The sequence below is a fragment of the Pongo abelii genome, chromosome 2, assembly GCF_028885655.2.
Source record: "Pongo abelii isolate AG06213 chromosome 2, NHGRI_mPonAbe1-v2.0_pri, whole genome shotgun sequence".
Taxonomy (NCBI): domain Eukaryota; kingdom Metazoa; phylum Chordata; class Mammalia; order Primates; family Hominidae; genus Pongo; species Pongo abelii.
In genome coordinates this window covers 108,487,129-108,608,899 of record NC_085928.1, presented here as the reverse complement: position 1 = coordinate 108,608,899, position 121,771 = coordinate 108,487,129, and the positions used below count along the sequence as shown (strand labels likewise).

The window sequence follows — 121,771 nt, the reverse complement described above, 5'->3', positions numbered from 1 at the left end:
TCATGAAAATGATAGCCACTGAAAAAATCTGCATGCTTTCAGTGGCCATTTGGGGTTGTGGGGAGGTGAAGGGATGAGCATTTTGATGTTATACTATGTTGCTCTCCTGTGTACTTGCTGCTAAGTCCTTTATTTAATATGTGACCATGCAACAGGTCTGTGTGCAGGATGTGGACATTTTGCTATGGGGAGTGTATCTTTTAGAATAACTTCTTCTTAGGGGATGCTCTTTCCTATGGCTTTGAATGGCTCTTCCTTCTCATACTTCAGCTTTGAGAATAAATGTCACCTCCTCAGAGAGGCCTTCTCCCATCTGAAGTAGCTCTATTCCCTTCCCTTCCCACCACTCAGCCATTCTCTATCACATTACCCTGTTAGGTACATTAATTTCATTGATGTCTCCAATTAATAGTCTCCCTGTATCCATACCCTTTGAAATGGACTTTGTATTTCTTCCCATTGACAGGTGGTGTCTGTCTCCCCACACCTTGAATCTGGGCTGACTTTGTGACTTGCTTTGACCAATAGTATGCAACAAAGTGATGGTGTGGCAGTTCTGAGCCCAGACCTTCAGAGTCATTGTGTACTTCTCTCTATATAATCTTATCATCATCACCATCTGTCCAAACCCAGACTAGCCAGCTGGGGGATGGGAGGCACGTGGACCAGTGCTAACATCATCCCATACAGCTAACCCCTAGTTAACTTTCTAGCTGGCTAAAAACACCTGGGCTAGCAGGCCCAACTGAGGTCAGCTAAGGTTAGTTGAAGAACTTCTCAACTGAGCCCAGCTTAAAGTACAACTTGTAGAATCATGAGCTAAATAAATAATTGTTATTTAAGCCACTGCATTTTGGAGCAGTTTGTTATGCAGCAATAGCTTACTGATACATCCTGTTTATTTCCTTTAGAGCCCTTATCACTGTCTAACATTAACTTCTTTACTTGTTTACTTTTTCTCTCATGCTCCCTTTGAACGTGAGCTCCATGAGCTCTATCAGGGTATGCCCCTTGTCTGTTTGGTTCATTACTGTATTCTTAGTATTTAGAATAGTGTCTGACTGTAGTAGGTGCAAAATCAGTTTTGAGTAAATGAAGAAATGAATTAACATACCATTTGCAAATGCCTAGTGTGTTGCTATGTATCAGGGGGAGTATCTAATAACTCAGGTAATGGAAGAAAAGCAGAATTTTGAATTAGTTCTGGATTCAAATCCTGGCTCTAGCACTTATTAGCTGATCTCTCTGAGTTTCAATTTCCTTGTCTACAAAGCATGAATACAAAAATAATATCTGGCCAGGTGCAGTGGCACATGCCTGTAATCCTAGCACTTTGGGAGGCCAAGACAGGTGGATTGCTTAAGCCCAGCAGTTCAAGACCATCCTAGGCAACATAGTGAGACTCTGTCTCTACAAAACATACAAAAAGAAAGAAACAAACAAACAAAAGCAAAAACAATATTCATCTACATAGTGGTTGTGAAGATCAAATGTGAAAATTATTTTGCAAATTGTGAAATATTGTGCCGATTTTATTTGTTGTTTTAAGTTTGACCCAGAGCAGGTTTTTTATTCTTTTACTTTTTGGTTCTCTGGGTGAAGAAATGCCCTAATGTAAATTTTTAAATTTGTGGAACCAAGTGTCTCTTTAGAGAATGTGACTTATAGAAAGGAAGGGGAGGAAAAAATTATGACCTTTGAAATTAGTTGAATCCCAGCTACCACTACTGTGTGATCTTAGGACATTCGGTTAGCTGCTCAAAGACTCAACTTTCTTTTCTAAGAAGGATGCAAACTCTCTTATCAACTTATTATGGGATTTGAATAAGATAAAGTTGGTAAAGCTCTTGGCACAAACTCGGTGCTCAGACCCTTCATTTGCTTTCTCTTTCCTGGACCAGGGTGGGAATCACAGTCAAGTGAAGCCTGAGGCTCTTGACGCTCAGGGACATAGAACAGCTCAAAGGCTTTGGGATGTTTAAGAAGGAGGATTGTTTGAAGGAGGAACCCAGGGTAATTTAGTGAGACACACCTTTCATTTGGTTGGATCCAAATGATGTTCCTGCATTGGTCATTTATTGGATTTCTCTGTAGTGTTTAGAAATGAAATATTTTAATAACAAAAGGGTGAGCGTTGTTGCTTTGGCACTGTGTGAGTGCCAAACTCACAGATTACAGCAATCCTAGGGAATAGTTATTAGTGTCCCTGTTTTACAAAAGAGAAATCCGAGGCTCTGAGACACAGACCACTCTGCAAGCAAGTGTAGAGCTGGATAGACCCCAGATGTAATCATGATACCCTGACACACTTCAGTAGAAAGTACCTCTACTGAGCATTGCCATGTGCCAGGCGCTGGCTCGACTCTTTCCTATATTAGTTCTTTTTCCTCTCATAGCAATCCCTTGAAAGGGGTAGTATCATCCTATTTTATAGATAAGGAAAATGTCTTGCCCAGCGTCACCTAGTAAAGCACAGTCTTGACACCAAAGCCTGTGATCCTGGCTCAGTTCACCTGTGCCCATTCCTGGAGGTGCAGGGTGGTGAAAAGTTCAAGAAATTTGGTAGATGGTAGAAACCTTAAAATGAAAAGAGAAATGAGCTAAATCTTTGAGGGGGAAAGGAAGGCTGGACCTGGCTGGGTTAGTCACGGGACTGGGGAGTGGAAGGGTAACTATTCCCCCAGCCTTCCTCCGGGCTCTCTTCAAAGCCTCCTGGACATAAGACAGCAGGGATGGAAGCCGAGACAACAGCTGTCTCTATCTTAGGTCATCTCAAACATAGGGCGAGGAAAGGCTTCCTCAATGCATATCAGAGGAAGAGAAAAGTAGGAAGGGATCCCAACTCCTGCAGCCTAAGATATAGCAAATAAAATCTTGAAACTATTGAAAAATAAACTCCAAGTTTAAAAGATACTAAACAGACCTCTTTCCAGTAAGCCTTCTCAGAACCTGTGAGTGCTGCTTCACCTTTTTCACAAAGCATCTTTTTTTTGTTTGTTTGTTTTGTTTTGTTTTGTTTTGTTTTATTTTGAGACAGAGTTTCGCTCTTGTTGCCCAGGCTGGAGTGCAATGGCGCAAGCTTGGCTCACCGCAACCTCTGCCTCCCAGGTTCAAGCGATTCTCCTGCCTCAGCCTCCCGAGTAGCTGGGACTACAGGTACACACCACCACGCCTGGCTAATTTTTGTATTTTTAGTAGAGATGGGATTTCACCGTGTTGGTCAGGCTGGTCTTGAACTCCTGACCTCAGGTGATCTGCCTGCCTCGGCCCCCCAAAGTGCTGGGTTTACAGGCATAAACCACTGCGCCTGGCCACAAAGCACCTCCTTTTGCTGGACACCTGCCCACAGAACTCTGTTTGGGAAGGCTGCTAGACATTGTTTTGGTTTTTCTTTGGTAAATTTTTTTCCAAATATGGTTAATACTGAAAATTGGGCTGTTATTTCTAAGGTGAAACTCCATGAGTAATCTGAGTCCTGTGATGGGGTCTTTGTTTTAAAGCATAATTTATTTTATTTATTAGGCTTTTTTTTTTTTTGAGACAGAGTCTCGCTTTGTCGCCCAGGCTGGAGTGCGGTGGCTTGATCTTGGCGCACTGCAACTTCTGCCTCCCAGGTTCAAATGATTCTCCCGCCTCAGCCTCCTGAGTAGCTGGAATTACAGGTGCCTGCCACCATGCCTGGCTAATTTTTGTATTTTTAGTAGAGACAGGGTTTCACCATGTTGGCCAGGCTGGTCTCAAACTCTTGGCCTCAAATGATCCACCTGCCTCGGCCTCCCAAAGTGTTGGGATTACAGGCATGAGCCACCGCGCCCAGCCCATTTATTAGTTTTTAACTGACAAATAATAATTGTATTTATGGGGTACAATGTGATGTGTCTACGTTGTGGAAAGATTAAATTAAGCTAATTAGTATATTCCTCACCTCACCTACTCATTTTTTTTGTGGTGAGAATGTTTAAAAATCTATTCTTTCAGCAATTTTGGAATATACAAAACATTATTATTAACTATGGCCAGCACCAGCCCGAGGCCTGAAGCTTTCCTCTGGGTCTCCATTGCAGGGGCCTGACCTTTTGATGTGATTGTTTTGATGTGGCCATTTAGAAACTGAGGCTATTTTCATGTAGCTATTTTGATGCTGTGGAAATTTTCTGACTTTTCAAAAACTAGCCACTGAACTTTCAGCTTTTGAAAAAATGATCAAGTGTTAATGTACTATAGGGCCAGTGACAGGGCAGGGGTTGGCGCTATGGACAAAGTGGGGCAGGGTGAGGCTGGGGGATGGGGCCCATTTCTAAAGTTATTTCTTATTCAAAAAATTGAACATGTAAGTTTCTGATTTTTAGGGTCACAAAGGCCCTCAAGTGAAAAAAAAAGCCCCTCTATGAAAGACACCGTTAAGAGAAGGAGAGGACAAGCCCCAGACTGGGAGAAAGTATTTGCAAAAGACACATCTGATAAAGGAATGTTATCCATAATATACAAAGAACTCTTAAAACTCAACAATAAGAAAATAAGCAACCCAATTAAAAAACAGGCAAAAGACCTAAAGAGATACTTCACTGGGCCGGGTGCGGTGGCTCACGCCTGTAATCCCAGCACTTTGGGAGGCTGAGGTGGGCGGATCACGAGCTCAGGAGTTCGAGATACTTCACTGAAGAAGATATGTGGATGGGAAATAAGCATATGAAAATACATTCGACATCATAGGTCATTAGGGAACTTCAAATTAAAGCCACACACCTATTAGAATAGCCCAGGCCCTGAACACATAGTACCAAATGCTGGCAATGATATGGAACATCAGGAACTCTTATTGCTGGTGGGAATGCAAAAAGATACAGCCACTTTGGGAGACAGTTTGGCAGCTTCTTACAAAACTAAACATATTCTCACCATATGATCTAGCAATCGTGCTTCTCAGTATGTACCCAAATGAGCTGAAACTTATGGCCACACAAAGATCTGCACACAGATGTTCATGGCAGCTTTATTCATAATGGCCCAAACCTGGAAGGAACCAAGATGTCCTTCAGCAGGTGAATGGATAAGTAAACTGTGACACATCCAGACAATAGTTTATGTTATTCAACACTAAAAAGAAATGAGCTAGCAAGCCATGAAAAGACATGGAGGAGCCTTAAATCCATATCAGTAAGTGAGAGAAGCCCATCCGAAAAGGCTATATACTGTATGATCCCAACAAATATGGCATTCCGGAAAAGAAAAACTGGAGACAGTAAAAAGGTCAGTGGTTGCCAGGAGTAAGGTGGAAGAGAGGGACGAATAGGTGGAGTACAGAGGATCCTTAGGGCAACGAAACTATTCTGAATGATATTTTAATGGTGGATACATGTCATACATTTGTCCAAACCCACAGAGTGTTCAATACAAAGAGTGAACCCTAAAGTAAGCTACTTTGGGTGATAGTGATGTATGAGTGTAGATGAACTGATTATAACAAATGTGCCACTCTGATGCAGGATGTTGATAGTGGGAAGGCGGCACATGTGCTGCGGGAGCGGGTATATAGGAACTCTCTGTACCTTCTGCACAATTTTGCTGTGAACCTAAAACTGCTCTAAAAAATAAAGCCTATTTAAAAAACCCAACATTATTAACAAGAATTAATGATAAAAATATGTATTAAAAAAACTCATCAGCACTTCTCAGTGAATAATGATGATCATCACTACAAACGTTCCCTGGGTGACGTTTAGTGTGTGTGTCCTCCTTCCATCAGGGGTGTCAGGAGGGAGGGATGTAAGCACCCTGAATCTACCATGATGCCTCCGTACAGGCAGAGGTCCAGAGAAGGGACAGTGACAGGCAGAGCTGAGGGTGGATCCTGCGGTGGCCTAGGCCAGCCCAGCCAAGGCAAGGCTCTCATCTAGACGTTTGGTTCTGGTGCCTGCAGAACCAAAGGTTTTGCTGTTTTTTTGTTGTTTCCCATGCAGCAATCAGTGATCTGTTAAAAATGGAAATCAGGCCGGGCATGGTGGCTCAGGCCTGCAATCCCAGCACTTTGGGAGGCCGAGGTGGGCGGATCACGAGGTCAGGAGTTCGATACCAGCCTGGCCCACATGCTAAAACCCCATCTCTACTAAAAATACAAAAATTAGCTGGGCATGGTGATGGGCACCTGTAATCCCAGCTACTCAGGAAGCTGAGACAGGAGAATCACTTGAACCCGGGAGGTGGAGGTTGCAGTGAGTCGAGATCACGCCACTGCACTTCAGCCTGGGTGACAGAGCAAGACTCTATCTCAAAAAAAAAAAAAAAAAAAAAAGGAAATCGGATCATGTTATCACCTATATAAGTCCCTTGGGTAGCTTTCCATATACCTGGCGTCAGGTGAAAACTACTGGCCCAGCCTCAAAGCCCAACGTGCTCGTGCCCCTCCAAATTATCTGGCCACCCCTCAATGCACGCTGTCCTCCTGCATGTTGGTCTTTCTCATCCTTGGACATGTCAAATTCTTCCTGCCAACAGTTCCCTCTACTGATAATGGCTGCTCCAGTCTTCACATCGATGGGAACTTCTTGTCACTCAGGCCTTAAGTGTCACTTCTGTAGTGGGCCTTTCCCAGACCATCCAGTGTGAGGGCCCCCTTCCCACGCCACTCCCTCCATCTCCTCTCTCTCTACTGATTCTCTGCATGGCATTTGTCGCTATTTAATGTGCTCTGTCTTGCTGACTGCTACATCCGACCTCTTAGAACAGTGACAGCAAATAGTAGGAGCTTGACAAATACATGTTGAATGAAGGACTCCAATGAGATCTTCCAGTGAGATAATGTGTGTGAGGACAGAAGGGGTGATTTTTATCATTAATAGATGAGACAAATAAAAATAAAAAATCCTCTGACTGGTCTCATGACTCAGGTGCTGCGAGCACAAAACCTCAGGAGTTGAGGATGACACATATTTCCCTTATAAACAGCTTGCATTCTGCAGCAGCTTGGCAGCCACACCACTGAACTCTTGACCTCCCCTCTGAGTTGCAGTGGAGAATATCTAACGACCTGCTAGACACCTTCACTTCAACACCTCAGCCATATCACATCCAGTGCTACATGCATCACTATCTGCCAAAACCAACATTTCCTCCCACGCATTGCTCAATTAAAGATACCCAAGTCTTCCCAGAGCCTCCAACTGGTTTTGCTCTCTTCCTCCTGCAACATCTCATCATTTGGCAGCTCCTGAGAGGCACTTGGCCATGTCTGTCCTGTCTCTCCCATTCCTGCTGCTGCTGCAGGGTGCGGGCCCCCTCCTCCTCTCTCTCTCACTCTCTGAGAATTGCCTCCTAGCTGACACCGCGACCTTCAAGTGCTATTCATGGTAACTGAATTTAGCAAAAATGACTCCTTTCTCCTCATTCCTGTCCTTTAAGGGTTTTGATTACTAACTGCGACACACAAAGAATGTAAAGTATCTACAGGTATTCTAGAAAACCAGTATAGCTAAAGCCTGCCCTGGCTTGAGTGCTACTGGGGAAAGAAGAGCTCACCCTCACACCCTTCACCCCCATGCAGAGCGGCGTGAGTCTGCCACAGGCCAGCTGCCCTGGCTTGCATCATAATGTGAGCTATCTAAGGCTAGAGCCGAGGTAGAAATATTAGCTGCTGAGTAGTAGGTTGGTCTGGACCTGTACAATCCACTAGGGTGGCCACTGGCCATGTTGGCTGTTTACATTTCCATTTAAGCTAATTGCAGTTAAATAACGATTTTAAAAAGATCACACTAACCACAGTGTCGTGTTCAGTAGCTATATGTGGCCACACACTGGACAGATAGCTATAGAATATTTCCACATTGCAGAAAGTGCTATTAGATGGCTCTATTCTAGATCCTCAAGACTTATATCAAGTTAATTTTTTGCATTAATTTAGTCAGAAGATGTTTAATATTCTCCTAGCATGTGCTGCTGGGCTTCAACCATGGCCAGTATCCACATAGTCCCTTTCCTCATGGATTAGTGGGGAAAAAAGGGTCCTTGCAGATTTTATTCCTTGGAAATTTGGACCTAGGACTCTTTTTACCTGCACTGGTCATAATGTCACCACCAACTACTAACTGTCTCCAGACACTTTGGCTTTCCAAGTCAAGATAAGGCGTTAATCAATGAAAAGTAGAAAGATAGCATTGTCTTCTTCCAAAGACCCCAATATGTTTTTGAAATATGACTTTCCCAGTATGTGCAGGAGGCTAAGGAAGGAGGAGAACAAGATTACAAATCTATAGTAGTTTTCAATTTGGGGAACCTAAAAAGTAGAGGACTGAAGTAAAATTAATTTTTTCTGTGCCAGAGACTGTGCTAGACACTTGGTATATTGGAATGAACAAGAGGTAACCAACTTGATCATACATTGGAATGAACAGACTCAGCACTCCTGCTGATCCCTGCAACAAAGTCAGCTTGGGTCTTTTCTCTGTTACAGGTATCAGGGTTGTGGATTGCAGTTTCTAGTCCACAGTTATTCCCGAAATGCTCTTCAGTTGCCAGGTACAGCACTTGGTCCATAACCCAAAGGGGATGCTTTTATTATTATTATATAACATTTTTTTAAAAAATTTCTTTTCATAGAATGCATTTTCGTGTTAGAGATTCCTCTAGTGGGAAAATAACAGTTTATTACTCATAGTTTTATATTTGTGGACAGACCGTTTTAGAACAAGTAAAACACATTTGAGAATGAAGTCTCAGTTTAGAATTTGTAATATTTTGATACTTCTACAAGGGAGACCTTGCCGTTAAATGGAACTTTGCTATACTCAGAAGCATTCCAAGCTTTTCTTCCTAGGATTTAGAAATTCATAATGTGAGATATCAGCATTTCCTAATTTTCAACTTCCCCTAGAATATGTAACCATCAGTAGCCGGTGTCTACTGAATAGAGAGGGAAGTTTTTGAAAATTAAACACGGTCTCATTTTCTGCAAAGTTTTTATTCATGAATTAACAATATTTCTCTTTGCCCATTATTCCCAAGGCAAGTACAGAAGAAATTTGATCATGTAGTAATAGTAATAAAGCTGGATTCTCTTTAAGAGATTGATAAATTCAAAGGCAAAAGCTCATATATCATGTTGAGTTATGTGTGAGTCTTATAAGAAGCTGGGAGGCAACCCCATTAACTCACCAGAATACAGACCTCAGTCTCACAATTTCTTGGACATAATTCCTCTCAAACCTTTTCCTCATAGCTTAAATTCTGAAAAAATTCTGAAAATTCTGGTGATTAAGAGAAGAAGGCTGCCCACCAATGGATTTATCTGTTATTTCTTCTTTATTGTGAGTTGAATGGCATGGCAAAGTGAAAGCAAAGAGGCATGCATTAATTCTTCAAAGTATAAGTCAAAAAGGTCAGCGCTTCCACAGTGTGGCAGCATCTTTGCAGATGCCCACATCATGATAGTTGAAAGAGCAAAGCCCAGCAAAGGCTAAAGCTGAAAGTGCCGAAAGGCCTGCCTTGGCAGCTTTCTGCAATGCATCCCCATGAACACAGTCAGGAACAACTTGTCCAAGGCCCCAAGACCATGAAGAGTGAGGGTTGCAGCTACGGAGTAGGCCATCACAGAGCAAGGATTCAGATAAGCAGCTGGAAGCAGGCCCAAGAGCAAAACACTGACAATCCTCTCACTAGTCCCAGTGGAAAGACGCAGGCTTGGAACCAGAAAGGTGGCTCAGTGACAAATGAATGTGCTGCACTCCACGCCATTCTGGGGTAGGTTGGGTCCTGAAGAAATCCTGAGATCTGAGCAGGTCTAACAACTGGGGCTCGCAGGAACAGAGCTCAGCCTCCCTGGGCACCACAGAGGGCACTCAGCCTCTAGAGAACCTCCATCTCTTCCCTCAGGGTATGCTTTTACTGCCCTGTCCTCCAGAACTCACCTTTGGCAGGGTGAGAATGCAAGAGAGAAATAGCCCTTAGAAAAGGGGACCAGCAAACTTTTATAGTCACCCAGCTCTGAATTCTAGTTGCAAAGAAAGAAACACAGCAAAGAAAACAAGAGGATAGGGCTTTTTTCAGGAATGGACCTAAACTAGATTGCAGCAAAGGGAGTCACATTTGCACAGGCTCCTTTGAGAAAGCGGAAGTTCTCTCTATGACTTCCTTGCATCTTCCCTTCTCCCCAGCCTCATGATCCTCTCTGCATCCCAGGAGAGGGCATGTAAGTGCTCTAGAGCAGCTCTTCCAGACCTGAATGGAAGAACCTACCTAAGCTTCCCCACCTCACCTGGTCACGGGGGCCCGTGCAGAGGAGGGAATCTTCCCACCCGGGTGCATTTACCCCTTCTCCTCTTCCCTGACCGCCAGCCTCACTCTTCTTCCTCCCCCGAGCCTCACTCCAACGGTCTGGGGGCAAGCAGTGTCTACCTTGTATGCTCTTACCTGATGAGGAAACAGCCTGAGTCAAGAGAAGGGAGAAGCACAGCCTTTTCCCTTGCAAGACCCAAGGCACTTGCAATAGTGCGTGTCTCACCTCGCTGCAAGCTTTCCAGGGACGCAATCAAACACGGGGGAGAAACAAATTCAGCCAAGAAAGTCAAGTAAGGGAACATCTTCTTCCCTCTAGCACCAGTTCCTTTTGTGTCTTTATTTGCCAAGTGAGAGGAAGGAGTGAGATGCCAGAGCATCTGGCTGGTTCTCAGCTATGTATAGTTTCAGACACCATTTATTTGCAATGAGCACCGGCCGAGGGAAGGGAATTTCACGGCTCCCTCGCACCGCCGTTCCTTCAAGCCTGATGAATCAGACATCTCTTTCGTTCTTACTGTGCATGCCCTCTACCTTTCAGATGACCTATTTGTTGGCCTTTTTCCATTTAGACGATAAACCCAAGTGCACCTTCTGCATCCCTTTGCTCTATGGTAACTGAGGGTGATGAAGGGGACATGCGCCTGGGAGCCTCAATGCCATGACAGAGCAGCATTGAGTCCTCGGGACAATAAATACACCGAGAGGTAGAAATTAACATCCACAAGAGTGTAGTCGTGATTTTCCCCCAGAACAAATATATAAAAGGGATCTTTGTCATAACAATGACAGGAAATCATTAATCACATCGGGATTGAAGTCCCCACTGTAGCAGTGGATGGGAAGACTTCGTCTGTGAGCTTCATTAAAAATGCAATATTTTGTATATTTAGCTTTTTTCAAAGTTTCACCAAAACACCTGTAATTAACGTACAATTTATTGTATTATCTTTGTTAATGTATCTGATGTGCAAAACCTTACTAGATTTGCCCCAATTTGAAGGTGTCTGTGGCTTTCCAGCACTCCGTGTGTTCCTAGCTACATCTCACAGGCAGACTTTCTAAAGTAGTGCCTTTCAATAGCACTGTTGGCGACGATGGACAGGTTCTATATCTGCATTGTCCATTGGGATAGCCACTAGCTGCATGTGGCTATTGAGCACTTGAAATGTACCTGGGATAACTGAGAAACTAGTTAACATTTAAAACATTTTTCTTTTTTGATACAGGGTCTCACTCTGTTGCCCAGGGTGGAGTGCAGTGGTGCAATCTTGGCTCACTACAACCTCCGCCTCCTGATCCTTCCACCTCAGCTTCCCTGAGTATCTGGGACTACAGGCATGGGCCACTATGCCTGCCTAATTGTTTTTGTGTTTTTTGTAGAGATGAGGTTTCGCCATGTTGTCCGGGCTGTTCTTGAACTCCTAGGCTCTGCCTAGTGATCTGCCTGCCTCAGCCTCTCAGAGTGCTGGGACTACAGAGGTGAGCCACTGCACTGGCCCTAGTTAGCACTTTAATTAATCTGAATTTAAATAGGCACATCTGCCTAGTAGCTACTGTGTTGGATAGCACAGCTCTCCGGGGTTCTGGTACATCTGTCAAGGCCAGAAAAGGTATGTTGTGATGGATAGTGCTACATCTGCCACGGGTGGTAATCTGATACAGGCCTGCTCAGGTGACACCACCTAAAGAAATCTCATCAGTGTGCACCTCTGGCAAGCCTGACAAGGCTGACTTCTCTTGATGGGACCCTCCAATTTCCCCATTCCCTGTAAGCAGCTGTGCTGTCTAGGAAGAGAATTTGCTCTTAGATCATCAGTCTGTATGTGCGTCTTCAGACGAGACAGTTTCCCCTTATCCCAATAGTTTTCAACTTTTTGTTTCTGGTTGCAAATGATTGACTCCGGTGATTGCTGGAAGCTACACAGGTGACTCCCCACCCTCTTGGGCTACCCCACCAGTGACAACACAGGCAGGGGTGGCCTGGCTTCCTTTCTCGTGTTGTTATCGGGTAGCTGCCTGCTCAGAACCCACAAAGCCTGCCCCTCATCCCAGGCAGAGAGCAACCCAGCTCTTTCCCCAGACACTGAGAGCTGGTGGGGCCTGCTGTCCCCGGGAGAGTTGCATCACCCTCCACAGTGAGTATTGCTTTTCTTCTTGTTGCCCCCAACCCAGTGTCATCTTGGCCCTCAGTTGTGTGCTGCTATGATGGCTTCTAAAGCCTGGGCTTGCACTCATTTGTTCAGAGGTCGTGGGCACCAGGCACTTTTCTAGAAACTTCCAGGAAGGTAAATGGGAATTGGTGTGCCCAACCCAGGTTTCTTGCAGGGCGAGTAATAAAACTCCCTCCCCCTTCACATACATGAAGCTTAGGCTTAAGGCAGTCTGTGATTTATACCTTAAAGGAAGGAGAAGCAGGTGCTGGGGGACAAGATGGTGGCCAGGTGAAAAGGATGCACCCATGAGGTCTTTGAGTCTGAGACACCGCCCCATGGAAAGGATTCTTTGTAGCAGTGAAAAATTGGAAACAAGGAAACTATGTGCCAGGAGGCGAATGGTTAAATGAATTGTGATGTATCTAGACAATGGAATACACAGCAGCCATCCAATCCTATGACATGGTTCCATGTTGAATTGGCATGGAAGGTGATCCATGAAAGATGGGCAATTAGAAAGCAAGATAGATTATATGTGTAGTCTGATTTCCTTTCTATTAAGTGAGTGTGTGTCTATGTGTGTGTGTGTGTGTGTGAGGTTGTGTTACAGAGAAAAAGTCAGAAAGGAAGTATCTCAGAAACTTAACAATGGCTAAACTAGGAAAGGGTGCTTGAGGAGTTTTTATTTTCTATATTATGTATGTTGGCATTTTGGGGATTTTTTGTGCATTGTAAAAATACTCCTTTATGATCAGAGTAAAGCAAAAAGTTATTTTAAATGACTCATCAGTGGATGCTGGTTTGCCTTTTCAAACACACCCATCCTCTTTAGTTCTGAATTAGCTGTTACTCCATAGACTGCCGGCAAGTCCATCCAGAGAGTGGTCACTGTGTGCTGAACTGGAAGGGCTGTGCAGCAGCCAGTCTGTGGGATCCCATCTCCTTACTCCCTTTCCTGAACGAGCAAAAGCTAATCTACTATTTCAGCATCTGGAATTTCAGAGCCCTTTTCTTCCAATATCTGCTTATCTGTTCTGAAGCCCCCTTGTGTATGCCTCACTCACAGGCTTGTGTTGGGAGCCCCTGGGCCCCGTGCAGCCCCTGCTGGGCGGTTGGCAGGCATCTGATCCAGGCTTGGTGAGTGGATGGATCTGATAGATGGCTCAGAGACCCCGCCTCATGTAGGGAACAAAAAGCAGAGCTATGAAAAAATGTATGAGATGATTCAAGCTCCGTGTAGCAAATTGTACAAAGATCAAAATAAGGACCTGCATTCCTGACTCATGTTAGTATCCGATTTGATGTTAGCGCTGTGAGCATCAGAGGCTATAAATAAGTGTGGGGAGACGCTGTGTGCACAATAACCCCATGCTGATTTTCATGTTGGCTACTTAAGAATGTTAGAGAATACAAAAATAGTGATTGGATAATAATAGGTTCCAAGCTAACTTTTCTAATAGGCACTTTTCTCTTTTGGAGAATTAGCAGCTTTCTCCCTTCCTTTATCTCCCAGGTCCCTGCACATACCCCATGCTTTCTGACTTTCGTGCCTTAGTGCATATGTTTTCTCACCCTGGAGCAATGTTCCCTCCCCTCATTGCATGTCTCCATGCTCTTCGGCCTTCAAGGACCCGCAAAAATGTCACCTCCTCAATGAAGCCCTCCTGGATTTTCCCCAGAGCTAGAGACATGACTTCCTCCTTCCAATTCTTACCACAACTCATAGCATTTTCCATTTGTTGTTATTTGCAGCCATGACTTACTCACTGTACTTGAATGCAAGCTTCTTGAGGACATGGACCATGTCTTATACATTGTTTAAGCCAAATAAATGTATCAGGTACTCAAGGCACATTGAATAAGTGGGTTCGATGGGCGGCCCATGGCACCTGCAACAAGGCCTCACTGAGGAGCAAGGGAGAGATCTGCTGCAGTGCTGAGTCAACTGCCCATCCACTCCCGACAGACTGCTGAGATGGTCCTCGCTCTCAGTATGTTTGGTCATATGTGGGATTTTCCCCCCTATATTTTTCCCGCTTTCTCACCAGCAAGAAGAAAATGAAAGCAAGCACTGAGACTTAGTAGCTGGGAGAATAAAATATTTGAGAAGTATTCTGACAAAAATGAAAGAGAAATAGATGGCAAGGCTGTCTGTGGAGGTTCTAGATGTGGAGTCTAGGGAGGGGCATGTCCTGTTTTTACACTTTGGCTCTCTCCAAATTTTCTATGAGCCAGAAGCAGATGCATATTTTATAAACTGTAATATATTACATTCTATTATATACTATAATATATTACATTATATATACTATTTATTTGTTTATTTATTTTAGAGACAGGGTCTTGCTCTGTCACTCAGGCTGCAGTGCAGCAGTGCAATGTTAGCTCACTTCAGCCTTGAACTCCTGGGTTCAAGCGATTGTCCTGCCTCAGCCAGATGAGTAGCTGGGACTACAGCGTAGGCAACCATGCCTGGCATATTTTTAAATTTTTTGTAGAGATGGGGTCTTGCTCTATTGCCCAGGCTGATCTCAAATTCCTGGCCTCAAGTGATGCTTCCACCTCAGCCTCCCAAAGTGTTGGAATTACAGGGATGAGCCATCTTGCCTGGCTTGTGTTTATATATTACCTTTTTTTTTTTTTAAAAAAAAGACAAACCTTTATAGAAAGCTAGTGTACAACTTAGTTGCATAAAGTAGCCTCAGTGAATGTAATTATTAGACTTGCTCTTTCTGCGGTAGCTGGAGCAGGCTACAAGTTCCTCCTCTAGATGAGTTTTGTAAACAGGTGTGCTGAACGTTAGAGCATTGGGCTTCTTCTTTTTTTTTAAAATCTGACAAGTTATTTTTATGACAGCTCTTAAAATAAAATTTTACACACTTGGTAAGATATTTAAATAGTTTGCAAAATCTAAATGAAAACATGAAAGTTCATTTTCCACTGGTCATCGTGGTTCAGTCTCCTTCCAGAAAATGTTTCGGTGCTAGTGAGTAGTGCAGTGTATGTCTTTTTCTATTTTTTTTTTTTTAAAGATCACACAACATAAGTCTTCCTACATGTTGCATTTTAATCTTATAGTCTTGAGGACCTCTTTTCTATCAGCATGAGGACCATCCTTGTTTATAGGCTACATGTGGCTTATTGGATTGATGTGTCATAATATTACCAATTACTGAATATTTAAGTTGTTTTCCAATTTTTGTTCTGCTCCAACATATATCCCTATACCTGGACCCTTGTGTTCTTTTGTGAGAATACCAGTAGGGCAAATTCCAAGCAGATGCACTGCAGGGTCAGAGATGTTGTGTTTTGTAAATTTTGACAGATATGGCTTAACCCTCCAAAAAGATCACATAAATTTATACTCCTCACAGCAGTGTGGAGGCCTTTTTTCCAAACTCTTACCAACGTCGTTACCATCTATTGCTATTTCCAATCTGAAACTTGCTATCACTCACTATAACCAAAGCCATTCTTTCTTCTTGTTGTGGTTTCTTTCTTTGGGAATTTTTCTCAGGTATTACGTGATTAATATTCAATCCTTTCATGCAAGCAAAAAGGAGGTGACATAAGCCCTGGGTATTAGAAATATATATATTATATATATTTATATATATAATATATATAAAGTGTTTTCTAATTGATATCTCAAAAATCAACCTCCCTATTCCCCAAGCTGTAATAAAATAAAATTTGCTGAGTTGAGGTCTTCCAAACTCAACTGGGCATTTTTCATCTGGGGGAAAAAAAAGAAGAGTAATGCTCAGCTCCAAAGTGGCTGCTTTTCTGCTTGCTGGGAGAGTTTCTTATTTCAAACAGAGGCTCACTGGGCTTCTTGATGGCACCTGGAGTCATACCAAGCAGGAAGCAATCACTCCACAGAGCTGAAGATGTCAGAACAGTTCAGAAATACTGCCTGGGGAAAGTTCTTGGTTCTTTGGCTTAGGAGGAAAGGGGCAGAATACAACCTTTCTGAAGAAAATGCATCTTTCATTCAGCTGGGAAATATTTCAAAAGAACTATGAAAAGAAGTTAGAAGCAGGTGAATTGCCCCACAGAGGGGAATGTTTAAATGAATTGGGGCACAGCCACTGTCAGAATGCCAGGTAGCTGATGCCTTCACCTGTCTGAAGAATGTTTAATGATGAAAGAAATGTTCATAATCTGTTAGGTGGGAAAAAGAAAATAAAAGTTCAAAGTGTACGAATGCATAGAAACACGGCTGGGAGGGAAAACAACAGAAAGTTAAAAGTGGTTATTTTAGGGTAGGAAGATTATGGGTGATTTTGATTTTCTCCTCTCAGCTTTTCTGTATTTGTCAAATTTCCTGCAAACACGTGTGTTACTTCTGTAACAAAAAAAGTCATTTTCAGATAAATGTCAGCATTTTCCTGGCCCCCAGAGGGCTGCAGTGGAATTCGGTGCATGCCCAGGTGACTGGGTAAGGTCACGGCCAGAGGCTGGGGCTACTCATTTTTATTTCAGACACAGTCCTGTTCCAGGCTTTCTTGTGTCTTAGGGTTAATTGCCAAAATATTTTTTTCTCTTCTTCTAAAAATTTATTGTGAGTCTTACTTGTATCTAATCTCAAGCTTACTGAAAAGTGAAGAATTGTGTAAAGAATGCTTATAAACCCTTCACCCAAACCATTGTTTTCATTTTGTCCTACTGGCTTTATTATTCTCCTTCTCTCTATATACATATGTTTTCATTAATTTTTTGCATTTTTTGCTTATTTTTTGAATCCTTTGAGAATATGCCAAAGACACTGTGCTCTTTTGCCCCTAAATACTTCAGGGGATAATTCCTAAGAACAGGGGCATTCTCCTGTAAAACCACAATGCAGTCAGCAAAATCAGGAAATTTAACACGGATGCAGCACTATCATCAAATTCACAGTGCCTATTGTAATGCCCTTAATTTCCCAGTAATGTCCTTCAGAATTATTTTTTTTTTCCCCACTCCAGGACCAAATCCAGGTTCTTGCATTGCATCTACTTGTCCTGTCTCTTTAGTCTCCTTCAACCTGAGATGGTTTCTCAGTTTTTCTTTGTGTCACTTGACCTTGATATTTGGCCGATTACTTTGCAGAAAGTCCTTCATTTTGGGTTTTTCTGATGCTTCCTCGTTCTTTGATTTAGGTTGACCTTTTTTCCAGGAATAAAGATGCTGTGTCTTCCCTCCTCAACTTTTTAGGACAAATGTGACACTGGTTTGCTTCCATGTTGGTGGTATGGGGTTTGAAGACCAACTTAGCTGGTCTTCAAATCCAACACCATCAACATGTAGTTACATGTCTCCAAGGAGCCCTGGCTGTCTTAGTGGAGAAAGATATTTAGACTCCAAGATCAGGGCACTAGGCGCTAATTATGCTGTGTATCATTGCTTTTAGGTCCTCTCAGCAGACAGAGCCAGGAAATATGTATGTGAAACACACATACATATACATATACAAATTGTCTATCTATCTATCTATCTAATTTAATCTTAAAAACATATGGGTATAAAGACATGTGAACATGTATGTTCATTCCAACACTATTCACAATAGCAAAAACATGGAATCAACCTAAATGTTCATCAATGATAGACTGGATAAGGAAAATGTGGTACATATACATCATGGAATACTACACAGCCATAAAAAAGAACAAGATCATATCCTTTGAAGCAACATGGATGGAACTGGAGGCCATTATCCTAAGTGAACTAACACAGGAACAGAAAAACAAATGTCACATGTTCTCATTTATAAATGGGAGCTAAATGTTGAGTACATATGGACACAAAAAAGGGAACAACAGACACTGGGACCTCCTTGAGGGTGGAGGGAGGTAGGAGGGTGAGGATCAAAAAACTATCTACCAATCAGGTACTATGCTTATTAACCTGGGTGGTGAAATAATCTATACACCAAGCCCCCATGACGCGCAATTTACCTATATAACAAACCTGCACATATACCCCTGAAGCTAAAATAAAAGGAAAAAACCCACGAAAACAAACCAAAACAAAAAAACCCCACGTGGGTCCGTAGTGATCTCTCAAGTTGGCTATAACAGCACAAGGCACTCCAGTACACTTTTGAAAAGCTACCAGCAGAGAGGTTACCAGGAGGAAGTTCTGGTTGCTTTCCTCCTTAGGGCCTGCTGACAGCCAGAGATGACACTGAGAAGTGAAGTGCTAGAATGTTTTCATCGTACTTTGCTTTTCCCTGCCTTACTTGAACAGCTTTATTGAGGTCCAATTACAATAAACTGCAAATATTAAAATGCAGAATGTAAGTTCTGATGTACATACACCCCTGCGAAGCTCTCACACAACCCAGACAGTGAACATATTTATCCCCCACTGAGGTTTCCTTTGTACCCACCTGCCCTCCTGCCCTCCCACACTCCCCTTCTCTCTCTGTCTTTTTTTGTTTGTTTGTTTGTTTGAGATGGAGTCTTGCTCTGTCACCCAGGCTGGAGTGCAGTGGTGCAATCTTGGCTCACTGCAACCTCTGCCTCCCAGGTTCAAGTGATCCTCCTGCCTCAGCCTCCTGAGCAGCTGAGACTACAGGTGCACACCACCATACCTGGCTAATTTTTTGTACTTTTTAGAAACAGGGTTTCACCATGTTGGCCAGACTGGTCTCGAACTCCCAACCTCAGGTGATCTACCCACCTTGGCCTCCCAAAATGCTGGGATTATAGGCGTGAGCCACCATGCCCAGCCACCTCCCCTTCTCTCTCTCTATTGCCAGGACATCAGTGATTCTGCTTTCCATCAGTATAGATTAGTTTGCATTATCTAGAGTTTTATACAAGTGAAATCATACAGTATGAACTCCCTTTGGTCTGGCTACTTGGCATAATTGTTTGGAGACTTGTCCATGTTGCTGTGTGAATCGGTCATTCATTCCCTATTCCATTGGATGGATATCTCACAGTTAACTTATCCATTTACTACTTGATGGACATTTAGGCTGTTAGCAGTTTTTGGCTACCACAGAGTAAAGCTGTAATGAACATTCACGTACTGGTCTTTATGGGGACATATACTTACAATTTTCTCAGGTGAATACTTAGGAGTGGGATGACTGGATCACATGGTGAGTGCATGTATAACATCTTAAGAAACTGCCAGTTTTCCAAAGTGGTTTTACCACACATTATGCATTGGAAACCACTGTACTTTCAGAAAAGCAGGGTGGGGTCATGATGTTGTTATGGAAAGGAAGCCAACAGGTTGGGATTGGATTTATGAAAGAGACTATTTTTTTCGAGAACCTTGGGGTGTGATGCTGGACAGGTTTCCTTGAAATGTACTTGCTAAGGGTATAAAAGGAAATGCCCCGGCTCAGGCACAGACTCCGTCCTTGAAGGCAGTCAAGCTGTTGTTTCTTTGGTTATGTAGGGGTGGGCTTTAAAGAAATTCAAAACACATGAAAATGACAACTAGAGATTTATTTCAGTCAGTTCCGAGGCCCTGTGCATTAGGGAACTAGAACTCATTTTCTTTAGTACACAAACCTAGGACTTCCTTTTCCTGCTGAAGTCAGGGTAAAGAGGAGAAAGGTGGGTTCTGGGGGCATCGGGTCTTTTAGGGAGGGGGCCCCAACCCCAGCAGGCGCCACCCAGCCCTCATGTTCTTCTTGCCACCTGGTTACTCAAAGGCCCTTTTCCTGGGGAGTCCAGAGCCCAGGGCATTCTCAAAGCGACCACTGTCCTGTTAGCTTTGGTGAGTCCCTTAGCTGATAGAGCAGGGGGAAGGGGAACCAGTCAGCAAAACAGGACTTGACAGACAAGCTGAGTCAAGGGAAAGGGAGCTAATGTAGAAAGGATGGGCTGGGAAAAATGTAACAGCCCACCTGCCATTCCTCATTTGTGGATGGGAGATGTACTAATTATTGTCTAAGTAGAAAGAAAACAAATGCTAGAATCAGGTGACCCTCAGAGTCAAAAAAGTGAATGATAACTTCAAAGGAGAGGTTCTTTCATTTCTGTGTGGACTACTGAGATGATTCTGAAATCTAGAATACTATATAGACTCTAACTCCTGCTTGGAATATTTTTTTCAGAAGAATAAGCAGATTTAAAATTTAATCTCCATCTTTTTGGCATTTGGTTGTTACTATTCGTTTACAAGCCAGTCCACTTTTTGATTTTTGTTCCTTTTCCAGGAGCAGGCTTGCATCTGACTGACCCACCATGACACCCACAGACTTCACAGTGAGTACAGCCGTGCTCCTCTGGCTCCTCAAAACACACACTCGTCTTCCCTTTTTAGGGGGTGTGGGAAGGATCCACTGTGGGGGAAGGATTTATCTGTGTAGTTTCCCAGGGTAAGATCTCTGCCTGGCAATGTCCATTGCTGGGTAGGTTGTTGTCCAGCACAGAGGGTTTTGCAAATGCAGAGGCAGCTATGCTTTGGGGTATGTTGTGGAGACAGAGGAAAATGTGGTGTTATAAACAGCTAAGGATTTTTAACCATCTTTAACTAGGGTGTGCTTAGTTCCACATGCCTGTTCTAAAACTCAGACAAATGAAGCAAAGGGAGAATTCATGTAATTTGCTTTTAAAAAACCCATGGTGGGCACATTAGTTGTATTTCTTGCATAACATTATGTAGACCTTATGAAAACACGTAACGGTATACATTCCCCTGAAAGAGACCAAGAGCTGAACAAAAATTAGTGAGTCAGTCTGGGCGTGGTGGCTCACGCCTGTAATCCCCGTACTTTGGGAGGCAGAGGCGGGCGGTTCACCTGGCCGAGGCCAGGATTTCAAGACCAGCCTGCCCAACATGGCGAAACCCCATCTCTACTAAAAATACAAAAATAGCTAGGTGTGGTGGCAGGCGCATGTAATCCCAGCTACTTGGGAGGCTGAGGCACGAGAGTGGCTTGAGCCTGGGAGGTGGAGGTTGCAATGAGCCAAGATCACACCATTGCACTCCAGCCTGGGCAACAGAGCGACACTCTGTCTTAAAAAAAAAAAAAAAAAATCAGTGAGTCAAATCACAATCCAGAGAATCTTTTTCTCTTTTACAGCCAAATGTAATTAAGTGTAGAATCAAATTAATTTCCCATGCTTTTGTAACATTCATAAATGCCTTATAAAATTACCTAAGGGCTTTGATTTTGCTTTTCTCCAAGGGAAAGCCTGGGTTTTACACGTAGATAATTGAAATCCAGACTTCCTAGCAGGCAGGCTAACAAACTGCCTCACAGTACATTGTAGGTTTCCATGATCTATGGAGAGTGGTGGTTGAAACAGTTTATCAATGAAATTATTTATGATATGCTAATGATTCATTAGTATTACATATGTATAGTTACCTAATTGCACCTATATCCATAACAACAAAAAAGTAATTAATTTGGTCCTGGTGAAGTAACTATTCTTCTGACCAAAAGTAGACTCTTCAGTGTCTCCTGCATTAAATTCACCTTTCAATCCCTGAGGCTGTGGAAACAGAAGTAGATGAAGGCAGCAGAGCCAGGGCTGCTTCTGAGCTTGCCAGTCATTTGCTTTTATCATTTGGGATCTTGGATAATAGCCAAACTCTGCAAAGCAGCCCCAGATAAGAAGGAAACTGCACCTCAATAATGACCTTCTCTTGTCAGAGGAGTCTGGCGCCATCTAAATGGGAAGAAGATGGGACCCCTGTGGCCCTGACTCCCAAATTCCATGGAAAGTAGCTGTGGCACCCTGTGGCCACCTTTCTGAGGGTGTGCTGGGCCAGTCACCCATGCAGGTGCCCCACATTCCCTCAGCGTCACAGTAAAGGCAGAGTCCTTTTTACAGATGAGGAGACCGAGCCTGGGGAAGATGGTTTGAGGGTTCAAGGTCTCACAGAAATTTGGAGGAAGAGCCCTTGAGGGGTGCTGTTGGCAATCATAGCTTTGCTGGGTTCCTCCCTCAGGGTGAATGTCAAAGCACTGAAATCCAGGTCTCAATGTTGGGATTTAATACCTTCTCAAGTGTGGGGTCAAGGTGTCTGCCAGCGTCCCTGCTGATAACAAATTCATTTTTTCCCTACCTCCCTCCTTCTTGTGCCCTCTCTTATTCCATCTCCCCCATTGCCTTGTGCCCATTCTTGGTGTTAGAGAGGGGAATCTTGAGCCTGGGTCTGGCTGAGGGTTTCCAGAGAACACATGAGCCAGAGAAGGAGGCCCTGGAAAGCTCTGGGACCTTCTTCCTGCTCTGGCTGTTCACAACTGGGACGTCTGGGCTGCTGCTTCTGAGCCCAGAAGCAGGACTCCTGAGGGAAGAGGATGTGCCTGTGTAGGAGCAACAGCCTGTGGGCTCAGAGGCTTGCCGGCACAGACAGGCAGGATGGGCCCCTTGCCCTGGCTGTGCACTGAGGTTTGTTTACATTTACTGGGGGATTTCCAGGGGATTTGATGTCTAAGATCCATCAGGCATGTGCAAAACTATCAGTGTGAGTCATGACACAGTGGGTGTTGTTCCAGGATTCCTCCTGTGGTCCTGACAAATTTCATATAAATCTAGATTTGGGGTGTAAAATTCCATCACTTAAAAAATATGCCTGGGAAGTCCCTAACCTAACTAACTAAGTAACTTCATGCAAAAGCACGAGGTCCTTAATCCTCACCCAGCAGAAAAACTATGCCTCCTGGGCTTCCAGCAGGACACAGTGTCCTTGTCTGGGATTCAGTCTTGGGAGTGTTGGCTGTGCCTGCTCACTGGGCAGTGGAGAAAGCTGGGTCACCCAGGTCCTGGGATTTCTGCACATTTCTCCCGTTCTGCTCCTTCTGCTGTCTCCTCCAGGCCCTGCTCCAGATTGCCTTCCCTCGCTGGCCCAGGAATCCATCTCTCTCCAGCACCTTAGCCCAGGACTAACACAGCTACGTCACGCTGGCCTTCCCACCTTCCCCCCATCTCATTTTCTCCCCAGGAACCAAAGCCATCTCTTGTGCTTGCCTTCTGTCAAGCATGCCCTCTTTCCTCCCTTGCCTTCTTCTTTCTTCCTTGTCTGTCTTCCTCTTAACATGTCTTTAAAATCCGCGCTGCTCCTCGCTACCTGGAGCTGTAGCAGGAGGAGAGCAGGCTTGCTGGACCGGAGAAGCAACTCCATGCAGCAACACCCCTGCACCCTCATCTGTGAGGCTGCTTGCGATTTGCTTCACAGCCTTGGGCTCAGGCTCATGTGAGTCTATTAAAGCTATTTGACCAAAAAAAAAAAAAAACCCACAAAACACCAACCCACAAATAACAAACAAAAACTTCAAAAGCGAGTTTAGCACTTATTTATCGTGTGGATTCACAGTCGGTATTTGCTCATCTGCATTGTTTTACTGAGGTTCCTCCAAAAGGTCATCCTCCCAACCTCTTAAACCTGCTGTGATGTCTATTGTGGGGTATCCATGCTCTTCACAGTCTTCCTTCTATCCTCAAGTTCTTCTTCCACTCAAAGTCCACTCAAACCTCACCTCCTACAGGACGACTGTCTTAGTGGGGCCATGACTGCAGCTGGTTCCCGTGTCCAGCATTGGGAGGATTCTCCTGGCATGTCTCTAAAATGTGTGTCACCTAAGAGGTCTGTCCTCTCAAGAGACTGGGTTTCCAGACACAGGCCAATGCCAGAAGAAACATCTCTAAGTGTAAACTGAAATGGATTAATCAAGCCTAGGGACTAATAAAATAGGGAGACGAGTTTTCTTTAGTTCTTTGTTTTTGTGGGCCATTTCCAGCTGCCCTGGCCTGAAGAGCCGCCTCCAGGATCCTGCTCCTGGGTCCCTCTTTGCAGTAGGATTTTCTTTTGCTCACATATTGGAGGTGGAGTCAGGACTAGATGTCAGATTTTCCCAGTTGTCATCCAAATTACCCTTGGGTCCTCCTGCTACTTCCTGCCAGCCAGGGCCCAAATAGGACTAACATCTACTGTCCTTTATCAATCAACTCAGTGAGCCCTGATATCTAAGAAGCCCTCCACAAACACACACACAACAGGTTCTATGTTCCAATAAGTTTAGAAAACATTGTTAAACAAAATTCAACAGATTCTGAAGGATTTCTCAGAGTCTTTACTGTGCTAATGTGTAATTAAAATAAAACAAGTTCTGGGCTGGGCACAGTGGCTCACGCCTGTAATCCCAACACTTTGGGAGGCCAAGGTGGGCGGATCACAAGGTCAGAAGTTCGAGACCAGCCTGACCAACATGGTGAAACCCCATCTCTACTAAAAATACAAAAATTAGTCAGGCATGGTGGCACACACCTGTAATCCCAGCTACTCAGGAGGCTGAGGCAGGAGAATCGCTTGAACCTGGGAGGCAGAGGTTGCAGTGAGCCGAGATGGCGCCATTGCACTCCAGCCTGGGCAGCAAGAGCGAAACTCCGTCTCAAAACAAACAAACAAATAAATAAATTTTATAGGACTTTTCAGATCCTTCAGTGTGCTCAGGAGTATTGTGAATTTCAAAGAAGGAATATGCAGAGATTCTCAACTATTTTAACCATTAGTGTTCCACCTAAAACATGGTTTGGGAAATGCTAGTCAGATCTACTAGAAATATTACAATGTATGCAGATAGGGAGAGCCCAGCTAACAGGAGGTAGAGAATATTTTGTTATTTAAATATAAACATTTAAGTACACAAAATCATCTTTGTACTTATATATTTGTTAATATTAACTGTTCAAAACAAAATAAAAACTTATTGTGGATTTGGGGTGACTTTTAGTCCAAATGTATCCAGATAAATTGAACTACTGCATTTGCCTCAGGAGAAATAAAAGTAGAGATGAGATTTGGCAAGGAATGTCCCTCAAGGAAAGGGAGTGAGAGCTGGTAGTCCCTGGTGGAATTTGGGAGTCCTAATGGGAGCCCTCGGAAGGAAACTGGTGGGAAGTGAGAGCGTTTGAGGATCTGTGGGCAGAGGTTTTGGAAGGAATGTAGCAGGCGTGGCACGGACTCTCCCCTCCTCCTCCATTGGCAGTCCATGTCCTTCATTCCCTCCCACCCCGGGTTTGACTCAAGGGCTTACATCTCAGCGTCTCATTTCTAGCCCTCATTTCCTGTTTCCATAGCAGGGGCTTTAGGATGGCTTCTGCTTCAGGAACCCAAAAAAAGTGTAAGAAGTGTGTGTGTGTATGCGCATATATGTGTGTGTATATATGTGTGCATGCATGAGTGTGTACATATGTGCATGTAAGCATGAGTGTTGGCATGTTTGTGTACATGAGAGCATGTGCAAGTGCATGTATTATGTGTATGCATGTACATGTGAGTGTGTGTGCTTGTTGGGGCCAGCTTCATGGCTGTGCAACCCACACAGTCACACAGGGGCACTGTGCTTAGAAGTGTTGCTTGTTTGATTGAATGCTGGATATGTTGAAATTCCTAACAATTTTTGGACCACGGGTCCTGCTAACTATAGAGCAGGTCATGGTGCTTGTGTGTGTACGTGGGGTTGAGAGTGTCTGTGTGTGTATGTGTATGTGTATGTGTATGTGCATGTGTATGTGGGTGTATGCTGGTGCTCCCGGAGCTTTCAGGAAACTCAGGGGACTGGGATCCAGATGAGTTTAAGAGCCCTTGCTGACTTTTTTAGGGTCAGTGAAAAATTGAATAGATAGGATAAGGACGATCGCAGTCATACCCACAGTTTGATAAAACTGCCCATCAGTAGTGTGGAGGTACTCTTACTCCATCAGAGCACTTGGCATGCACACTATAAATGTTCATTTGCATGTCTGGTTGCTCTATGGGTAGGTAAGTTTCCTGAGAGTGAAGCCACACATCTGATTTATTTATTATGGTTTCTTTGGCACATAGCACAGTAGCCAACATACAGTATGTGCTTAATAAACATCTGTTGAATAAATAAATATGTCACAACCCAAGCAGATGTTCTCAGAATGTCTACGTGTCTTTGGCCTTATCATAGGTGTTTGGGGTTGGAAGGGTCAAGAGGTCCATGCCTCTGCCATCAGACAGGACCTTCAAAATATTTTCCTTGACCTAATGCCGTCTTGTGTCCCCTTGCAGAGCCCTATTCCTAACATGGCTGATGACTATGGCTCTGAATCCACATCTTCCATGGAAGACTATGTTAACTTCAACTTCACTGACTTGTACTGTGAGAAAAACAATGTCAGGCATTTTGCGAGCCATTTCCTCCCACCCTTGTATTGGCTTGTGTTCATCGTGGGTGCCTTGGGCAACAGTCTGGTCATCCTTGTCTACTGGTACTGCACAAGAGTGAAGACCATGACCGACATGTTCCTTTTGAATTTGGCAATTGCTGACCTCCTCTTTCTTGTCACTCTTCCCTTCTGGGCCATTGCCGCTGCTGACCAGTGGAAGTTCCAGACCTTCATGTGCAAGGTGGTCAACAGCATGTACAAGATGAACTTCTACAGCTGTGTGTTGCTGATCATGTGCATCAGCGTGGACAGGTACATCGCCATTGCCCAGGCCATGAGAGCACATACTTGGAGGGAGAAAAGGCTTCTGTACAGCAAAATGGTTTGCTTTACCATCTGGGTATTGGCAGCTGCGCTCTGCATCCCAGAAATCTTATACAGCCAAATCAAGGAGGAATCCGGCATTGCTATCTGCACCATGGTTTACCCTAGCGACGAGAGCACCAAACTGAAGTCAGCTGTCTTGACCCTGAAGGTCATTCTGGGATTCTTCCTTCCCTTCGTGGTCATGGCTTGCTGCTACACCATCATCATTCACACCCTGATACAAGCCAAGAAGTCGTCCAAGCACAAGGCCCTAAAAGTGACCATCACTGTCCTGACTGTCTTTGTCTTGTCTCAGTTTCCCTACAACTGCATTTTGTTGGTGCAGACCATTGACGCCTATGCCATGTTCATCTCCAACTGTGCCGTTTCCACCAACATTGACATCTGCTTCCAGGTCACCCAGACCATCGCCTTCTTCCACAGTTGCCTGAACCCTGTTCTCTATGTTTTTGTGGGTGAGAGATTCCGCCGGGATCTTGTGAAAACCCTGAAGAACTTGGGTTGCATCAGCCAGGCCCAGTGGGTTTCATTTACAAGGAGAGAGGGAAGCTTGAAGCTGTCGTCTATGTTGCTGGAGACAACCTCAGGAGCACTCTCCCTCTGAGGAGTCTTCTCTGAGGTGCATGGTTCTTTTGGAAGAAATGAGAAATGCAGAAACAGTTTCCCCACTGATGGGACCAGAGAGAGTGAAAGAGAAAAGAAAACTCAGAAAGGGATGAATCTGAACAATATGATTACTTGTAGTCAGAATTTGCCAAAGCAAATATTTCAAAATCAACTGACTAGTCCAGGAGGCTGTTGATTGGCTCTTGACTGTGATGCCTGCAATTCTCAAAGGAGGACCAAGGACCAGCACTGTGGAGCACCCTGGCTTTGCCACTCGCTGGAGCATCAGTGCCACTGCCTCTGGAGGAGCCCTTGGATTTTCTCCATGCACTGTGAACTTCTGTGGCTTCAGTTCTCATGCTGCCTCTTCCAAAAGGGGACACAGAAGCACTGGCTGCTGCTACAGACCACAAAAGCAGAAAGTTTCGTGAAAATGTCCATCTTTGGGAAATTTTCTACCCTGCTCTTGAGACTGATAACCCATGCCAGGTCTTATAGATTCCTGATCTAGAACCTTTCCAGGCAATCTCAGACCTAATTTCCTTCTGTTCTCCTTGTTCTGTTCTGGGCCAGTGAAGGTCCTTGTTCTGATTTTGAAACAATCTGCAGGTCCGGCCAGTGAACCCCTGGACAACTGGCCCCACCCACAAGGCATCCAAAGTCTGTTGGCTTCCAGTCCATTTCTGTGTCCTGCTGGAGGTTTTGACCTAGACAAGGATTCTGCTTATTCCTTGGTATGATGACAGTGTCCCTCCATGGCCTGAGCAGGGAGATTATAACAGCTGGGTTCGCAGGAGCCAGCCTTGGCCCTGTTGTAGGCTTGTTCTGTTGAGTGGCACTTGCTTTGGGTCCACCGTCTGCTCCCTAGAAAATGGGCTGGTTCTCTTGGCCCTTGTCTTTCTGAGGCTTACTTTATTCTGAGGAATAAAGTGGGCAGACATGGGCAGCAGCCAGGGAGGGCAAAGGGGTGAAGCGCAGGCCTTGCTGGAAGGCTATTTACTTCCATGCTTCTCCTTTTCTTACTCTATAGTGGCAACATTTTAAAAGCTTTTGATTTAGAGATTAGGCTGAAAAAAATAAGTAATGGAATTCACCTTTGTGTCTTTTGTGTCTTTCTTTTCATGATTTGGCAAAATGTATCACCTTTGAAAATATTTCACATATTGGAAAAGTGCTTTTTAATGTGTATATGAAGCATTAATTACTTGTCACTTTCTTTACCCTGTCTCAATATTTTAAGTGTGTGCAATTAAAGATCAAATAGATACATTAAGAGTGTGAAGGCTGGTCTGAAGGTAATGAGTTATCTCAATCGGATTGCTCACAGTCAGTTACAGATTGAACTCCTTGTTCTACTTTCCCTGCTTCTCTCTACTGCAATTGACTAGTCTTTAAAAAAAGTGTGAAGAGTAAGCAATGGGGATAAGGAAATAAGATCTCCAAATACCTTAAAACCATCATGGCTGACAAATTTTTATTTCTCCTCTGTCCAAACTTACTCCTCAGGCTTTTCCGTGTTAGTCAAATGGAATTTCCAAGGAGGACTATTGGAACAGCACAATAAACCATCCCTGGCTTTGCCACTTGCTTTAGAGGAAGCATCTAATTTCCCCAGTGCCTTGTGGATTGCTGTGGTTTCTGTTCCAACGCCATCCCTTCCCAAAGGGGACACGAAAGCACTGGACCCTGCCATTTCACCCTTCTTCTCCCTGCCCACTTCTAAAGCACATGAGAATGAGGAATAAAGTGAGCAGACATGGGCAGCAGCCAGGGAGGGCGAAGGGGTGAAGCGCAGGCCTTGCTATCCCATCAACATGCTGCCCGTGAGGGGGCAGTGGGTGGGAAGAAAGCATTGGCCTGGGACCAGCAGAGCAACATGGGCCCAGCACAGGCACTGCATCCGTAGTTAAAGGGAGGATAACTTCTCCAAGGTCACTTATGAACACAGCCATCCATTGACCATTTCCAAGAGGTGACCCAGATATTTACCCTTATAGGAACTTGAGAGAATAAAAAAGATGCATGAGCCACTTCTAAATAACATTATGCAGTTAGGTGCAAAGAACACAGCTGAGTTTGGCTTTTATTTTTAGATACTGCGGTTCTGATGCTCTGTCCTGGGAGTCCCAGTGGTGCTGAGCCTCACACAGGGCAGCCTCACTAGGACAATTATGGAGCCTCCGCAGGTGGGAGCCCGGACAAGTAGCTTTGTGTGGACCTGTTCTGGTACATGTTTTAAATGCCCAGACTCCTCATCACACACAAATTTCTTGTGTGGGGTAGGAACAATATAATGAATTAATATCTTTATAAACATTTAAAATTAATCATTTCTCAAATAGGTACTTCATGTGTCAGAGTTCAGCAGCTAGGAAACTTCTAGAAAATAAAGATTGCCAACCTTGAGCATTGGGACATTACATCCTTTGGGCAGTGATGCTGTCCTGCTATCTACGGGCAGCCTGGGGGACTGGTGGTCAAGGAAGGAACTGACTAGACCAGGACTGGATGCCAATGCTTTTCCCAGCTTTGGTGTCCAGGGCTTTGGCCTTGTGAGTTGCCCTGATTGCTTCCTGAGAGAGCTGAGTGGCTATAACTTCTTCTTTGCCCATTGTAGTTGTTACAGAGAGTCCTGAGCAAGGAAGGAAGCAGCCCACAGTGAGCTCCTTCCATTTTGGTCTTGTGGACCTTCCCCCAGGCCATCGCCATTGCAGTATGGCCATTATGGGTGGTATCTTGGTTTCTGTGATGGTGTTGACTTGAATACAAAGCCAAGGCTGTCGTGAAGCATTCATGAGTTGACATCTTTGGAGACCGCCACAGTCTTTCTCCTTCATCAATGCAAAGCTGTCTCACACTTCCAGATGGTTCTTTTGTGCTTGCAGTCTTTGAGTGGGTTTGCTTGGCTTTCCAGTTCTAAGTTGGCCTCACAAGAACTGGAGCTTCTTGTGGGGTCCAGAACAAAGCACAGCCGAAATCATCCCCCAGCACCAGCCTGGCTCCAGTGCCCACAGATCTCTGTCCCTCACTGAAGTTGGCCACTCCAACTTCACCGGAGGATTCTTCTCCTATACACTGGACAGCTTGTCTCAATGTGAGGTCTGTTCAGGGGTTCCCCGTGACTTTGAAAAAAGAGAAGTAATCATGGGCTCCAGCACCTGCACCTGACATGTTTTAGATACTCAAAAAAATCTTTCTCTCCATTCAACGAGTAGTCACTGATTATTTAGTCACTGTGTGTGGTTAGTAAGTACCACAGCCTTAGAATTCCCCTCCCAGCCAAGACACACCATAGTGCTTCTGCAATAAAGTCTCTCTTTCTCCCCATCTCATGTGCTCCTCCCTTCCAGTTGAGGTCCCTATCCATCATGCTCCTGGGACAATGAGCTAGTTCTCTAATCATTCCTACATTATTAGAACAGACAACCCAGACAGCTAATGACCCATTTAATGTCTTTCTTTGACTTTTATATTATCAAAGCCTAAAAATGACATGCAAATATGTGTCTTTCCAACAAGTGATTCCTTATGAGGGCCTCTCCCCATATTTACTTGTATACGCTCAATTGTGGCACCACAAACTAAGCAAAAAACCTCTATGGTCATATGGAGATGCCTCAAGAAAGAACTTGTAGGGAGTGTGGTCAGCACAGGCCCTCTGGTTGCCAGTTCTTCAGGGCCTGCCTCCGCTGCAGAGCCGCCCTGCCTCCGCTGCAGAGCCGCCCTGCCCAAGCCAGGCCTTCCCAGGGTCACCTGTCCCTGGTGCCTGTGAGACAGAGAATAGCATCATCTCAGCCCGATGGTGGCACTCTTATGGGCAGGATCCACTCCAGGGCACTCTGCCAGCACACCCTCATGGTACACTTTTGAAGGAGGGAATCAGCAGGGCCTTGGCTGTCACATGTCACCATTTAGCATTTGCATGACATGGTCAGGGAGAGGGGTTCTGGCCAACCTCGTGCCTGTCAGTCTTTTTAGCCCCTGGTCCTTAGAACAAAGTCTGGCTTGGCAAATGCTGGTCGACTCTCCAAAGCCAGGGCTTTGTGGAGCCTTCATGGCAGTTTGAGTTCTCTCTCTGCCCAATCATGCTTCCTCTCACATCCCTCCACAGGCATTGATTCCTAATAAACACCTTGCACCCCAAACTCCATCTCAGTACCTCCTTCTAGAGAAGTCATCCTGCAACAATTTTCTCACCAGGTGCTGCCAATTCCAAGAGCCCACCTAAGGCTGGATGGGTAAGAACACTGGGTATGCAGAAGATCCGTAGCATGGTTGGGCTCCAGTCACAGAACTCCTCTGAGAAGGCTGAGAGAATGGGTCCTGTCTCATTATAACCTAAGCATTCAGCAGATATGCTTCGGCACCAGCTGCATGCCAGGGGCCCCATGGTGTATGAGACAGCCACCATCCCTCCCAGAATTTTGAGCGCCATTGCTAACCCTGATTTACAGGGGAAGGAGCTGAGCCTCAGAGATACTAAGTAACTCATCTGAGCCCATGCAGTTAGTAATTGGCTTTGTCTGACCATGTCCCTTGCTTTGGAGGGTTGACCAGCATTTGCCAAGCCAGACTTTGTGCTGAGGACCAGGGGCTGAAAAGATGGACAGGCCCGAGCTTGGCCAGCACTCCTCCCACTGACCATGTCATGCAAACGCTAAATGGTAACATGCCACAGCCAAGGCCCTGCTGACTCCCTTCTTCAAAAGTGCACCATGAGGGTGTGCTGGCAAAGGATGATGGCGTCATCTTCACAGAATCGAGAAGGTTCCTAGCTGCTACCTCTCCCAGGCTCTTCCCCAGACACATATGGCTGTGGAGCCTTAATTCCTTCATGAAGAAGCCACAGATTTCACCGGAGATGTGTGTGTGCAGGTCCAAGGACCCAACACCCAGGCCTAGGCATGCGTCTGAACCGTAGAATTCCTGCTGTTGGCTTTCCTCCTCTCCCTGCCCCATTTTCCCGCCTCTCCCTTCCCTGGCTCCCCTCTCTCAGATGCAAGACCCACGAATAACTTTTCTGGGCCCGGTACAAGATGTGGCTTTAGGTCAGACTCCCTGTGTGGGATCCAGGCATTACTCACTGCTGTCCCCACGTGGCCCCAGATCTCCTCTGCAGCCAGTCAGATGATCTCAAGGGGCATGCTGGCCTCTCAGGTTGGCCCTGTCCACCCTGCCCATGGCCAGTGGTCTGCAGGGCTGGCTTCCGCCCTGGCTCTTCCTCTCTGGGTCTAGGTGGCCAGGCTTAGGCCCCAGTCCCGGGTCTGCCTGGGCTGGGGCTTTCACCAGACACCAGGCTCAGATCTGAGGAGCGCCTCCAAGCCTCCTCCCCTGCCCAGGGACTGGCATCTCCTTCTGGGAGTCACCCTCCAGGCTTTCCTGAAAAGCTGTGGCTGCGGCCTGGATTCCCTGGCCTGATGACAGCCCCGCCTCTGACCACCTGGACAAACACTGTGCCTGCTCCACCAGCGGCCCTCGCTCAGGCCAGGCTCTGCGGCCAGGTAGGTGCTTCAAGGAACCTGTCTCTTCCTGTGTCTGCTGCAGCATCCTTCTGCAGACTCTCCACTTTCTAGACCTCAAATACAGATTTAAAGCACATCTGAATTGTGTCATCTGGAAATTTCTAAACAGTGTAAACAATCCTCAGTCAAGAGCTGGCCGAAGCGTCCCTTCTCATATTAAAAGGTATTATGGCAATTGCTGATGTGGCTCGCTGCGTGGGCATGGCAAGATGACGTGGCAAAGTCCTAGAGTGACAGTTAGAGCCCCGTTATCCTCCTGTGTGGCACACTGCTTGTCCCTTTCCTTCACAGCACTCCTCTCATTTGTAATTCGCTAGTATTCTTCTTTCTACTGATTGAACCTCTGACTCCTGTGTTTGGACCCTCAGCAACAAGGAGCCACGGACTGTGTGTGTTCTTGCTCATGTGTGTCTGCCCAGCAACAGCATGAGAGCTGCGTCTCTAGCATTTGCATGATATTATGACAGTCTTTGAGGCCAAAAAGAGCTACAGCAATGGAAAATGTTTGGAGACTTGGAGAGTTAGGCAAGAAAGACAGGGACTGAACTCTGAACAGCTGCAGACAGTGAGTCAGCTGGGTGGATTAAGGATGACCTATAGGAAGCAGGGGAGAAAGGAGCAACAGTTTATTTGATGCTCCTCCCATCAAAACATGGGGTTGATGTCCCCTCTCCTTGAATCTGGGTGGGCTCTGGGTTTGCTTGAACAGTGGAATTTGGTGCAAGGGATGCTGTGCCAGTTTCTGGGTGCAGACTCAGAAGAAGAGGCTGGCAGCTTCCACATCCTGTGCCGTGGGAGGCTTGCTCTGGAAGCCCTAAGCTGCCGTGTCAGAAGTCTGCCCACCCTGAGACCACTGTGCTGGAGAGGCCACAAGTAGGCCCAGCATTTCAACTGTTGCTGTAATTAGCCTCATTCAACATTTATTGAGCATTTAGTACATGCTAAGCCCTGGGCAAGCTGGTGAGCAATGGCAGACACAGGCATGGTGCTCACGAAGCTCACAATCACAGACACAAGTCACACCATCACAGGAACAAGCTGATGGTTATCAGTACAGGATGCTAGAGAGTGTGACAGGGGACTCTGATCTGCTCTGGAAAGGGGAGGCAGGGAAGGCTTCCCTGAGGAGGTAGCGTGTGAGCTGAGAGCTGAAGAATGGACAGGAATGACCTATAGGAAGCAGGGGAGAAAGGGGAGGAGGGTGGTGTGTGCCAAGGCCCTGCAGCACTCATGCCTGTGGGACATCACTGTCAACTCTCTGGTGAAGTGTCCATGCATGCAATTGGTTTAGGACTTCTCCACTCATGTTCTTTTCTTTTTAAACTTTTTAATTACAGAAATTTAAAAACATACACAAAAGCAGAGGGAATAGTATTAATGCAGGGGTCCCCAACCCCCGGGCCACAGACCACTACTGCTCTGTGGCCTGTTAGGAACCAGGCTGCACAGGAGGAGGTGAGTGGCAGGCAAGTGAGTGAAGCTTCGTCTGTATTTATAGCTGCTCCCCATTGCCTGCATCACCGCCTGAGCTCCACCAACTGTCAGATCAGTGGCGGCATTAGATTCTCATAGGAGCACAAACCTATTGTGAACATGCAAAGGATCTAGGCTGTGCACTCCCTATGAGAATCTAATGCCTGATGATCTGTCACTGTCTCCCATCACCCCCGATGAGATCGTCTAGTTGCAGGAAAACAAGCTCAGGACTCCCACTGATTCTACATTATGGCGAGTTCTATAATTATCTCATTATACATTACAATGTAATAATAATATAAATAAAGTGCACAATAGATGTAACATGCTTGAATCATCCCAAAATCACCTCTCCACCAATGCTGCAGGTCCATGGAAAAACTGTCTTCCACGAAACTGGTCCCTGGTGCCAAAAAGGCCGCTGGTATAATGAAGATGCACATACCCCTCACCCAACTTCAATAATGATTAACATTCTGTCCATTTTTGGTTTCAGCTACACTTCCCACTTTTCTTTCCTTTCCTCTTCTTTGTTTCATCTGCTCCCTTCCTTCTTTTTCCTTCCTTACCTTCTTCCTTTTAAAAACAAGTTTCCTGTAGTATTTTAAAGCAAATCCAAGACATCATGCAGTTCCCTTAAAAACTCATGCTCTTTTCCTTATAAAGCCCAAATCACAATTTTAAAAGATTAAAATAAGAAATGGAGACTGGATGGACTCTTCCTCTGTGTGGTTAGGCCACCACTCAACAAAGGAACTGAAGGAGGGACAGAGTCCCCTGGGGATAGAGCAGCAAGCTCGGAAAGGCCTCATGCCGTGGGTGGCACTTTCTCAGTGGGGGTAATTTCCAGGTAGCTCAGAATGCCCTACAGAGGCTGATAAAGGCCGCAGTGAGCTCCAGGGTTTCTCTTGTTCAACTTTTGGAAACCAGGAAGTCTCTAAGGACCACAGGAAAACTGATGTTGCCTGAGACAAGGGGGGACCATCACCCCTAATTCTCACAGGTGTCTCTGAGCCAGGAAAGTGATCAACAGAGTTAAGTGGCTAAAAGAAGAGCCATTGGTGATTGGAGGGTTATGAGTGAGAGGGAAGTCAGATGGGAGAGGAAGGTAGGGGCGCTATTCAGGTGCATATGATGAATTTTGATTTATTCCACTTCAGAAAGATTTTTAAGTGGGGTGTGGCATGATCCAATTCATGTTTTAAAGATCTCTAAAGCCCCCAGGAGAAGAAGGGTGGTGGCTGGGGGTTAGGGGCGGTGCAAGGAAGCAGGGAGGCCAGTCAGGAGCTGTTGCAATTGCTCAGGAAAAAGATGATGGTGGCAGAGTTGGAGTGAAGGTAGTGGTTGTGATGTAGAGAGATGGATGGCTTTTGACTTACTCTGGGGGTAGACACAATGGTGAAGATTAGAACTGAGAGAAAGGAAGGAATCAAGGATGACTTGGGTTTTAAATCTGCACGTTTGGGTGGTTGGTGGTGCTGCCCCTGGGAGGAGAGGGTCACCAGAGAGCAAGTCTGGGGATACCACCCGGAAGATGGTAGCCATGAGCATGGGAAGAGCTGAGGTCAACAGAGAGTGGAGGCTGGCAGCGACCTGGCTAGGAGCAGCTTCCCAGGCATCAACAAGGCAGACTGTGATTGGCTGAGGAGCAAATCAATGGGAAGTGAGGATGTGGAAAGAGGATGTGTAGGCGAAACTTGTGTCAGGTTTGCTATGATAAAGTATCAGGAGTAATCCAATAAAACAAAAAAAAAAAATTTAGATGGATCTCTTTTTGGTTCATTTGCAATTAAATGAAAGAAGTGATTCTAAGAACCTTGCTTGTATTCAATTCAGCTGTGTCCTGGTGACTGTTGCCACAAAATTTAGTGGTATAAAAACAATAACCATTTTATTTTATTCGCCATTTTGCGGGCCAGGAATTTCGAAGGGGCTCAGCAGGGCATATTTAGCTTGGGGTCTCTCGTGTGGCTGCAGTTAGATATTGGCTGGGGCTGTGGCCACTGGAAAGCTTGACTTGGAGGGCCGTGCCTCAGGGCCAGTAGTTGATGCTGGCTGCCGTGCAGGGCCCCAGCACACGGCAGCTTCAGCAGGGAGGGCTCAAGGTACTCAGACCTTTTATGTGGCAGCTGGCTTCCCCTGTGCAAGAGAACCAGGGGGAAGTTGCAGGTCCTTTTCTGACGTGGCAACAGAAGCCACACAGTGTCCCTCTGCTCTTCCACTGGTCAGAGCAGCCAGAGGTCAGCCTGGAGTCAAGGGACTCAAGACTCCACCTCTTATGGGAAGGGTGTCAAATAACTCTGGGGCCATGTTTTAAAATCACCAAAGGTGGCTACTCTGTAAATTAACTCATCTTTCAATGATCCCAAACACTCAGTCCCCAAACTTGACTAGCTGACTAATGCCCAGAAGGAATCAAAAGAGCCAAGAGAGTAAAAGGGATTGGACAAGGTGTGGACGTCTTTCTCCATGATAACAGCTATCACATTTTGAGGCACAGAGTAGCTAAATGACTTGTCCCAAGCCAGAGGAAGTAGGTAGTGGCACCAGGAGTTGGATCCATGTCTTTCGGATTCTAGAACCCAATCTCTTAGAGGCCGTTGTACTTTCTCCCCAGTTGAAGTTCAAGCGCTGATGTTCCAGTGGTCACTTTGCAACATATGATCTGGATATAGCTCTTCTCACAGAGGCCCTGAGTCAGGAGGACAGGGGGCCCTAGCTGGGGCCATATTGTGGCTTCCTCCCAGGCCCTCCCCGCTCATGGCTTTATGCTGTTCAGCTTCGCTGGTAAGTAGGTCACCCCTTTGGTGAATGCAGAAAGACATCAACAACTGTGTAATGACTCCAGCATACAGGAATTGGGCATTTGGTTTTTACTGGGAATTTGAGATGGCCGTAAGATGATGTGAATGTCTTTTTAGAAATTAGTTTTCACATTTTAAAAGTTAAACTGGCACCTACTAAAAATACTTCAAACGACATAGAAAAGTATAAAGAGAAAAGTAAAAGCATCTTATTCCTGCCACCAACTCCAAAGCCCCACCAGCTCCATCTGCCGAGGCAGCTGTGTCCAGCGTCTTTGTCAGGAAATGTCGCATGGGTGTGAATAGTGTTCATCACATAGTCTCCCAGGGTGCTGTCATATACTGCTTCAATCCAACCCACTTTGAACAAATCCTTTCCTGTTTCTCGCTGTCACAGACATTGTGGCCATGAAGATTGTTGCGTGTGTTTTTGTGTACTTGTATGAGTGTATCTGGAGGAGAAGGTGGGTGTTTTACTGAAGATGAAAATTGAGGTGGAAATATGTGCAAGAAGGGAAGATTATCTGACTCTTTGGTAGAAATATTACAAAAATGGTCCTAATTCTCTACCCCTCACTGTCCCTGTGCCCTTTATAAAGTGACCTTGCAGTTCCTCCCATCCAGAGGAGTCCCTTTTCCCACACCTGGAATCTGGGCTGGCCTGTGACTTGCTCTGACCAACAGAACACTGTTGAAATGATGCGCCAGGTCTGAGACTGGGCTTTGCGAAGCTCGGGCACTTTCACTCACTCTCTTGGAAACCTGCTCAGCGGCCATCTGAATAAGCCCAGGCTATCCCGTTGGGGCCAGGGAGACCACATGGAGTACAGCCAAGTTGTCTGGCCAAGACCATCCTAGCCTAGCCAGCCTTCCTTTGACCAACGGACCACAGATGTAGGAGTCAACCCCAGCCACGATTAGCCAATGAGCAGCCAACCCTCAGACATGTGGGAGCACAGCCTCAATGCGTAGCTGACCACGGGCAGACAAGGGAGTGAGCCCACCAAGAGTCCAGAGCCCCCAGTCAACCTGCATATTCATGAGCAAAATAAATCTTCAGTGATTTAAGCCACGGTTTTGAGGTTGTCCAACTTCAAATAACGCAGAATAATGCAGCTTGATTCTGACAACAGGTAACTGATACAGCCTTTTGTATTAACAATCATAGTAAAGGTCTGAAGGTCAAGGGCTGCCATAGCAAATCCTGGTTTATGGAACAGCTTTTTATAAGTCATCAGATAATCTATATTCAAGTAAAATGAGAATGGTTTAGAGAAAACCACTCCTACAGCTGTCTCAGCATAACGCAGTAGCAGTAACATGTTCTGTAAATGGTTCAGACTTACCATCTTCCCAGGATCTTGGTTCCTCATCTGTAAAAGCGAGCTGACTTACAGCAAGAGCCTAGCAAATTATACAATTATACAAATTAAACAATGCTAGTATCATTACTATTAACAAACCAGTGCTGCAATGAGCTGATCTTTCTCTTGTTTTTCATGAGGACCTGCCACAACCTAAAGATCCTTAACTTTTTTTTTTTTGGCCTCATCCACACCTTTGACAATCTGACAAAGCCTATAGCCCCTTTCTCAGAATGTTTTAAAATGCAAACAATAAAATAGAATTACAAACCAATTAAATTGAAATACAATTCTCCAAATATTAAAGCAGGTATATGAACTAGTAATATATGTGTCTCTTTACTAATGCATAACATAAAATCTATCAGATCTAATGACAACCTTCATTTCGGAGTGGAGATAAATGATATTTTGAGAGTCTACAGAAATTGTCATGTAATATGAAAATATCTGCCATTTCTACTGGTGAAAAAGTGATGACAGGTCTTGCTAATACTAGTGTGGCATGTTGTCTCTAGTCATGATTGAAGGAAGACTTAAATTTTAATTAGTAGTTAGGGTAAAGATGCCATTTTTCCCCCACCCATTTTCAAAGACCTTTGATTCTGTGTACGGACCAGCTTAGGAAGTCCCTCCTAACCTGACCTCCCCAACCCATACCCCTGGATACTTTCTCCATTTCTTAAAATTTGGACATGTATGGAACTCTTCTGGATTTGGGAAAGGGGATGTTTTTCCACTCAGAAATGATCTGCCAGTTGGCACCAGAACCCTTGAATAAAAATATAAGCCATAAAAAAGTTATGGTTGTAGACTATTTTACCCTTAGAATAGTTTTATACCAGGGGATTCATTTAGAAACATCCTCCTCTCCAAGACTGAAATTTCCATCATTGCACCCTAGTGCTTGGGCTAATGGATTTGAGGAAGACGGCCTGGTTCCAAGATTCAAGGATCACTGGTAGAGTTAAATTAGGAGACAGATCAATTAGTTCATTTCCTCCTTTCCTCAAATTCTAATCAAAACAGTGGTGGCGCAGCAATGCTCACCAGGACCACCTGCTCCAGCATCACCTGGAGGACCTATGAATGGACTAGACCTGATGAACCAGATTTGAAAGCGGTGGTGCCCATGGATCTGCATTTTTTTTTTTTTTTTTGAGACAGGGTCTCACTCTGTCCCCCAGGCTGGAGTGCAGTGGGGCAATCACAGTTGCAGCCTCAAACTCCCAGGCTTAAGGGATTCTCCCACCTCAGCCTCCCCAGTAGCTGGGACTAGAGGCGCCTGGCTAATATTTGAATTTTTTTGGTAGAGACGGGGTCTCCCTATGTTACGCAGGCTGGCCTCGAACTCCTGGCCTCAAGTGATCCTCCTGCCTCGGCCACCCAAAATGCTGGGATTATAGGTGTGAGCCACCACACCTGGCTGGATCTGCATTTTAATAGGCCCTCAGGTAACTAAAGCAAGAGAACCTTCTTCTAAGAATCTGTCTGCAACTTCCTTTTATTTACTGACACCTAATAAATAACAGTTGACTCTGGAGAAAAACTGAGCCCTGGGTGAGTCTTGGGCTTTTCCTGATGGCTCAATACCTGAAACTTTCATAACCAAAGAGGATGGGGGCCTGATCCAGGACCAGTTCTGGTCTCCCTGTCCTTCTTCCACTGGTCACCTTCAGGGCATGAATGTGTGGTCTTCTTTCTGAGGCCACCCAACAGCTGGGTGGCATCCCTGCTGGTGGAGAGGAGCTGCCTCTTCCAAGACCTTGGGTTCCACATAGGAACCCTGTCGCTCGTTCACAAGCCTTGTGGGAGGACTGGACTGAGGCTGCTGCCCCCGCTGCTTGATAAAGCATGCAGGGCCCTGTTTGTGAAAGCTTGCAGGGCCCTGAAGCCACCTCTGAGGCAGAGGAAAAAAACTGGCTTGTCTTTCCACATCGGCAGTCACTGCCTTTGGTTCCCTCAATGGTCCAGGCTTCCTTACATTAAAGTGCTGCCTCCACCAGATGCATGGGGCAGCTTCAGCCACACCAACACTGTCATTTCTCACTGCCCCTTTCTTCCTATGAGAAAGATGGCTTCTGCTAAGCAGCCCTGGGTCCAGCTTTCTCTGCAGCCTTTGGGGAGGCCCTTTCTGTTACCCGTCTTTTCTCATCACTGCTTTGCTCTCCTATCTTTTATCCCCGCAACCCCCCCCGCCCCGCCCACCAATGCTTCTCCCTCACCAGCTTTCCTCTCTCAAGCCAGGGAGAAGACAGCACCTGCCCCACTGACCTGGAAGACGGACGTTTTGGCCTCCCAGAAATGGCTTCCTTCTCTCCTCCGAGGCTCAGTCAGACGGCCTTGGGAGCAGAAAGCGGGGGAGACCTCCTGAAATCACTTTTTCTGTGATGATTCTATGGACCCACAGGCCGGAAGACAGACCTGTTCTAGAAACGAGGACTTCCTTTTGGTAAGGACACTCATGCATCTCAGGTTTTGTTCATTTTTTAGCTAAAAAAGACTTAATTCATTCCAGGCTTTAGATGGGGCTGTCAACTCTTAGATAACCTCAGTGCCAGCATGGTGGGAGGTGTGAGGAAACCACACTAGTCTCCGACCTCCCCAGAGCTTGCAGGATGGGGGCGGGAGGAGGGGACACACATCAAAGCCCAGAGGTTGGCCATCACCCTTCTGCTTGCGTTACCATCCTTCTTCAGAAAACAGCGGGTGTGGGAAAAGTAAAAGGCTGACCTTTCTCTCACCCCTAACCCACTTTGAATGTCTTTCATAATCGCTATGCTTTCCCCCCTGGCTTTTGAGGCTTCAGCTTCAACTGCTGTCTCAAAAAAAGTCCGTTTTCTCATCTTGGGCTACTGGTTTCACCATCTGTTTGCTCTTCAGATGTGTGTGGGTGGCAAGAGGAGATTTTTCCCACGCATCTTCAAACTGAAAGGGCTGACCTTGCTGTAAGGAGCCTTCTGGGTCACCCGGGAGTCTCTGCATCCTCAGCCCTCACCCGGCAGACGTGGCAGGGAAAGGCGGGGCACCTCTATGTGCCACAGAGTCTGTGAACACTGAACTGGGCCCGGATTACCTGGAATCAAGCGTGGGGCTTGGAAATCCTCCAGCAAAGACTTGGGTCATCTTGAGTTACTCTGCAGTTTAGCAGGGTGGGGTGAGGTGGAATGGAGGATTTTGACCTGGAGGTCCCCAGATCCCAGCTCCAGATGCACAGCACACACATATATGTATGTCTCAACTGTTTCTTGTTCTAGCCCCTAGTCCATGAGGCCCCCAAGCCTCAGGAAGGAGTGTTGTATTAACAAAGAAACTCTCTGGCTGTGTCATTTGGGGCAGGTGGAGTAACTATCTGCCATTACTTCAATCTGGTTACTAGACAGAGGCTTGATTTGCGGGCACCTTTTTATTTTTTTGAGACAGGGCCTCACTCTGTCACTCGTGGAGTGGCACGATCTTGGCTCACTGCAGCCTCTACTGAGTTGGGACCATAGACATGCACCACCACACCTGGCTAATTAAAGAAAAAAAAAATGTAGAGACGGGGTCTCACTGTGTTGCCCAGGTGGTCTCGAACCCCTGGGCTCAAGCAATCCTCCTGCCTTGGACTCCCAAACTGTTGGGATTACAGGCGTGAGCCACTGCACCCAGCCCGAGGGCACCTTTGACATGAGAGGGGGTTCAGGGGTTGGGACTGAGTGACCAGCTATCATTGCCCGTATCTCCTCCTGCAGGCCCGCCCTTTCCCTCCTCTGCCAATGGAGTGTTTCAGGAGCCTCTATCCCTGGCAGAGTTAGTTGCCAGTGGGAATGCTGAGGACTTTTTGGCTGACCCAGTGCACTGGGACTGACCCGCGAGGTCAATTCAGTATTTTCTGAGTCCCTTCCTGCCTGGCATGTTGCTCGATGCTGCAGTGAGGAGAGAAGGGAGGAGGGAGATGAAGATAAAGATGAAGGATTCACTGTCTTTTACCCTTGGGCGAGAACCAGAGTTACAGAAAATGTGACTTCTTCCATGGAGTAATAGATTAAAGAAGAGGCCAAACGAAAGTCTGGCAGCAGGAGAGGGCTGGCGGAGGAAGGGCGGTGAAGGGGTGGTGTGGGCAGGTGTTCTTTTGAGGCGCAGAGCACTCCAGGGACACAGCCTTGGTCATCCCTGTAGTAGGGGTGTGAGGTGAGTGTGGGTGGGCTGCCCAGCCTGAGCTCAGTCCAACATCCAGCAGTGACCAGGGCATGCCCCTCCAGGCCTCTGTCCGGGCTCTTTGCTGACCCAGCCAGAGAAAGGTATGCGGGAATGGGAGGGCTGACTTCTTTCTCTGCCAGCCATCTCGGCCTGGCAGTCTTGCCCAGCTTTGTACCTCATATTGACCAATCATGGTTTTAGGCCATCCATGGTGCTTCTCCCCAGCCCCATTGTTCTGGTAAACTCAGAAGTCTGCTCTTTGCTCAACATGCTCTGTGGGTGCCCTGGGAGATCTGGACATTTGAGCTGAGGCTAGAAGCCCATAGGGCACAACAGCATGGATTGAAAGACAGGCTGTCTCAGGCAGATCTAAATACCACCCTCACAGCAGGCCGGGAAGCAGCCAGGTGCCAGGCCACCTGGAAACTTCCCAGAACATCTGCTGGCTCAAGTCCTCCTGAAAAGTCACCATAAAAGATGCTCTATTTCCCAGCAGCACAGCTCAACTCCAACTCAGCTCTGTATAACTTCGTGATGCACTTTATGTCCCAAAAAAATGAGAGACAAATGTCTAAATGTCATAGTGTTTACTTTATTTAAATCCTGAGGTTAAAAAGTAAAGTATTTCCACATGGCATGGCAGACACTATAAAATAATATGCTTAGGGATACAAAAGTTTTCCACCCCCATTGTGCAGGTGGGGTGCTGGTATTTGATGTGCTTCTAGATAATTCTTTGGCAGATAAGAATGAATTGGGGTCCCAGACCCACCATCCCGTAAGGCCACATGAATTGAGGATTAATCAATTAAAGTGCAATTCCAAATGTTAAGCCTTCCAAACGAGGCTTGGGTGTTGCTCTGCAGCCACCAGAGGCAGAGTGTCTCTGCATAACATACGTCAAGCAGCCTTTTTTTTTTTTTTTAATCAGAGATGCCTCCCAAAATTTCAAGATGTACTTCATTATTTTAAAAGTGCTTAAGAGGAAAGAGAGAATTATTAATTCAGTCTCTCCTGTTTCCTTTGAAGAAACGTAATGAAATGAGAAGAACTTACTAAGGTTCCCCTACAAAGTGCTTTCTTGGTAAGTGTTTTGTAAACAAGAATGGCCGTCTCGATGGTCTTTGTGTACATGACCATCCTTGGTTCTAAGCATCACGAATGGCTTCTCTCTGCTTTAATTCCCAACACCTCTGAGCCAAGGACAGTTTCTTGGCCTAAAGAATTCTCATATGTAGAATCATGCGCACTTTTAAAAATGAAACTCCTTTAAAATTTCATCAGTGGACATCCAACCATATCATAAAACACAGGCTCTGTGATTTCATCCCCAACTGGGGATTTCCTTTCATTTGGGCCTGAAATAGTTTCACCACCTTCAATGATAATTTTAAAATTTCCAAAACACCATTTATTCTTGAGTTATATGATGTGGCTTTTCATTTCTATTTTCCAAACCCTGTGGAGTTTTTCAGTTCCCGTGTCTTTGCCTGCTCTTGGTCCAGTCCACCTGGAATCCAGTGTGTTGAGGTCAAGCACTCGTAGAGTCCACTTGAACCTGGAGGACAACACTTTGTGCCAAACATGCCTCCTTGTTTGTGGGTAGGTGCATCTGACAGAGGTTGGCATGTTCTTGAAGGTGGTGAGTGGCTTCAGTGGCATGATGAAGGCATCTGGTATCGATATGAAGACGTGACTGTTATTCAGAGAGATGAGCCATCAAGGGGCTGCCCCTCTTTTTTTTTTTTTAAAAAAAAAAAGAGTGATCTGGGATCCCAAGGACACTTCCTTCTGGCTGATTTCTAGTGTAATTCAGTCTAGCCAGGGCTACCACCTGCAGCAGTGGTTCTTCAATTGTTATTTGCATTTTTTTGAAGTACCCCAGTCCTTAATTCTCAGTAAAGTTGGGAATCTGACTAATATCAGAATAAAGCTATTTATAAAAGCCACTCTTAAATATGCCAAGATGTTTTGTAGCTGCAGAGAGCACAGCAAACTTGAGCTTAAACAGCAACCTAATAAAATACAAATGTCCACCCAGCACAAAAAATAAATTCGCTAATGAAACCACATAGTTAGGAAGTCACCTCAGGGCACGGGGCAGTCCTCCGAATGCAGCAAAGGCTTTTTTTGAACAACAGCAGTCAGCGCTGAAGGTGGTGCATGCAAGATATCCAGCTGTCCTGGAGGAGTGGTCCTGGGTAAGCTGCAACTGGTCCTCTGCTGTGATGAGTGACATGTTCAGGAAGGACCTCAGATGGAATGTCTCAGGCCCCAAACCTGTTAGCTACTCAGTGAATGGTGGTTCTTGTTGCATATGGTGCCAGTGACACTTCAGAAGGTCATCAGCTTGGCCAGAGTCTCCGCAGTATCCTTGGAAAGCCAAGCACTCAAAGATTCTAGATTGCTCTGGGTTCTCTTTTGTTAGTTTCTTTCTAACAGTGAACAAGCTGACTTCTGATTATCCTTTGCAAGTGGCTGGATGGATTCAAAGTTAGCATGATTTGCTCTGAATCATCTCAGGCAACGTGGCATGCCTGTGAGGACAAACATGAGGCCAAGAAGAGTTGCTGGGGGCCTGGCCACTTCTATTCCAGTACTAAGCATGGTCAGAACCTTGGCCAGGGGAAGATGATTGAGCACCTGATGGCTTTCTGCCAGAAGAGGCTGCTCCGAGGAAGCCGAATGCAAGAGGCCCAGCTTTTCTCTGGGCAACCTCTTTGAAAGGTTCTATTCCCCGTTCCCCATGCCTTGCTTAAAAACTGACTGGAAGTGCCCAACTCTCCTGTTTAAAGGTCTGAGTCCATTCCAGAAATGACCTCTTACTTGTGGCCCCACAAGAGTCCTCTTTGTTGGTGGTGAGGTTGTGGCTGCTGGTGTGTGGTGGGTTTGGGGTCTCTGTTGGACTTGGCCTGGAGTCCCTGACCCATTCTCAAGCCCTCAAAACCAGCCAGACCAGGGTTATGACAAAGAGAAACTTTGGGAAATGTGTGACTGGACTTGGGTCACAAGGGTGCTGGAGGAATTGCCGGGCCCAGCTCTCAGATTCTCGGATAGCCTGTCTGGTGCTCTCTCCCTCACCCCTCGCCAAAGTGGGACCTTTTGTCAGATGCTCTGTTCACCCGTGGAAGAACCTGGGGCCTGACTGCGGGCAGCTGGTTCCATGAACAAGGAATGAAGAGCTGTCCAAGGTGAGCTATCTGCTGTGGGGGAAGAAAAGGACCACAGAGAACAGGGAAGATTAACTAATTCTTGTCTGGGAACAGGGAACAGGATATCTCTGCCTCAAGGGGGGATGTCTCCTGGAGGTCTGGTGTGGGCTGAGCAGTGGGAAGTGGGCAAATGGGCTGTTGGGGAACCTGTCAGGAGGGGAGTGGGGCCCAGGGATCCATCATGCCTCTGTTTACTCTGTTACTTTGGTTCTTAAGTTATCAAAGACTTTTGTTAAGAAGGCCCCAATGTTTGAAAGTGGTTCTAATCCTGGCTATGATCATTAGTAAACATGTCTGCAGGTGGGGCAGAAGCTCTTATTTATATAAACAAAAGTGGGCCATGAGCTGAGGAGTAGCTCTAAAGCCAATGCACAATCCTGCTCTGTGGTCACAACATCCACACTGGCTGGCATTTGGGCATTAGATGTAGTGTACACACAGCCACTGCAGGCCCCAAGTACAGTGGGTTTTGTTCTTGGATTATCTTTGCTTCTGATTCTTAGGGCAATGCTTTGAGCTGTGAAGAGGCCTGGCTGAGTGAAGGGCTTTATTTGAGGACAGAATCACCCAGACAAAAGGGCCAGAAAGAGAGTGCAGCTTAGAGGCCCCTCCAACACTGCTAAGTTCTGAAGCAGCCTCCAGCTTACTGGGGCAGCGAGGGACAAGAGCATGACTGGAGGAGCTGGTCAGGATCTCAGGGGAGTCCCCTGGCACCCTGACTCGCACGATGGCTGTGTACCTCCTTTTCCCGGGAGTACCTGAGGGTGTCACAGCCCGAGGATTCACAGGGCATGGCCAGGGCACCCAGCTCAGGTCTCCAAGATGCAGGGCCCTGGTGGGGCAGGGCAGGTCTCCAAGATGCAGGGCCCTGGTGGGGCAGGGCAGAAAATCTCCCCACAGGCAGAAGTTGGAATCACCCCTGCCCGTGAAACTCTCCACAAGAGGCCTGTAGCCAACCATGCTCCCAGGAGAGGCTGATGGTCTCCCGGGTGTTTAAACCTTTGGCAGAGCATTCCTTTGGGTGTGAAAACAGCTGAGTCTCTACTTAATGGAAACATTGCCTGAGCCCTTCAAAGCCTCGGGGGCTAACAGTGGCCGATGCAGAGTGCTGAGCACAAAGTCCTCCCCGGACGCTGCCTCTGAGGGGCAGCCCAGGGCCTCTCTTCCAGAGGGGCAGAGTTGATGATTTTGGAGCAGCTGACTTTTTAAAAAAATGCTTTATGTGACAGGTGAGGAAGACTAGTGTTTCCTGTGGATGAAGTGAAGTTACTGAGGTGCTGAAGCTACAGGAAATCACTTCCATCGTAGATCACAGGCCGATCGACCGTCAAGTGATAAAGTACCTTTTTAGAAACAAACCTGAGGAAACAGAAATGGAAAGGGAGGGTGTTACCTGAGAGCTGAAAGTCCAAGGGGTGGCAGCTGCTGCTGAGGCCTCTGTGGTCACTGCAGTGACCTGGTTGGGTGTGGGTGCTGGAGCCCTGTGCCCCATTTCCTGTCTGTCTAGTAGTTCTCTCCCTGTGAGGGTCAGGGGGTCTCGGGACATCACTGTGGACTCTTCTGAGGCTTGGGTGCAGAAATGCCCTTTTGGTCACAGGCTGTGAATATCACCTCCCTCACCTGGCTGCTCTGAAGCAGCTGGCGGTAGGGACTGCACAGTGTGTGTATGGTGGTGTGAGGAGCAGGCAATGGGAGGAGGCAAATGGTGGAGGGCAGCACGGATTTTTTCCGACTTGGCAGCTAACTCAGTTCTGATATCCATAGTTTGGAAATCTCAAGTAGGCCCCTGAGATGATCTCAATGGGTCAAGGCCAGAGTTTGTCACAGCACCATGGAGGCCTCTAGGGGTAACTGGGAGCCTGCTTGGGCTTGGGACGGTGCTCTGCCCTCATCACACCTCTCCTTGGTCTCTCCATCAATCCACAGTGTGGCTGCCACTGCAGAGTAGGAAATGGAGACTCAACTAAGGGTCGCTGGGGGAAGAGCAGAGCTTGGGCCTGGTGGTCCCCAACCCAGGCCCTATTCTCCTAACCACTGCCCTATCCTGTTCAAGAGGGGCTGGGGCTCATGTCCACTCTTGGGGTAGAGGGTGGCTCCAAAAAGAGCTCTCTGGCCATGATAGGCCTATGCCATGAGGTCCTGCTAACTCCAGGGGTGCTTTCATTTCCACTTGGGAGTGTAGGGAGGGGCAGGAGGGGGTGAGGTGGGAAGTTCATCTTCTAATCCCTCCTCTGGTGGGCACTCTTGGCCATAAGCCCTGGTAGTTCAAGGCCTGGAGGTGGTGAGGGGATGACTCAGGTTTTCCCTAGTGTCCTGTCTAGTTATTCTGCTAAGAGCCAAGTACCCATGCTGGGGATGTGACCAGTAGCCCAGGACCTTGCTCAGAGAGGATGTGGCCAGAAACACATCAGGCAGTTCTCTCTAAAGAGCCGGTTCCAGTTAAGGGGTCTGTGCTGAAGCAGAAGACATAAACAGGGGCAGGTGCCCAGCCCCTGTCCACATGATTGGCAGACACTCAGTCAATGCTGGTCCTCTCTCCACTCCCCTCCTGCTGTCCCTCTGGCCTCATCTCCCTCCATTCCCATTCTCCTGTCCAGCTTCTCCCCCATCTCCCAACCTATACACTCCTGAACCTTAGCTGGTTCTCAGAGTGCTTCCCAGAGATGGCACCTGCCGCTCCCGCCACACGGCCAGGGGCTTTGTGGTGCAGTTTCGGGCCTGCTTATCTCAAGCTCTGCCCTTCCTTCTTTTATTTCTCCCTTTCTCGTTCATTCATTCATTCATTCATTCAGTCCTTCCATCGTATTTCCTGAGCCCCTTCTTTGGGCAGGACAGTGGCAGAGCAGCGGGAATCAATATCAGAGAGAGGGAAAGGGCACCTTGGTTATTAAGAGTTCAGACTGGCCAGACCGCCTGGTTCAGATCCGGCTCCACCACTGGCTGTGTGACTTAGGAGTGTCACTCCTCTACCCCTCAGCAGTGACATGGTGAGACTCTGCAAGCATGAGCCTGTGTGTCACAAAATCTCTAATGAACACTGGAACACCACAGGAGAGGGGTCAACAATCAAAGAACGATTAATAATAAGTTACTGACAAATAATTGGTTTTGAGTGTCCACCTCTGTTCTTTAGAAGAGGTGAAAGAGAGGCCTGGAGACGTGGAGCTGGTGCCTGAGGTGGCCCTACCTTGAGAAGGTATTGTCGAAGATGAGCATGTAGATGCCGGGTGTGCGAACCTTGAGCTGGCCCTGGATGTTCTCCTTGTGGGAGTTGCATCGGGTCGTGGGAATGAGGACCTGGGAGGGAAAGCAGATAGGCAAAAACATCACAGAGGCTGAGAGGGCCCTCGGTATCCTCAGGGAAGACCCTTTATTTTTGGGGAGGAGGCTGAGTGTGTTGCCCGAGGTCACAGATGAGCAGGGCCGGAGCTGTGACCAGACCCAGTAGTGGCACAGTGCCATCCCACAACCTGAGACTGTTGATGACTCGTGGGTATGAGTTTCTTCCAGAATCATGACCTGGTCAGCACTCTTAAGGAGTGATCCTCTAGCCTTGAACATAGAAGATGCTAGAACACTACATGGGCTAAAGGAGAAGCCCTTTTCTGGCTTCAGGATATGAAACTTAGTCTAGGTGGGATCCATCTGTCCAGCTGTCTCCTGTTGGTCCTGGTGCTGCCCGTGGGTCTCACAGGACAGGCTAAGACCTCCTTCCAGATAACAACCTTCTAGGCACAAAGCTGCTGGGCCCACTCTCCTCCAGGCTCGACATCTCTGGCTCCACCTAGGCCTGTCTCCTGGCTGTGCTTTGGCTGGTCCATGTGCCCCAGGACCCTTTCATCTTCCCGCGCCTGGGCCTCAGCCTCCTATTCACTCTTTGCCTTCCCTGAGAATGAGAAATTAGTCCCAGGAGACTCTGATATTGATTTTTTTTTTCAGATGATTTTTGAAGGGCCTCACTGTCAGAGACAAAATCTGTGCAAAGGGTGTGTGCTAGACAGGGCCAGGGCTCAGGGGGAGGTCTTTGAATGGCTCACTTCTTCCCCACCAGGGCAGGCTCTTCAACCTATTTATCAGCTAAGACACAGGCCTCATTTTAAAACTGAAAATATGCTAGGAGATAAGGCAGAGCCAGCCAACATTTTTTTTTCCTTTTTTTTTCTGAGATGAAGTCTTACTCTGTTGCCCAGGCTGGAGTGCACTGGCATGATCTTGGCTCACTGCAGTCTCCGCCTCCCAGGTTCCAGCAGTTCTCCTTTCTCAGTGTCCTGAATAGTAGGGATTACAGGCACCCACCATCATGCCTGGCTAATTTTTGTATTTTTAGCAGAGATGGAGTTTCACCATGTTGGCTAGGTTGGTATCGAACTCCTGACCTCAGATGATCCGCCTGCCTCAGCCTCCCAAAGTGCTGGGATTACAGGTGTGAGCCACCATGCCAGGCTAGAGCCAACAAACATTTTAAATTTTTTTGTTTTTTTTTAAGATGGAGTCTCACTCTGTTGCCCAGGCTGGAGTGCAGTGGCGCAATCTTGGCTCACTGCAACCTGCGCCTCCTGGGTTAAAGCAATTCTCCTGCCTCAGCCTCCTGAGTAGCTGGGATTACAGGTGTACACCAACACATCCAGCTAATTTTTGTATTTTTAGTAGAGACAGGGTTTCACCATGTTGGCCAGGCTGGTCTCAAACTCCTGACCTTGTGATTCGCCCGCCTCGGCCTCCCAAAGTGCTGGGATTACAGGCGTGAGCCACCGCGCCCAGCCCTTAAATTTTTTTTTTTTTTTTTTTTAAGAAGTGACTAGCACCTAGAGGATCTTGTCTTATAAAGTGTCCCTAAGCCTTCCATTTAAGACTGACTACACATAAATGGTTATATGGACCAGAAGGTCTACAGACGACGGAAGCAGCATCTTCGCAACTTTGAGTTCCTAATGAGGTAAACTTCCCCAGAAGTGACCATTTTTATTCTTTACAAAATAAAATGTAGCTTCTTTTTCAGAAATACAATTTTTATTAAATTCAGTTTTTATTTTTTCCCATTAAACATTTTTAACTTGTACAAAATGACTGAATCCAAAATAGTTGTTAATATAAGGATGTGATTACTTTCTCAACTTAATCTTGAACACAGCTGCATCTTTCTCTAAACTCTACATGTTGGGTACACAGTTCCCAAAGTGAAGTGAATTCCCACAAAGGACTCTGCCCTCAGGAATCTTGTGGTTTAATGGTGATCACAGAGAAGGAAACATTCAATTACACTGGGGTGAAAGTACCATGAGGGGAGAACCAGGAAGGGGTGCCATTCTAGCATCTGGGTGGGAGAAAGGAGGCTGAATGCCAGGGGAAACTTCCCGGAAAAAGTGATGCTGAGTTAGGACAATTTAGCCAATGAGAAGGGATCTGGCTGTTCCTGGCAGTGGAGACAACATATTTAAAGGCATGGGAGAATATTTAAGATTTACCCTCCCAGGACACAACAACAACACAACAACAACAACAAAACCAACAAAACAAAAAATAGAAAACATATGAAAGGACAGTTTTCAAGACACTGGTTATCAGGCAATGCAGGATAGTGATCCCTGAGAGACAGGAATAGGGTGAGCCCAACAACTGCCCTCATTTACTGAGGAAGAGAGACAAAAAACAGATGGGATAAGAGAAAATGAATACCAAGATGGCAGACTCAAACCTAATCTTAACAGCAATCACAGTAAGTGAAAATAGCCTAAACATTCCAATGAAAAGGCAGAGATTACCAGACTGGATAAAAACAACACCCAACCCTATCATGCCTACAAGAAATGCAATTTAAATATAAAGACACAAATAGGTTAAAAGTAAATGGATGTAAACAAGATTACCAGGCTAGCATGCTAACCAAAAGAATGCTGGTTTGACTGTATTAATATCACATAACATAGCTTGTATATCAAAGAATATTACCAGGGATAATTTCATAATGATAAATATGTCAGTTAATTAAAAGGACAATAATCCTAAACGTTTATGCCCCTAATGACAGAGCTTCAAAATACATGATACAAAAAGTGGTAGAATTGCAAGGAGAGATGGACAAATTCACAATTATAGTTGGAGACTTCAATACATCTTTCTTAATAATTGATAGAATAAGTAGACAGGAACTCAATGAAGAAACAGAAGACGAACAACACCATCAACTAACTTGACCTAATTGGCATCTATAATAGAATATTCCTGCCAGGGACGGTGGCTCACGCCTGTAATCTCAACACTTCGGGAGGCTGAGGTGGGTGGATCACCCGAGGTCAGGAGTTCAAAACCAACCTGGCCAACATAGCAAAACCCCATCTCTAATAAAAATACAAAATTATCTGGGCATGGTGGCACATGCCTGTAATCCCAGCTACTTGGGAGGCTGAGGCAGGAGAATCGCTTGAACCTGGGAGGCAGAAGTTGCAGTAAGCCGAGATCGCGCCATTGCACTCCAGCCTGGGCAACAAGAGTGAAACTCTGTCTCAAAAAAAAAAAAAAGAACGCTCCACTCAACAACAGCAGAAGGTACATCCTTTTCAAGTGCACTTGGAACATTCACCCAGGTAGGTCACATTCTAGGCCAAGCTTGTCCAACCCGTGGCCCAGGAAGGCTTTGAATGCAGCCCAACACAAATTCGTAAACTTTCTTAAAACATTATGAGTTTTTTGTTTGTTTTTGTTTTTGTTTTTAGCTCATGAGCTATCGTTAGTGTTAGTGTATTTTATGTGTGGCCTAAGACAATTCTTCCAACGTGGCCCAGGGAAGCCAAACGATTGGACACCCTTGTTCTAGGCCATTAAGAAAACACCTCTCAAACTTCAAAGGATTCAAGTTATACAAAGTATGTTCTAGGTCTACAATGGAATTAAATTAGAAATCAAGAGCAGATCTCTGGAAAACCTCAAAATATTTGAAAACTAAATAACAAACTCAAACGTGTGGATCGAAGGGAAATCAAAAGGGGAATCAAAAAGGCACAGGAGGGAGAGCGAGCATTGTGTTCCTAACACAACAGTGTGCTTGCTCAGGCTGGCAGCTGGTAGTGGTGAGGGAGTAGAACGGGCCCCTGACAAGCCTGGAGGGGACAAAGGTGTACAAAGAGTGTACACTGAGGGCCTGCTACACATAGGCTCTGTGCTGCCTCTTCTGCACATGACGTCTTATTTACTTCCATTAATATTCTATCACATTCTAGTTCCACCAGGGACTAAGGATCCCGAGTGAGGGGTTGGTTCTGTTTCTGTGATCCACAACCTAACAACTCTGGCCTGGTCTCAGACACTGCAGCAGGGGTGTATGGGAAGGAGCTGCTGGAGGGGAAGGCTTGCTGTTTGCATGGGGACCTTGGTGTGCCCACCCTGCACACCCTCGCACCCACTACCTTGATTACAAGCAACATCAAGAGCTCCTTAAGGCAGGTCCCCTGAAGAGGGCATGTTTAACATAGATTAATGTGTCTTCTTGAAAATGATACTCTTCATTTCTTTAAAACATCTTACTCTGTAGCCTTTTCATTCATTCCAGCTGTTTTTCATTCATTCTATTCACATGAAACATCTAGAATCAGTATATCCACAAAATAGATTAGTGGTCACTGGGGGCAGAGGTTGGGGAGTGACTGCTAATGGGCACAGAATTTCTTTTTTGGAGTGATGAAAAGAATCTAAAATTAGACAGTGGTAATGGTGGTACAACTCTGTGAATATACTAAAAACCATTAAACTGTACATTTCAAGTGCATGAGTTGTATCTCAATAAAGCTGTTTTAAAAAACAAAGTCAAGGGTCCTTGCTGTCAGCTGATTCCTCCTCTGACTCCCTCTGAAGCCCACCCCAACAGGCCATCGACCTTCTCTGGCCAAAGACGGATCCTCTGCCCAGAGAGAGGACAGAGTCTGGATCCAATTCTCTGCTTTGTCCCTGGGCCTCAGGCCAGCGGTGTGTACACTGGTAAACTGGTTCATAATTTCTTTCATCAAGTGCCTCCCCTAGATTCACACTCTCTAATCTCAGTGTCGAGTCCATGACTATAATGGAGGAAGTGGGTCTGGAGAGAGGGTGGCACAGGGTGGGGAGTGTCTGACAGGTGCCCCTAGAAACGGGGCTGGCCTTCTGCTGTGCTATTCCATCTACCTGGATGCTTCTCCTCAAGCCCACAGGTCCCTCGCCTCACCTCACAATGCTGCTTCTGGTTTCCTCCACTGCAGCCTTCATCATCGCCCAGGGGTCTCCTTTCCTCATCTCTGTTCCCCAAGCTGGGCTAGGCACCCTTCCCAGGGGTACCCACAGTGCCCACCCACCCCTGTCATGAAACCACCTGGAATCACAAGTGTCTATTTATTAGAATCTCTCTCTGATTACACAGTGAGCTCCTCAAGGGGAGATTCCATGTTATCCCTTCAGCTTTCTATCCTCTGTGGGCCCTACAGAGTCCAGTATACAGGAGACACTCAATAAATGGTTGCAAATACACAGCATAATTCCTTGTGTCTATACCTCCATAATCATGAAGTCTGAGTGCTGCAATTTGCACTGCACCTGTCATTTCCTCTAAGGCCCAGGCTGGTCAGGAGAGCACTCGGGGAGTCCCCAGGATAGATATTGAGGGCACATGTCTGGAAACAGGCTACCCTGGCCATGGTCTCTTTGGGGGACCTCAGGCAGAGATAACAGCCACCCCCATCTGTGGTTGGTGACAGTGGCCTGTGAAGGCAGAGGAGCACCTGAGCATCCTGTACACGGGTCCCTTCTGCCCCCTGGTGTCACTGTGGGGAAAGGCAGTGGGGCCCCCTGGAAGCTAGAGGAGGAAGGCTCAGTAGGTCCCCAAGTTCCTGATTCCTGGTAGAGCCACACAGGAACCCCAGGCTCCTGAGGACTCGGTGGGTAGGGACTGAGCAAGGGGAGAGGCCCACAGCCCAGCCACATATGGGCAGGCAAAACAGCAAAGGCCTGGATCCCTGATTTCGTCCCTTCCCTCCCTGCCACAAACACTCACGGTGTCTGATCTGGGTGGATTCAGGGCTGGGGGCCTGGTAGGTCTGGGGAATGTGATGGTGAGTGGCAAGGGCAGCTCTTGGCAGTGCTGCCGTTTGTTAGTGTGGAGCTGACAGGCATGTTGGCCGCACCAGGACCTCCTGGGCGGGGGCTCAGAACTGCTCAAGAAGGAAGGGCTCCGGAGGTAGGTATGAGCAGCTGGCTACAAGCCCCAAAAGAATAAGATGGGCAGAGTGGTTTTAAATAAGACAGAATATGAGACTCCAATAAACAAAGCCAACCCAGGGGAGTAGAGTTACATTTTGAGAGTGAGTTTGAAAAGCAGAGAAATGACAAAAGTGATCCCTGCATTGAGCAGATTCCAACAGGGCAGGATGGCAGGAGAGCAAACCCAAATGGGTACGTGTTCCTCTATGGGATGCCAGCGCCAGAGCAGGAACTGCTGTGTGGCCCAGTGTGTCTCCTAGCTGGGCTCTCCTGCTCTGGGCCTTCCTCATCCCTCAGCCTCAAGCCCCTCAAGGGCACCCAGTGGACCAAACACACAAGGGACTATTAGATGTTTCTGCAAAGACTTCACAGAACTCTTGTTTCACATGACTTTAGCTTGCTTTTCCCTATCTTGATCCTTGCAATTCTTGCAAAATGGAGATTTCTGCAGTCATATTCCCAAGCTAGGATCCATTTTCAGCTCCAGTCCAGCAAGCCCAACTGCTTTTACCATTTCTTTCACTCAGAATGATTCAAATGGAACTTGTGTTTCCATGCAAACCATCTCTCCCTCCCATATCCCTCTACACCCTTTCTCTGCAGAGATGCAGGCATCAAATTCAGACCTCAGGCATGGGTCTCCCTCCTCCTTGCCCCATACTGAATCAGCCACCCATGGAGCCCTGCCCAACCTCTGTCCCTGTGGTCTGGATTCCACCTCATCCTTTCCACTTTGGCTTCAACCCCCTGATCTACACCAGTGGTTCTCAACCTTGGCTGCTCATTGGAATCACTTGGAGATGTCTGGATCCCACCCCTAGAGACTCTAATTTGCAGCCAAGGTTGAGAACAACAGTCCAGGCACTGTCAACATTCCATGCCTAGAATGTCTTAGGAATTTATAAACTGGTACCTGCCACCAAGATTTCAAGCTCAACCACCAAAGTGACATTGGGGTTGTCTCTACTGACACCTTTCTGGGTTGAGATGCACCCTAAGCTAAAAACTAGAGGAAGAGAGGTCACCACCTCCCAAGGTGATCCATTCCTGCTTTGTACAGCTCTATTAGAAAATGATCCTTAAATTGAGTCATATGTCTGTATTCCTCTTTCACTTACCTATCTATCCCAAGGGCACACCTGTTTCACACAGGTGTGACCTTCAGACATTTGAAAACAGCTTTCCAGAACCTCTGGGTCTTTCCCTCCCCAAACTGGACAAGGCCCAGGTGCTCTGCCTTCTCTGCATGACACGGCCCAGAACATTCCAGGTGAGGCCTGCCCAGCAGAGGGTAGGATGGCCACTGCCCTGCTTTGAGAAAGGCCTGCCCAAGTACCCAGATGTGTGTGTAAGGAGCCCACAGGCAGGGAGCCCAGCCTTACCTTACACTGATCCAGCGGTGTGTCCTCGGCCTCCTGGAAGACCACGCTGAAGGAGATGCTCTTGGGGTCAGAGGAGAAGACCCAGCTGATGGTGAGGCCTGCCTCGGCCACAGTGATGGGGATCAGGCTGTAGGTGCTGGACCTCACAAACAGCTCCCTTCTACCCTCCCCGAAGCTGGCGATCTCATCCACTGTGAGGGGTACTTTGATCCTAAAATAAAAATACAGAGAGGGACCTGATTGACTGGGCAAAGTGTTTGTGTCCACTGGCCAGGTCATCTGTGGCTCAGAGGTGGCTGGAGACGTCAGAGGCTCTTAAGAGGACAAGCCCTGGGTAACCTTGGCCAACATGCTTAATTATGGGATGGGCAGCTCACTCCAACAAATGTTTCCTGAGCGCTAACTACATGCCTGGCATAGGTCTAGGCACGGAGGAGACAGCAGTAAAAAATACAGATGACATCTTTGCCTGTGTGGAGGTTAAAGCCCATGGGAACTAAGGAACTGAGGATGGCCTGACCTGCTCCACAGCCCTCATGGACAGGAAGCAAGTGCCGAGGCACAGCTTTCTGCTGCTCTCCTGAAGATGCCCTGCTGCTCAGCCATCTGTTTTTTCTCTGCCATTTCTCCTTCCAATTCGCTGCCTCGCCCTTTCACCTAATTAGTACAAGCCTCCCAGCCTTTCGATATAGTCCATCTCCTCAGCTGCATCTGGCGTCCATTGTAAGATTCCACATGGACACTCTGACCTTTCCTCAAATGCCAACATCCCATACTCTTTATAATGCAAGGGTGGTGCAAGTAATATAATGGTTTTGGGGAGAAAAGCTTGTTCTTACTCTCCCTGGGTAGATAAAATCTTCTTCAAGAAGTTTACAAGGTTCATTGACAGTGAGTTCCTCTGTTTTTGGGGTTCTGTGCCAGACCCAGAGTGTGACGCGAAGAATGTGAGGTTAGGGGCCAAGGGACCTGTCTCACTGCATCCCTGCTGCAGGGCTTACCCTCTCATAAACCTCAGTTTCTTCATCTGCCAAACAAGGACAACCATGCCTGCCTCAGGACTGCTGCAAGGACTAGATTACAAGATGAACCCAGGGAGCTTGCTGCTCAGGGCCCCTTCCAGGCCGAGTGGCACCCCTCCTACACTGTGCAACTCTGGAGGCAGCTAGGTTAGCTCATGATCATGGAGACAGGGCCTCCAGTGCAGAGCTGCAACTTAGGAGCAGTGTGGCCTTGGGTGAGTCACTCACTCACTTTGAGCCTCGGTTTCTCAACTGTGAAATGGAAAGGTGGAGGCCATCATAGGCCATGCCCTGTGCTCAAGAATTTTGCATGTTACTGCAATGGCTCCTTGAGGAAGGCATGACTGTTGCCATTCTACAAAAGAGGAAACTAAGATTCTAAAAGATTGAGAAATTCAATCCAGGCTCACACAGGTCTGAGGCAAAGCCATCATCTTCCTACCATACCAAACTGCCTTTTGTGGAGAAAATGTATTACTATCCCCTTTAACACAGGGGAGGGAACTAAGTTCAAAGAGGTTAGGTAACTTGCCCAACACTGCACAGCAAGTGGTGGTGCTGAGGGTTCATCTGCCTCCAAAGCTGTGGAGATGAATGGACAGACTCCCCAAAGCTAATGAGAAGGGTAAGAAATGATTAAAAAACCAGGATGCTTTAAAGAACAGCTCCAATACTCACCTTTGTGAGAATTCAATTCAATGCGATACTTCTCCATGTGTTAAATTTTATTTCTAATTAAGAACCTTTGACCAATATTTACAATTTTCAAGAATCTGAGGGCAGGTGTGGGGGGTCCATTCTGGAACAGACATCTTTCTCATAATGTGGAAATCTTACCATATTACCATGTAAAAAGTCACTTACCCTGACATAATGCCCCATTAATGCATTAATGCTGGAGCATTTTATAATTTTATGCTCCAGAATTCTCCCCTGGCACCCAGGTATTTGGATTGTGCCTCAATCATCTAGTCTAGACATCATCTAGACATCATCTATTCAGTGACAAGGACAATACTCAGCCTCTCCAAAGCAGATCTTAACAAAAACAAATCAAAGGTTTGCTCAAATATAATATAATCTTAAGATGCCTATTGTCTATAAGGCTCATGTCACAGATGTGAATTCCACTGAGTGACCTGAGAAATTCCAGTTTACATGAGTACCAACACATTCGCAGTGTTCTGAGATAATCCCAACCTTTAACATGTTTTCAGATGCTCTCACGATGTGGTTGCTAATCCTTAGCTTGCTGTCATTCTCTTTGAAAGAGGCAGAAAAAAATAACTTTCAAGGTGTTGTCATTCTCCTTGCATTTTATTCCCATGTCCAGCCGACCTATTCTCGGTACTGTCTTATTCTCCTCAAGGATATGCCTTGGATCTGTGTGTTCTAGTTATTTCTAAATCTCATAACTTTCCTCATCCCTTTACTTGAGGGTAGGTTTTTTACAAGTTTTATTATAAATGATTTCAAACATTTCCCTGTTCTTTCCCATTAAATGCCACTAAAAAACCTGAAAATGATTCAGCAGTTGTAGTAAAAGTGAAGGGCAGGAGAAGGAAGGCGGACTGATTAAGGACCCCCAGAATATGAGGAAAATCACAACAGCTTAGTGTCTCTGAGCCCCCCACCTACACGTAATAAAAAACCACTCGTTATCCTAAGAGCCAGGAAAATCACAGTGTGCATGAGGAAAGACGATCAACAGAGGCCGACACTGACATCAACCAGATGCTGGAGTTATCTGTCAAGGCTTTTAAAGCAGCCATCAAAAAAAATGCTTCAGTAACAATTTTAAATGTTCTTGAAACAATAAAAAAGTGGAAAACTCACACCAAAGAAACAGAAGATATAAAAAAGTAGCAAATGGAAATTTTAGAACTAAATAATTACAATAACCAAAATAAAAAAAAATCACTGGACACTCAATAGCTGAATAAAGATGACAGTTATACTTGAAGAGAGAAAAACAGAAATTCCTCAATCTGAACAACACAGGGAAAAGAGAATTGGGGGGCGGGGTGCAAGGAAAAAGAACAGAGCCTGAGGAACCTACAAGACAAGGACGAAAGATCTCATATTTGTATCACCGGAGTCCCAAATGGAGAGGGAAAATAGAGTGCATCTGAAAAAATGTTCAAAGAAATGATGGCTATAAACTTCCCAAATATGATGACAGATAAGCCTAGAGATTTAAGAGCTGAGTGTACCCCAAATAGGAAAAACCCAAAGAAATTCATGCCAAGACCCATCATAATTAAACGTCTAAGAACAAAAGACAAAGAAAAAACTTGAAAGCAGGCAGAGAGAAATAACGTATTATCTATGGGGGAATACAATTTGAATGCCAGGGGATTTCTCATCTAAAACCATGGAGGCCAGAGGGAAGTAGCAGCACACATATTTCAAATGCTGAAAGAAAAGAACTTTCAATTCTATATCTGGCAAAACATCCTTTAGATATTTTGTCAAATCCAGCAGTGTGTGAAAAGAATTATATATATACCACAGCCAGTGGGATTTATCCCAGGTATGCAAGGCTGGTTTGATATATGAAAGTCAGTCAATGCAATCCATCATATCAACAGGCTAAGGAAGAAAAAGCCTATGATCTTATCAATTGATGTAGAAAAAAGATCTGGTAAAATTTAACAGCCATTCATGACCACCCAAGTTCTCTGTTACTATTTCTAATTGTCACTGCTGTGAGTAGCATGCAAGGGACATTTTGGTAGCTTTATCTTTGCACATCCAGTCATTATTTCCTCAGGATAAATTCCCAGACACAGGCCCATTGCATCAAAGAGAAAATGCAATTCTTGAACTTTTGGTACATTCTGCAGCCAAGTTGCTCTCCAGAAAGGGTGGCCGTGACACTTCATACTCCCCCAGCATCAACAGCTTGTGAGTGGGCTAGCTATTTAATTCTTCCTGCTTGGTCTGCCCCATAATTCAATACAGTGTTTGTCCAAGTGTGGTCCAAGGTCACCGGAGGACTGGTGGAATAGATTATTCTCTCACGACCACATCTAAACCTTCAGGAAATTCTGTCTGCACCACCTTCAAAATAGGTCCAGAATTTGCCCTGGTCTCTGCCCTCTCTGCCAACACTTGGTCCAAGGAACAAGGATTCCTCTAATACCCTCCCAACTGGTCTCCCCACTTTTGCTCTTGTCCTCCATCATCTATTCTCTACATGGCAATCAGAACAATCCTTTTTCAAAGGTAAATTAGATTAAGTCACTCTTAATGCTTCACACCTCATTTTGGGGTCCCATTTCCCTCAGATTCAAAGTCAAAGTCCTTACAATGGCCAACAAGGCCCTATGTGCTGGGACCCTCATTTCCACTCTGACTCCACCTCCTGGTTCTCTCTGCTGCAGGCATGCTTGCCCTTTTCTCGGACCCTCAACAGGCCAGGCATTGTCCCGTCTCAGGGCCTTTGTGCTGCCTGTTCCCTCTGCCTGAAATGCTATACCCACAGATAGATGCCTGGCAACTCCTTCACCTCCTTCAAGTCTTATCTTCTTACTGTCACTTTATTTAAAATGGCAAATTCCCCTTCCCTGTTATCCTACTTTATCTTTTTCCATAGCAAGCACCACCTTGTAACATTTATACAATATTGACTTATTGAATTATGTTTATAGTGTATCATCTGTCAACCCCTGCTGGAATGTAAGCTTGATGAGGGCGAGGGGTGAACCTTTGTTGGTTTTGTTTACTGACATGCTCTAAGCACCTAAAATAGTACCTGGCACATTGTGATAATTAATAAATATCTGTGAATGAGTGACTGAATCTATTTAATGACAATTATGCAGCCACTGGACACAACACTGGAGAATTCGCTGATATGGGAAAATACTTATGCTATAGCAAGTTTTAAAAGACTTCAAAATAAGATTTAGAATATTTGTTGGTGTCAAAAATTATATGTATATATGTGTATAAAAAAGACTGGAAGGCTATATGCCAAAATGTTTTGCTTATCTCTATTTTCCTAATTTTTTACAATGAAAGTGTACTGCTCATACAATAAAAAAATTAACAAAGTTATTTTGAAAAAAGAACACGAGGTGTGGGAGGAATATTATAAAGGGGCAACTTCCTAGGGTGAGGGAACTGTTCTATATCTTAATTGTGGTAGTGATTACACTGAATCATTCATGAAAATTCAAGCACTGTATACTTGCTTGAATCTTAATGTATATAAGCTAATACCTGAAGAAAAAGAATAAGCGAAGCCCCACTGGTATTAAGTTAGAGCCCCCGAGGTGGTCCCCAGTGCCGGCACTGGAAAGGCCAGCGCTCCTCCCAATGCCACACGTGGGGAGCGCCCAGGCGGCAGTTGCCACTTACATCAGTTCTCCAGACTTCAGCAGGCAGATTTCCGCATCCTGCCCCACAGGCATGTCTTCAGTGTCCTCAGGCGTTAGCGAGGTTGATGTAGTGTCCCTGAAATGTCACAAATGAGAACACAGTCATTTAGCTATCGACACACAGGGTCTCACATCCTGGGGTCCGCAGTCTTGGAGTCACAGGCAGCCAAATCCAGATGCATGGGGGATCCTTTAATCATAGAGGCCATGACAGAGACCCCGGCAGATTTTGTGGGTAGAGGGAGGGCTGCAGGGGCCAGGGCCAAGCAGGTGGACAAGGAGAAGACAATAGGGCTACAGCAGTTTCCCTGGAGCAGCTGTAGTGAAGACACCTCCTGCTATAGGAAGGGTGAGTGGAAACACAAATCAACGACTCTTGGCCCACGCCAGCAGAACTGTTGCCACGGGACCAAGGTACCAGCACCACTGGGTCCTGCCTTCTCAGTGCCAGTGCACAACTAGAGAAGCCTCTGGCCTATCCCTGGGGCACAAGAACAGGCACCCAGGAGAGGTTTTTAACACCTTCTGAATTACGGATCCTTAGAACATAATGGCAGATTGCAGTCCCTGCACTTCACTGATGGGGACACAGAGGCCCAGGCAGTTCCTCAGAGGCAGAGCTGGAGCCAGAACTAGATACCCTGACTGCAACTTAGTGCTTTCCCTGTGGGGTTCCAGGTCCAGCTCAGCCAGGAACTTATACAATCTCAGGTGCCTCAGAGCCCAACCAGCTCCACTCCCCAGTTCTGCCAAAGAGGAAACCTAGGTCCAGAAAAGAAAAAATGTCTTTGCCCTCATGTGAGGGCATCAATGAGGAAGATCTCCCACTCAGTGTGGCTTCTTTTTAAATTGCTGAAACAATCTGTGCTCTTCTAGGAGCTGAATGCCACCAGCCCTGAGCAAGTGGGGCTCCCTCTAGCTGGAGGTCTCTGTGGCCCCCAAGGGCAGGGGACGTGGTATGACTGTGGTGGGGTCCACTGTGGTTCCAGCTTCAGCACTGTGACTGTGTGACTCATGGTGAGCTCTTTCCTCCTGACATCCCAGTCTTCCTTCTCTAAATGAAAGCAAATGGAACCAGATGGACTCTGGGTTCTGATGGCTTGAAAAGGCTGTAAGTTTTAAAAGACTCAGAGGTAGCGTTTTGCGAGCCCACTCGCTGAGAAAGAAGTGGGCTTGCTCTGGTCAGCAGCTTCCTGCCCGCAGCCTCCGCTGCTCTTCTCAGGGAAGGTGCAGGAAGAACGCGGGCTGCAGCACCTGCTGCCACCGGGGGCATGCCTTGTCACTCTGGCATTTCTTTTTCTTCCTGGTCCCAAATCCCTCTCTGTCTTCCTCCTTGCCTAACACCTCCTTCTTTTTGCTTTTCCAGCCGCTGGTTTCCAGGCCCGCACCCTCACCCCAGGACAAACAGAAACAGGGAACATCAGTGCAAGAAGCTGCTCAAGGAACCAGCTTGTGCAGCCACCCACTTGACAGCAGGGGAGCACAAGTCCAGAGGAGACAGGCCAGGGTCACTCAGGCCTGCTTTTGTTTGCTTTCATCCTTGTCCAAGGCGCAAATACCATAAATAAGATAAAGAAATAACATAGAATGAGAGAGACGCTGAAAGCTGTACTTGGTTCTCCCAATTTTCCCGCATTCAGGATAAAAGATGTCCTAATCTATGATTCCCTCTCTTCCTCCATCACCCTCCTCCCTGACCACAGTGATGACAGACAATGCCTGATTACCTGCAAGCAGATGATTCACAGAGCAGGTTTCCCAGACCCTTGCTGGCCCCGACAGATGCCCTGCATGAGTGAGGTGGGAATGGGACAGGTGGGTGATGCAGTCTCAAAGGTGACAATTAGGGCAGAGGGCTTTCTTTTCAATAGGTTTTCAAACTGTAGGTCATGACCCATTTAGTGGGCTGTGAGTCAATTTAGGAGGTTATGATCAACATTAAAAGAAATAGAATAAAACAGAAAATACAATAGTATATTGCATGTTGCGAGGATACGTATTTATGAGGCTCTTGGGTTTTTTTTGTTGTTGTTTGTTTTTGAGATGGAGTTTTGCTCTGTCGCCAGGCTGGAGTGCTGTGGCACAATCTTGGCTTACTGCAACATCCGACTCCCTAGTTCAAGCGATTCTCCTGCCTCAGCCTCCCGAATAGCTGGGATTACAGGCACGCACCACCACACCCAGCTAATTTTTGTATTTTTAGTAGAGACGGGGTTTCACCATGTTGGCCAGGATGGTCTCAATCTCCCGACCACATGATCGGCCCACCTCGGCCTCCCAAAGTGCTGGGGTTACAGGCATGAGCCACTGCAGCCAGCCTCGAGGCTCTTGTTTTGACCATATGTGTACACACATGCAAACTAGGTAGCCATGCAAAATGTATTTCTTACCGTGAGATGCCATAGAAAATGTTCAAGCAACTCAGAGGATGTAAGAGCTTGAGAAAGGACAGCAACCAAAGCATGACCACTAGAGGGCACCCCACCTCCTACTACAGCTGCTTCCTTTTCTTGCTATTGAGGCAGTCTCAGCAAAGATACCAGATACTCACTGCCCACGCGGCCTTCCTCCTCCCTTTGCTCTGGTCATGGCAGCCTACTGCTAGCTTGGCTGATGGCATGCCACCCTTTCCTTCCGAGTTTCTGTCTGGAGCCTGTGGTCAGTTGAGCTAAATATCTCTCGAGCACACATTCTAGTCCGTCAACTTGTCTGTCCCTTTGTGGGTGCCATCCTGGCATTCCTGGGCAGCCTGCTGTACACACAGCCCATGCCCAGTGAATGTCTACGTTATTTGTCTCAGAATAAGGTTTTCTTCTGTTCCAAATGCTCCCAAAGGAGGACATACCCAAGGCTCCGCATTAGAAGTGAGTCAGAATAAAGTGGTGAGCACAAACCAGGCAGCCCCTGGCACTGCAGTCCTGGAGTCCACACCTCTCTGAGTCATGGTGGAGCCCCTCCAGCTTGGTCTCTACAAATGGGAGTCTATAGTCCTTCCCTGTCACGAATCAAATGGCCTCAGCCTGTTTGTTATGTAATTACTGCACAACTTTAATCCTGCAGACTGCCTGCGGAACAGATCTGCTTGTTTAGAAACTAGCCGAGGGAGGAACAGATGCCTGGAAAATCCCTATGGCCCAAGGTGCCTTGCTGCCAATCTTCCCCAGAGGGCGCCATCTCCCCTCAGCCTCGCTAAGCCCCGCAGAGTGAGAAGTATTGTTTTCCTGATTACACAGGCTCCCATCGTCCCTCTGGTCAGCCTCCATTTGTGAACAGTCTCCTGTGAAATGGAGATGTCTTCAGTTTAGAACTGCAGTCTTCAATACAGTAGCCACTAGCCATATGTGGCTATATAAACTTAAATTCATCAGATAAATTTAACCAAAAATGTGGCTGCCTGGTGGCACTAGCCACATTTTAAGTGCTCAATTATCACCTGGACTGGTGGCCACTGTGTTGGGCAGTGCAGGTACAGCACAGGTCTCTCACAGCAGAAAGCTCCATTGACCAGTGCAGGTTTGGAAGGTTGGGCTGAACCACACCACACACATCATATTCACTCTGCGATCTGGGGGCATCTTTTAATTTTGCTATCAAATTATTATTATTGTATTAACTTGATTTTACTTTGCTAATCCATTGCTTATAAATTCCTAGTGTTAGAGTAGGTAGCTAGGCAGACATGAGCAGGGCAGGGGAGGGCCCCCCTCCCCCAGGAATGTCAGGTGACCATCAAGTAATGGTCAGGCAATTGTTAAGCTGTGTCTCTAAAATAACTGGTTGCAGCCAGAGCCAGAGAAAGAGTCTCCCAATAGATAGAAAACATCTGAAGCTGGTAATCAGCAGCTTCCTGACAAGATCTCAGGAGTTGGGCGAGTCGGCTCAAGCACGCATACTAAGAGGCAAAATGGCAGTTTAACCGGTATATGACCTTCCTCTAGAAACGACTGATAAGGGAAAAACACCTCAAATGAGCATGCATACATCTCCAGTAAACACTCTGAGCATGCAGCTCCTCCCAAGTGCTGGCAAGCCACCATGCCTGAGGACAGCCTGCTCCAAGAGAAGAGGCGGGGGAGAAGAAACACAAACCCTGGAACCATGCCAATGTATAAAACCTCAAGTCAAGGGCCGGACGGGGCACTTGGATCTCTCAGGTCATCTGCTTGGCTCTCTTCCAAGTATACTTTACTTCTATTTGTTCCTACTCTAAAACTTTCTAAAACTTGCCTCAGTCTCTCCCTCTGCCTTAAACCTACTTCTGCCCCTCGGCCAAATTCTTTCCTCCAAGGAGGCAAGACTTGAGTTGCTGCAGACCCGTATGGATTTGCTGTTGCTAACATACTTTGGTGCCACATGACTCAGACACATTCCCTAGTGGTAAGACACTCCTACAACTCACCTTCTTCCGCTGGAGGTAGTCAACCCCTGTACGCGGTTTCCTTCTCCTGCTCTCCTGCTTATAGAACAATTGTTCCTCCAGAACAATTCCTCTCAGCCATAGTGGCTCTGCTCCCACCAGATGATCTCTCAGCTCATCCTGGTGGCTTGCAGGGGTACAGGTCTGCCGGCTATGTTGCCCAGGCTGGCCTCAAACTCCTGGGCTTCAAATGATCCTCTCATCTTAGCCTCTTGAGTACTGGGACTATAGGTGCCCACTGCCACGCCTGGCTGGTTAGGCTACTTTTCTGTGGATCACAGCCCATCATCCACCAATGCCTTGCCAACAACAGTAAATGTCTCATCCCTGAATCCTGGAACTGATAACAGCTCTGCCAGGTCTTCAGGTAAGGAGAGCAGGCCAACAGTCTGACTTCCAAGATAGATCTGCAGCAGGTATGTCTGCCACTTCCCTTTTACTCTTCCCTCAATTTTATTTAGAAAATGTTTAGGTATTTCTGGGGAAATCTAAGACATATATGATTGGGTTCCCACCCTTAGGAAGTTCAAAGTTTTGTTTCAAATAAAAGTAATGCCCTTAAAACAATTAACACTACAAATTGGCAAGATAGTAAAAGGCATTTTGTAAAGTGATTAAAATAAAATTTTAGCCCCAAACCCACAAGTGGCTCAGCCCCTCAAATTTAGGTGAAAGTCTTTTGTACTATAGAGAAGTTTCTATTAAAGAATGGCCATGATAAACAAGCCATGCTTTCTCAAATACACATATCCCCATATTGACATGTACACACAGTCATGGAGGGCCCCAGGTGCTGGCTTGTTTTTCCCCATGGAGTAGAAAGGCTTGCTGAGAAGAGCATGGCCAAGGGTGCTTGACAAGGCTCAGGCCATTCTAACACTGCCCTATGGACCTGTCTTGAATGGCATGGTTGGTTGTCCCTGGGTAAAACTCAGCTCTCAAAGCTTAAAGATTCCTAAGTGTCAGGCAGGGTTACATTAAATTGCCACCCTGCCTTGAAAGGTCTCTTTCAGGAAGACAGGTGCATATTTGGCTCAGTCTGTTCCTTTATTCATTTGTCCACTATTCCCTACATCCATCTGTCCATCGGATGTAGTCTATGCGGCCTCATGGTTCATGCCCATAAGGAACACCTCACTGATTTGTACCAGTTTGGTAGAAAGGACAGTCTGAACCAATTCATTCAAAAAAGGCCTGCAAACCTACTAGAGGTCTTCAGATCTTTTATCAGGGCCCCCTGGCACAGCTCCATACTCAGAGCAGGGCAGGAAGCACTGGCTTTGCAGCCTGACAGTCCTGGGTGACTGCTGGGGATGTGTGTTCTTGGGCAAGTGGGCTAATCTCTCTAATCTTCTGTTTGCCTATCTGTAAGTGACTAGGATTAGATGGCTGTACATAGAAGCATCCAGCATAGGGCCAGGCTTGCAGTAGAACTGAGTGTTAGTCTCTGGATCCTGAGGCTGCTCCTGGTCCCTGCTCCCAATATTTGACATTTGCCCTTAGGAAGAGCCACATGAGAAGGTTTGCCTAGCAGGTGGGAGAGAGCAAGAGCATTGGAGAGAAGCAGCCTGAATGGGAGTGCAGAGCCAGAGAAGGGAGGCCAGGCACCTCCACAAGAAGGCAGCTGCTTCCGGGAAAGCAGACATCAAGTCCATGCCTCTCCCTAGTACCCTCTCCACTACAAGGCACTGGGGCATGTGACCCAGGCCGACATGCCTCCAATTCCTGCCTTCCAGCGTTATTTCCCAGAAGGGTCAGTAACGTTAGATCATGGAGACTGACAACTAGAACTGTACTGAGATCAAAGTAGTCAACATCTGGGGAATTCCAGGAGTACAGAGGGCAGCCCAAGGAAACCAGATGATTCCAGCCAGGCTAGGCAGGGTGGGTGGGCACTGCCTGCTGAGGTGCCTGAGTGGTGTGGGCTTAGGAGGTGGGGCTGCACCAGGCCCTCTGGCAGACCCATCATCATCCTGTTGATTGGTCTGGTAATGACAGAGACCTGAGTGTGTATCTTCGATTTGCCAGTTTCTAGCTGTGTGCACCAGGGGTTGTTATTTTGGCTACGGTTCTCAGTGTTCTCATCTATAAAGGAAAGATAATATCCACTGCAGGGCTGCTATGGGGCTTAACAGCTATCACATATGCTGGAGCTGCATGTGCACGCAGAACCCAGCCCATGCCATGGACTCAGCATTGGCCCAGACCCCAACTGTTCCAAAAAGATGTCTGACTAGTGAATTAAGTAATTTTAAGGTATAAATGCCACCATCTTCGGTGGATGGCCAGAGCCAAACCTCCTTATTGTTCCCCTTTAGTTTATGAATAAAGCCCATCAGGCCCTGACAGAAGAATCAGCCCCAAAGCAGAATGAAGGGAGTGTGGGGTATCAGTCACCCATCCATCTCTGACCCACGCGTTACACAAGAGCGGGTTGGTCATATGGATTCTGATCTGAAGGACGGGAGTAGGGGGTGGGTCTCTTATAGTAATCAGCTGAGGGCTCTCAAAAAATGTTCAGCGGAAACATGAACCACATCACAGAAGTAGAGGCAGACCTTGCTTCATGAGCAAGCTCATCTCTGGAACAAACTGGCAAAGCATCTCTGCAGGTGAGTCATTTGTCTTACTCTTTATATTGAAAAGAAGACAGGGAGGACTAACCCAGGTATTGTTGGTATTCTCAGATTCCTGTCTGCAGTAGGGTACAGTGCAAAATGCCAGGCTATGGAGCTCAGCTGCTCTTCGTTCAAATTCCATCACGGCCATTTGCTACTATGTGGGTTAAACTGAAGAAATATGAAAACTACTGAACATGTTTCCAGGCACAGTTAGTGATTGTAGGCTGATGGTACTGCTAGTAATGGCATAGTCAGACCCACCCAGGGAGATAAGGAGAATCTAGTTATCATCTCTATTTGCTCAATGAATAATCTCTGTTTTCATTTCTTTTGCATAAGACAGGCTGTTTTATCAGATTAACATTTATGTTCTTTTTTCAATATAAATCAATATACTACTGTAGAAACTTTGAAAACTATTTTAAAAAAAGGAAGAAATAAGTCACCCATAATTCTACTAGCTGGAGGCCAACTGCTAATAAAATGTGATCATTTTTTCCAGGTTTCTAAAAGTATGGTCAGTCAAAATCACATAGTTTATCATGAACTCTTAAGTGAGGGCCCACAGAATACATGGCAGAGGGATTCAAGGGGTTCATGGACTCCCAGAATTGCAGGGGTGTTTGTGTATGTGTGCGTGTGTGCGTGTGTGTGTGTGTGTGTGTATACATTATTTCTGAGAAAAGGTCTGCAGTTTTTAGGAGATTCTCAAAGGAGTTTATGGTCAAAAAAGGTTAAGAATCACAATTAATTTTATATCCTTTTGACATCTATTTGTTGTAATAGTAATAGCTAATACTTTATTTTGCATATTTACTTTGTGTTTACACTGTTCTTAGCAATTTAACTGTATTGCATTTTCCAAAATCAGTAAAAATACTTTCTAAACATTTAAGTATATTCTATTTTATGTATGAATTGTAATTTGCTTCAGCATTATCAGACTTTTACACTACTTCCAAAGTTGTAGATTTTTTTTTAATTTTCAGAAAACAAAATAGGATTTTGATTATAGAGGATAAAGAAATGAATGTTTTTAATTCGCCTAGAAGGGAAAGTAATTTTTAATACTCTATTTGCACAGCACTGTCCAGGCCCAATCTGTTTACCAATTATTATACATCAAAGTTTACCAATTATTACACATGAATTTGCACAGGTCCTTTGAGGAAATGTGTAATGGCAGCATAAGGGACCAGCAAAAGCTGGAACAGGAGGATACCAAAAAAAGGCAAGAGCGAGTCAAGCAATACTGGGGAGCTGGACATTATTCTTAAGAGCAAAGCCACCTGTTTCATATTTTAAATGATGAAAAAATATGTTTTTGCCCATGTGAATCAATAATACATACACATCATCTGACCTACTTAATATAGTGCCCCAGAGAGCTTGTTGGGGGCAGGATGTCTTCTGGCTGACCTATCACCCTTAGAGATCTAACAATTGTGATGTAAGGGCAAGGATTTTTATTAAGCAGTCTTAGCCCAAAGGCAGCATCCTTCCTTGCTAGAGAGAAAGGGCACTTTGGTCCCTGGAAAGACAGAGGCAAGCAGCAGCATCGGAGACACTGCTCCTAGTCAGGACTCAAAGTCAGGGACAGAAGTGTTTCTGAGTGGATTAGGAAAGGTAACCTCATCGTTTATATGCCCTTGTCTGGTCAGGCAATATTTTGACTTTGCTGGCAGAGATTCTGTCCAAACACGTGCTCTTCTTCATACATCTTCTAGAGGTGCTGGCCAGACATGGCTCCAGGTCACTGGAAATGAACTGCTGCATGTTGAGTATCTGCAGTCCAGTAGCAAGGGCAGGCCTGGCACTCATGGGCTGATGTTGCTGCAGCTGCCTCTGCTCCCACACCACAGGTTACATGATCCCTTGTCCTGTCTGTGGTCTTTGGCAGGGTCACAGGGCAGAGGGAAGGGTCAGAGAGAAGTGACATCTTGAAGGGCTGGTGCCCTGGGTAAGAAAGGTTGCCCATCTGGCACCCTATTTCAATTAGGTCTTCTGCTTGTTAAATGAGGCCCCTAAGTCCTAACCTGCCAATCACAGGAGCTAAGGCAAGGTTCCGCTTTGGGGAAATCTACCTTTTAAGAGACGTCTTGCTCAGAAGTCTTCAGGAAATGAGGCTCTGATGGTGGAATGCCACAAACTATGTTAGATGATGAAGGGGAAAGTTTAGTTGGGAAGTGAGGAGAACCACCCAATGCTTTAACCATGAAGCCAGCTCAGCCAAAGTGCTGGGCAGTCGTGGGCTTTTCTATGCTTTGTTTCCCCATTAGTAGCCTTTGAAAATCTATGCAATTGAGGGGAAGTAAAGGCAGGAAGGACTACCTACCCAGGCAGAGCAGTCTTGCCATCCCCAAACACCTGTGGTCTCCGGGAGTCTCCTTGATAGGAAAGCCCCCTGGTAGGGGCACTTGCTTTAGCTTTCACAATTTATTAGGAAATGGGGCTCAGGATGGGTGGGCAACTGTGGTGAGGCAGGGGGAGATGAAAACAGGCATGTCCCATTGATGAGCTCAGATTATCAGTGGGCTCAACCATCCATCATCAATGTTGCTCTTCCAAAGAGCACTGTGCCCACCTGGCAGCAAAGCGACTTTTGCTTTCAAAATAATTGAGCACAGGATTTTATGGAATGTGCTTAGGGGTCAGTTATGAGTTGTCTCCCAGATGGGTGAGATCCTGAGAATTTTCAGGCTAATGGAGAGTCCTCGCCCTGTCTGAGCAATTTCCCCTCAGAACTGGTTATCTTCAATATACTGGACTGTGCTGTTTCTACACATCCCAGTGGGTGGGTTTAGAAGATGACTATTTGCCCCCTAAATGTGGTCAATGGGACAGCAGGAAGACAGAGAATGCCATCCTCAGCCCCAAATATAATTCCTGGATTCTGACTCACAGGTGTTCATCAGAACAGACACCATGGCAGAGCATGATTACCATGAAGACTATGGGTTCAACAGTTTCAATGACAGCAGCCAGGAGGAGCATCAAGACTTCCTGCAGTTCAGCAAGGTCTTTCTGCCCTGCATGTACCTGGTGGTGTTTGTCTGTGGTCTGGTGGGGAACTCCCTGGTGCTGGTCATATCCATCTTCTACCATAAGTTGCAGAGCCTGACAGATGTGTTCCTGGTGAACCTACCCCTGGCTGACCTGGTGTTTGTCTGCACTCTGCCCTTCTGGGCCTATGCAGGCATCCATGAATGGGTCTTTGGCCAGGTCATGTGCAAGAGCCTACTGGGCATCTACACTATTAACTTCTACACGTCCATGCTCATCCTCACCTGCATCACTGTGGATCGTTTCATTGTAGTGGTTAAGGCCACCAAGGCCTACAACCAGCAAGCCAAGAGGATGACCTGGGGCAAGGTCACCAGCTTGCTTATCTGGGTGATATCCCTGCTGGTTTCCTTGCCCCAAATTATCTATGGCAATGTCTTTAATCTTGACAAGCTCATATGTGGTTACCATGACGAGGCGATTTCCACTGTGGTTCTTGCTACCCAGATGACACTGGGGTTCTTCTTGCCACTGCTCACCATGATTGTCTGCTATTCAGTCATAATCAAAACACTGCTTCAGGCTGGAGGCTTCCAGAAGCACAGATCTCTAAAGATCATCTTCCTGGTGATGGCTGTGTTCCTGCTGACCCAGATGCCCTTCAACCTCATGAAGCTCATCCGCAGCACACACTGGGAATACTATGCCATGACCAGCTTTCACTACACCATCATGGTGACAGAGGCCATTGCATACCTGAGGGCCTGCCTTAACCCTGTGCTCTACGCCTTTGTCAGCCTGAAGTTTCGAAAGAACTTCTGGAAACTTGTGAAGGACATTGGTTGCCTCCCTTACCTTGGGGTCTCACATCAGTGGAAATCTTCTGAGGACAATTCCAAGACTTTTTCTGCCTCCCACAATGTGGAGGCCACCAGCATGTTCCAGTTATAGGCCTTGACAGTGTTTCGAGAAGCTGCTCTGGAATTTGCAAGGCATGGCTTTGCCCTCTTGATGTGGTGAGGCAGGCTTTGTTTATAGCTTGCGCATTTTCATGGAGAAGTTATCAGACACTCTGGCTGGTTTGGAATGCTTCTTCTCAGGCATGAACATGTACTGTTCTCTTCTTGAACACTCATGCTGAAAGCCCAAGTAGGGGGTCTAAAATTTTTAAGGACTTTCCTTCCTCCATCTCCAAGAATGCTGACACCAAGGGGGATGACATGTGACTCCTATGATCTCAGGTTCTCCTTGATTGGGACTGGGGCTGAAGGTTGAAGAGGTGAGCACAGCCAACAAAGCTGTTGATGGTAGGTGGCATGCTGGGTGCCCAAGCTCAGAAGGCTCTTCTGACTACTGGGCAAAGAGTATAGATCAGAGCAGCCGTGAAACAAGCGCTGGCACCACCAGGCACCTAACAGAAATGAGATCAGGCTCTGCCTCACCTTGGGGCTTGACTTTTGTATAGGCAGATGTTCAGATTGCTTTGATTAATCCAGAATAACTAGCACCAGGGACTATGAATGGGCAAAACCGAATTATAAGAGGCTGAGAATTCCAGTGGTCCATGGAATGCTTGAAAAATGTGCAAAACAGCGTTTAAACTGTAATGAATCTAAGCAGCATTTCTGAAGTGGATTCTTTGGTGGCTTTGCTCATTTAAAAATGAAATTTTCCAATGTCTGCCACACAAACATATGTAAATGTATATACACACACACATACGCACATATGTTATATATTACTAGTATATGAGTTTCATAGCTAAGAAATAAAACTTTTAAAGTCTCCAAACTACTTTTACACTTCGGCACATTCTATTTTAATGTGGTATGCCTGGAATATACAAAAAAGTTACTTTTGGGCTCAGAGCATGGGAAATAAGTCGTAAACTTTCAGGGCAGTGCTCTATCACGGAAATGGAATACACCAGTGATAATGACCCTGCTCTTTCACTGTGGTTTCTAACCTCCTGTCCAAAGTGTGGGGCACATTTGTTTAACTTCCAGAATGTGGTCACAGGATGAGGCATAGTTTTAAATGTCAGATTTTATGCATGTTTATTAAATCCTGGCAGTCTGTTCAATAGGCTTAAAGATGTTTTTTGGGCTTATGTATCCCAAAATCACTCACCAAAATACAGAGAACCAACTTACAACAGCTAAGTAGAATGCACAGAGAAGTAGGCCAGAACTAACTTAACAGTGTGGTTTTGGGGCTGAATAGACCAGAGTTGAATCCCTGCCACTCACCAGTTTGTAAGACCTTGGGCAAATCTCTTAGCCTCTGAGCACCTGTTTCCTTTCTTTTTGGTGAAACGTGGATCATAACAGCACCACCTCTATGGGTTGGTGTGAATACCTGAGACACTGCATGTAAAACACTTGGCACAGTTTGCATTTGGGGAGAAAAGGTCCAAAAAATAGCAGTAGTTATTATTTCTTACAAGAACTGGTGACACAAAATGGAAGCCCTCCATGTCAGCTCCATGGGATAGCGAGGCGAGGGAGGGTTTGTATCGTGCCTTCCAGTGTGTGGCATACCATGTGCACCTGCTGCAGCTGAGCACAGGCTGGGACTTTCAGAGCCCACATGATCCTACCTACCGTTTCATAAACATGCCTAAATGCATCTACAAGCAGAGTTTTACCATACTCAGGCCACATGGACCTCCGAGTGCTTCCTCCAACTACAAAATCTGCCCTTTTAGGGTGACAAGGCTGACATTTATCTTTTAAGTGGCTTTCAAAGAGAGTTTCTGTCATTCCCCCTTTGTGCATTCATGTTAACCTGGAACACTTCTGACAGAGGGGCCACCAGTCCCTGGTATCCCTGGCAGTGTCCCGGCCCGCCTTCATGTCTTGATCTCACTTCATCCACACCATAGCCCAGGAAGCAGAAGATGCTGTTGGTACAGGCTCCATTCCATAGAGTAGACTGAGGTCATGTGCGGGGCAGAGCCAGTTCCCAATCTCAGCTCACCCTTCTCCCTTCCACTCGTCCACATCAGCACATGGCATCAGAGGCCTTGGGGGAGGGGATGAGACTGGGTATGGGCTCTGCTTGAGTCCATACTGCCTTGGTGTGGCCTCAGGGTTGGAGGGTAAAGGATGTGCTCTTTCCCTACCAAGTTCCCAACACCTGGGGGTGGCTGCAGTACTTATGGGCTCCAATCCCTTTAGAGATATGGCAGAGGCCACTAATGGCCACATCATCTGAGATGTGGGGAACACAAGATGACACTGACTCTAGGGGCTACCTGGGAGCTAGGGGCCCAGGTGTCCTCCGTGGGTGCTCTGGACTGAGGAGATGGTGCCATAGAAAAGCCTGGAGCTACCCTTACTGGAGGGGTGGAGGCAAAGCGAAGAGGATGGGGCCCAGGAGTGGTCAGGGCAGTCACTCTGGCCTCCTCCTCCAAGGGGCTCTCAAAGCAGCATCACCTTCCAGCTGTCTAGTCCCTGTTGGTCCCTGGTAACTAATGCCATTTTGTAGAAGGCCTGGCACTATCATCCCCATTTTCAGATGAGAAAACTAGTTCAGAGAGCTTAATGCCTGCCAAAGCTCACACAACGAGCTAGGACTACAACTTTAGTAAACAGTCTTTCTTTGCCCAGAAATGTTGGCTCCAAGAAGGTTTCCTGCCACTGACAAGCCACAGGGTACCTGTCACCTCTATATTCAGCTGAAGGCAGAGATCTTGGGTCAACCCACGTGCAAGGTGGCTTTGTAACCTTAACCATTCACCATATCCTGTTCTCATTTTGTTTCTGAGATACCAAGCATCAAATCTCCTGGTGGGTGACAAATCCACCACAGCTCCCCTAAACACTCTGACCATGAAGCACCAGTTCTGAAGCAATTACTGGCAAAGATGCTCCGAGGGTTCAGGGATCGTTTCTGTGGGAGAGTTTAAGCTCACTTAGGGTCATCTGGGTATCTGAAGGATCTTCTTTAGAGGAGACGACTGGGCTGTGCAGTGTAAGGTACTGAGGTGGTAGCAGTAGCACGCACAGCTCAGCCCCTGATGACACATCAGGAAAGCAACATAACTCCATGAAAGTCTTCCCAGGCATTAGGCACTGGGCTGGGCTCAATGCTCCACACACACAGTTCTCATGCAATCTTCCTAACACCCGTAGGGGTGAGTGCTGTTCCAGTCTCTTCGGTATAGGGGAGGAAACTGAGTTCGTGGGCTGCACTGCCTAGAGCCATGGAGCCTGGAGGTGGCAGACCAGGTATGTTTGGTTCTGGAGCTCAAGCTCTTCACCACCATACTGTCTGTTCATCTGGTAGCTAGAGGGGGAGGCCAGGCCTCAAGGAGGCCATGACTGGGTAGAGGCTGAGCAAAGGCTGAGGGAAACACAGCCCAGTGCCCCCTGCCAGCCCTTACTCCACAGGCCTGGTTCACCAGCTGACAAGAGCTTGATTTTCTTCTCTGCCTCAGTCCGGAGAACAGCTGGACACCTGGTCAGTGGAGATGGCGGAGGGTGGGCCTGAATGACTGAAAAGGGGGTGTGCATGGGTGTGTCTGGAGGGCTATGACGAATACCATCTTTTCTCCAGAAGTCAGGGGCTGTGCTCCTGCTCTGCACCACCATTCTAGGTCTGAGCCATGCACAGGGACCACTAGGAGGTTGCTTAGGGAGTCCCAGCATCAGGCCACATCTCCCTGGCAGGCTGGACTTTGGGACCCCTTCCTGACCCATCTCTGCCAGGAGGAGAGGCAAGGCAAACAACTTCCTTAGCCCCAAAACTGTGTACATGTGCGAAAAAGCAAACATGAAGGCAGAGGAGATGGGCAAAATGGGGACATGGGACGGAGAGAAGAGAGCTCAACTCTTCCAAATGAATCTTAAGCTAGTGGACTGGAGTCTAAAGCCTAGTTCTGGCACCTCCAACAACAGAAGTTATCCAGCCTCCTGAGGCTTCAGCTTCTTTGCCTATAAAATGAGATAATTCCTACTCCCTGATGGGCTGCACAGGGACTAGTGAGGTCATGTGTAAGAGTAGCTGGTGCAAGGCAGGCGCTCAACAGCATCACTTTCAACACTACTTCCAAGTGGCCTAATATTCCTCATGAATTTGGACTTAGTGTTTAATCTCTCCCAGATCCTTTCTTACCTTGGATTTGCTTATTTTTTCCCGAAGTTTCTTGCCAGGGATGCTTACACAAATCTAGGGCTCTAGATCTCCCACACTTTCTCAGACTCTCGGTGTTTTTGGTTTAGGTCTTAAAACTTAGGAAGAAAAAGTATGTAGGAAAAAGCTACCAGAAATGCTTGGGTTTATCTCCAGCTAATGCACAAAAAAAGTATCTGACAATGCAGCCTTTAACTGACTTGGAAGGGTGGCTCTTCACCCTAACAGAAGTGCAGGGATTACAGGTTCCTATCAGTTAGTCCCAGATCCGCCTTGGTGGCCGCAGACCAGCACACTGGCAGTTTCCTTTCCCTGGAACAGTTCCTGATTTCCCAAGACCAAAACCACACATATTTGTCAGCAGTCAGAATGCCTTCTGTTTTTGTTCCTACTGGGCAGGGGAAGGTGAGGGGTGAGGAGAGAGAGAGCTGTAGGATAGTCACTTTCTCACTCAGGCTAGAGGAAGCAGCAAGACACTTTCAAGCCGGAATGTCCTCCCAGGCCCCCAGGTTCCTGGTCCTGCTCACTTTATCACCTACCATTTACCCACCTGGCTTTCCAGGTGATGGAGGCAGAGTGTGGCTTAGTGCTAATGGAATGGAACATGCCCCAGGGACCATTGAGCCATGGGGGTTGGGAGAACACTGCAGGCTTACATGGTCAGGGGTTGGAGGGGTGTCCCAGGAAGGAAAGGAAAAGCCCAAAGTCACAGAAGTGACAGTAGTAGACATGATCTTGGGTCTGGTGAGTTTGGTGATCAGGCTGGCTTTATCCAAGAAGCTATAACATGATGAGTTCAGTCATTCTCTAGTCAGGGAACAGAGCGTTGTGGAGATACACGTAAGCCCAAAGTCCCTTACAATGGCAGCATCATGAAGATTAAGGACATGCAGCAGAAATCCTGAATGATCAATCTGACAGATCAGTCCTAGCCCTCCTCTGAATTGTGGGCAGGAAAAGAGGGACAGACCTCAATGTTGAGGCAAGAGCATCATAAAATGTCCTTAACTAGAGAGAAAATGGGTCAAGAAACATCTGGGACCTGGGACCCACATAAATTCTTTCTTGAGGTTCTGAACAGCCAGTGCTTTTTTGTAAACTGCTCTAAAGCCAGACAACAGAGGCTGAGAAACATCAACCAAGGACCTCCTTTTCTTATGGGTCCCATGTCATAAACTCTTGACATTTTTAACATGGTGGCACTTTATACAACTCATATTTTTAAAAACTGACCTTGTGAAACTCTCCTTGAAAACCTTGTTGGCAAATAGCTACACTAGAAAAATGAGACAGCCAAGGGAGAATAAGTACTTAAGGATATCCTTGCCGTGGCTGCTTTGTCCCTCTGAAGCCTGCTCTGCCTGTGTAAGCTGTAGCATTCTTGCAGTAGTCAGGAAGGTTCAGTGGATCCAAGTCACTGATTAAAAGCAGCATAAAATACCAGTGCTAGGGCAAAGTGCAGGCTAGGTGAGTGGAAAGTCCCTTGGGTTCCACAGGGTACAGAGTAATAGGCCTGTCCATGTTTTTCTTACTGCTAAAACTTTGAGGCTTTGAGTGGGTTTATCTGCAGCTAAAGGGACCTCTGAGAGGGCGCATCTATCAGAGACAATTGCAACTAAATCTGAGCTTCCTTTCTCATTGTATCCTTGCCAAGCCTGATCAGTGTTTCCAAAAGATGAACTAAACTCACTGTGCTGGAGCCTCATGGATGAAGCCAATCCAATCACCAAACTCGAGACCCAAGACAGCCCCTACTCACTGTTGCCTCTGACTTTGGGCCTTGCCTTCCCTTCCTGGAACACCTTCCTCTGAAGCAAGCTTACCCAATCTGCTGCCCACAGGCTGCATGCAACCCAGAACTTTGAATGTAGCCCAACACAAATTCATAAACTTTCTTGAAACGTTATGACATTTTTTGGGGGGGTAGGGCGATTTTTTTTTTAAGCTCATTAGCTATCGTTAGTGTTAGTTTATTTTATGTGTGGCCCAAAACAATTCTTCTTCCAGTGTGGCCCAGGGAAGCCAAAAGATTGGACACCCCTGCTCTGATGCGTTCCCTGACAGTATTAGCCTGCAGTGTTCTCCCGACCCCTATAGTCCAGTGGTCCCTAGGGCATGCTTCATTCCATTAGCACTAAGCCATACTCTGCCTTCATCACTCAGCAAGCCAGGTGGGTAGTGGTAAGGTGAGCAAGACCAGGAGCACAGGGGCCTGGGAGCAAGGCTTTTAAAGAGCAGCATGTTGCTCTGAGCAACTGCCAAGGGCGGCCCAGCAAGGGTTGCTGTTATAGGCTGAATCGTCTCCCCATGCCCCAGATTATTCACATGCTGAAGCCCTAAGCACCAGTACCTCAGACTGTGACTGCATTTGGAGATGAGGCCTGTAGAGGAATGATTAAGTTAAGACGATGCTGTTAGGGTGGGCTCTAATCCAATCGACCAGTGTCTGTAAGAAGAGGAGATTGAGAGACATGGGGACACACCAGGGGCATGCAACAGGGGACAGCCACACGAAGAGGCAGCAAGGGGGCAGATATCTGCAAGCCAAGGAGAAGCATCTCGCAGGAAACCAGCCCTGCCAGCACCTGACCTTGCATTTCCAGCCTCCAGAGCTGTGAGAAGGTAAATTTCTGTTATTTAAGTCACCCGGTCTGTGGTATTTTATATAGCACCCAAGCAAACTAATATAGTCGCTCAAGCTAAGAAAGACAGGCCTTAATAGTGATGCTGAAACCTGGGGCCACTGACATCTCCCAGGAACTCTCTGCAAGGCTCAACACTGACAAATTCCTGAGCGCTGATGCTCTTCAAGGCCATCGCAAGCACTGTTCCCTTAGGCAAGGACAGTCAATCCCGCTTCCAGTGTCTCACTTTCCTCATCCTTTGATAAGAAAGCACAGGGGCCAGGCCTGTAATGAGCACTCGGGAAATGGGGGTGAACTCTACTCACTGTTCAGCTACATTTGGGTCAAGAGAATCAGTTTCAGTGGGTGTTTCAGGCAAGGAGGAGCCGGACTCCTGTATCTGGCACAATTCCTCATCTGTGATGATATCAAACACAGCGTCGTCCGGTGGCCTGTAGTCTGTATTTGCTCCTGGGCAGCAGAGGCAGATCAGGAGAGAAGAGACACAACACACTGTTATGCATAGGCTAGGTAAGGGCCCTCGGGAAAGTGAGAGAGTGCAGCTATGCAGAACAAGCTGCTGAGGCACAATTTAATTGGTCACTCAACTGACAGCTATTCTGTCCAGACTTGAGAGAAATGGTTGGTTGCTGGAACATTCCAAAAAAGTAGAGGAAGGCTTACAGACGAAATGGAATGTACAACCTAAGAGACTTGTCAAAGTCAGGGGCTTAGAGAGGTTTCAACCTCTTGCATATTCTCTGAGGTCCCTTATTTAGAAGGAAAAATCCTATTAAGAAAGAACCTAATAACAGAAAACACACTTCTATGCCACTAAATCCTTGCTCCGTAAGACACAGGCAGTACTTATTCATGTATTTTTGAAAGCAGGAGTCTGTCTGACCTGCATTTTCCCTTAATCCACTGATGTGTGGGAAAGAACCTCCCAATGCTCAAGGGCTTGCAGCAGGCACTGGGTTTCCAACCAGGGGCCTTGTGTCCGACTGTGCAAGCCACTCAGTAGGAAGGCCACTGTAGAAATGTTCCTGTACCAGTCATCTGCCCACAAACACTCTCCAGCATATGTCACGGAAAAATGTGAGGGCGGGTTTGAGGCAAAAATGAAAAAAACACCGGGTGCGGTGGCTCATGCTTGTAATCCCAGCACTTTGGGAGGCTGGAACGGGTGGATCACTTGAGGCCAGGAATTCAGTACCAGCCTAGCCAACATGATGAAACCCTGTGTCTAATAAAAATATAAAAATTAGCCAGGTGTGGTGGCAGGCACCTGTAATCCCAGCTACTCGGGAAGCTGAGGCACGAGAATCACATGAACCCAGGAGGCAGAGGTTGCAGTGAGCAGAGATCGTACCACTGCACTCCAGCCTGAGAAACAGAGCAAGACTTTGTCTCAAAAATAAATAAATAAATAAATAATTAATTAATTAATTTAAAAAAATGAGCAGACAGGAAATGTCAAAAATCAAAACAAGTGACCACAGCACTCTGTGGTCACTAATGAGTCAGGGCAAGTCCATGCAAAGTTCCTGGGGTGTTTAGCAAGAAAAATGGTTCAGGTGAGCTTAAAGTTCCCACCTGGACCTGCCACATGACCACTAAGGCAGGCCCTGCTTTAGAAGTGAAGTTCTTCTTGTTTCAAGTCTATGTAATAGAGAGCTTGAGGCATAGGCTGAAAAAAGGGGCCAGGGATTGTTTTTTTTCCATCAATTCAGCCACACTCCTGAACCTGCCTTGTAAGGCTGGCAGAGGGAAGGGAAATCAGACAACAGGGATCTAAAATGATGTCCACTGAGAGAAACCAAAGACTTAAATAAATAGAAAGTTGTATCATGTTCCTGGACTGAGTCAATTTTATTAAGATGTCAATTCTCCCCAAACTGAACTAGAGATTCAATGCAATCCCAATTTAAATATCACCAGGATTTTTTGTAGAAATTGACAGACTGATTCTAAAACTTACATAGAAAAACAAAAAACCTAGAATAGCCAATACTTTGATAAAGAACAAAACTGGAGTCACTCTACGTGATGTTAAGATGCTTTATAAAACTATGGTCATCGTAACAGTTTGGTATTGGTGAAAGAATAGGCACATATATAAATGGAATAGAATAAAAGTCCAGATATAAATCCACACATATAAGGTCAATTGCCTACTTTCTCATGGCAGCATAAAAAAAAAAATAAGGTCGGTTTTTGACAAAAGTGCAAAGAACAGTCTTTTAATCAACGATGTTGAAATAACTGGATAGCCACACAAAAAGATGAATCTCTATTCATACCTTGCACCATACACAAAGATAACTGAAAATGAATCATAGGCCTAAATGTATAAGCTAAAGCTATAAAACTTCTAAGAGACAACAGAAGAAGGTCTGTGAGTCCTTGGGCTAAGTAAAGCCAGACATGACAACAAAAAGAAAAACATTTATGCATAACAGAAAAAGCCTGATACATTGGATCTCATTAAAATGATAAACTTCTGCTCTTTGAAGACTTTTTTGCTCTTTGAAAGAAAATATAAAGATAAGCTATAGATTGGGAAAAACTACCTGTAAAATACATATGTGACAAAGAACTTGTGTGGAGAATACATAGAGGACTCTCAAAATTCAATACTTAAAAAACATTTTAAAATGGGCAAAAGATTTGAAGAAGATAAACTAAAGCTGTGCAAAGTACACTCCCCATCCTCGTCAGTTCTTTGTACCCAACAACATAATGGGGCCTGCCAACCACTTGGTAATCCACTCAAACAAAAGAAGAATGGACAGTATTTCTAAAGGCTGGCTGGCCTGCATCCAGGCAGAGGCCAAGGAGGAGTTCACAGGGACCAGTTGCAGATGGCAATGATGCTCGAGCAGAGATAAGCTGAGATCACTTCTGCCTGTGCCATCTCAGCTCTGCCTCCCTGTGTTCCACATCCAAAGTCCAGTGCCCTGAAGGGTAGCCCAGGCCTGTCTGTTAGGGTGTGCTCAAAACAGAAGCAGCAGAACCCAAACTCTACTTCCTTCACTGGGCTGAATGGGAGGACACAAAGGAGATTACATCCTCCTTGGACATGAAGGAAGAGCGAGCTTCAGGAAGAGACTGAAGGATATGGATAGTTCCAGACACAACTCCTAGCCTTGAGTTACTCTCGATGCCAAGGCAGCAGCTCTGGTAGACAGCATTCTCCAAAGTGTGGGGTGTATTTCATGAATGTGCATTAACAGGTACATAGACTTCAGGTTAAATCACACTGAATCTTATCAGGACAAAGTTATTCCTTTTTCAATTCTCTTTCAATCCTAATATATCAAAATGAAAGTCTCAAGTTGGTGGTAATATATTTTAGCACCTCTTTAATACCTAAGTTTAGAAAACACTGAATTCAGCTTATTAGCATTAACTAGCCACAACATGGGTGGGGGAGGAAGTGGCACCTAGAGAACATAGTAGGCAGTAGTAGCAGGAGACTGACCTTGGCCTCCTGTGGCCTGGGGCCCAGGTGAGGCTGGTGACAGTGCAGGGCTGGGCTCTCCCTGGCTAGTGCCTGAGCCACTGCTATCAGGGGAGCCAGGGCCTTCACTGAGCTTCTGGAAACAGGCTCGGCAGCAGCGCTCCTTTTTGCCACTGTGCTTGCTCAGGACGTAGTTGTTGCAGCAGTAGTAACAGAAGATGCGGCCACATATCCTGGGAACAAAACAAGCCCAGGCTGTGAGGATGACACACTATGATCTTGTGTGATCTGCTCAGCACCCAAACTGGGCTCTGGATACCATGTGACTCTCATCAGACCTGGCTGTGCCCCCAAGTTAGGATGTGGCCATGAGCTCATTTCATAAGATTCCAACAAAGCCTTCTTGTCAGCTTGGTGAAAGCATGGTTTACTTCCTAAGGTCCTGGGAGGCAGGGAGATGAAGTGTGGCTGAGCCCACCTTCCCTGGCACCAAGTTGTAGGTATGCCTCCCATATCTCAGAAGCTAAGGCTCTAAAAGACCACAGATCTTCACAGCTATGCTGATTATTCTGCACCTGCCCCCAGCCCAGCCCAGCCCGAGATTCATCTTTACCCATCCTTCTCTGGCCTTCGTGCCCCTGGCACTGCCTGTGTTCCTCTAGTGAGGTTTCAGGCCAGCTCTTGCTGGCTTCCAGTAATGCCGCTCTCCTCTGGTCCCTATAGGAATGGCAGAAGAACTGCTAGTCTCTGGGTATGCCCCATCCCTGTGGGGCCCCCTAACTCCATCCACATCTCTGTATTTTTTCCTTTCAGGGAGCCCTGAGTGTCTTGTTAGGATCCCAACTAACACACCTTCCTCACCTGGTTCCCTTAAAGCCAAAACGCAATGTGCTCTTCCTAAATAGTCAGCCATGGTGCCAACACCTATCACAGAGTCCTCTTTTGGAGCTGTCTGCTCTGGTCCTGGGCCCCACCAGGGTGTTGGTGCCAACCCATGAGCTCCCTACTGACCTGCAGTGGTGCCGCCGCACCATCCAGCTGAACTCCCGCTTGCAGTCGAGGCAGTGGTTTGCCTCTGTGTCTCCAAGCCACCTCTCCTCAGCACTGAGCTTCTGCTGGAATTCCAGGGCATCTGACTTCTGCCAGAGAGCATCCTTGTCCCTGGGACAAAACCACATTGGAAGAAAAGAAGAGAGAATCCATGAAAACAATAGGATGATCCTTGCCTCATTTCAAAAGACTGGTATCAAATTTCCTAAGTCATAGAAAGAAAATTCACTTTCACCTTGGAAATATGCCCCAGCCCATGCTAGGTCTCCTCCATCTCCCCCGACATGCAGACTTAACTGACACCACACGTATGAGAACACGCAGGAGGCAAAAGATGTACACAGAAGGCACTGTTAAATGCAAAGAGCTGCCAACACCAAAGAGGGCCACCACTCAGGCACCTAAACAACAGTGCTGGGGACCACTGGGAGTTTAAGCTAAAACGTGCTGCCATGCCGACTGTGTGCAGTAAGCCCAAGGACCATGAATGTACTTCCCACCTGAATCTTAATGTGCTTGGGGCCCTTTATGTTTCTATGGTTGATCCAAGTAACAATTAATCAGTGGAGAAGATCAAAGATTTCCTAGTGTGAAAATCTGATCAGATGTTAGCCTCCTCTGCCCCTCAGAGAGATGGTAAGGTCACTCCAAGAAGCCAGACTGAAAGAAGTGTGAGGCTTTCCAGAAAGGTCTGGCAGTGTCAGAATGTGCCTGATGCGCTGGAGGGGGAGGATGTGAACAGAAGCTTCCTCAGGGATACTAATGAGCATGTTCAGGCTTGATGGTTTCTGACATGGGAAGTTTAGTTCTTTCTCGTACGGAGCCCCAGCTGGCATCCTCAGGGCTAACGCGGCTCCAGCAGCACCTCAGCCACCGGTAATGTGACACCCAAGCCACTCAGGTCCTGAGAGAGACAGGCTCCATCACTGACCAGGAACTCCCAATCAACCCCAGATCTTTTGCCTTAAATAAAAAAGCTTGAACATGGGATTGACTGGCTTTTTCAAGGACACTTGAAATTGTCAGGAAGCAGGAAGACTCATTCTCTGAAGCAGCCTCATTCTCTAGGCTGGTCCACCCACACTTTGGGAATGTGGAATGCTGCCAGGAGTTGGTGTTTTCCATCACACCCCTCAGGTCACAAATACCCTGAGTTCTAACTCTGTATATTGATGATAAGAAAGCAGAGTTTTTAAACTTTCAAATTGGTTATAATTTTAATATCACTGTTTTGTAACACTTAATGAATTAGCATATCTAGGCTTTGCTGATCCATGGTGCTGCTAACATCACAAAAACAGGGCTAATCAGACTGTATGTGCCTCTTGAAGGAAAGACCCCAAACTACAAACCAATTCTATGAAGGCTTCTTGCCAAAATTTTGAACCTGAGTCTAAGCAAGCTACCAGTAGAATGATGGTTCTCAGCTCTGGCTCACTGGTGTCTTGAGTCTCACTCCCAGAAATTCCAATTCGGTTAGTCCGGGTGGGGCCTGGACATAGGCATTTTTAAATTACCTTCCTAGTGATTCTAATATGTAGCCAGGATTGAGAACCACTGCAATAGTTCTAACTATGGACTCACAGGAAATGCAAGGGATGGATGATCATGTTAAATGACACCATGAGGATGCAATCGGCAAAAGTAGAGAGATGACAGGGAAACCCATTGACTAAAAGGGATGTAAGAGACATAGCAATTGCAATAGATGAATCTAATTTAGATCCTGATTAGAATGACCTGAAAATATTCTAAGGCAATTGGAAAAATTTGAAACTGACTAGACACTTGATGATATTAAGAAATTATACTTCATTTTTTAAGGTGTAATAAGGACACTGTGGTTGTTTAAAATGGAGGGTTCTGGCACCAGGCATGGTGGCTCATGCCTGTAATCCCAGGACTTGGGAGGCTGAGGCAGGCAAATCATTTGAGGCCAGGAATTTAGAACCAGCCTGGCCAACATGGTGAAACCTGTTTCTACTAAAAATATAAAAATTAGCTGGGAGTGGTGGTGCATGCCGGTAATCCCAGCTACTCGGGTGGCTGAGGCACAAGAATCGCTCGAATCCAGGAGGAAGAGGTTGCAGTGAGCCAAGATCACACCACTGTACTCAAGCCCGGGCAATAGAGTGAGACTCTGACTCAAAAAAAAAAAAAAAAAAAAAATTCAAAAAATAGAAAATAAAAGAGTCCTTACCTTGGAGAGGTACATACTGAAATATTTATGAATGAAATGATATGTCTGAGATTTGCTTCAAAATAATCTGGGAAGATGGGTAAGCAGGTGGGTCTACAGATGAATCAAGACTGGCCCTGAGCTGAACACTGTTGAAGCTGGGTGACAGGTACCTGGAGGTGTATTACATGATTCCATTTTTGTATATTTGAAAATTTCCATAAGGAAAAGTTAAAATAAGTTTTGAATGACTTGTCAGCATTAAAAAATCAGGACACTTCACATTAAGATCCAGGTTTCCACCTTCTCTCAACAAGTAAGGTGGTCTGGCAGTTCTGGGCCAAGACATATGGCAGAAGCAGAGTCCAGCTGTGTCCTCAGTTTCTCACAGTCCCCTCCTGATACAAGCTCCCACTTGTATCAGCTGCCTGGTACCTGCAGGCACTAGAGTTTGGGACTCTAGTACTGGGGAAAGTGAGATGGAGAAGGAGAGAGGGGCTCCTGAGACAGCAGCAAGAAAATGGGGAAATTTCTGAAGTATGCTTTCAAGAACAGCTGCACTTCTTTAGAGAAAAACCCAAGTGTGGGGAAAACCCCAGCTGCTGGTCTGACACAGCACTCACCTGAGCAGCTCTATCAGCCGCTCCTCGAGATACTTCTTGGTTCTGTTGAGGTCATCCAGGTCAGCAAGCATCTTCTGGTCATTCCTCTCGCGGTTTGTCACCTCCTGGCAGAGTTTGTTGTAATACTCTTGGATTTTTGTTGTGGCTTTTTCGAGTTCCTTCTGGGTCCTGGGGGAGGAGTGGTAAGTTTTCTTGATTAGCCAGGACTTCCAGCTCCCCCAGGGCTCTAGGCTCACCCAGGACTCTAATGAGGGGTGCTACTGCCCTCCGCCATGGGGGAGCCCCTTGGTATCTGCTCACAGCTTATGCAGTCCCCTAGCTTTTGAGACTCTCCTCTTACCCCCACATACAAAGGGGCATTCTGGGAGGGAGGGCAGGCTGACCCCAGGTTGCCAGAAGCACCCTAAGTGAATAGAACTCTGCACCCCTTGGCTCCCGGACAGGGGCTGGGCTTGCAAGAGAAGCCTGATAGGCAAGGGCTGGTGATGGGGAGGATGGGTAGGAGGAGAAAGGAGTCAGGACAGGCAGGACAGAGGTGTAGCTTCCTGGAGGTGGCCACACGGAGGAGGGCCTGTCTTCCACACATCCCTGGGACTCTACACATGGGGCATGGCCCTGGGCCCACAGCAGGCACTCAGTCTTAATCTGCACTGCCAGCTGTTCTACCTGATAGCCCCCCTGAGACCCAAGGAATTCCGTTTTGGGTGCTGCAGGGTGTCTCAGTCTACAGCAGAGGGAGCTGGCTGAATCTCGCTGTCTTCCTCACCCCACCCACTCCATTTTTAATGCAGCTATTTCCTAAGGCAGTGGTTTTCCAAGGATGGTCCAGTGGGACATAATAAAAGCTCCATTAAACAAAGGGTTCTGCAGAGAGACTGATTAATTTACACCTTCCACATCTAGTATAAAGTTGCCAGGAAGTTGTTTACTAGACCCTGTCCACCAAAATGGCCTTATAGGTGCACCCACACACACAGGCGGCATACGTGCATGCGTGCACACACACACACACCACACACACACACACTGAATAAAACAAGTTGGCAGATAGACTGTGCAGCTTTGAGCAACTGAAACAAATGCTCCGAGATCTTACAAATAACCACTGTTTATCATGTTTTCATGCCACCAACTCAGGCTCTGTTTAAACTGTCATATGAACATGACTTAACTAAGGGCAGCCAGTGCCCTGTAGGATCTGAACACTAGAAGGGTAAGATGAAAAATGTATGTCCAGGTTACCAAATGTCAAAGATATCCTGGATCTCCTACTGAGCCAGAGCCCAGGCCTAGAAGGCTGGTGTTGGGAAGAGGTAATAGATAAATAGAAAAGTTAGAGACTTGGGACAATTTGGTGTGCTTATCTTTGCTGGTGGCACACATGCAATTTGATTCCAGCAACTCCTCCTCCCTGCTACACATTTTTAAAATCAGGTCTTCCTCCCTGTTACATCTTTTCTTAATCAGGTCCTGGCTCAGCTAGCTGTGTCCCATGACCACATGGTGGACTTAGGCTTAGAACTCCACATGGCCCCAAGCCTGAAAATGAGGGGGTCAAGGAGGCCTTGGGGTGGCGGCGTGATCTGCTCTCCACAGATATGGCATCAGAGAGTCTGCACAAAGACAGGTTGATCCTGGTCCTTGGCACACTCATCTTCCTCATCCATAAAATGGGGATAGATGATAACACCTTCCTCATAGGACTGTTAGGAGGATTAAATGGGTAAATGTATGCAAAGTATTCAAAACAGAGTCTGCCACGTTTTCAGCATTATTTAAATACATGCTGCTACTATTACCATTATTATTATGATCTAACTTTTATTTCATTTTAGTTTTTCAAAGCTTGCAGTTACTGAAGTTTGCACTGCCAGAGAGAAGAAAATTGAGTTAGGAGAAAGGTGCTTTAGCCGTGTATAGGTTGTGATGGGCAGGCAGCCAGGTTCTCTGTGGCATGCTTCCAGCACAAGCACTTTCTGAGTTTGTGGCTTTTCTTGCAAAAGGACTTCCTAAACCTAATATGAGTGACTGACTTTCTAAATGACGAGACCAAACACTCCTTCCCTGAAGACTACCGACAGCTGAGTAGGTGGACTGTGACTAACCTTTCTAGGTCTTCGCGCAGGGCAGCCCCCTCCTTGTCCTTCCTCAGCATGGCGGCCTGGCACTCTGCAAGATGGTTGCTAGTGCAGCTCAGCTTCTCTCCCATGTCTGCTTGGGTGGCCTGGCACAGGACATGAGGGAGAAGACACTCAGCTTGCAGAAGCCCATGCAACGTACCATAAAGTGGCTGGTGTGCCATCCACCCCATCTGGCTGGGTCACTTCTAAATGGAGGGTTGTTTCCTATTAAGTTCAAGAGGCCATGAACCTCTGCTCTATATTTGTGGGGCCTCAATTGCAACTAGTTGTGGTGGTTGGCAAGTGGCAGGTACCAGAATTCCCAGGGTGACACTGAAGGTAGGGGTGGCAGGGAGCAGGATTCACCTGAACAAGTCACTGCTCTGAAGACTGTGGGTCCAGTGCCACCCCTGCTCCCACCCATTTTAGAATCACTGGCTGGCGATCACCCATAGAGATGGCCAAAGAGGACACTTATTTCCTTTCTGCATGTGGCAGCTCCAGCCAGGTGTCCAGGGAATGGATGGAGGGGGTCAGGGTATAAACTAGGGTGTCTACAAAGGTGAACTGAGGACGGCTTCAGCTTGGGAATCTGGAGGCATACAGGGAGCCCTCTTAAATGGTCCAGTCAAAACCACACCAGATGCCCTCTCCCTGACAGGTCTACACCACCACGGCCTACCTTCAGCTTCCCCACAGCTTCCTCAGCAGCCTGCAGCTGCCGGCCTTGCTCCTCAAGCTGGCCTCTGAGGCTCTTGCACTCTTCACCAGCATTCTAGAGAGGACAAGAAAGGGATCATAAAAGTAGGGTCCTTGCTCTGAGGATCCCTCAGCCTCCTCACCCAAACAGATAAAACCAAGCTACCTTTCTCTTTTTCCCTGCAAACCAGCTCCTCAATGAGCTTTGGGTTTACTAATAGTGAAACACTTTCAAGCTTACTAAGAAAAGAGACTTAGCCTGGTCCCCAAACTTAGAACTTAATTTCCGCAAGGGAAAAAGTTGGCTATAAGCCACATGGAGTTTCACGGAGTGGGGTGGCACTGGGTGGGGAGGCACATCTGTGGCAGTGCGGTGGAGCTGCCTCAGAGAGGAGGGTTAGGAGTAGCCTGAGAGTGCACAGACCTTGATGCAGACAGACTAGTGGCAAGCCCTGGAAATCAAAGCCCCAGGCCATTCTGCCCTGTCTTCACTCTAGACAGTCCTTAACCCCTCATCTTTGTGTACTATCAAAGGCACATAGTAACTGCTCATCTCATTAACTTGTCTGTCCCAAGGGCCTTGTAAAAACGAAGTAGGTTTGTTCCCTTCCCTGTATCTGCTGTCAGGAGAGCACCTAATGGGGTTGGTTATTCACTAAGAACCCAGAGATAGGACATGAGGCAGCTGTGAACTGCTGGCCCTCTGCAGGGGTTTTAGAGGCCAAGTCAGGGCTCTCACACTCACATGCCCGGCGGGGCTGGGCAAGTACAGAAACCAGTGTAAGGAAAAGTGCAGAGGATGTGTGCCTCCTTTAAAGTGGGCAGACACCCTCAGGTTCCTGCTGACTGCTGCCACAGGGCAGGGGCAGGGTGAGGATGCAGGCTTTCAAAAGCCCTCAAACTGTATTTGTAAATACCCTGCTCTTTCAATGTTGGCTACTAATTTTACAAACTTCTGTGTGGGCTAATCTTGTTTGCAATGGTCTTGAGTTTAGATTTCTGGGCCAAGGCATCACTCCCAATGTTCTGCGCCTAACATACTCCTGCAGAGAGAAAGATGCTACTGGGAGCTGTGATAGGACAGGGCCACAAGGTGTTTGCCTGCACTCACAGTACATTCTCCAGCCCTCATCTGCCTCACGGCTAAAGGTGCATCCTCCCACGGACCCACCAGGCCTGCCCAGGGAGATGGGTAGAGCCCAAGTGGTTGAAGCTAGGATTACCTTAAGTCTGCTCTGGTAGTCCATGATTTCAGCACTCAGCTGGAACTTGAGGGTGTCGAGCTCCTGGTGTGCAGCCTCTTGGATGCTCTGGGCCCGCTGCTCGGCCTGGGCGAGTTGGGCCTGCAGGCCAGGCAGTGAGCTGGCTGCTGCCTTGGCCGCCTTCAGCTTCTCCTGCAAGCTCTCCTTCTCTTGCTGCAGGCCAGCTACTTGGCGCTCCAGGCCCTCTTGCTCCCTTGAGGCTGCCTCTTTGGCATCCTGGAGCTCCTGGACAGCACAGGCCAGTGCCACCTCCACTCGCTCCTTTTCCATGGTCAGTGCACAAACCTGGATGCCCAGCTCGGCTGTGTCCGTGTTGGCCCGGTGCAGCTGCTCTTGCAGCTCAGCGTGCTCCAACTGTGCTTCCTTGGAGCTGCATTTGGCCTGGGACAGCTCCTCCTGCAGGGCCCGCAGCTCCTCCTCCCTCTGCTGGGCCTCATCGGCCCTCTCCTCCTGCAGCGCCCCTTCACGCTCCGAGCATTGCAGCAGCTCCTGGACATGGGCTCTGTTAAGGGCTTCATTCTGCTCCTTCAGCTGCTGCACAAGGGTTTTATGCTCCCTCAGGACAGCCTCAGCCATGCTTAGCTGGCTCTGCACCTTGTCCTGGTCATCCAGGGCTGCCTGCATCTTGGCCTGGAGGTCCACCACCTGAGCCTGCAGCCGTTGGGCCTCCCCCTGATGGACCTCCAGCTGCGCCTGAGACAGGGCTAGCTGGGCAGCCAGCTCACGGGCTTCATTGTCGGGGGGTGGGCCAACTCCCTGTTGGCCTTTCTCTGCTGTGAGGACCTCAATCAGCTGGGTCTGCTGCTGGCACTGGCTCTCGAGAGCCCTAAGCTCTCTGTGCCGGGCCTCTGCCAGTTGCCGGCACTGCTCCACCTCCTCCCGCAGCTGCTGACACTCGCCCTCCTTGCTCTGTAGAGTGGCCTCCTTCTCTGCCACCTGGGCTTTCATGGCCTCCTTGGCCTTCCTTACAGCCAGCAAGCTCGCCTCCATCTGGTCACCCAAGTGCCGGATGCTGGCCTGCTCGGCCTCCAGGGAGGCCAAGGAGCCCTGGATGGCTGATTCCCGCTGCTGCAAAGCCTGGTAATCGGCCTGCAGGGCTTGCAGCTTGCCCTCCAGGAGCTGGTTACGCCCAACCACATTCTGTAGCTCCTTCTCCAGCTCCCTGTTGGCCTGCCGGAGCTCTTCCTCCTGGCTGCCCTCTTGCACCTTGGTATGGTCTAACTGTGCCTCCTGCAGGCCCCTCTGCTCCTCCTCTGGCTTCCCACAGGCCTCTTGCAGACTGGAGTTCACAGGGACCAGGGCCTCATTCTTCTCACCTGCCACTGGCAGTTCTGGGCCAGGCTGCCCAGCAAGCCGCTCGAGCATACCCACCTTCTGGCTGAGGTGGTCTTTGTCCTGAATGAGCTGCTTCTTCTGCTCCTCCAGGTCACTCACATGTTGGCTCACCTGTGCCAGCTGGGCCTCCAGGAACTGCAGCTGCCGGGTCAGAGACCTGACCTCCTGCTCCAGCAGCTCCTTCTCCTCCTGTTGCTGTTTTTTCTCCTGCCTCAACTCTGCTAGCTCCTCCTCCCAGGAGCTCGAGTGGGCCAGCAACTCCTGCAGCCGTCGCCAGAGCTGGTCTGCCTCCTGTCCCTTCCCAGACAACTCCTCCTGGAGTGGGGCCATCTCCTTCACCAGGTGCTCCAGGCTGGCCCAAACACCCTCTTTCAGCTGCAGCTCCTTGACCAGCTGTTCCAGTTGGGCACTCTGCTGTCTGTTGACCTCCTCGACCTTGGTTCTCTCCCTTTCTAGGGCTTGAAGCTTCTCCCCTAGCTCCTGGATCTCCTGGGCTGCATCACTGGGAATAGGTTCTTGCTGGCCCTTTGTGTCTGATGCTGTATCTGCCTTCTGCTGAGCCATGGCTAGCCATTCTGGGATGCTGGCTAAATGCTGGTTCTTCTTGCCCAGTGAGTCCCGTGTGGCCTCAAGCTCCTGTGCCAAGGGCTGCAGCATGGACTCCAGCCGCCGCAGGGCTGTGTGGTAGTCCTCCTCCTTCTCTGCTGCTCCTAGCTCCAGGGCCTGCAGGCATGTCTGCAGCTCCTTCACAGTGTTCTGGGTGGCCTGGGTGACCTCCCACTGCTTCTGGAGCTCAGCTACCAAGCAAGTGAGGCGAACGTTGTCCTCTGCTGCAGTGTGCCCCCTCTCCCTCTCTGTCTGCAGTTGCTCGCCTTGCAGGCTGACAGCTGCCCTCAGCTCCTGGTTCTCTCTGTCCAGCTGCTGCATGCGCTCCTGTAGCTGCTTCTCCCGCACCTCCAACTGGTCCAGCTCTAGTCGCATCTCATCAAAGCCCTCCAATGCCTCGTTGTTTAGGGGGCTGTTCAGGTCAAAGTTGGACACCATCTCTTGAGTCTGGGAGGAAAAACACAAAAGACAAGTGGCTTTAGGATGAAGCTACAGGGCTATTAAGAAAAGCTTTAGAGTTTAATGAGAACAGAGGTAAAAATACAGGCATTACCTGCCCTAAGGTTAGTCTAAAGAACTATTCAAAAGACTAGAATTCCTTTGCTCTAAGCATCTGCCACAGATTCAGCAGCACATTCCAAAGCTATGAGGCCACCCATGTGAGCTCCACTGAGATACAGACTTGCATTTCCCATCCAGCCTTCTTCAGCCTTATTAACTTAATGGACGTTGTCTCTGAGATAAATTCAGTTATATCTAAGCTGTTGTTCATTCATTGTGCCATACCCATACCTGCAACTCCTGGCATGATTAAGCCACAAAATAAGGTAAAAGATTCATCTATTTTCTACTCTTAACGCTCCTTATATTGATCATTTTAATTTTTTTAATTGCTGTTCAGTTTCCACAGAACTATATACAGCTGTGATAAATGCACATTTCTAAAAAAAATTAACAAACTGCCACTACCTACTAACATTGACTGAGCCCTTGCATATGTCAAGCCCGTAAGTACTTCACATATGCTTAAGAACTGCATGCACACCCCTCATTTATGAGCTAGAATGAATTTTATTATCCCCATCCTGTGGACGAGAGAGCTGAAGGTTAAGTAATTTCCCCTTGGTCACAGCTGGTAGGTGAGAGTCAGGATTTGACTCTGTCACTTTTAACCATGGTGCTAAACTGCTTCTTTTAAAATACTTTAAAATCATTTAAAAGAATGTAATTTTAAGAGAGCCTAGATTCTATTTGGTTGAAAAACCCAGACTCCAGGGAATAGCAGCTATAACTGAGTGGTTCTATTGCTCTGGCTGGAACAACGGGTATCTGAGAACATCACCCTTGAGTTGCTAGGGGCAAGGACATACCCTGGTAGAAGCTATAGTAAGATAATTCCCAGCCTTCCTGGCCTTACCTGCAGGTAGCTGCTCACCAAACTGCTCATGCTGGAGCTGCGGCTAGGGGGTTTCCACAGGTAAGCAGACGAGCCAGTGGTCAGCGTCCTCCTGTGGGGCCACAAAACAGACATACCTGTATTCAGAGCAGGAAACCTAACACATGGAGGCCTTGCTGGTCACTAGGCAACCAGGTGGTGGTAGGGGGCTGCCTTCCCAGGTAGAATGTAAGGAAGTCAAACCCAACAGATTCCACCAAAGAGCACAGCTACGCTGGTCTGTAACAGATGAATTCCACGGCCAGAGTTTTACCATCATGGCTTTCCTCCCACTGCCAGAAAAGAATTAAATGAACATGTATTTCCCACTATTTGGTTTAAATTTTCCTTGAGCTTTTGGTGCCTGCCTCAGTTTGTCTGCCAGTGAGGAACAAGCAGCAGTCAGTTTGGTAAATAAGAGTCACACTGTGCCTGGGGGCTCAGCTACCCGCTCTGTATGACACAGCAACAGTGTGGCTGGGAGGCCTGCTTCTAGGTCACATAACCAGGCTGGTCAGTGCAGATACAGAACATTTCCCTCACGCAGAAAGTTCCATTGGATGACATTGCTTTAGAAATACAAAGGCTTGTGTGATAACTCTCGTTTAGCAGGAACACTGGAAACTAAACACATTTTTACTTCATCAGAATCATCTCCTAAATCTAAAATTATTGTGTGTTCAAACTTACTCTCCACAATCCAGCAACTGCCCTTCACTGTATCTTCCCTGAAGACAGTCACATATGTACATAAGGAGACAGTGGGGATGCTCTTGGCAGCACTGTAACTGGAAAAAGGGAAACCACACAAACTCTACACTGCTATGGAAAGAGATACACTGTGGGTTATTCACCCAACAGAATTCTCTACACCATGGGTTGGCATTCTTTGTTTTTTGAAAAGGGCCAGAGAGTAAATATTTTGGTCTTGTGGGCCATATGGTCTCTGTCACTCAACTGGCACTGTCAGCATAAAAGCGGCCATGGACAACAGGTGAATAAATGGGCAAAGCTGTGTTCCACACAGCCCTCTGGGCTGTGGTTTGCCAACCCAACTCTACACTTACAGAACTCCATGTATAAACAGATACAAAATCTCAAAAACAAAGCAGAATGAAAAAAGCAGGTTGCAAAGGATAGCTATCACATGATTCAACATGTGTAAACTTTTAAAACATTTACAAAATAAAACTATATATATACATATCTAAAATATTTACAAATACACAAGTAATAATGAAAGCATAAGATCTGGGAATGAAATGCATTGATTACATGATTACTTCTGAAAGAGGAACAAAGGAGAAAGGATGGCAATGGGGTGGGGCTTTAGCTGATCTATAATATTTTATTTCTTAAAAAAAGTATCAGATATAACCAAACCTTCCCACAAAAGCCAGCTTGAAGGGAGCTCCCCACTGGGGTAATTGGATAAGTGGGATAATTTAAGCTTCAAAATAAATAATGATAGTGACAGAATGCAACCTATTGAATAAAATAAGAATCTATGAGTCAATACTGCTATGAATGAATAAATGGGGAAAAAGAAAAAGATCTTCCTTACAGTAGAATGCCAACTAATAATGTAAAAGAAATAATGGAGTTAGAAAATCACTCTGGTAATGATGATGGTAATAACTGCTTCAGGCAAGAATGATCAAATGGTATTAAAACTAATACAGGACAGATTTAAGAGAAAAAAGGATAATAATGTAATTTCAGCATGTCTTCCCATAAGATATATACTCATTACAAAGGAAGAAATAGTAACTTTTGGAGAAACTTGGCAAGCACAGCCTTACCCAAATGACCAGGGTTAACCTCATTAGTAATGAAACAGATCAACACTGTGTGCCTCCAGATACAGTGTGCTGACAAGGACACAACAGCTAAGGTATTCCTGCCAAAAACACTTAACCTAAATCCAATAATGAGGAAACATCAGACAAACTCAAATTAAGGAACATTTCACAAAATAACTGGCCTGTATTTCTCAAAAATGTCAATGTTATGAAAGACAAAGACTGAAAAACTGTTCAAAATTAAAGGGGACTAGAGAGGCATAGCAATTAATGAATTAACAATTAATACGTGATCTGTGATTGGATCTTAGATTATGAGAGACATTATTGAGATAATTTGTAAAATTTAAATGAGATCTGTAAATTAGATAGCAGTATTGTATCAATGCTAATTTTCTGATTTTAATAACTGTACTGAGTTATATAACAGGATGTCCTTGATTTTAGAAAATACATAATTAAGTATTTAAGAGAAAAGAGGATCAAGTCTATAATTTACTCTCAAAAGGCTTAGGAAATAAATCAACATGTAAATAGAAAAAATGATGAACAATTATAGTAAAATATTGATAACTAGGGAATCAGGGTGAAGGATAGATGAGTACTTTGTACTATTTTTGCAACTTTTCTGTAATTCTGAAATTATTTCAAAATGTAAAAGTTTTAAAAAGAATATCTGGGCCAGGCGTGGTGGCTCACACCTGTAATCCCAGCAGTTTGGAAGGCCAAGATAGGAGGATTGCTTGAGCCCAGGAGTTCAAACCAGCCTGGGAGAGATGGCAAGACTCCGTCCCTACAAAAAATAAAAATAAAAAAAGGACATCTGAATATGGCAAAATTAAATCCTAGTGGTTTGCATGTGACTATCATATTCACCACTTTTCTCTATATGTGAAGTATTTCCTAATAAAAAATATGAATGTTAAATTTTAAAAGCCTTATAAACAGAAAGCAAAACAAAACAAAGAACACTGGACTTGATTTTAACCCAAGTCAGGTGTCCCAGGCCTGCTGCCCACCAGCTGGGTGACTTTGTCAAGTCCCCTGATCCTCTGAGCCTGTTCCTCACACCTCCTTCCTGGAGCTCATGTAAGGACTCTGGTGGTATGTGAGTGCCACACTGGTGTAAGATATGGCTGGCTTGATGGCCTCAGAAAAGAAAAAAAGAAGAAACAAAAATGCAGCCACCTTTCCTGCAACCCTTATGTGGATGAGCTGTGGCTTTCACTTCCTCTCCTACTGCTTAGGAGCCTTCTGTAATAACTCCACGAGAACAGGCACGGGAAAAAGCCCACTCCTCCCCCAATGCCCATAACAACAAGTGCCTTAAAAAAATTTTAAAGCCTTGGTTTTTGCAATACACATCTCCACTGACTCATGCCCTGGCCAGTTAAGTTGGTTTAAGGTTGGAGCCTTCAGATGTTATTGTTAGTCATGATTCAACAAAGTCTGTAAAAGGAGCTGGAATAAGAGTTGAACAGGTTTGTGTAATTTACTGAGCAAGCAAAATTGCTTTGAGTAGACTGGTGGCAATCTTCAAAACTTCAAATGTTTCTTTTCCTGTCTTTTAAAGCAAGCAATCCTTCAAAGTACCTGGCAAATGTTGGCCAGGCAGCATCCAAGTCATAGCCCCTCGACGCCAGGTCAAACTGAACCTCAGTCAGCTCATAGAGTTGGCCCACAATGTCCGAGCTCAGCTTTGGCTGCAGAAAGGGGCTTCTTGCATAGTACCAGTCACTGCAGAAAAACATGTCAATTATAAGAGTAATAAAGATAAAGGAAGTGTGAATTTAATCAGTCCTCCCACTGTGGCTCTGCCTCATCGAATTCCAACTCAGGTTACTAAATTAAAAGGCACAGGCACACAAACCAATTTCATTTTCACCGTAGAAGAACAGAACTCTCAAATAAGCTTGCTCTCCTTCAAAGAAATTACTGCAATGATCTGGAAGCTTATTCATTTATTATATATATCATATCTACTTCTCAAAAAGGATATGGAAACCTTAAACATCAATTATTTGCCAAGAAAGGGCAATTGCAGGAGAAAGAAAACCTCTTTTTTGAAAGATTACTTTCTATTCCATTTTCAGAACTCAATATGGGACACTAAACTCACTGCTAATTTCTGTCCAGATACCAATTTAAAAGCCAAGGAACAAACTATTCAGAAATGGTTCTGCACCGTAAGACAGGGTGAGAAAAAATAAAATAAATGTTATCTGCATTTTGAGGTAGTGGTTGTTTCATTTCAGGCAAAGTAACAAGAATTTTAAAAAGATGCATCAGAACACAGTGGCTCATGCCTGTAATCCCAACACTTTGGGAAGCTGAGGCAGGAGGATAGCTTGAACCCAGGAGTTCGAGGCCAGGGTGGGCAACATGGCAATATCCCATCTCTACCAAAAAAATAACAAAAAATTAGCTGAGCATGGTGGCATGTACCTGTAGTCCCAGCTTCTCAAGAGGCTGAGGCAGGAGGATCGCTTGAACCCAGGAGGTAGAGGCCACAGTGAGCCATGATCGTGCCACTGCACTCCAGCCTGTGTGACAGGTTAAGACTACCCAACCCCCTACCCCAACCCCTGCCCAAAATGAAAAAGATGATTGGGCATAGTGGCTGACACCTGTAATCCTAGCACTTTGGGAGGGCTAGGCAGGGGGTTCACTTGAGCCCAGGAATTTGAGGCCAGGCTGGGCAACATAGTGAGACCCTGTCTATATAAAAAGTAAAAAATTAGACAGACACAGTGGTAAATGCCTATCCAGCTACTTGAAGGCTGAGGTAAGATCACTTGAGCCCAGCAGCTTGAGGTTACAGTGTGCTATGATTGTGCCGCTGCACTCCCGCGTGGGCAAAAAAGTGGGACATTATTGTCTGTGAACTGTGATTAAGTCAAGCTGTTGATGACGATCTTCACCAACCATCTAAAACAAAATAACCTTCAAATCAAATATGCAAACTTTTTCAGCTCACATCAATTCACAAGGCCTGCCACATGCATGAGAAATACGAGTACATCTCTATGCAAATCAATCTTTAAGGTGACATGATGAAACAAAAGGTTTTCCCTTTGTAGTTTTTTTAGATTCAAAAAAATTTTGAATACTCCAAAAGGAAAGGGGCCAAGAGATGCTGGAAAACCCAAAGAGGTTTAGTTGACTGGTACCCGATTTGCAGCTTCTAAGCTGACACCCATTCTCCCCTTTATAGACTCACTCCCTGCCTCTCTCCTCCCTTCTGTCTTCCCTTTTGAGGCTTCAGCACTACCCGCACAAAGGCTGACTGCACACGTGACCTGAGCTCTGCAGTGGCTCCCAGTCCTGGCTGCCCACCACAGTCTTCAGTGTGTTCACTCAGTATGCCAGATGAAGACCCACGCTCAGTAGTGTTAAAAACCCCACAGGTGATTCTGCTGAGAGGCCAAGGCTGTAACCTGTCTGTCCAGTAGTGCTGGCACCAAGGACATGCCATCCACCAGGGAAAATGCCTGCTATTGGGAGTTAAGAGAGCAACGGGTGAGGCCTAGAGAAAAGCATTAAGCCCCTCTGAGCCTCACTTACCTATAAAAACTCAGTGCTACTTGCCCACATGTGTCAAGGGCTTTGGGAGGAGGGGTGGAAGACAATGATAGATGTGGAAGGAGTCTGCAGTGTCATGGGGGACACAGATGAGCACTACTGTTGCAGTTGTCATTATTATTAATGAACTTTAGTTCATTTCTGCACGGGATGGTGCTAAACCCCAGCCCTGTCCTGTATTTACCTGGTCACTTTGGTGTTCATGAAGCACTGCTGTAAGGTGTCTGCCAACCTCTGGTGCACCAAGGAGTAGCGAATAAATGCTCTTCCTTTCCCCAAGGATGTTCGGAGCTGGAAAAAGCAGATTACATAGAGCCAAAGAGCTGTCAGCCTAAATCCAAATACAGACCTGGTCTCATAGATGGTTTGTGAAACACAGATACAGGGCAAAAAATGTCACCCAATTTTACCCTATATGTTGTCCTTCAAAGGACACAACACATTTGATACTCTTACTGCAGAGAGTAAGGCTTGAAGTGGGTGAACTACTTGCAGGCCTTCATCTGAGAATAATCTGCAGACTCCAGCAAACATATCATGGAAGACATATTAACAAGAGGCTTCCAAACATCTGTGGATTCTATTGGAATGTCACTTTCCCTCCTCTGCTCTATCAGAATCTCTGGGTTTGGAGTCAGATAGGAACCAAATAAAACTCAGTTTTATATTAGAGTAAAACCTGGAGGTAGGTAAATGAAGGACTTCTCACACCAGAAGTCAGCTTGAGGAGGAAGAGATGGTCTCAGCTCAGCTAATGCTGGTTTGTTTTTAAGGTGTGTGGGGAACAGGCGCAGGGGAAGGGCCTAAAGGGCTTGGCAGAAACATGTGCAGGAGGAAGAAAGGGACAAGGGCAGAGGTGCGTGAGTGTGGCCGTGTAACTGCCTCATCTGTGTTCCATGAAACCATCAGTAAAATCTACAAGTCTGCCAATGCTTTCCTGGTTGGATTTCCTGTTCTTTATCAGATATGCCAAATCACTACATTGAATCAGAAGGAGCCCAGGGGTGAGACCAGGGGTGTCTCTAGGCAGCCCAGTCACACTGGGCTAAGGATAAAATGGATATGGGTCTGTCTCACAAGTTTGGCATGGATGGCATAGGAAGGCCCAGGTGCAGGCCTGTCTTCAAAACCTCTCCTCACAGAGCTTATACCTAAAATCCAATTCAGAGGAAGAAGATGTGACCGTAACTGTTTGAGGCTTAAATTCACCACTTAAAAGCTTGTTGTGATGGAGATGGGATATGTTGGTCAGAGACTCTGCCATGAGGATGCAAAGCAGGGCTCTGTCAGCTGGGAGCATACAATGGCCAAGGCGGATGGAATAAAAGGGACAGCCACAGAAGACACTTGGGCAAGTTTGCAAATTAGGATTCATATTCCTGATAGGTCAGCCCAGAAAGTAGGCAGGAATTCAAAACCTCCTGACCTACCACAAGTACCTGCTCTCTCAGGCTCTGGCTCTGGGTAGGGTAAGCTGGGACCAATACCCTCCCTACTCCTTCAAAGGTCAGAAATATTTACAGTGTGTATATGTGATGGGGGAAAGGGGAGCAGTGGTTTGCCAGAGGGTTCCTATACCTCATACTATTCAGATTTTAATTCCGACACTATGTTGAGTCAGGAAATACTGGCATTAAATGCCAGTGATTAAGGCTGTACTACATATTTCCTGATTCAATGGGGTAAACATCCTGGTGTATAGCACCTTTTAGCTCAGAGCTATATTTCTTCTTAACTGCTGACTCAAGGAAATGATACCATATGAAGTAGTTTTAAAAAACAAAAAGGTGTTAACTCTCTTTAACTACAGAAGCTGTAAGACATTTCCCCATGTGTGTTTTGGGTACAGCCAGGACACCTGGAAGTGAAGGCAGGCAGCAGCCTGGTTTATTGGCTTTATAAAAACCACCATGACATGTCTGCAGATAGATGATCTCAGCAGATGTGCGGGGGAGAATCTTGATGGTATATCCTGTCTAAATCAGTTTTCCACTGACGATTGAGGTGAGAACAAAGTGTTTCGTGGTGATAACCAGGAAATTCAGGCAGTTGGAAAGAGGTGAGCAAGGCATTGTGAAGTGAAGCCTGTCAATTATACAAACACACACCCTGCAGAATTTCATTAAGACCCTTACATCACAGCCCAGGTCCGTAAGCTCCCAAAGACAGGAACTTGTCCTTATTTTTGGCAAACTTACCATTATACCAGCCTTTAGAACATCAAAACTTTTTTAATGGCAAACATTTGAGGCTATACTTTTAATCAGGCCCATTAACTGAATTAATTTTATATATATATATATATAGGGAACTATTTATTTTAAAAGGTATTTTTAGGGGGAAGGGAACAATAGTTCCTTTGTACTGCAAATCAAAATGCTGCATGGCCTTTTTATGTTTTGAGATTATGGATCCACTTTCATTACCTAATTCCTTAATTTTTTTTAGCTTCTAATCATAACCCACATACACTATCCCGAGAAGCAATACAACGGCAGCAAAGGATAGGAAATCTGCAGGGTACATGAGAGCTGATTCTGCTTTAAACCAGGTCATTGTGCCATGAGCCCGACGCCGAGCTACACCCTCATCACAGTGAAACACAGTCCAAGCTGAGCCCATACTGAATCTCCAGAAATGGTTTCTTAGAACATTCACCTATTTTAGCCTAAATAGCTGCCTCCTACCTCAAAGGGGTCTGAGGGTACCTACAAATGCTTCTTATCCATTAACTCTTACCCTCTCAGTTAAAGACCCAGATGGCTACTTGATTATTAAAATTAACCAAGTCTCCAGCAACTCACTTAGCCTAGGGATGTTCCAAGCCATTCCAACCAGTGATGCCCCAGAGAGCAGTCTTCAACAGAGATGAAGACTCTATGGGAAGCAGAGCCTATGCCAGCCACTAAAACACCAACATTCATGCAAGCAAGGAATGTTTTTTGCTTCTAGAAAGTCAGTTTCCATGGCTTCAGACTGTCTAAAGATCTGTCTGCATTATGAGAAAAGAAGAAGAAACTAGCCAAAAAGCAGATGTGTTTTAGCAAGCATTTCATAATCCTGGGGAATGGGAATTAAAACTAAATTTATTTCCAGACTTCAGCTGTCCAAAGTCATAAAGTTAAAGGCTTTGTTGCTCTGATGCAGTGGCTGAGGAATGAAGAGACGAGAGTGACAAAGAGAACCCCTTCCACATTTACGATGCATTAAAATTAAAATACTGCTCTACCTCATGGACCCAAGTATCCCACCAGACCTCATAAGACTCATCTACACTAACATGGACATTAAAGAAACTCACAGAACCAGCCCTTTAGAGCTAGGATCCTTCCTCATCGTCTCAGATGTCAGAGGGTGCAAATGGTGGGAAATGTCCAGCCATTGATGTCAGCGTATCTAACACCATCATTATAAGAAGAAAGTCATTTAGCTCCAGCTGGCGTGGTTGGTGAGGAGCCCTTCCCAGAATACCTAAGGCTGTGGTATTTGTGGGCAGCCAGCCAAGCAGCAGGTGTGTTCACTTTAAAGTGACTTCACACTTACTGAAAAGAAAGAAGAAATGTACAAACCTCCTGCCTCAAATCTAGGGGTTTACCTGCTCCCTGATATGCAAAGTTCTGCACTCCTGGATGGCATAGGCTGATGAGAGAGAAGAAAGAGTCTCTGGGGGTTGAGGGTGGAAAATAAACAGAGAGGAGAGTGTGAGTGTGTATGTGAAATATGTGTGTGTGTTTGTTGTTCTGGAGTTTTGTGAAACAGCAAATCCATGGCATTTTGCTCTTGAGGGGCTCAGAATTGAAAGTAGAAAGTTGGCACATCACTATTTTAAGAAATGTCTCTTGAGATCCCACATCATTCTCATTTCAAATCTAAGTTTCCTGGGCAAAGTGTAGGGAAAGCAGCATAGCAAACTCTAAAGAATTTTATCTCAGAAAATGAGTTTTTTAAAAAGATGGAGCCATCCTATGCTTTATACCTCAAGGGCTGCCATTAGCAGACTTACAATGTATGTGAACAGGCCACCCTGTTAAGGAACATGTGGGTTGTGGCCTAAGGTACATTCAGGACTCAGCATTCTTCCTCTTGGTAAACACTCACTGAAGTGGTTTCCCCAAGCTTGAGCCACTGCAACAATGGGCATTGAGTATACCTGGACTAGATTTCTTTACCACCCATAAACTCCCACTTCCTCATTTAGCTGGCTGCAGCAAAGGTCTCTGCAAGAGCCGCTTTAAGCAGGCAAAAGGAAGACACGAAGTTGTTGGCTGCTTGCTCAGCTTACCTCCAAGATAGACTTGACAAATCGGATCCCATCATTGGCTCCTTTCACCTTGGCCAGGCAGGCACAGAAGTAATCCCAGTAGTCCTTCTTGTTGCCCAGGAGGGTGGCCTTCTCTTTCTGATCAAACTGGGTAGGGAAAGGGACAGGGAGAGAAGGTCCAAACCCACTGCTCTTCATCCCAGCATTTAAATGATAAATAATAACAATAGCTTCTTAGGTGCCAGCACTGGGTGAGGCCCTTTATTGGCATTATTTTTATTTATTGGCAAATCAAGGTGTGTTAATACCCTGTTCATACAGCTGGGTGGAAAACCACCAAAGGTGTTATTAACGGATGAGAAAGAAATACAAGAAAGGAGTCTTGGCTGTGTGCGGTGGCTCACGCTGGTAATCCAGCACTTTGGGAGGCTGAGGTGGATGGATCACCTGAGGTCAGGGGTTCAAGACCAGCCTGGTCGACATGGTGAAACCCCATCTCTACTAAAAATACAAAAATTAGCTGGGTGTGGTGGCGGGCGCCTGTGATCCCAGCTACTTGAGAGGCTGAGGCAGGAGAATCACTTGAGCCCAGGAGGCGGAGGTAGCAGTGAGCCAAGATTGCACCACTGCACTCCAGCCTGGGCAACAGGAGTGAAACTCTGTCTCAAAGAAAAAAAAAGAAAAAGAAAAGAGTCTTAAGGGCAATATGAAGAGTGTTAACTATGCTTCGACTTAGGGAAATAAGATAATGACCTTTTATCCCAGTTACTCAACACTTAAGTTTCAATATCGTTTTAATACACCTACAATAAATTTAAATAAATGTCAGCTCTGAGTCATTTCAAATCCAAAACCAAAATGGGCTTAATTGAAAAAAAGAAAGCTCAAAAACATTTTTACAATGTTAAAGAACCAGCTGAAATGTCATGAGAGAGGCAAGCCCTTTAGCACGTTAGGGGCCTTTCCTCTAGTGGGCCCACATACTACGTGCTTTGGTGGGATGTGCGTTGCAAAATAATGGTGTTCACAATGATACAGGTATATCTTTCTGTAACATTTTATAGCATTTTTTTTCTGATTACAGAAGAAAGATATGCATATGTTATTAGGATATCTAGATAAAACAAAACACAAAAATAGAAAAAAATTTAACACCTAATACCACTGCTACCCTAAAATAACTTCTAGAGCATTTCTTTCCTGCCTATTTTAGTTGCATGCATTTTTCCACATCTGCAGTGTTTTTTACATCAGCACTTTTTGGGCTAAGCAGGGATAAGAGTTATACCATCAATATGTTAAAAGAAAATATACTGGGCTGACCCCAGAGATTCTGATTCAGTAGGTGGGGGTGGAAGCCAAGAATATACTACAAATAAGCTCCCAGAGGATGCTGATGCTGCTGGTCTATGGACTGCACATTATTGAGTAGCAAAGCTCTAAAACAGAAGCCCATGGATAATCTTTAAAGGGTCCACACACTCTTAGAATCTGCCTGCAAAAATGCGTGATTGTGTGTATACATACACGAATGTCTTTTTGGGAAGACTCTATAGCTTTCACTGAACTCCCAAAGGGGTATGTAACTGTCCCAAAGTTAAGATCCTTGCCATACAGTAATCTTCTGACCTACCTTACAATGACCTAAATCTCTAAAGGATGTTCTTGATTCTCAAAGCCATCCTAAGGGGCAACATTGCAATTCCCCAAAGGATCACACTTGGAGGACTGAGCTGGCACTGGGGACTGCTCTGACCTTCAATCTAACCACGAGGGCTTACTGGCTCCTTGGGCTTTCTGAACCATATCTTGAATGCTGATGAGTCACCCAAGAGGGAGAAAAGAGATACCAGTGCAAAAATCAACACATTACAGGTGTCACTTACTTGCAGGAGATACTCAAGTTTATAAGAAAATTTATGCAAGCTGGTGCTGTCATCCGTGATGGGTTCCCCTGCTTCCTGAAATTCTTTGCTTAGTTCTGTCACAGCATCTTTAAGACAACAAATAGGAACATGTAACCAGATAGTGACTAAACTCAGAGAGAGAAGCAGGAATAACCCAGGAAGCATGAGGAGCAAGTGGTCAGTGATACAAAGCACCTCTGAAACATAAAAGGGTATGTAAGTATCCATGAGATATAACTCCAAGTCAGGGAGTGTTGAAATGTCCTGAGAGCCCACAGATACTTTACAATGCTTGTTGACTGGGCACATTTCTTGTTCGCCCTTGTCTGTCCACCACCCAGGGCTAGTAATTTGTATATAGTAGCTGGACAACAAATGTTTGCTGTGTGGATGAATCATTCAGTCCCCGAATACTGACTTCCAGAAAGCTTTACCTTTATTCTAGCCATATTTCAGGTTCTTCACTATAATCCTACTGCTCATTATAGGTAAGCGCAGGATCAGAATACCCAGTATGTGCAAATAATAGTAATGATAATCACAATTCCAACAATGACAACCGCACCTGCTTCTGTTAACTGAGTGTCCTTGAGGGGCTAGGCCTTTACATGCATTTCTCTCATTTAATATGGCATTGAGAGGCAGGGATTGCCTTATTTCGATGAATCTAAGATGCAATTAATTATAAGATACATTCCAGTTTCAGAGCTGTTAAAATGTCAAAAAAAAAATAAGTACAATTTAGAATCTATGAAGTCTGCTATGATTATCCCCATTTTGCAGATGAGGAGTGTACAGAGAAATCAGAGCACTTGCCCAAAGATCATGGGTGGCAAACAGCAGAGCTGGAATAAGAACCCTGGTTTTCTCAAGAGCTGTCTAACTCCAGAGCCCATCTCTTAACTTCTAAGAGAATTCACCTCCCTGTGTAGAAAAGAGGAAAACCCACCTTTGACTCTCACTTACTGCCTCTGCTGTGGGACAGAGGGACTATCGAGACACTGGATTTGGTTTAGATCCTGGAAAACATTTCCCCAGTGGAGATGGTTGGGATGTGCTTCACAAAACTATCTGCTTCTCTGGCAATTCTTAAATTCCTAACCCCTGCTCTCAAGAACCATGGTTTGAAGCAGACCTGTCCAGGACTGAAGCCAAGCCTAAGATGGCTGAAAATGTAATCAACACTGACCCCTCAGGCAAAGATTAGCAAATGGTGGAGACAGGTTCTTGGGACTGATTCATACAAGTGACTGTTGTCCAGCTGTACCTTGCTAGAAGTGTCTGCAATGGCTGGCACTGACAGCCAGTGAGCCAGGGGCCTGGGAGAGACAAAGAGCCTTCCTCCTCCACCCTTCTGCCTCCTCAGGCCAGGTAAACACTCGCAACCTGATCTGGGAACTCCTGAAACTTTGAAGGAGTAGACTCTGGACATGAAATATGAAATTTTCAGCTCTAATCTCTGATACTCTAAGTAATATTAGCTTTGCAGGAATTACTATTTGATTCTTTCAATAATCTTGAGAAGTGGGTGTTATCATCAAACCCACCTGGCACATGAAGGAAGCAACTGTGCGTTGGAAAGGTGAAGGGCCTTGTCCAACATTTTCCAGGGTTAAAAGAGAAGCCAGAAGCTGAGCACACCCCTACCTGACTCCAAAGTCTTTGAAACTGCTGTCACCAAGAGGATAAGTGGGCTGCCCTGCAGAGGAGTGAAGGCTGTGTACCACACAAAGATGCCTCAATTAAGGACACTCCACTCTCATGGTAGATGCTGTAGATTTGTATGCTTATTAAGACATTCATCAACAGATGAAAGTGGAGGGTACTGAGAAAGTGGCACCTTTCAAGAATTCCCACCAAAGTGCTCTGTGGCCTATGTAAAGGACATTAAAATCAGCCCAGGATGTTGGGGGTGGCCAGACTCAGCTGGTACATGGGATAGACAATGGTCTAGATCAGAAGCTCTACCTGAGGGTCCCCTATTTCACCCTCTTCCCTCCCAATGAGGACCTCCAGGTCTCAAAGTTATCCTCAAGAACCAGATATCGAAACACAGAAAAGACTGCCTACTTTATGGAGAGACCTCTTAAAGCCAGTGGCAAACTCAGATTTGCAGAGACTGGCACTTCACTTTCTCTGCCTCTCTGTGTAGATTTAAAAAAGCATCTAACGTCTTAGCTGAAAGTAGACTAGAGTGGTTAGGAGCATAGACTGGTGCCAGGCTGTTGGTATAGAAAGTGCCTGGTGCACATGAAATGCCATGAAATTGTGCCCAGAGGCCCAAGGCATGGTAGACACAAGATTAAAAGCCTGAGAAAGTGTTTTTTGTTGTTGACTTTGGAACTTCAGAATGAGAACTGCATTGTGGTCGTGCTAGGCCAATGGCTCCTGGTATGGGAGATAACTGCTTGTGGTGTCCAAGCAGTTAGGAGCCTGGGCCTTTAGTCTGTCAGGGAGTGTCACAGCAGACTCTGCAGGCATGGAGGAAGTGGTCAGCTTCAGACTGTGTAGTATCAAGTATCCTAGAGCTCCAAAGAGCTTAAAGGTCAGCACTGGTGATGAGTGGGGATGGAAAACATAAAAATTCTGACCCCTGGGACAGCATCTGAAAGAGTGAAACTTGGAATTTGCAGCCAAAAAGAAAATAGTTCGTTTCTCCTGAGTCTATGAAGCTTTATCTGCACCTTCCTCTGCCTTGCTTTTCTCCAGTGAGATAAGGGATACAAGTCATAGCCTCTCTCAGTGGACAACGCTGAGCTCAGGGAAGTCTGGGAGGCAGCAGGCCTGGACCTACAGTGCATCCCAGGCAACAGGCCATCTGCCAGCCAGGACCCGGTTGGGCAGCAAAACAAGACAGGTGGGTCTCTGTCCTTCCTGCTCAGTGGGAGAAAGAACACTCTTTTCCAAAGAAACCAACTTCATCAGAGCTCAGAAGTTTGGGATTTAGCCAAAGACTTAACAGGCAGCTTCAAAACACACATATGTGCACTAATGGAAATCAGACCCAATCCTGGAGCCGGGTGTATGGTTTTGTTTACAAACTGGCTTTACAGTTCTCTGAAAGGAAACCAGGCAAGCTTTCCAAGCCTTACACAACAAGGTGGATATTTGAGACCCAAATATTTCAATATGATGTGACCTGAGGACTCCAATTACTCGCTGTGTGAACAAAAATGAAAGGGCTGAATTTCAACTGGCAACAGCCAAAAGCCCTGCCACAAGTCCCTCAAAACCAAACTCAGTCTGCCCAGCAACCTACCATACCTTGCAAGTCTCGGATGATTCTCTGGAGCTGGCTCTCTGCATTGGTGGAGGCCATGGTGAGTTTGCCTTTCTTGTCTGTGTGTCTCCTGCCTGGGTCCAGAGGAAGGCTCAGAATTTCGGCCCTCGGTGGCTGTCTGCTCAGCAGTGGTCAGACTCCATGGTGGCACCTGCACAGAGGAAGGGGAGGCCATGGAGGAAGCAGACACAGACATAATTTAACAACAATATTAGAGAACTCTGCTCTGGGCACAAAGGTCGCCCTATCTGGGTGTATTCCCTCAACAGGAGGGCTTGACCTTTCTGTGTGGGCCTTGTTCTGTGGGCACTCTCTGGTTTGTTTCTGACACACTTATACTCAGACACAGTGACCTGGTTTGGGGCTAAACAAGAAATTAGATCAATCATATTGCAGCCTATTCTTTTTGAGCTCGCTTTCCATTCACCTTAGATAGGACTGCCTTACTTTCCTTTAAAAAGCCACCCAGTGGCTCTCTCCATCCCCTTATACCAAAGGCTACAGGGAATCAGTGCAGCCCAGCTTCAGACAGCTCTGCTAAGCCTAAGGATCCCCATCTCCCCCACACCCGGCCCCACACCCTCTCCACCTTTCTTTCTCTGAAGAATGGTCAGTCTCTAGCCAGGCAGTGCTAGTTGGGGGAGAGGATGAGGACACATACCCTCAGAACTTCTGGACCAAGGAAAGCTGGGCTTGCCTGGCAGGGTCCCCTTCGTCAGGAGGCTTGCAGCCTCCAGCTGCCCAGAGTCCAACTCAGCCTGGGTGTGCAGATGCTGCCTGGCCGTGCAGATGCTGCCTGGCCTTCTCTCCAGAGGTCTGCACAGCCCCTGTACCAGGCAACGGATGTGTGTCTATTTTTAAGTTTGGTTACAGTCCTCTCCTAGCTGGTGAGTCCTGAGTTATCAGCCCTAGGTGGGCAGCTGTTGAAGTGATTTAACCGTAGGGCTGAAGGCCAACAGAAGTTAAAAAGATGTGAGCACATTGGAAAGAGGTCTGGACATGCATCTAGAGATCCTATGTCCTTTCAGAACCTCTTGTTCTTCCCTTGGATATCCAGTGCAAGGTTGTAATGTTTGCTGGCAAAGTAGATAGCAAGACTAGAGTTGGCTGTGGTGGCAGCCAGCACTAAATGAGGGTCTATTGCATGCAGGGCTCTGTTACGTGCTTTACACACATGATCACTTTGAATTCTCATAATCACCCTGGTGGAGCAGATAACATGGTCCCTGTTTACAAAGGAGAAAATGATGCTCAGAGGAGTCATGTAACTTGTTTTAGGCCACGGGCCAGTAGGGCGAGGAATCACAGAGACTGAACTCTGGTCAGTCTGATTTCAAATCTGGTGGTTTTTCCAATAAGTCCTACTGACTTTTTAAGACTCAGCCATTGTCACTACAGCAAATGACCAACCACTTCCACCGGCTCAAGGTACTACCATGAACTCCAGCATCTCCCAAGTAATGTGAACACCCTGAGTGTTCTAACACATGCCACCTCTCACTCTCTCACTGCCACCTTGCCCTCATGGCTCCAGGAGGCCAGGCAAGCAGATCCTGGCATGGAAACCACCCCAGCCACAAGCTCCTCCAAATATTTACATAAGGATTCCTGCCTCTGCCCAAGGAGAGGGCCTATCACAGGGCGGAGATAACTAGAGCCTATTTTTAACTAACTAGCCAATGTAGCTGTGACTCAGTGCAAACAAGGCCCAAAGAGGGCTTCTCTGGCTTAGGAGGAAGGAAACAGACACATGCCTGTACCACAGTCCCAGGAATTCATGAGTCCTAGAGAGAAGAGCTTCAGGGGAGCCGCAGAGAACCCCCCAAACCTCCCAACAAGTGTTGGCACCCATCCATCAATCAGGGACACCAAACTGAGGATGGGAGTGCTTTATGAGAAGCCTGCCTGCCCATCCCTGGGTGTCTCTCCAGGTCACCAGCTGAACACAGGGCCTGAGCAGGGACCAGCCAGAGCCCTAGAGAGAGCCAGAGAGGATAAGGACCTCCACTATCAACACACAGCTGCCCCAGCACATTCCGTCAAGTGTCTACTACATGCAGGCTGGGGATACAGAGGCACATAAGACACAGTCCAGCCCTGGAAGAGCCTGGCCACCCATCAAGGAGACAGATGGAAAAATATCACATATCCAGATACAGTGGAAGAGGCTCACGTAGAGATATGGACAAAAAGTCATGGGCACTCAGTACTGACAAGATATGAACTATGGGCATACAAAACAACATGGAGGAATCTGAAATGCCCTGTGCTGAGTCAAAGAAGCCTCTCAAACCACCACAACTGTGCAATCCCATTTATATGCTATTCTGGCAAAGGCAAATCATTAGGAGAGAAATCACATCAGTAGCTGCCAGGGTCTAGGGGAGAAGGGAGGGTCTGACTACAAAGGAGCACAGGAAAATATGGGGGGCAATTCTGTTTAGTGCCTTGATTACGGTGATGGTTACATGACTATATGTATTTGACAAACATATACTTGTCACAACTCATATAAGTATAAATTACATCTCACAAAAAAGCGGCATTGGGAAGAATTTATAAAAAAAAAAAATGCAATGGGATCTGAGGAAGGGAAAACTTAATTCAGCTTGGGGAAGGGAGAAGTGGTAGACACTCTGTGATGGCCAGGCCTAAAAAGTGAACAGGCAGTCACTGGAGAGAGCCAAAAAGAAAAGGATGCTGGGACGGAGGCACACAAGAGTAAAGGCTGTTTCTCTATCTGCATTCCTCTTATTTGGCTGCTGCCAACACAGAGGAGTTTGCGGTCTCTGAGAGAAATAATCCTGGAGAAAGATGACTGGAGTGATACCCTGTGAGTCTTTAAATGCAGCCCACTGGGTCTGTGTGTACACTTCTGACCATGTCTGTGGAGAGGGTGGAGCTTGGGAAGGAGGTGATAGCAACAACAGATCCTGGGTAGCTCATCCAGGCTGTGGCCAGAACAATGAAGGAACCAACCAGCTGGATTTTCTGGAAACCAGCCCTAACTGGAGTCTGGCACAAGGGAAACAATGTCTGCAAACCCAAACCAGTATCTTGGCATCATAAGCCTGAACACAGATGGCAACACACTCCTTTAAGACTACTTGGTGCTTTGGTGACACTGCCCTTGTGTCAGCCCAAGGCAGGAGACCTTCTCTGTCTGACCTTGGGAGTGTGCTCTTGGCTGGTGTCAAGTTCCCAGGTCGTGGGGTGAGCTGTTCCCAGCCACTGATTACACAAGCTGATTTTTCAAAGAGCCTGTGTCGCCACCAGCGTAATGAGCCCTAAGAAACTGCCTGCCAGGCCTGTGGGGTGTGGTGGGCTTCCCCACTCTGGCTCTGGGTCATCACCTCACAGGGATTCAGGAAGTAAATCAGAGCTTCCATAGAGAACATGGTCACCACGGGGATGCTATTTTCAGGAACTCAGCATCTTGTCCTCCTTGCTCCTCCGTCTCGGTCTGAGGTCATTACTAACCAACAAAAGGTAAAGAATGGGCACGATCACTCTCCAAACGTGGCCAACTTCCTTGTGTCTCTAGATAAGCTTGCCCTTTCATTGAGGGAATCACAGACTCCTGGCATGAACAAGCCTGATCCTGACATCTACAACCCATTAGCAAATGGCTCTCCTAATTCAGGAGACACTCAAAGCTCTGTACACACTACCATGGCTGCCTCAGCACTGGCATAAGGACTCCAGGACTCACACACCTCACAGGGCCCCCAGCGTGCCAATCACCTCATAAACCCACAGTCCTTGTTGCACAACATGTAAAAACCTTCGTTGCTGTCTCTGACAGGCTCTTTCAAATATCAGAGAAATGTGTTTTATAAAATCTTTGGAAGCATTGAAATTCCTTGCCAACAACTCAAAATTATGTTTAAGCCTATCCAAAATGTCTGAAAACATCCAATTTTCTGATAAAGAGGAAAAGGGACTCAATGCACTTTTTAAAATTCTTATTTTTCACTTAGTACTACTATATGAGTTCCTAGTCATGACCTAGATATCATTTTAGAAGTAAAGGACCTTCTCTGACCTCCAAGTTTTTTGTATACCTGCCCAGATGCCCTAAATGCTTTAAATAATAGCAACAGCAATTTAGTCAAATTAAGATACAAAGATGCTGACTGACTCATGTAAACTTATTTATGCTATGGTGCAAGTGACTAATACTCATAATATTGCCCAGAAACTGGCTCAGACAGCATCTGAGTAGTCATACAAGGAAAGAAGAATCACCAGGGGAGGAGGAGGTTGGAGGCGTGGAAGTCAACCTTTCTCCACCTTCTAAATTTTGCTCCCGACACAATAGCTAAGGACTGACCCAGAGAGGATACTTTACAGTTGGATTCCTGCCCCAGTCCCAAATAAGGAGGAGCCTACCAGTTGTAAAGTCTTCCCTGACCAAGAAAGAATGTTAAGGACAAGGACGGTTAAAAAGGCAGAAAAGCCTTTCTGGAAGAGTCCATTGCCTAGGCTTGGTTCAGCACACCCAACGGCATCTATCTAGTTACCACCTACAGAAAGGGAGGCACTTGGCTGGTACCTGCAGCTTCGAAGGCCTGGAGGTCCTGCTGGCCCAGGGGCTGGAACAATCAGTGGGCAGGCAGACTGCCTTTCCCAGAGCTTCAAGAGGGTGGCTAGGAGAGTGCTCTGGAGTTTGCCAGAGGCCAGCTCAGAGGCAGGCATTTCAGCACACGTGAACAAAGACTCATTAGGTGATCCAACCCCTTGGACCTATGATTAAAGTGTTAACCCACTGCATGTCTGGGTCATCTTTCCCAAACACTCCTTCTTACTTGTCATCTTCTCTCCTTCTTAAAGGGAATGAGAACTTGAGGCTTTGCCATGGCTTCTTGAACCTTCTCTTGGTCCCCTCCCCTCCACCAACAATAGCAGGTTCCTTGGTTTCTCTCCCAGAACACATACAAAACAGCCACTACTTGAGTCCATGGACCCCAGATAGCAGGACTTAGAAGGCTCTGAGGGGTTGCTTTTGGATCTGGGGAAGCCAAGTCTTTTTTTAGTGAGGTGGGCAGTTGCTCAAGGGAGGAGCCACACCTCTGTACTTGAGGCTGTGGGGCTGAGAAAATATCCAAGAGGTGACAATAACAGGCATGAGAATCTGGACAATCTCTGGAACAACTGCATCAATAATTGAGAACTCAACTGGTGCATCTACTCCTGCTCCAAAGAATACAGGCCCAACCTAGGTGGGGAAAAACTATAGATCTCCAAAATTATATGCTCTGGGACCTCTCCTGACCGAACTGTCGGGGGTCAATCCAGCTAGTTATGAACTAAGAACTGAATTTCTGATAGAATATGACATAGCCACAAAACACAGCCTTAAGGAAGCAGCAGGCAACTTCTGTGTGCTAACAAACCGCCAGCCAGGTAAAAGGTATTTTTTGGCAACACGATTAAGAGGCAAGCCTGAACCAGGAGCCGGGGCTATAGCTGTGAAAAGGGGCAGTGGGTGGAGCTCTGACCTTTAAAGAACTCAGGCTCAGCAGGAGAAATAGATAACATATACCCCAATAAAAACTAGTAAGAAGGAGCACTTGAGGCCTGGTAAGTGCTTTGATAAGAACAAGTGAACATACAAGGTACAACACTGTACTCTGCTCATGATTCTCAGCCCTCACTGCAGAGTCTCACGTTACGCTTCTGTGGCTTCTGGGGCCATTTGTTACAATGGTAATTTTTTGTTGAATCTCTATTCTTTCAACTTGTCTGTAAACTTCATTGCTGTTCATGATTTCCCCTAGCACAGTTCTGGCACATGGAGAGCCCTCAATAAATTACTGCTGAATGAATGAATGAATTAGACAAAACAAAACACATAGATCCTTGCTCCACCGTACAAACTAAACTTTGAGGCATAGAAATGTACAAAGATGTAAATACTACTAATCTTTCAATGGTGGCAACATGAGCACTTTTTTTTTTAAATGGAGTCTCGCTCTGTCGCCAGGCTGTAGTGCAGTGGCGCGATCTCAGCTCACTGCAACCTCCCCCTCCCAGGTTCAAGTGATTTCCCCTGCCTCAGCCTCCTGAGTAGCTGGGGCTACAGGCGCACGCCACCACAACTGGCAATTTTTTTTTTTAATGTATTTTAGTAGAGACGGGGTTTCACCATGTTGGCCAGGATGGTCTTGATCTCCTGACCTCGTGATCCACCAGCCTCGGCCTCCCAAAGTGCTGGGATTACAGGTATGAGCCACTGCGCCCGGCCACCATGAGCACATTTTAAAAAAAATTCTATTTCTCTGATTTTTCAATTTTCCTTTATTGGGCATAAATTATTTGTATGTTGACTAAAATAATGCACTTAAAACACCATGTAGAAATTGTGAACATTATGTTGTAACTACTGTAAAAATCTTGTGAGCTATTATTCCCAGAGTGAATAGAATAATATAATTCAGGGATGGATGAAGTGTGTCTACTCCACACTGCCTACCTAGCCTCTCTTTATAAACAGACCTCTGGTGTCCTGAGAGCTCAGGTGACTGCTGTCAGACACGGGTACAAATCTCTTAACCCAGCTTGTGAGGCCCTTTACAGATGGGCTGCCTGACCTCGATAGGGATAGGCCCATCTTCTTGTCCCTCCTCCTTCCCTCCCTCCCCTCTGCCTATGTTCAGGCCTCCCTGAGATGCCCTTCTGTGGCTGGGCCCTGCCTCTGGGGTTTGGATGCTCTGCTCCCTCTGCCAAGGCCATGCCCTGCCCAGCTCATGCTCCCTACACCTTCCTCTGGCCAGCTGCTCCAGTCTCTCTGGGTTTGGTGTGGACAGGAGGAAGTGTGAACCACAGTTCGGTTCCCGAGGAAGCCTTACCCACAGCCTCCTTCACCCCATCCTGGAAAATGAAAAGCACCGCCGCCCTCACAAACAACCCTGCTAACCCAAACCTCCTGTCAGGGGGTGAATTGTGCACACCACCCCACCGCATTCCGATGTTGAAGCCCTAACCCTCATACCTCAGAATGTGACTGCATTTGAAGACAGGGCCTTTAAAGAGGTAACGAAGATTAAATGAGGCCATGAGAGTGGGCCCAAATCCAACTGGACTGGTGAGTTTATAAGGGGAATTCTGGACACACACAAGAGATACCAGGGATGCAGGAGCACAGAGGAAAAGCCGTGTGAGGCCACAGCAAGAAGGCAGCTGTCTGAGAGCCAAGGAGAGAGGCCTCAGGAGAAGCCAAACCTGCCAATGGCTTGATCTGGGACTTCCAGCCTCCAGAACTGTGAGAAAGTACCTTAAGCCACTCAGTCTGTGGTATTTTGTTATGGCAGCCCTAGCACAAATACACCTCCCAAGGCCCTTGTCTCTCCATTCCTGAAAGTGTGCATCTGACACCATCAACAAGGCAACCTGGGGAGGGGAGGTGCTGGTGGGCCTGGGTTCTGCTGCACTTCTTGGGGAGGAGCATGACAACAGCAGTGCCAGCCTAGGTGCAGAGAGGCAGGGGGTGGGGCCATGCCGCAGATGGGAGGGGCAAGCAGGACCCAGGATGGCTCTGAAGCTGGAGTTGGAGCAATGAGCAAGATATTTTCTTCTCTCTTACCAGTGGTAGCCAAGTTTTGTCAAATTGGACCCTATTTAGATTTTGGAATCAGACTAGTTACGTGAACTTTCCATTATGCATTATGCAACAAATAATGCAACAAAGATCATGCCATGGTTGGGTGAGACCCAAGGTATATTTAACTTACTCAACTATTTTTAGGCACTCTATCTGTCCTGGGGAAGTCATTTGACCTCTTCCTACCTTTCTTTTTTCAGATGAAATGTTGAGAGGTAAACTTCCTTCATGTGAATTAATTAAGAATCGCAACCCTTGAAGGAGGTGGGAAAGGGGGGTAACAGACATTCTCAGTGGCTGAGGCTTCTAAGTGTCCCCTCCCTGCTCCTGACGAAGTCTACAGATACCCTGGAAAAAGCATCTGGGGCTGCAGAGTCAACTTCAGGTAATTCCTTCCAGCTCCGTTTTAAACCACTGTTTCTGATTCAGCTGTCCAGCCCTATCCTGGACTTCACATAGGGATTCTACTCTTGGCCTTGCCCCCTGCATGCTAATGGTTTTCTTGGAATGCTTTTTTTGGTCCAAGCTTTTCTTTTGTATGCTAAGGACTTCCTCTAACTCGGGTTCCTGGGACTGGCCTAGGGTACAGTACTCTAGATTCCTGAGGTAGTTGGCCAGATCAGCCCTTGGGTCCCAGCCACAGGGCCACAATACTATACCCAAACCACAGATTCTCCTTAAGTCTTTCATCAGAACCACACTGATGTACACATCCTCCAAATGGCATCCGGCCTAATGAGAAACAGGCCCTTGGTGCCTTTCAAATGCCACAGAGACCCAGGTGAACAGGAAGGACCACTGGAGGTTACTAAAACCAACAGGTTGACTGGCTCCCATGTGAGAAAAGGGATAAAACACCTCTTGCCCAACTGAGCACAGCTTCTGCCATCCTCCTCTTCTCAAAGCCATGGGGCCCATTTGCTCCAAGGCAATGGCTCTTATTATGGGGGTAGTACAGATATTTCAGCCATTTTTGTGACGTATCAACGAACAGCAAGAAGGTAAACAGTATTTCCATAGGTAGAACCATAGAAACATTCCAATTCCCACCCTATTGATTTATTTAATTGCTCAAATAGAGGCTCTTATACCAATAAAGAGTTCTTATTTTCTTGAAACTAGCATTGAGATCACAAACAAAATACTGTTTATCTTTTGACTAAGACAAGAACATAGCAGTCATGATGTGAGCAGATGTTGCCCTGATCATAATGGACTCATCCGTGCTCACAAGTTGCCTCTGTAATCACAGGCACCAGTTAATGACCCTTACCTGCTGCCTAGGGCTGCTTGCAACGAACGTGGCGCCTAACTCTGGGTGCCTACCAGTGATTTCCACCATAAGACCACAGCTAGACAACACACTTCCTCTGCCTCATGTTTAAAGACATTCTAGTCTTGAGTCACCAAAGCTGTGTCTTTGGAATCTTCAGTAAACAAAAGTTACCTATCAGCTAAACATCTCCCCTAAAGGGAAGCAGGGTGGGTGGGGGTGAGGGGGCTGCCATTTCTTGCGTACCTACTTTGTATTCTTGAGTCAGCAGCCCACAGCCTCGGTGACCAATATGGGTCAAAGCTACCAGCTGCTCTGATCTTGCTCTGTTATGGGTGATTCCTCTCATCACAAACATCTATGGGGGCCATCCCCCTCAAAAAGGACCAGGTTAAAAACTTGGCTCCTGAAATTATACTGGTGCTCCAAACCCAGCCCCAAGGGGCGAAGGTCATCCAAACAACGGCTAAAGGATCACTGCCTGAGACTGTTACCAATCTCTAAAGTAACTGCAAAAAAAAAAATCAAAGTAAAATATTAAGAATTGAGTATATGGATATTCACCATACAATCCTTTCAGTGATTCTGTATGTTTATTTTTCTAATAAAATATTAAAAACAATTTAAAAAGTAAATGAAGTGCTACACAAAGATAGTCACTTTGAACATAAACAGATAAACTCTATTTCCTAAAGCAAGAGCCTTTAGGAGAGATCCTATTAATCAAAAGAGGCTGAGATCCATCACTGTGACAATTAGCTCTTATTTTCAGGGTGATAATAACCACGGTGCACAACCAGTATGGGGCATTCAATGCTTTCAGAACAGTGGTTGTCACAGAAGGGAGGGTCAAGTGGAGCTCACTCAACAGGGGTCCACTTCAGAAGGTGGGAACTACTGAAAGCAGAAAACCTTGGCATGATAGCGCCAGCTCCCCACCCCTCCCCCACACCAGCCCCCAACACCCTCCAGCTGCATTAGGCAGATGGCAGGAGAATTAAGCTTGCTGCCTGAGACCACAAGGCCTGCAGGGGCAGGAGAACCAGTGAGCAGATTAAGCCCTGGATCCTCTGCCCCCCAAAAGCCCCTGACCCATTTCTCTGTCGGGAAAGGAAACTGCTGTGGTAAGACAAGCAGAGGGGCTGAGAGGCTCTGGCCAACACAGGCAGTTTCAACAAGTGTTCTATTTTTTTTTTTTTCTGGAGAAGACACCCAATGGGAACGGTGGAGAGTGACAGGGACATCAGAGAATACATGTGCTTTAACAGGGGGCCACGCGGTTAACGTGTCAACCACATGTGCTTTTCTTACAAGAAATAAAATTCCGCCATCCTCCCCACTCCCTGCCCCACCCCCGCCAGGTTTCAACAGCACGGACTCCAGTCCAGTGCAGTGCCGCCACACCAGAGACAACAGGTATTTCGGGAAAAGACCCCTGGGGGCTAGCTCGAGACCCTGCGCATGGTCACAAGGGGCAGTGGATAGTGACTAGGGCTTGGCCAAAGGATGGGCCCGGAAGAAAGAAGCTTCCCCTCCTGGGAAGAGGGCAGAGATGCGAACACCAGCGGAGTCTTGCAAAGTGAAGGTCCGGGCTGTCCCGGCCCAACTGGGCCAGAAACTAAACTTCCTAAAGACCACGCAGGCAGGAACTCGGGGGCCTGCCCCATCCTGTGCTAAGCCATCCGGGCTTGTTCTGAGACGCCGCACGGTGGGCTCCTTTCCTTTGCGGCCCCTCGGCCGTCCGGGGTCTTGGAACTGGTGTTTGGGGTCTGTCTTTCGAACCGACCAACAGAGGCAGGCTGGGTGCCTGGGCCGGCTTCCACCGGTCCGAGGTGCTTCCCGGCCCGCTGGGCAAGGACGGGGGCGGCTCGGGCAGGGTCTGAGGGAGACCTGGGATGGGCGGGGACTGTAAGGGCAACAGGTGACAAGCCGCGCCCCGAGCGAAGCTCTCGGCTCAGGGATCGTGAGCGACCCAGGTGCCCCCAGAGTCCAGCCGGTCTCCCGCGGCACTTACGCGCTCGTGGGTCCACCGCCGGGCAGAACCGAAACTTTCTGGGGCCAAGCGGAAGAGGACGGGACCGCGGTGCCGACGGCCATGACGCGCACACCAGGCGGCTGGCGGGGGCGGACTACAACTCCCGGCGTGCTCCCCGGGACTGAAGCCTACAACTCCCATCGGACTCCCGGGGCTCCGACTACAACTCCCGGCGACTCCGCAGGGCGGGGGTTAGCTGCTCCCACCGCCCAGTCCCGGACCACTCGTCCCACCCCCGACCCATGCTGACCCCGGGTTAACCCTTGCAACCCCGGAGGGCCACAAATCAAATGTCTGGCATCTTGACAACAACGCTGTTCTTTGTGTGGCTAAGGAGCACTCCAAAGGTAGCTAGTTCGAGTTGAATCGTGCACGTGCTCTAAGTGTGAAATACACCTACGTACCAAAGAGTCCGAAGAATGTTAACTAGCTCATTAATTTTTAGTGATTTCATGTTAAAATGATAATATTTTGATATATTGGGAAATAGAAAAACATGTATTGGTGGGCCTAATTTCCCATCTTTTAATCCCCCTTATTTCTTAATATCAGGGTCTTACTTAAAATTAGTGCTCGAAAACTACGTGTTTATGAACTACCACCCCTAACTTTGGCCCCATCCTCAGCCCAACTTCTGTTTATAAGATGGGTGTTGCAAAGCACTCTGGAACTGAACACGATAGAACAAAATGCATTCAATCAATGTCCACTGTGGGCACAGTAGAAAAGAGGAATGCTACACGGGGACTTTGGCTTGTAACTGACTGCGTTCCTTAGCTGTGGCTGGCTATCCTTTACTCTCTGCCCTAGTTCTCATCATTTAAGCCAGAAATAGCTCTCTCCCTTGTAGGACCTAGCTCGTGGTATCCAGTCAGGAACTGTGGTGGCCCAACATTCTAAATTGAGGAAGCAGGGTGTTGTCTGGGTAGAATAATACAGAAAGAAAATCAATTTCTTAGTCGATTTTAGGCTATGACATCTCATTAGCCATCTAATTTTATAAATTAGATGTAGCTAAAACAGTGAGTTAGATGGACGGATGGAGTAGTCAGTTTAGGGGTGGGGCTGGGAGGAGGTACATGAATAGAAGTGATTTCCACTCTTGTTAACAGAAAGGAGAACAGAAAGAAAACAGGGGGAGTGAGAAGATGACAAAGAGAAAAGTAATTAATGTAGTGGTCTAAGAGAAATCATTGCTCCAAACCACTGTCTGAACAGCTTCATGCAATATTAAGGATGAGAGAGATTTTAATGTTGGTTGTCTGGTCCAATATCCCTGTTTGAAACTGTATGGGAAAAAAAAAAAACCTCCCTCAAACCGTATTTTTCCTCTACTCTTACACAACAACAATCATCAACACAGGAGAATA

General features: G+C 46.4%; 3 protein-coding genes and 1 pseudogene across 4 annotated transcripts; 2 read left to right on the top strand and 2 right to left on the bottom strand.

Moving 5' to 3' along the window:
* Positions 1 to 9,448: 9,448 nt before the first annotated feature.
* Positions 9,449 to 9,852, bottom strand: LOC100457908 (succinate dehydrogenase [ubiquinone] cytochrome b small subunit, mitochondrial-like; annotated as a pseudogene).
* Positions 9,853 to 12,291: 2,439 nt separating this feature from the next.
* On the top strand, positions 12,292 to 28,907 carry CCR9 (C-C motif chemokine receptor 9). 2 transcript variants are annotated; one of them, XM_063722648.1, is made up of 3 exons: positions 12,292 to 12,404; positions 20,587 to 20,635; positions 26,424 to 28,907. In XM_063722648.1, the coding sequence occupies exons 2-3, from the start codon at positions 20,615 to 20,617 to the stop codon at positions 27,510 to 27,512; spliced, it is 1,110 nt and encodes a 369-aa protein (XP_063578718.1). In that variant the 5' UTR covers positions 12,292 to 12,404; positions 20,587 to 20,614; the 3' UTR covers positions 27,513 to 28,907. The 2 variants fall into 2 exon arrangements, with proteins under 2 accessions (XP_063578718.1, XP_063578719.1); XM_063722649.1 differs by lacking the exon at positions 12,292 to 12,404 and adding an exon at positions 19,897 to 19,981.
* A 14,527-nt stretch (positions 28,908 to 43,434) lies between these two features.
* Positions 43,435 to 120,486, bottom strand: FYCO1 (FYVE and coiled-coil domain autophagy adaptor 1). The gene is made up of 18 exons (XM_002813835.6): positions 120,381 to 120,486; positions 109,475 to 109,641; positions 106,190 to 106,296; positions 104,325 to 104,450; positions 100,227 to 100,333; positions 98,054 to 98,197; positions 94,641 to 94,731; positions 91,244 to 93,670; positions 90,004 to 90,096; positions 89,307 to 89,425; positions 87,202 to 87,369; positions 84,361 to 84,510; positions 83,371 to 83,582; positions 80,213 to 80,357; positions 62,066 to 62,161; positions 56,679 to 56,889; positions 49,262 to 49,371; positions 43,435 to 47,433 (listed from the first exon to the last, which is right to left on the bottom strand). Exons 2-18 carry the CDS (start codon positions 109,527 to 109,529, stop codon positions 47,358 to 47,360), a joined length of 4,437 nt encoding a protein of 1,478 aa, XP_002813881.4. The 5' UTR covers positions 109,530 to 109,641; positions 120,381 to 120,486; the 3' UTR covers positions 43,435 to 47,357.
* Positions 68,926 to 73,917, top strand: CXCR6 (C-X-C motif chemokine receptor 6). Its single transcript, XM_002813837.4, has 2 exons — positions 68,926 to 69,114; positions 72,028 to 73,917. Exon 2 carries the CDS (start codon positions 72,049 to 72,051, stop codon positions 73,075 to 73,077), a length of 1,029 nt encoding a protein of 342 aa, XP_002813883.1. The 5' UTR covers positions 68,926 to 69,114; positions 72,028 to 72,048; the 3' UTR covers positions 73,078 to 73,917.
* Positions 120,487 to 121,771: the final 1,285 nt, after the last annotated feature.

Bases quoted from the DNA above. Each gene is read 5' to 3' on its own strand.
- CCR9 (XM_063722648.1), top strand. From the start codon at position 20,615: ATGACACCCACAGACTTCACA. The intron at 20,636-26,423 runs GTGAGTACAGCC...GTCCCCTTGCAG, and splicing joins TGACACCCACAGACTTCACA to AGCCCTATTCCTAACATGGC.
- CXCR6 (XM_002813837.4), top strand. From the start codon at position 72,049: ATGGCAGAGCATGATTACCATGAAGACTATGGGTTCAACAGTTTCAAT.
- FYCO1 (XM_002813835.6), bottom strand. From the start codon at position 109,529: ATGGCCTCCACCAATGCAGAGAGCCAGCTCCAGAGAATCATCCGAGAC. The intron at 98,198-100,226 runs GTAAATACAGGA...GTTTTTCTGCAG, and splicing joins ATGAACACCAAAGTGACCAG to TGACTGGTACTATGCAAGAA. The intron at 83,583-84,360 runs GTCAGTAGGGAG...TTTTGTTCCCAG, and splicing joins GTGCGGCGGCACCACTGCAG to GATATGTGGCCGCATCTTCT.